Below are 144,179 nucleotides of genomic sequence, written 5' to 3' on the forward strand. Positions count from 1 at the left end.
CATATACGAACGAATACAAAACATTAATTTAAAAAAATCAATATGATACAAGAAAACATCCAAAAATATCTTTGAATTTGTATTTTGTAATCCACACACTGTTGGGCACGTGGTTTGTGTACCTAGTCAGTTCTGTTGCAGAAGTTAATTTTTCCTTTGGGAGTTGTTGTTAATTGGAAATTGTTTCTTTGTTGGAGAAGGGAGCTCATGTCTACTTATCCACCTCAGGCTGTTGTTCCATCAGGTTTGGACTTGCGAAGACTCTATGCACACTCTCACAGTCTCTGTGACATTTCATATGTGCATTGGTCCTGTTGTATGTGGAAAATACTTTTTCCTTGTAATTACCCATCCCTTCTGGTACTTAGGATCTTTGTGCCTTTAGTTGCATGAGGCTTGAACAGAGGGATTTAAAGAAAACGTTCCCATTTAGGACAAAGTGTTCCAATGTATTTCGCTATTAATTTCCCTCCCCTATAAGAGGAAGATTCTCTGTTCATGGTTGAGGGAAACACCGATCTATGGGTATATTGCACAGTGCATTAGGAGTCATTTTATCACCACATCCCTTTAACAGACTAATAGTATTTCCCTTTCTATTAGGTCCATGTACCACAAGGTCTGTGTTTCTTGCCCATCTGACCACTGCTATACATGGCTTCCATTTCATGGAGTCAGACTTAAAATTCCTCACATAGTGGTTGCTTTCTCGTACATTGTTTGTGCCACTATTTTACCAACTAAATGCCCTTTGATCTACAATGCTGACCTGCCTGGATGACTGGAAGGGTTTTCTTTTAAATTATTAGAACAATGAATTATGGATCTGTGAATGGTATCTTGGGTATTCTAAGCTTTTGAGCTAATATCCACCTATCAGTGAGTGTATAGATCTTTATTACTAGGCTCAAAGAAAATTTTCAGTTCCTTTTAACATTTGTAAGGACTTTACTAAAATTGTCTTATATCCTGAAACTTCTCATTCTTAGATTCTGGAGATAATAAAATAAGAAAAAATATTTTATGTTCTTATACGCTTAGTCTTTTTTTCCAATAAATATTAATGCATCAGTATTTGGAAGGGTCACATTTTAGGCATTTAGGAGGGTTTCTCAATGAAAGAGATTATCATCCAGACAACTATGTTAGACACATTTTACATGGTCACATAGTTCAGAGATTTTATTCTTCGTTCATGATGCTATCTTTTTAGTGCATTTATATGTCCTGTGATTCTTGTATTATGGCAGTAATAATACTTTTTCATTGTTGAACAATTCTGAAAGCAATGGAAACTTCCCATAGTTCCTGAATCTTGGTTCATGTGGCCAATTTCTAAGGTAACAAAAGCTCTTCTCTTTAATTTTAAATGTTTCCTTTGAAATTTGAGATAAACAGTTATATCACTCTCATCCCTTTTCCTCCTAAGCTTTCTCATATAGCTCTCCTTACCTTGCAGACTTCCTAAACACTTTCAATATTCAGAAGCAAATTTAGTCAGAATAGTTATAGTATATGTAGCTTAAATATTCTAGTAATCATTATATTATTACTTTCTAGAGTTTACTGTTACCATATAAATCGAGGTATCTGGCTGACTTTTCTTTCATCAGTAACAAAAGGTACCGTCTTTCTGCTTTGAATTCACACATGGCTTAAAATAAGATTATTGGGATGAAATGATATTGTTTTAATCTATTTGTTCATGTTTTACGTTACACATTGAATTTGTCAGAGAATAAGAGAGGGTTTTATTCCAACATTAAATCAGACTAAAACTACAGACAATTTAAATTAAGCAATCTAAGAGTTAGGAGTTTGAACATGGTATATCTAAGTTCTATCTTTGTTCATGTAACAAGCCTTGGTGTAGTTTGATTAATATATCAGATATTACTGACATATTTGTTGCATTAGTTACTTGTGTGTAACAAATTACTTCAAAATATAAGACTCAAAGAACATGGATCACATGAGACAACTGCTGTGTTTCAGTGTATCCAGTGAGGCTTGCTGATGTCATCTGGATATATGACGGTAGAAAAATTATATGTCTTTTAGCCAGAAGCTGCTCCATATCATGTTCACTTCATTTGTCCCTGAGCATCTTCATAGCATGACCACTATACTTGGGGCACAGTAGACTTAATGACTTAATAATAGAACTTTCCTACTATTATTTTGCCTATAAATTCCTATGTTTTCTGAGTGACAAGGTACTATGCAAAACCATGAATGCCAAAGAAGTGAAACAATCTGGCAATTAATTTGTAGTCTAGTTACCTCAAAAATTGTAATCTTTTGCCACGTGTAAAAGATCAGGGTTTTAATAAACATATAAATGCTATATTTAATATGTTGACCAAATGGTATAAACTATTGATCCTTTCTTAGTGCATACTTTTAGATAGATTTTAATTCACAAGACATCTCTACCTTACTTCTTATTTCAGACAATGCTGTAACTACCTGGTCCTCACTAAAATGGATAGCTATCCTATATCTGGTTTATAGTACCTCACTTTGTATCTCTATCACAAATGTTTTTACAATAACACTCCCTTACCTATACTCCATTTTAAAAGTGTGACATCCAAAGGAGTTTGAAAGCCAACATGAATAATGCATAATTTCATGGCAAAATGAGATTACTCTTGAAGAATGGGCAGTTGCATTAAACGTTCTTCAATTTTGTATTCTCAGGTGCGTATTTATGAAATTCGTTCCTATGAATTTTAGCAATTCTGCAGAGGTCAAATTTGAATTGATTATAATATAGGTCAAATATAGCAGTAGATGTTGTTTAAAATGCTCCATAAATAGAGTATTTGTTTCTTTAGGATATTGTTTGTGATAATTCATAGATAAATACTTATTTGGAATTGTTAACAATATAAGAAGGCCACCTCAGTCCTTTGAAGACTATGACCCTTGGATGGCATGAGAAAATTATGTGCAGTCCTTAATACACCTCAACTCACTGGTTTATCAGCTCTGAAGCTCTTGCTTCCTGGTCATTAGTGTTCCATTTCACATCTACCCCAATCTTATGCACTTCTCAATGAGTTGTTCTCACATAGTTTTGAGAATTTTACCATTTGTGTTCCAGTATTAGTTTAAATGTGAAAACATGAGGAAACTCAGAAACTGTTAGTAGGCAGTAACCCCTAAGGTAGATGAAAGTGAAATCTACGGGTTTTCAGCTACGTTACTTGTTGAGCCTCTCATAGAAGCTGAACTGGGATAGGACATTAGTTGAAGAGAATATAATGTTAAAAAGGAACTACTGTGAGATATACGATAAAGATATTTTTATGATTATGCCTTATGACTGCTACTCAATTTCCATATTGTAAATATTTCATCAATTCACCACAAAACATGAACAGAAATGTAATTACTTGAGAATATCTTAAGAGATATCTCTGTGCTATGCAAAAGGTACTAAGAGTAAAAGGACATATGATTGGGGGAGTTAATGCCATGACAGAATTTTATAAACAACTGTTATGGCATTGGGCTTACGAAACTTTTGTCAATTAAATAGCAGTCTTTTTGCTAGTTAGATGACTTAGTATGCAAAGACACTCATACCCTAAAACTAAAAACATCCTTTTAAACCCTAAAACTCAAGGGGAGAAGGAGAGAATCAACTCTTTGACAAATGGTCCTCTGATATTGACATATACAGAAGATGGCATATGTGCCCACGCAAGCACGACAAACACACACACACACACACACACACACACACACGCACACGCACACACACGTGTGCATATACACACTCATACACACAAATAAATACATATAACAAAACTGAGATCAGAGTTATGTAAAATATGAATTTTTCAAGTGTCAACAGTTGGGTGGAAAGAGCAGCATAAAGGGAGAGGAGAGAAAACATTTTGTAGAGGGTCATACATCTTAGATAATGCAATTCATTAACATCCCAACCAATATATGATAATTATAAAAAGTTCTCAAAAAATTTTCTTACTATATACTTCATTATTTATGAGAAATATTTACCATCCTTTCATACTAGTGAAGAATGAAAGAAGAATATAAAAAAGAAGGTGGTAGATTCTAGCAGTAGTGGAATGTATGCCTCTGTAAACTTAGCTAATTATTCATATATTGGAGTACAAGGTGGTATGAGAAAGTCTCTCTAGAACATGAGAAATTATGTGATTAGAATTGAGGTTATGTAAGCCTTTTAAAAAAAATAAAAAGCTCCTAGGACCAATAATAATTTAAAGGAAAAAAAAGGGAGACAGAAAGCTGAGATCAGAAGACGTGAGAGATAAAATACATACATCTATAACAAACTTTTGTAAGGGACCTGGGAGCATGAATGGGGAGAGGAAGGGAGGTGAGGCAATTCTGGGAAGTAGCAGAGATGTATGAAGACATCCAGGGAGTGTATGAGAAAGACTCTTAGCAGTACGGAATATGAAGCCTGAAGTGGTTACCTCCTGTCACCAGGCAGGAACCCCAGTGAAGGAATAAGCATACGAATCCACCCACAAAACCTTCCACACAAAATGTGTCCCCTACAAATGGCAAAGATGGAGCATAGAGTGAAGTCCACATTGAGGCCCATCCCATGGGCAAAACCAATCCCTGACACTATTAATGATACTCTGTTATGCTTGTAGACAAGAGCCTAGGAAAACTGTCTTCTGAAAGTAGCTAACTGAAACAGATAAAAAGAGCCATGCTAAACATTAGATGGAACTCAGGGAGAGTTGGCAGAAGGATTGAGGGCATAGGACTCCACAAGAATATCAACAGTGTTAACTAACCTGAACCTTTTGTCTCCCAGTGACTGAACCACCAACCAAAGAGCATACATAGGCTACACCTAGGCTAGCCTCTCCACCCCAAACACACATATGTAGTAGATATGCAGCTTGGTCTTCATGCAAGTGCCCCAACAACTAGAGCAGAGGCTGTCCCTTCTTCTGCTGCCTTCCTGTAGATTCTGTTCTCCTAACTGGTCTGCCTTATCTGGCCTCAGAGGGAGGGCACGTCTAGTCCTTCAGTGACTTGATCTGCCAGGATGCCTTTGTACATGGAGGATGGGGGACATGGGCTCTCCATTCTGGGAAGATAAGGGGAAGGGAGAAGAGGGAATTATTCTGTGAGGGAGGATTGGGAGGAGAGTGGGATTAGTCATTGGGATGTAAAGTAAGTAAATAAGTAAATTAATGAGAAAAAAAGAAAAGCAGATGAAATGATTTTGATATGTATTCCACATATATTAATATAATTGCCAATGGGACTCGAAAGCATACTAAAAATAAATCTAAGTTTAACACACCCAAGCTCTCTCTCTCTCTCTCTCTCTCTCTCTCTCTCTCTCTCTCTCTTCCTCTCTTCCTCTCTTCCTCTCCTGGCTTGACATGAAAAAAAAAGAACACACCCAAGAGCATTAAATCCAATATTGTAAAATTAATTATTTTTCTAAGTACAAAGAAGGAAATAAAATATGGCAACTGGAGAGTTTGAAGAAAATCAAAGCATACTTCTAGGGTGGTAAGTATTGTTTCCAGAATTCACAAAATGATAACACATCTCGATTTGTTCAATAACTTAATAAACATTTCATATTTAAGATAGACCATGTTAGCATCAAAGATACCCACACACTTAAATATATCCAGCAAAACTGAATTTGGAATGTGACCTGAAATATATTAATGAGCATATTACCATAAAAACAAATATATGCAATTAATTATGAAGCAATAGACACTGCATATTCAGAGTATTATTAAGCTATTTTACATATTTGAAAATGTATCACTACAAGAATATACAGGTGAGATAATTCGATAAAATTAAAATATTTGAGAAGTGTTTTAGGTTAAATAATATGTCAAAAATCATTATGGAATCTTAATTACTGAAACTTGTCAGGCTGAAGTGACTTTGCAAATTAAATTAATTAAAGGTTTGTGGGGTACGGGTTTTCCACATGGGTGTAATATAATCACAGATGTCTTTATAAGGAGACAGATGAGAGAAGTCACATTCATGTGATAAAGTTAGCCTTGGCACTAAGGAGGAGACTTAGAGAATGATTGCATATTGCCACTAGAAATTGGAAGTGAAAAAATTTAGTTGAGGCATCTAGAAGGAATGTAATTTTCATGTTTCATGATATTTGGATGTCAGATATTCTTAGGAAATATATGGGACTAATTAATATTTATGTCACTAAGGTTTTTGTAATCCATACCACAACAATAGGAAATACCATCAGAAGCATTATGTTTTAATATATCCATCATACGTTACAGAAATTACTAAGGTTGAGTTTTTGTTCAGTTAGTAGAATATAGAATATTTAATAGGGTAAGTCAATGAATCAAATATGACAATTTTGCACCTTTGATGAAACTTTGAAATGATACATGTGGCATTTATTATATTAGTGTCTACTCTCTTGCATTATTTTCATTGTATATATTTTCTGTACACTAATATAATTTGTATTTTTATGTGTTGTATTATATTGAGAAATTTGAGAATGGAGATAGAAGAGAGAAGCTAGGAAATAGTTATAGGAATGGCATGCAGTGGAGAATCGATAGCCCTTTTAACAGTATTACAAAATGCAGATGTCAACATTTGAAAGGTTGAGACTAGATCCCACATCTCACCTTTCCAACATCCAATAAATAAACACCTCAACGTAAAGCCTCGAACTTAGAGAAAAGTTGAGGCAAAAAACTCCAAATACTAGAATGGGTGATAATTATAAGAACAGTGACCCAATAGTTCAGGAAATAAGAACGTCAACCAAAGATAAACTTATATATAATTAAATAATTTCTGATTGCAAAAGATGTAAAATATATAGGCTAAAGCAGAGATTTAATCAGAATATACAAAAAAACCAAAATTTAACATCCAAAGAACAAATAATCCAATCAATACACGATCGAACAAACTGAACATACACTTATTAAAAGATACACACATGTAGAAATGGTCAAGATCTTTAGCTATCACAAGATATATCAAAACTTCATTGTGATTCTATCTTATTCCTGTCTATATGCTTATTATGATCACACAAATTAATGATAAATGCTAGTTGTCATTTAATAGTTACACAAGTTAATCCAGCTACTTTAAAATCTCTGTGCAGGACTTTAAAGAAAATAAAAATGGAACTGTTGTAGCTCTGGTTACAGCATACCTAAGTATGTAATCCAGAGAATGAAAAGTTATTGCACACACACAAGCACATCTGTGTTTAGAAGCATTATTCACAACAGCTGATTTATTTAATTAACCTGTTGAATGACTAATGGGATGAGTGAATGCATAAATGACATAGTTTTACATGTACACACATACACAGTATGGCCTTGATGGACTTTAATTTATATTCTTCATACATACTTCATGCATGCACATGTACCCAATGGAGTATTATCCACCCATAAAGAAAAGCAAAATGACATTGTATGTAGAAAAATGGATTGGCCCATGTATCATCATGTAAACTGCAATAACATAGAAATGTCATCATCATGCACTTTCTCTCTTATTTGGATGTTAAAATTTTTGATGCACAAAAATAGACTCTTAGATAATGTGTAGAAAGAGAAGAAATTAAAAGAGTATAGGTAAAATGGATATGACCAAATGAAATAATATATGTTAGAAATTGTGCTAATAAAGCCCATCATTTTGTATGATCAATTAGCACCAACAAAAAGGTACACTAAATAGTCATGCATATCAAAGAAAGAAGCAAATAACTTTAGTTTAAGAAATTTATTATTTTAAAATTGATTATTAACATCTGTTACCAATAGAGAACTTTAAACTGAACAAATAATCTGAAGAACGCTGGCCAAGTTTGAGGAGAACACTTGCGTGGTTCACTGGAACAACGCTTGCGTGGTTCACTGGAACAAGCTAAGTATGAATGAAAATAAGTGTGTCTGCTTGGCATCAGTAGAAAGAACAAAGGTGGGTCAAAGTAAAAATGAGGAAATGATCAGGTCTATCACAAAAACCTGAGACTGAGATGGTGTTGCAAAGCACCTGAATTTACTCTCTGCTTTCATGATGTCAATACGGTACTTTTCAGTCTGAAGATGAATCACATTTTCAGTCTGTGATGTCTACTCTCACTCATGGGAAATATTTTAAATTATTGATGAAATCTAGACATGAGTTACAGACTCTAATCAGGAAAGCAAAAGCTGATATAGGACTGAGGTATTGATAAATCTAAGGTAACTTTTTAGAAAGACGAAAAGCTGATAAGCCTGTGTTGGTGATCAGATGTCAGGCTGAGAGTATGATGAGGAATTAGATATGTCCCATGATAATAAAGCACTTATTTTGACCTTCAAGAAATATATGAAATGTCTGGATTTTGGTAATTATAATTTTATTTAATATAAAAATTACAGGATTTGTTTTAGAAATATTCATTAATTTAGGTATTATGTCATGGCTATGAAGTTTAACCTCAAAAGTTTTAAAATATATGGTTGTTATATTTATTATAACCTCAACATTTTTAACTGAAAACAGAAGAAATGAAAGCTTTCCTGGCATACATATTAAAATATACAAGAGTTATACTTAGATACAATTTATCATAATACTTTCCAGTAGTGTGTAACAGCATTATAAGTATGAAAAAGTAAAAATGTGCTGTGTAAAAGAAAGATAAATAAAATTTAAATAACATTAATGAAATTAGTTTAATAAATATCAAACATTTCAAATTATGATGTAATTCTCAGATTTCTATGTCTCTATTTCATAGTCATAAAATGGTTCTCAAATATCATTTTAATATGTTGGTTTGATAAAATATATGCAAAGGAAATATTCATTAATATATTTTTTATTTCTCAACAAAAAGTCTAATTATTCTAACCTTGAATACTCATAAAATGAAAGAAGCGTCAGTTAATAAATTAAAGTTTATTATTATAGGCACTTTGGAAAAGTTTGTAATTCGAATTTGTATGCATAATGTTTTTGAACACTGTGTAAAGTTTACCCTTTGGTTATTCAAATGCTGACTACTCTGTCCTTACATCTTGTTTCAATCCAGATATAGCACTGTAATGCTTATACCAAGAATCTCCTGAATTACCCTAGATCCCTCGAACAAACGAAACTCAAAACGGATGATCAAAATGTGAATGCTTCACTCCTTCTTTAAATGAGGAAAAAGAATACCCTTGGCAGGGAAGGGAGAGGCAAAGATTAAAACAGAGACTGAAGGAACACCCATTCAGAGCCTGCCCCACATGTGGCCCATACATATACAGCCACCCAATTAGACAAGATGGATGAAGCAAAGAAGTGCAGACCGACAGGAGCCGGATGTAGATCTCTCCTGAGAGACACAGCCAGAATACAGCAAATACAGAGGCGAATGCCAGCAGCAAACCACTGAACTGAGAATAGGTCCCCTATTGAAGGAATCAGAGAAAGAACTGGAAGAGCTTGAAGGGGCTCGAGACCCCATATGTACAACAATGCCAAGCAACCAGAGCTTCCAGGGACTAAGCCACTACCTAAAGACTATACATGGACTGACCCTGGACTCTGACCCCATAGATAGCAATGAATATCCTAGTAAGAGCACCAGTGGAAGGGGAAGCCCTGGGTCCTGCTAAGACTGAACCCCCAGTGAACTAGTCTATGGGGGGAGGGCGGCAATGGGGGGAGGGTTGGGAGGGGAACACCCATGAGGAAGGGGAGGGGGGAGGGGGATGTTTGCCCGGAAACCGGGAAAGGGAATAACACTCGAAATGTATATAAGAAATACTCAAGTTAATAAAAAAAAAAAAAAAAAAGAATCTACTGTCTCAAGTTTGTGTAAACAGTTCTTACCATTTATCCTGTGCCTTGTCAATAAATGCAGATTACCCAATTGCAAGAGAGAGTAGAGAATAGGGTGGGATGTCTGCTAGTGAAAGATTCAGATGTTGCAGAAGGACAGAAATTTTGGAGGATGAAGAAGGGGTCTGAAGAGGCAGGTTTGATAATAATATGCAAGTATCATGGAATAGTGCTGGGAGGTAGCCAGATTAGCGTAGAAGTTTAAGGTACATCATTTTAACTGTTCAACAATTAAGATATCATTTTAAATAAATTTTGGTTTCTCTGTGTAATTATTAGCAACTAGCATAAGATAAACAAATACTTCCACCGGATTAATTCCATTTACATTTTTATTAAGAATAGCACATTTATACCCACTCACATTCTCTCTCATTTGATTTAGAAAAAGTAAAGACATCCTTCTAAAATGATCAGTACAATTTACTTAAACTAAATTTAAATGACTGCAAACTAAGTCATTAAAAACATTATCATGTCAATAAATTAAGCAGAAACATGGCATTTACTTGAAACCTTTGAGAAAGCATACCAGGCGTTTTCAGCAGTATATGCATTTAGAAAATTCCACAGGGGAGAAGTGATGTTCAGATAAAACCAAGTATATACGCAAAGGAACAGTTTAGACATTTTTGGTTCCTCCTGCTCGCCTTCCAGAACTCACTGAACTTTTATGGCAATATTGCCACTTAGTGAAATGCTCTCGCCTTCCTCTAGAATTCATACTTGCATTCATTCAAGAGCACAAAAAGGAAAGGATTGCATTCATAATGTCCCCTCCAAACTTTTCTATGTTCATGATTTTAAAGATTGAAGGAGTATGGCTCAAATTGTTGTAATGTGGGCCCACAACATTCTGATATACATAGCTTATTACATTCGGTGTTGATGTTTTACTCAGATACTTATAAGCTGTATTGGGGCTCTGTGTTGCCTTCTATTCCTACCAAGTAGCACGTATGTGTTGTAATGCTATATGTGCAAGATTGTGGTTTTTCTCTGTGGTATCACTGTTGTTGTCCATGGTCGTATGGGCTAAATAAGTATGAATGGCTGCAATGTTAGCCCAATGCCATTGCTTTCCATCATCTTTTTAAGTCTGGGAAATTTTTAGTTCTAATACAATAGTTCCAGGAGAGTGCATTGTATGGCAATAGTTTGCCTCACCATGATAAATTAGGGAACTCTGCAACTGATAGCCAATTTGTTGACTTCCATTCCTATCTTCAAGTTTAATCCAGTTTTGCTTTCAAACACTTGGGACACTTGTTTCTACATGGCTTGGGCAAAGGTAGCAATCCTGATCATAGGGGCTTGGGCTAAATAGACATGCATGGGAATTTTGTCCAATTCATTGTTTTGCATGAATTTATTGTGGTTATAGTGGCTCTGGGTTGTGTAGTTGACAAAACCTTTCTCGTCAACCTCCTCATAATCATAATCCTCATGATATTTATACATCTATTATCCCAATACTAGAGTTATGTGGTTATACTGATAACCAATTTCCTTCCTATCTTTGTTTATGGGTGTGAAGTACAATGTTAAGGATGTGGTATTGATGGCCACATCACAGTCATGGATCACTTCTGTTTCTGTACCTACAAAAATGGTTACGTAGATCTTTGATGTTTTATAGGTGTTATATCTTAGCTGTGAGGGTTTTCTCCAATGGTTATTGAATACAGATCTAGTAGTGTTATAGAATTCATTAAAATGGCATTTTAATGGATTTTGCTCATGAACGTTAGTATTCTTTTCTTCTGCAGTGTCTAAAATATAGATCATAAAGTGATGTGTTGGTTTAGTTGCTGCCCTAAATTGGTTACATCCTTTAAACCATCCATAACTTAAATAATAAGCATATGGCTGCCAAAAGGAGTGGGTGCTACCAATGAACCATGTTCAGAATCTCTCATTTTGTCCAGTAATCTAGTAATCTTCTACCTGAAATAGTAGGGTATCTGGGGGTCCAGTATTCGGTATGGCGGTGGTTTGTTTTGTTGCGGGAGTATGAGCACTACTGGTTTCTGCAGTTCCTGTGCGGACCACTCTGCCCGTTGTGCTAGGTATTGTGCTGATGGCTCCTGTATTCCTCAGTACACTGGTAATAATGCTGCCAGAAGTATTCTAGCCTGATAGTCCCTGACATAATCCCATAACAATAAGAGCCACAAACATAATGCTACTAATATGCTTGTGACCAAAATTACTAGTGGGGAGACCGTAGTAATTATGGCTATTCCTTCCATTGCTTCCAGGAGCTTATACAGGATGTACATGCTGAGATGTCTCCACATTTAGATTATAATTCATACTGCTACTATCTATCCAGTGTGATGCTCATGAAGTCAACACCCATACCAAGAGGATTGTCAGGGTACCTTAACTTGTACGGTGACATAGGAACCAATCCAGCAAATAGTACTAATGGCAAGTTTTATTCCTGCCAAGTATGTGTTGGTTATGTTTATCCCTTGACTTTTCATTTGGTATGACCAGTATATTGCACAACTTACCACTGGCACTAAAATATAAAGAATTATAATTACTGATAGGCATGTAAAATAGAGGCTTTTGCATAAAGTTCTAGTAAGACACATGATCTGTCTTGCGTTATGTTCCAGGCATGTTTTAACTTGCTTAACCCAGACAGGATTTGCTGTCTTTGGATTACCACTTTTGCTTCAAGTGTCTGATTCTTCTTATTCCTATGCATGTGTTTACAGTCCCTAATTAGTACTTTATCCTGTTCCATTGGGATATATATTATATATATATATGTATATATATATATATATATTACATTTTGTTGCTTCTTGTATAGGGTATTCTCTATTCAATATTGGTCTAATGTTCAGTCCATGTGTGCATTTCATAAGTTCCTGTGCTATGGAGCAACTCTTATCCCTACTTGCTAGCTTAGGTTTGAACAGGCCATTAAATCTTTTGATGGCTCCTGCTGCTGTTGGCTGATATCACTAAACCATGTGATAATCCGATTGTATGTTCATAATCTTATAAAACTCTTTTAACCTTGCTCCTTGTGAAATGTGTTCCTTAATAACATTGAATAATATTTGTGGTGCCATAATGGGAAATTCAAACCCATAAATTGATTATAGTTAAAGATTTGTTGGGGTGTGGTTCATTTTTGCTGGGCCCTAATCCAGTGCATATGTCTCTACCAAGTTGCATGAACATATGCTCTTTCCCATTGTTTTAATGGTCCCATGAAGTGTATTTATGAGGTATGATTAAAACTCAGCCTATGTCCCGTGTTTTCCTAAATGTGGGCATCTAGTTTTATCTCTTGGGCAAGGTTTGCATTCCTTTTCCATGCCACCTTTAAATTTTTGCCTGAAAACCACTGGAACTTGGCATGTGTTCCAGCCTGTCCCAGGGTCTCATGTGCTTTTAATATCTCTTTGGTGGTAATCTCTGTCTCCATGTCTCTACTCGATATTGGGTTCCATTCTGCTTTAAGCCTTAATTATTTGGAACCTCTCTGTTCTGCTTTCCAATTTTGTTTTACTCTTATTGCTAGCCTAGCTAATTTATTCACTGTTCCATTATGCCCATTTTAATCCCATTCTTGGTTAGTATGGGATGCCGCATGATTTATGTACACTTCAACATTTTTGGCTATAATATATAACTCCGTCCAAAGTTCCTTGGACCATATATCTTTGCCATTAATTTTCCAATCATTCACATTTCTTTTTCATATCCATATGGCAATACCGTTGGCTACACACCATGAGTAGGTGAAAAAAATGTAGTATCTTTTGTTTTTCTTTGAGGCTTTGTCTTGCTGCTAGTGTGGCTGCTACTACTTCTGCATGTTTAGTTGGTCCTTTGTATTTTTTTTTCTGTTTGTTTTTTTGTCCATTTTTTTGTAGTCGCAATCCACTGGTCTGTAGGCTGTCCCCTTCCTTTTAGACCATATCCTTTGTACTGGTTGTGTAACCAACTGTAAACCAGGCATTAACCAGGGGAGCCTGGTATTCTCCTCTCCCCCAATGCCTTAGTGGTACCTGTTTCTGGGTTGGGGTGGCATTCGGGATGATTGGTAATCCCTGTCTAGTCACGGGCAGTCGGTCTGAAGTATCAACTCCAATGCCTTTGGCACCAACCCCTTTGCAGACAGGTACCAGAGTGAAGGAGCTCCGCTAAATGCCATTTTCATTGTAGTATTTTCTCTTCCCTGGGTAGACTTGCCCATGCTTCCTCTGGTGCCTAGATCCAATATAGGATTAGGGTGGTGGTTCTGATTATTACCTGGTTGTCTGCAGCATGCTGTGGTAAGGCTTTAAGGTCTTGTATGCTGCCCAAATTGTTTTTTCAAATAGAATTTGTTTTCTGACCAATGGAGACATTTACAATAGAAGCCTAATGGCTATTCCCCACCATTTATTTTGGCAAACACATTCCAGTTTCCATACTGTTTCAGGTGTAGTATGTCTAAATATACTCTATGTTTCAATAATTATAATTTAGAATATTCCATTATATGTTCTAGCACTGTTTTCAGAGCATGTTCTTGGGCTTTATCCCAAATGAAGTCATTCACTTTCCTTATAATATTAAGTAATGGTTGCAGAATGACTTGCAATGTGGCATGTGTTGTCTCCCATATCCACATAATCCTATAAGACGTTGTACCTCTGTATATTGGTTAGTGATTTAAGCTGTTCTAATTTACTTAAGACTTCTGTAGGTATTTGTTTTCCTGTAGTGGACCACATTACACCTGAGACCTTGACCTTTGCATCTGGTCCTGATGCCTTATCCTTATTGATGGTCCAACTATGATCTCTCACTACTCTGATGGTTTGGTCTACTGCTTTTTGCCTACTTCCCCTTTTTGTCCTGTTATCAAAAGATCATCAACATATGAATATAAAATACAATTAGGTATTGGTCTGACCTTAACCAGTGAGCGTCTTAGGACATTGTGTGCAATTATTGGGCTGTTTATAGAGCCTTGTGGTAATCTTTAAAATAAATACTGTCTACCTTGCCAAATAAATATGATGTGGGTGCAGTGGTATGCCAAAGAACATGTCTGACAAATCTATACCAGACTTTTTAGCACTGCTTTCTTAATCCTCATGAAACTATCTTTTAAATCTGGTAATTGTCCTGGAAGTTTAAGGGACAATTCATTATTTCTCCTATAATGCACTGTCATTTGTTATTTAACATTTTGTTTTAAACCTGGTCAAATCAGACTTTTAAAATTAAAAGTTTGATTTGGTTCAATTAATCCTTCCTTTAGTAGGCTTTTTTTTTTGTATATGGGCATATATCTTTTTTTGTATTAACTTGAGTATTTCTTATATACATTTCGAGTGTTATTCCCTTTCCCGGTATCCGGGCAAACATCCCCCTCCCCCCTCCCCTTCCTTATGGGTGTTCCCATCTCAACCCTCCCCCCATTGCCGCCCTCCCCCCACCAGTCTAGTTCACTGGGGGTTCAGTCTTAGCAGGACCCAGGGCTTCCCCTTCCACTGGTGCTCTTACTAGGATATTCATTGCTACCTATGAGGTCAGAGTCCAGGGTCAGTCCATGTATAGTCTTTAGTTAGTGGCTTAGTCCCTGGAAGCTCTGGTTGCTTGGCATTGTTGTACATATGGGGTCTCGAGCCCCTTCAAGCTCTTCCAGTTCTTTCTCTGATTCCTTCAACGGGGGTTCTATTCTCAGTTCAGTGGTATGCTGCTGGTATTCTCCTCTGTATTTGCTGTATTCTGGCTGTGTCTCTCAGGAGCGATCTACATCCAGCTCCTGTCGGTCTGCACTTCTTTGCTTCATCCATCTTGTCTAATTGGGTGGCTGTATATGTATGGGCCACCTGTGGGGCAGGCTCTGAATGGGTGTTCCTTCAGTCTCTGTTTTAATCTTTGCCTCTCCCTTCCCAGCCAAGGGTATTCTTTTTCCTCATTTAAAGATGGAGTGAAGCATTCACGTTTTGATCATCCGTCTTGAGTTTCATTTGTTCTAGGCATCTAGGGTAATTCAAGCATTTGGGCTAATAGCCACTTATCAATGAGTGCATACCATGTATGTCTTTCTGTGATTGGGTTAGCTCACTCAGGATGATGTTTTCCAGTTCCAACCATTTGCCTACGAATTTCATAAAGCCGTTGTTTTTGATAGCTGAGTAATATTCCATTGTGTAGATGTACCACATTTTCTGTATCCATTCCTCTGTTGAAGGGCATCTGGGTTCTTTCCAGCTTCTGGCTATTATAAATAAGGCTGCAATGAACATAGTGGAGCACGTGTCTTTTTTATATGTTGAGGCATCTTTTGGGTATATGCCCAAGAGAGGTATAGCTGGATCCTCAGGCAGTTCAATGTCCAATTTTCTGAGGATCCTCCAGACTGATTTCCAGAATGGTTGTACCAGTTTGCAACCCCACCAACAATGGAGGAGTGTTCCTCTTTCTCTGCATCCTAGCCAGCATTTGCTGTCCCCTGAGTTTTTGATCTTAGCCATTCTCACTGGTGTGAGGTGAAATCTCAGGGCTGTTTTGATTTGCATTTCCCTTATGACTAAAGATGTTGAACATTTCTTTAGGTGTTTCTCAGACATTCGGCATTCCTCAGCTGTGAATTCTTTGTTTAGCTCTGAGCCCCATTTTTTAATAGGGTTATTTGTTTTCCTGCGGTCTAACTTCTTGAGTTCTTTGTATACTTTGGATATAAGGCCTCTCTCTGTTGTAGGATTGGTAAAGATCTTTTCCCAATCTGTTGGTTGCCGTTTTGTCCTAACCACAGTGTCCTTTGCCTTACAGAAGCTTTGCAGTTTTATGAGATCCCATTGGTCGATTCTTGATCTTAGAGCGTAAGCCATTGGTGTTTTGTTCAGGAAATTTTTTCCAGTGCCCATGTGTTCCAGATGCTTCCCTAGTTTTTCTTCAATTAGTTTGAGTGTGTCTGGTTTGATGTGGAGGTCCTTGATCCACTTGGACTTAAGCTTTGTACAGGGTGATAAGCATGGATCGATCTGCATTCTTCTACATGTTGACCTCCAGTTGAACCAGCATCATTTGCTGAAAATGCTATCTTTATTCCATTGGATGGTTTTGGCTCCTTTGTCAAAAATCAAGTGACCATAGGTATGTGGGTTCATTTCTGGGTCTTCAATTCTGTTCCATTGGTCTATCTGTTTGTCTCTGTACTAATACCATGCAGTTTTTATCACTATTGCTCTGTAATACTGCTTGAGTTCAGGGATAGTGATTCCCCCTGAAGTCCTTTTATTGTTGAGGATAGCTTTAGCTATCCTGGGATTTTTCTTATTCCAGATGAATTTGCAAATTGTTCTGTCTAACTCTTTGAAGAATTGGATTGGTATTTTGATGGGGATTGCATTGAATCTGTAGATCGCTTTTGGTAAAATGGCCATTTTTACTATATTAATCCTGCCAATCCATGAGCATGGGAGATCTTTCCATCTTCTGAGGTCTTCTTCAATTGCCTTCTTCAGTGTCTTGAAGTTCTTATTGTACAGATCTTTTACTTGCTTGGTTAAAGTCACACCGAGGTACTTTATATTATTTGGGTCTATTATGAAGGGTGTCGTTTCCCTAATTTCTTTCTCGGCTTATTTCTCTTTTGTATAGAGGAAGGCGACTGATTTATTTGAGTTAATTTTATACCCAGCCACTTTGCTGAAGTTGTTTATCAGCTTTAGTAGTTATCTGGTGGAACTTTTGGGATCACTTAAATACACTATCATATCATCTGCAAATAGTGATATTTTGATTTCTTCTTTTCCGATCTGTATCCCCTTGACCTCCTTTTGTTGTCTGATTGCTCTGGCTAGAACTTCAAGAACTATATTGAATAAGTAGGGAGAGAGTGGGCAGCCTTGTCTAGTCCCTGATTTTAGTGGGATTGCTTCAAGTTTCTCTCCATTTAGTTTAATGTTAGCAACTGGTTTGCTGTATATGGCTTTTACTATGTTCAGGTATGGGCCTTGAATTCCTATTCTTTCCAGGACTTTTATCATGAAGGGGTGTTGAATTTTGTCAAATGCTTTCTCAGCGTCTAATGAAATGATCATGTGGTTTTGTTCTTTCAGTTTGTTTATATAATGGATCACGTTGATGGTTTTCCGTATATTAAACCATCCCTGCATGCCTGGGATGAAGCTTACCTGGTCATGGTGGATGATTATTTTGATGTGCTCTTGGATTCGGTTTGCCAGAATTTTGTTGAGCATTTTTGCGTCGATCTTCATAAGGGAAATTGGTCTGAAGTTCTCTTTCTTTGTTGTGTCTTTGTGTGGTTTAGGTATAAGAGTAATTGTGGCTTCGTAGAAGGTATTCGGTAGTGATCCATCTGTTTCAATTTTGTGGAATAGTTTGGATAATATTGGTATGAGGTCTTCTATGAAGGTTTGATAGAATTCTGCACTAAACCCGTCTTGACCTGGGCTCTTTTTGGTTGGGAGACCTTTAATGACTGCTTCTATTTCCTTAGGAGTTATGGGGTTGTTTAACTGGTTTATCTGTTCCTGATTTAACTTCGGTACCTGGTATCTGTCTAGGAAATTGTCCATTTCCTGAAGATTTTCAAGTTTTGTTGAATATAGGTTTTTATAGTAAGATCTGATGATTTTTTGAATTTCCTCTGAATCTGTTGTTATGTCTCCCTTTTCATTTCTGATTTTGTTAATTTGGACGCACTCTCTGTGTGCTCTTGTTAGTCTGGCTAAGGGTTTATCTATCTTGTTGATTTTCTCAAAGAACCAACTTTTGGTTCTGTTGATTCTTTCTATGGTCCTTTTTATTTCTACTTGGTTGATTTCAGCTCTGAGTTTGATTATTTCCTGCCTTCTACTCCTCCTGGGTGTATTTGATTCTTTTTGTTCTAGAGCTTTTAGGTGTGCTGTCAAGGTGCTGACATATGCTCTTTCCTGTTTCTTTCTGCAGGCACTCAGCGCTATGAGTTTTCCTCTTAGCACAGCTTTCATTGTGTCTCATTAGTTTGGGTATGTTGTACCTTCATTTTCATTAATTCTAAAAAGTTTTTAATTTCTTTCTTTATTTCTTCCTTGACCAGGTTATCATTGAGTAGAGCATTGTTCAATTTCCAAGTATATGTGGGCATTCTTCCTTGATTGTTATTGAAGACCAGTTTTAGGCCATGGTGGTCCGATAGCACGCATGGGATTATTTCTATCTTTCTGTACCTGTTGAGGCCCGTTTTTTGACCAATTATATGGTCAATTTTGGAGAAAGTACCATGAGGAGCTGAGAAGAAGGTATATCCTTTTGCTTTAGGATAGAATGTTCTATAAATATCCGTTAAGTCCATTTGGCTCATGACTTCTCTTAGTCTGTCTACATCACTGTTTAATTTCTGTTTCCATGATCTGTCCATTGATGAGAGTGGGGTGTTGAAATCTCCCACTATTATTGTGTGAGGTGCAATGTGTGTTTTGAGCTTTAGTAAGGTTTCTTTTACATATGTAGGTGCCCTTGTATTTGGGGCATAGATATTTAGGATTGAGAGTTCATCTTGGTGGATTTTTCCTTTGATGAATATGAAGTGTCCTTCCTTATCTTTTTTGATGACTTTTAGTTGAAAATTGATTTTATTTGATATTAGAATGGCTACTCCAGCTTGCTTCTTCTGACCATTTGCTTGGAAAATTGTTTTCCAGCCTTTCACTCTGAGGTAATGTCTGTCTTTGTCTCTGAGGTGTGTTTCCTGTAGGCAGCAGAATGCAGGGTCCTCGTTGCGTATCCAGTTTGTTAATCTATGTCTTTTTATTGGGGAGTTGAGGCCATTGATGTTGAGAGATATTAAGCAATAGTGATTATTGCTTCCCGTTATATTCATATTTGGATGTGAGGTTATGTTTGTGTGCTTTCATTCTCTTTGTTTTGTTGCCAAGACGATTAGTTTCTTGCTTCTTCTAGGGTATAGCTTGCCTCCTTATGTTGGGCTTTACCATTTATTATCCTTTGTAGTGCTGGATTTGTAGAAAGATATTGTGTAAATTTGGTTTTGTCATGGAATATCTTGGTTTCTCCATCTATGTTAATTGAGAGTTTTGCAGGATACAGTAACCTGGGCTGGCATTTGTGTTCTCTTAGGGTCTGTATGACATCAGTCCAGGATCTTCTGGCCTTCATAGTTTCTGGCGAGAAGTCTGGTGTGATTTGGATAGGTCTCCCTTTATATGTTACTTGACCTTTTTCCCTTACTGCTTTTATTATTCTTTCTTTATTTTGTGCGTTTGCTTTTTTGACTATTATATGACAGGAGGTGTTTCTTTTCTGATCCAATCTATTTGGAGTTCTGTAGGCTTCTTGTATGCCTATGGGTATCTCTTTTTTTAGGTAGGGAAGTTTTCTTCTATGATTTTTTGAAGATATTTACTGGTCCTTTGAGCTGGGAGTCTTCCCTCTCTTCTATACCTAGTATCCTTAGGTTTGATCTTCTCATTTAGTCCTGGATTTCCTGTATGTTTTGGACCAGTAGCTTTTTCCGCTTTACATTATCTTTGACAGTTGAGTCAATGATTTCTATGGAATCTTCTGCTCCTGAGATTCTCTCTTCCATCTCTTGTATTCTGTTGGTGAGGCTTGTATCTACAGCTCCTTGTCTCTTCTTTTGGTTTTCTATATCCAGGGTTGTTTCCATGTGTTCTTTCTTGATTGCTTCTATTTCCATTTTTAGTTCCTTCAACTGTTTGATTGTGTTTTCCTGGAATTCTTTCAGGGACTTTTGCGATTCTTTCAGGGATTTTTGCGATTCCTCTCTGTAGGCTTCTACTTGTTTATTAATGTTTTTCTGTGTTTCCTTAGGGAGTTCTTCATGTCTTTCTTGAAGTCCTCCAGCATCATGATCAAATATGATTTTGAAACTAGATCTTGCTTTTCTGGTGTGTTTGAATATTCCATGTTTGTTTTGGTGGGAGAATTGGGCTCCGATGATGCCATGTAGTCTTGGTTTCTGTTGCTTGGGTTCCTGCGCTTGCCTCTGGCCATCAGATTATCTCTAGTGTTACTTTGTTCTGCTATTTCTGACAGTGGCTAGACTGTCCTATAAGCCTGTGTGTCAGGAGTGCTGTAGACCTGTTTTCCTCTCTTTCAGTCAGTTATGGGGACAGAGTGTTCTGCTTTCGGGCGTGTAGTTTTCCTCTCTACAGTTCTTCAGCTGTTCCTGTGGGCCTGTGTCTTGAGTTCACCAGGCAGCTTTCTTGCAGCAGAAAGGTTGGTCTTACCTGTGGTCCCGAAGCTCAAGTTTGCTCGCGGGGTGCTGCCCACGGGCTCTCTGTGGTGGCAGCAACCAGGAATACCTGCGCCGCCCCTTCCGGGAGCTTCAGTGCACCAGGGTTCCAGATGGCCTTTGGTGTTTTCCTCTGGCGTCCGAGATGTGTATGCAGAGTGCAGTCTCTTCTGGTTTCCCAGGCGAGTCTGCCTCTCTGAGGGTTTAGCTCTCCCTCCCACGGGATTTGGGGGCAGAGAACTGTTTATCCAGTCTGTTTCCTTCAGGTTCCGGCGGTGTCTCAGGCAGGTGTCCTGCTGCTCCTGGGCCTCCCCCCACGGGAGCCCAGAGGCCTTATACAGTTTCCTCTTGGGCCAGGGATGTGGGCAGGGGTGGGCAGTGTTGGTGGTCTCTTCCGCTCTGCAGCCTTAGGAGTGCCCACCTGACCAGGTGGTGAGGTCTCTTTCCCACAGGGTCTGGGAGCAGAGAGCTAGTAGGCTTTTTTAATAGTGCCATATATCTCCCAGTTTCTTCCTTCAGTTTGGTATTGCGGCATGAATGGGGATTTAATTGTTGGTAAACCTACAGGTTCTATTTTTATTTCTGCTAATTGCATTTTACTTTGGGAATCTTTTTTTTAGCATAAAAAGCACTTATTACTAGCAATCTTTTTAAAGTTTAGGAAATTAGGGGACAATAAGATCTTAAAATTTTAAGATTTTAAAGTATTTTCTGGTGCACTGCAACACGCAAAATCCAAGGAAATTATATTGTCATATTCCATTAATTCTAATTTATATAGTGGTGCAATGAATTCTCCTGGCACTCCCTGTATAATTATTTTTTCTTTCTTGGTATAGTGTCTGTGCATATATTAACATCACTGTGTCAATTAGCGATCTAAAATTTATTTTCTAATTCCTAACTTTAGGGGTAACATAATATATGGTATTATTGGTTGGTGCCTTACTTGATTCCTGTTGAAAAGTATATGTGTTTCTCGTAGCTGGACACTGTTTCTTTGTACTGCTGGTTACTTTTGTGGTGGTCTTCTGTTCCTAAAAAAATAATCTTAGGTTTGTTCCCTCCAAAAATTCTATTTGACGTTTACCTCTGTAGGGTTCGAAACCCAGGTTTTCTGCCAAAGCTCTAATATGTGTGAATGGTCTGAAAAATCTGGGTGTTCTCCTTAATTTAAATGGCTTTCTTATTGTGTTTAATGTTACTATTTTTGGTCTAACTTTCTATACTCTTTAATGAAATCAATTTTGGAGTACTCCTTGCAAATTAGTTCTTATATTTGGTGGTGCCCCCTTAACTAAAATTCTTTTGAATGATGGTATAATTTGTCTGTGCTGTAGCTAGTTCATTATGTATAAACAAAAGAACTCCTAGTTCTCTCACTAGCAGAATGTCCTTTAAAAAAGGGTTCCATTGTGCTGCTGCTTCACATTGTGCAAGCTCTAAAGATGGAAATATGTACCTCCAAACTGAAGTTATCTAGTCCAGGAGACAGTATACATCATCTTGAATAGTGTCTAGGAATTGATCAAAAGCTTCAAACACTGCTGGGTTTTCTACTGTATTCTTGATCTTTCCTCATCTCTAATTCTGACAATATGACCTTTTTCCCAGAGCATTATCATATAGAATATATCCTTCATTCCATTCTGGGCATATTCTTGTCTCATCTGACCTATTCCCTGATTAGTGTATGGTTTAATTATTATTTGTTGCTCAATCTGCTCCTCATCATTGTTACTGAATATTGTGAATCTTTTATATGTATTGACCTTGGAAGATGTCATTGGGATGAATATGACTGTCTTGGCTGGGCTCTGAGTTAGGACAGCATCTTTAAAATGATTGTTCACCCCCATTTCTTAGTTATATCAGTGGCTAGCCTTTTGCACATGTCTCTCTCTCTATGTCTGCTATGATTTTCATCAGTATTGCCGGAACTTCATTACTAGCTTCATGTTCTAGTAGTTGCTCTACTACTTGCAGACTTTTTAGAGGTACCTCAATCTTCACTTCTTCAAACCAAACTTTCCTTTAGCCTTATTCTTTATTCCAAGTCATTTCCTCTCTGTGGGTTCTGGGGCATGTGGACTCACTTTCATGCATTTGAAGCTACTAATTGGTTTCTTAATTCTGGTGTTATTGTATATGCTAGGGAGTATAGAGATTCAATAATTTTGTTTTTATATACAACCCAAAGTTAGGTTGGGGTAGGTTTCTGCTTACTTTCACCAATAATGTATGCACCTTTCTCACCAAGCAACTGGCTAACCTGTCTCTCATGGGTTTCCCTGCACTTTCAGCTCTTCCTACCACGGAAGCAGCAGTTAGCATCAAGATGTTGGTAATCAGCGGGTGATGAGGCCCCTTATCCCAGGCTTTGAGGTGTTGGTCCCTTCTTTCACTTTCTCCCCTAGAGCTCTGATTAGTTCTGTACTTGGGATGCAATTAATTTTGCATGACCAGAGTACCAGAGGCTTATTGCTAACTTAATGAAGTTTAGAATTGTCAGGAAAGCTACAGTCTGTAGAGGCTCCAGTTTTCTTTGGATGATTCCACCCTGGAGATAGAATTCTCTCAACTAGGGCCAGGATAGAGAGATGTAGTCCAGATGTCATTTGATCTCAAGGTTTATTCACTACAATGACAAACATCACTCCACAACACATGTATACTAACATGACCAAAAAGCAAGTAGCAGAGAGGATCTCTGGTTAGATAGCAAGACTACTTTAAAAATAGCCATTATTAAATCCTTAATTAATAAAATAATGCTATTTACATACCCCAGTTTCCTTTTCACAAACAAATTATTACTGCCCTTTTCATATACATAGATTAACATGGGATTTTATTTCTCATCTACCTAAATCAGATGAAATAAATAAGTCTCAACACTTCCCTCTTCTTCTCTCAGTGCAACATGGGTGACTTCCTACTTAAAGAATTCCTTGCAAGACTAAGACTACTTTAAGACCCTTCCCTCCAATGGAGAACTGAGTTACTTCCAATTAAATTAACTTAACATGGGAATTATCACCTCTATCTTCTCCTATTGTGACTACTTCACAGGTCTGTTGCTACAAGGAAAGGAAGTCCAAAGCATTGCAGAATGAGATCCCCAACCCTCCTGATAGAGTGGAGGAGGACTTGGAAGCTCTCAGTCAGCTCTAGCTGGCTAACTGTGAGAAATCTACTCCTTGTGTAGCATTTAAAGAGACAGTCAAATCCTGGTATACTCTGGGCTGGGTCTCACATATAATGCAGCCATATTTTCTCAAATAAGATTCCCATTCTCAGCCAGATTTGTTTATAGAGGCTTTGCACAGGGCTATCTTCCTCTGAAGAGATCTAAAAGATTTGTTGCAGCATTGATATTGGTGATCACAGCCTTAATATGTGTGATTTCTAGTTTTTGTCTATCCACCACATCCTTGACTAAAAAATGTTCACACAGCACATCATGTAGATCAGTTATCCAAAAATATGTCAATAGCACTCATGATCCAGGAGAATATTGATAGGGGATTTCATGATAAGCTTTAGGCTTTAGAGGAAGCCGTTCTATTTATGGGAAATCAAATTCAAAATATTAAGATCAGGCTCTCAGTACAATGCCATTCTACTTTCCCTTGGGTCTATGTAAATCCCTTGGAATATAATACTTCTGAAGATAATTGGTCTAAGATTCGGTCTCATTTAAAGGGGCTTTGGAACAATTCTAATTTGGCTTTGGGTATCGATTACCTACATCATATAATCATGGATATTCGTAACTCTAGAGTGGGATTCACTTCTATTGAGGAAGTGTCTGCAGCTGTGCTTCTGCTGTGCATAAGTACATCTTTTCATCTTCCTGGACAACTTTGCTGATAAATGAAGGAATTGCAGTTGCTTTATTTTTACAAGCTTTAATTCTCCTCTGCATCTACATCACCCAAGTTGAGAACTCAGAGTCAACTTTTGTACTCTCAAGTTAAAAAGAGAAATGGGGAGGTAGTGAGTCCTGCATGCCCATGGTAGAAGCAGAATGATATGGTTCTTGCCCCAGGAACAGAGACCACAGGACATGGTCCTTTAGGAGTGTGACGGTTGCTGTGGGCATAAGGCTTGTTTGTATAATGACATACATATCTTCATGCTTCTCTTTTGAGGAATGTCCTCTTTGTCAGGGCTAATGACTCTGGGATAATCAGAGATAGCATGAGTCCTGGAGAAGAGGGTTTGGCTAATGACTCAGCAAAACAGTAAGTGCTGAGCCATTCAGAACAAGAATTCTAAGAACATGCGTTTGAAAATCTATAATTTCTCAACTATGTAAAATACAAGGATACAATATGAGGGATTTCAGAGACCTAGAATAGCAGAGGCAGCTGCACTGTGAACAAGGTTCTCAAAAAGATTCAGAGACAGGAAGATTCAGGGGCAGGCACTTTCCTGACTTGAAGATCTTCCTGGAATAGAGCCAATTTACACCCAGGTTTGATTGGTATGGTAATCTTGTGACAGGATTAAACCCAGCTAAATTTACAAAAGCAGGCAGATCTCTGAATTATTTTACTTTGATAAAAACCAAAACCAAAACCAAAACAAACAAACAAGAACAACAACAACCTCCAAACCATGCACTTGTCTGTTTCCTAAGAGTCAAGGGGCTATCGTGATGGTATACTGATACCTGGAGGGGCTCTGGAGTAAATGACTGAATTGATATGTAAATTAAAAAAACTGGGCTCCTGGTCAGCAGGAGATTTGCTAGTAGTTCCTTAGAATTTCTTCAAGCCATAGCTGAGCTGTCTGGAGATCTCTGGAGAGTTAAAAAAGATTTTTCAGAATTTAATTTAGTCCTCTTCAGGTCTGCATGTATACCTGAAACCGTGGCAGATGGGTGAGTCCACAGCCTACCTGTCTCCCAGGAACACAATAACACAGCCACACAGGAAGCTTAATCTAACCAGGGACACAGTAGGCCTGACCTAACTAGAAACAGCACTTCATGCATCCCAGAAGACATGCTCTAAACCAGGTCACACAGCTCTACCAGCTTCCAAGGAGGCTTGCTTCAGTCTGTGACACTCAAGCCAGTTATCACCAGAAATAACCAGATGTGTCCTCACAATATTTGTTTCAAAAACTTAGGACCATCTGAACTCTCCCTTACCTCATCTATAAGACTGATATTTGGATTCTCCTCATAGGCTCTGCTTTTATTGTATTTGGCTGTATTTAAATTCCAGATGTGAGGTGGAGTTTATCAATATGAGTACGTTTAAAAGGACAAGTACATTTTACAAGAAGTTTCTACATATTTTTTTATGATTTTTCGATGGGGAAAGAGTTTAATTCAATTAGTGTTCACTTGTGAAATGTATCAAAACCTAGTACAACAGGAAAATCAAGACACCATTGGCCTAAGAGCCCAGTATATAGATCTTAACACCCACCAAAATGACAAGAACCTACTCCATCAAAGTACATGGTACTGAGAAATTTCTTGAACGTACTGCCCTTGCTCTTTGATTTTGTAGTTCTGTTTCTGGCTGCCTACTCTTGGTAACTAAAGTATGTCAACCCAGGGTTTGGTTTGTGTGCTTAAAAGCTCAACCTTAGAAAGATCTGGAACTTCACTCCGGGCCAGAGCATGCATGTAGTCACACCTGGCTAATAAGGACTTTCTATTGGCTGAACCCTATGTCTAAGAGGTATTCTTTGTTATCTCATAATCACAAATGTTTCCTCATCAGAACATCTCTCACCAAAGAGTAAGAAAAAGAGGCGAGTTTCTCATGCTTTACAGGAGTAGAACTAGCTGGTATTTTGTCTTCATGTCTGCTTTTCCTCACCATTAACTCTGAAACATCTACACCATCTCTGCTAATTATTGCCTTTCGATTGCTCTATGATGTAACTTTGCAGGTGGGTGCCAATAATTGTTCTTTTAATGTTGACCAATGAATATTTTAAGTGTTTTTCTATAGGAAGTTAAATGAAGCAATTCTAATAGTTTTATTTTTGTTGAAGATATAAGTATGAATTATCATAGCTTAAAAATGGAACGCAGCAGTATTCTATTAGAGAAGGTAAACCAAAAAATATTTATAAGTAGCAACAACTTACTTTTCCTTGAGGCGCCAATGACCGTCATGGTAGATGGTTCATCTTGTTGCCTTCAATGTTTTTTAATCCTTCAATTTTATTTGGATTGTAATTACTGTGGGGTAATCCATTTGGTAACATTTTGTTGTAAAAAATTTTTTTTATTAACTTGCGTATTTCTTATATACATTTCGAGTGTTATTCCCTTTCCCGGTATCCGCGCAAACATCCCCCTCCCCCCTCCCCTTCCTTATGGGTTTTCCCCTCCTCACCCTCCCCCCATTGCCGCCCTCCCCCCAACAGTCTAGATCACTGGGGGTTCAGTCTTAGCAGGACCCAGGGCTTCCCCTTCCACTGGTGCTCTTACTAGGATATGCATTGCTACCTATGAGGTCAGAGTCCAGGGTCAGTCCATGTATAGTCTTTAGGTAGTGGCTTAGTCCCTGGAAGCTCTGGCTGCTTGGCATTGTTGTACATATGAGGTCTCGAGTCCCTTCAAGCTCTTCCAGTTCTTTCTCTGATTCCTTCAACGGGGGTCCTATTCTCAGTTCAGTGGTTTGCTGCTGGCATTCGCCTCTGTATTTGCTGTATTCTGGCTGTGTCTCTCAGGAGCGATCTACATTCGGTTCCTGTCGGTCTGCACTTCTTTGCTTCATCCATCTTGTCTAATTGGGTGGCTGTATATGAATGGGCCACATGTGGGGCAGGCTCTGAATGGGTGTTCCTTCAGTCTCTGTTTTAATCTTTGCCTCTCTCTTCCCTGTCAAGGGTATTCTTGATCCCCTTTTAAAGAAGGAGTGAAGCATTCACATTTTGATCATACGTCTTGAGTTTCATTTGTTCTAGGCATCTAGGGTAATTCAAGCATTTGGGCTAATAGCCACTTATCAATGAGTGAATACCATGTATGTCTTTCTGTGATTGGGTTAGCTCACACAGAATGATGTTTTCCAGTTCCAACCATTTGCCTACGAATTTCATAAACTCGTTGTTTTTGATAGCTGAGTAATATTCCATTGTGTAGATGTACCACATTTTCTGTATCCATTCCTCTGTTGAAGGGCATCTGGGTTCTTTCCAGCTTTTGGCTGTTATAAATAAGGCTGCGATGAACATAGTGGAGCACGTGTCTTTTTTATATGTTGGGGCATCTTTTGGGTATATGCCCAAGAGAGGTATAGCTGGATCCTCAGGCAGTTCAATGTCCAATTTTCTGAGGAACCTCCAGACTGATTTCCAGAATGGTTGTACCAATCTGCAATCTCACCAACAATGGAGGAGTGTTCCTCTCTCTCCGCATCCTCGCCAGCATTTGCTGTCACCTGAGTTTTTGATCTTAGCCATTGTCACTGGTGTGAAGTGAAATCTCAGGGTTGTTTTGATTTGCATTTCCCTTATGACTAAAGATGTTGAACATTTCTTTAGGTGTTTCTTAGCCATTCGGCATTCCTCAGCTGTGATTTGTTTGTTTAGCTCTGAACCCCATTTTTTAATAGGGTTATTTGTCTCCCTGCGGTCTATCTTCATGAGTTCTTTGTATATTTTGGATATAAGGCCTCTATCTGTTGTAGGATTGGTGAAGATCTTTTCCCAATCGGTTGGTTGCCATTTTGTCCTAACCACAGTGTCCTTTGCCTTACAGAAGCTTTGCAGTTTTATGAGATCCCATTTGTCGATTCTTGATCTTAGAGCATAAGCCATTGGTGTTTTCTTCAGGAAATTTTTTCCAGTGCCCATGTGGTCCAGAGGCTTTCCTAGTTTTTCTTCTATTAGTTTGAGTGTGTCTGGTTTGATGTGGAGGTCCTTGATCCACTTGGACTTAAGATGTGTACAGGGTGATGAGCATGGATCGATCTGCATTCTTCTACATGTTGACCTCCAGTTGAACCAGCACCATTTGCTGAAAATGCTATCTTTTTTGCATTAGATGGTTTTGGCTCCTTTGTCAAAAATCAAGTGACCATAGGTGTGTGGGTTCATGTCTGGGTCTTCATTTCTATTCCATTAGTCGGTCTTCCTGTCTCTGTACCAAAACCATGCAGTTTTTATCACTATTGCTCTGTAATACTGCTTGAATTCAGGGATAGTGATTCCCCCTGAAGTCCTTTTATTGTTGAGGATAGTTTTAGTTATCCTGGGTTTTTTGTTATTCCAGATGAATTTACAAATTGTTCTGTCTAACTCTTTGAAGAATTGGACTGGTATTTTGATGGGGATTGCATTGAATCTGTAGATGGCTTTTGGTAAAATGGCCATTTTAACTATATTAATCCTGCCAATCCATGAGCATGGGAGATCTTTCCATCTTCTGAGGTCTTCTTCAATTTCTTTCCCCAGTGTCTTGAAGTTCTTATTGTACAAATCTTTTACTTGCTTGGTTAAAGTCACACCACGTACTTTATATTATTTGGGTCTATTATGAAGGGTGTCGTTTCCCTAATTTCTTTCTCGGCTTGTTTCTCTTTTGTGTAGTGGAAGGCTACTGATTTATTTGAGTTACTTTTATACCCAGGCACTTTGTTGAAGTTGTTTATCAGCTTTAGTAGTTCTCTGGTGGAACTTTTGGGATCACTTAAATATACTACCATATCATCTGCAAATAGTGATATTTTGACTTCTTCTTTTCTGATCTGTATCCCCTTGACCTCCTTTTGTTGTCTGATTGCTCTGGATAGAACTTCAAGGACTATATTGAATAAGTAGGGAGAGAGTGGGCAGCCTTGTCTAGTCCCTGATTTTAGTGGGATTGATTCAAGTTTCTCTCCATTTAGTTTAATGTTAGCAACTTCTTTCCTGTATATGGCTTTCACTATGTTTAGGTATGGGCCTTGAATTCCTATTCTTTCCAGGACTTTTATCATGAAGGGGTGTTGAATTTTATCAAATGCTTCCTCAGCATCTAATTAAATGATCATGTGGTTTTGTTCTTTCAGTTTGTTTATATAATGGATCACGTTGATGGTTTTCTGTATATTAAACCATCCCTGCATGCCTGGGATGAAGCCTACTTGATCATGGTGGATGATTATTTTGATGTGCTCTTGAATTCGGTTTGCCAGAATTTTGTTGAGTATTTTTGCGTCGATCTTCATAAGGGAAATTGGTCTGAAGTTCTCTTTCTTTGTTGTGTCTTTGTGTGGTTTAGGTATAAGAGTAATTGTGGCTTCATAGAAGGAATTCTGTAGTGCTCCATCTGTTTAAATTTTGTGGAATAGTTTGGATAATATTGGTATGAGGCCTTCTATGAAGGTCTGATAGAATTCTGCACTAAACCCGTCTGGACCTGGGCTCTTTTTGGTTGGGAGACCTTTAATGACTGCTTCTATTTCCTTACGAGTTATGGGGTTGTTTAACTGGTTTATCTGTTCCTGATTTAACTTCGGTACCTTGTATCTGTCTAGGAAATTGTCCATTTCCTTAAGATTTTCAAGTTTTGTTGTATATAGGCTTTTATAGTAAGATCTGTTGATTTTTTGAATTTCCTCTGAATCTGTAGTTATGTCTCCCTTTTCCTTTCTGATTTTGTTAATTTGGCCACACTCTTTGTGTCCTCTCATTAGTCTGTCTAAGGGTTTATCTATCTTGTTGATTTTCTCAAAGAACTAACTTTAGGTTCTGTTGATTCTTTCTTTGGTCCTTTTTGTTTCTACTTGGTTGATTTCAGCACTGAGTTTGATTATTTCCTGCCTTCTACTCCTCCTGGGTGTATTTGATTCTTTTTGTTCTAGAGCTTTTAGGTGTGCTGTCAAGCTGCTGACATATGCTCTTTCCTATTTCTTTCTGCAGGCACTCAGCGCTATAAATTTTACTCTTACCACAGCTTTCATTGTGTCCCATAAGTTTGGGTATGTTGTACCTTCATTTACATTAAATTCTAAAAAGTTTTTAATTTCTTCCTTTATTTCTTCCTTGACCAGGTTATCATTGAGTAGAGCATTGTTCAATTTCCACCTATATGTGGGCATTCTTCCCTTATTGTTATTGAAGACCAGTTTTAGGCCGTGGTGGTCCGATAGCACGCATGGGATTATTTCTATATTTCTGTACCTGTTGAGGCCCGTTTTTGACCAATTATATGGTCAATTTTGGAGTAAGTACCATGAGGAGGTGAGAAGAAGATATATCCTTTTGCTTTAGGATAGAATGTTCTATAAATATCTGGTAAGTCCATTTGGCTCATGACTTCTCTTAGTCTGTCTACGTCTCTGTTTAATTTCTGTTTCCATGATCTGCCCATTGATGAGAGTGGGGTGTTGAAATCTCCTACTATTATTGTGTGAGGTGCAATGTGTGTTTTGAGCTTTAGTAAGGTTTCTTTTACGTATGTAGGTGCCCTTGTATTTGGGGCATAGATATTTAGGACTGAGAGTTCATCTTGGTGGATTTTTCCTTTGATGAATATGAAGTGTCCTTCCTTATCTTTTTTGATGACTTTTAGTTGAAAATTGATTTTATTTGATATTAGAATGGCTACTCCAGCTTGCTTCTTCTGACCATTTGCTTGGAAAGTTGTTTTCCAGCCTTTCACTCTGAGGTAGTGTCTTTCTTTGTCTCTGAGGTGTGTTTCCTGTAGGCAACAGAATGCAGGGTCCTCGTACGTATCCAGTTTGTTAATCTATGTCTTTTTATTGAGGAGTTGAGGCCATTGATGTTGAGAGATATTAAGGAATAGTGATTATTGTTTACTGTTATATTCATATTTGTGTGCTTTTCTTCTCTTTGTTTTCTTACCAAGACGATTAGTTTCTTTCTTCTTCTAGGGTGTAGCTTGCCTCCTTATGTTGGGCTTTACCATTTATTATCCTTTGTAGTGCTGGATTTGTAGAAAGATATTGTGTAAATTTGGTTTTGTCATGAAATATCTTGGTTTCTCCATCTATGTTAATTGAGAGTTTTGCTGGATACAGTAACCTGGGCTGGCATTTGTGTTCTCTTAGGGTCTGTATGACATCAGTCCAGGATCTTCTGGCCTTCATAGTTTCTGGCGAGAAGTCTGGTGTGATTCTGATAGGTCTGCCTTTATATGTTACTTGACCTTTTTCCCTTACTGCTTTTAATATTCTTTTTTTATTTTGTGCGTTTGGTGTTTTTACTATTTTGTGACGGGAGGTGTTTCTTTTCTGGTCCAATCTGTTTGGAGTTCTGTAGGCTTCTTGTATGCCTATGGGTATCTCTTTTTTTTTTAAGTTAGGGAAGTTTTCTTCTATGATTTTTTGAAGATATTTACTGGTCCTTTGAGCTGGGAGTCTTCACTCTCTTCTATACCTATTATCCTTAGGTTTGATCTTCTCATTGAGTCTTGGATTTCCTGTATGTTTTGGACCAGTAGCTTTTTCTGCTTTACATTATCTTTGATAGTTGAGTCAATGATTTCTATGGAATCTTCTGCTCCTGAGATTCTCTCTTCCATCTCTTGTATTCTGTTGGTGAAGCTTGTATCTACAGCTCCTTGTCTCTTCTTTTGGTTTTCTATATCCAAGGTTGTTTCCATGTGTTCTTTCTTGATTGCTTCTATTTCCATTTTTAATTCCTTCAACTGTTTGTTTGTGTTTTCCTGGAATTCTTTCAGGGATTTTTGTGTCTCCTCTCTATGGGCTTCTACTTGTTTATTTATGTTTTCCTGAATTCTTTCAGGAATTTTTGCGAGTCCTCTCTGTAGGCTTCTACTTGTTGATTAGTTTTCCTGTGTTTCTCTAAGCGAGTTCTTCATGTTTTTCTTGAAGTCCTCCAGCTCCATGATCAAATATGATTTTGAAACTAGATCTTGCTTTTCTGGTGTGTTTGGATATTCCATGTTTCTTTTGATGGGAGAATTGGGCTCCGATGGTGCCATGTAGTCTTGGTTTCTGTTTCTTGGGTTCCTGCGCTTGCCTCTCGCCATCAGATTATCTCTACTGTTACTTTGTTCTGCTATTTCTGACAGTGGCTAGACTGTCCTATAAGCCTGTGTGTCAGGAGTGCTGTAGACCTGATTTCCTGTTTTCTTTCAGCCTGTTATGGGGACAGAGTGTTCTGTTTTCGGGCGTGTAGTTTTTCTTCTCTACAGGTCTTCAGCTGTTCCTGTGGGCCTGTGTCTTGAGTTCACCAGGCAGGTCACTTGCAGCAGAAATGTTGGTCTTACCTGTGGTCCCGAGGCTCAAGTTTGCTCGCGGGGTGCTGCCCACGAGCTCTCTGTGGTGGCAGCAACCAGGAAGATCTGTGCCGCCATTTCCGGGAGCTTCAGTGCACCAGGGTTCCAGATGGCGTTTGGTGTTTTCCTCTGGAATCAGTAATGTGTGCAGAGTGCAGTCTCTTCTGGTTTCCCAGGCGTGTCTGCCTCTCTGAATGTTTAGCTCTCCCTCCCATGGGATTTGGTTGCAGAGAACTGTTTATCTGGTCTGTTCCTTCAGGTTCCGGTGGTGTCTCAGTTGCAGGGGTCCTGCCGCTCCTGGGCTCTCCCCCATGGGAAACCAGAGGCCTTATACAGTTTCCTCTTGGGCCAGGGATGTGGGCAGGGGTGGGCAGTGTTGGTGGTCTCTTCTGCTCTGCAGCCTCAGGAGTGCCCACCTGACCAGGCGGTGAGGTCTCTCTCCCATAGGGTCTGGGAGCAGAGAGCTGCTGCTGGCCGGGATCCGTGGGTGTGGGACTCCAGGTAAACACAGGAAGTGCCCTGTCCTAGAGGCATTCTGCCTCTGTGTCCTTTGTATAATTTTTAATAGTTTTATATCTTAATAGCAATCTGATATGGATGTCTCCTGAGAGGCTATACCAGAGCTTTACTGATACAGATTTGAATTCTTGCAGCTAACTTTAGGACTGACTACAGGGACTGACCCTAATAGAGGAGTTAGCAAAAGGACTGAACGGGATGAAGTGGTTTGCAACCTCATAGGAAAATCAACAATGTTAACCAATCAAGAGCTCAAGAGCTCCCAAGGACTAAACCACTGACCAAAGAGTAAACATGGAGGGACCCATGGCTCCAGCCACATATGCAGAGGATAATATTGCCTGGCATCAATAGAAGGAGAAGCCGTTGGGCCTGTGATGGCTAGTTTCCCCAGTGTAGAGGAATGCAAGTATGTTAATGTTGGAGTAGGAAGGGAGCATCCTCACAGAAGCAAGGGGAAGGAGGATCGGTGAGTGGGGAATCAGGAAAAGGGATAACATTTGAAATGTAAATACATAAAATATTCAATAAAATGTTTATATTTAAGCAATAATACTATTTACGAACTTTTTATATGGTTTCCCACCAACCCACCCCACATATACTAATATAGACAACTCCTGTGGATTCCTTTTAGGTAGTTAATACAAAGTAAACCATTCTTTATTCATATTTTATCAAAATATACCATGCATTTTTGGCCTGTGCTAACTTGATACACATTTCCCCCCAAAATCAATATGTTTACAGTATTTATACAATATTTTGGAAGATTTCCATAGACTCTACCAAATTTTCAAAATTATAAGCAAATTAATATAATATATTCTTATAAACTAAAGGGATATATACTTACATGTATGTTAATTAGTACCTTATAATCTGTTCATGTATTTACCCTGCCCTGATAAATTTTGGTTATCAGTGTAACTGTACTGAAAGATGCCCGTGAAAAAATATAGCACACTGCAGAGATGTGTCAATGAAAGTGTTCTCTAAGGTTATTGGCAAGTGTCTGGTGAAGGAATAAAGACAGGCCAGAATAGAGCAGTACTGCCAATAAACTGTCAAAAAACAAAAATGCAAAAACAAACAGCAAAACAGGAATGCAGCAAAGTTGCACCTGCCAGTTAATGTAATTGTCCCCTCTGCATCTGCTCCAGGACTTCAGCCTTCAAAAACCTTCCAGGTCTGCAATCTCAGACAATTACATGTTGTTTCTTCCTAGTATCTTATGCTTCTAGATCCAGAGACTGAGAAAGTACAGGTTTCCTTTCACTCTCCAGCCTCCATGGTGGAGCAACCTGACCCGTCATCATTTAACTAATCTAATAGCTCACAATTAATACTCAATTGGATACTTTTATTCTCCCTGAAAACCCAGTTGTACTCAGAAGCTCAGATTCTTTCCTTTCTCCTTTTGTATTTATTTTTCTTCTTCTGCCGTTCCACAGAGGATGCTCTGTTGTACACAAATAATTATGCCTTCACAGTTGCAGGAGTTTGACAGAGTCTTTTTTCTTTAAGACCTTGTTTGCTTTAAAAGATGCTTCTCAAATTTATTTTGGACTCTCTCCAGTGGAATGTGCTTGTTTAACTAGTTATGATCGAGCTGATGATGCTACCTATCCATCTTAGAAGAAAACTTGATTAGCTTGGGAAGTCAACTACTCACAGGTTTCAGGAGGTCTAAGACACTTAGCAGCTGCAGGAAGCCCCTCCTTTCCTGAGCATTGAAGCATAATGGACTACTGAGAACACATGCTGAAAGAGACTTGGGCAAGAAAAGTTGCCTGCACATTGTGCTAGAGCTCTGTCAGCCATCCCCAAAACTGTGGTGAACTTCTAGTATGGTGTCTGTGCATCTTTAAGTGAACCCTCACTCATACTAATATATGTGATTCAAATAAAATGCATCAGCTTGCCAATTCAGACATTGGTGGTTGTCAACTTGACTATATCTGGAATGAACTACAATCCAGAATTGGAAGGTTCAACTGTGATCCTGATCTTGAGACTGGGCGATACAAGTTTCTGACCTGGATCTTTGCATAGAGATCTTGAGGCATAGTGGCTTTGGATTCCAGGATACTATGGCAAGAAGATCTCTGAGTTCAAGGTAAGGTTGGGACAAAAACAAGTCCCAGATCCAGGAGTAGTGGTACATACCTCTAATCTGGGCCACACCTTTTGCTGGAGACCTACATAAAGATATTGGAAGAGGGAAGGTTCACTCTTCTTCGCCTGTTTGCATTAACTTGCCAGCATATCCGTGGGAATCTACTAGCCTTGTGGGACTGAGCAACTACTAGATACTTGGACTGTCAAGTCAGAGTTGACAATTACTTTAAGTCATCATAACAGATTCCCTTTCTATATGGAGACTATAAATTCTGTGGCTCTAGCGAACCCTAACTAATACAGTGGTGTTACTTTGGTCTTTCATTTATTCCCTACTGGTGATTAAACATTTGTTCATACTTTCATCAAGCAGTTGTTGGGCCATCATAAGCTGAAAATATACAAAGAAATTGCATACTAATTTTAGAAAATTTGAAAACCCAAGTTGATCAATTAATATAAAGAACAGTAGTATTATGAGAAATTTCTCTAAGAAATTACTAGGGAATCACTGAGTATAGAAAGCTAAACAGAGTGTACAGTGATTGGCCTGATGAATGAAAATTATGAAATGAGTGTAGAACTTATTTTTTTTAAACATCTAGTCCATGCAAACCACCATGTGATTCTTTAAAAAAATAATTCCACAATGTGAATGGGGTCATTGAAAAGTGATAGGTGGACTTGGGCATATTAAAAGTACAATAGCACCATAGTCTTCAAATTGTTGAAATCTTCACTGTCATACAGATAATGAGCATGTGTCAATGTCACTTTTAACACATTAATGAGAGAACCAGAAGAGTGTAAGGCTTGTTAAAACTGTGTGGAGCTAGTGGCTGTGTAATGTAGAAATAAATGCTGAAATAAGATTGCTAGTTTTTAAACCTATGAAGTTTCAGAGACTTTTAAACTACTCTTTGGCTAAAACTTACTTGACATAGTTATATGAATATAGACTACACACAACTCTTGGGTGAAATTTTAGAAGGCAGTAAATTACTTAGTGTAGATACAATAATCAGAGAGTAACTTTTGTCCTGCATTTCCCTCCAAGAGATCTAATAACAAGAAAATATGTAGAAAGTTAATTTTGCTAAAAATATAATATCATCAGGTTAAAGGGAAGACTTTTAACTTTTGTTCACAGTGTTCGAAGTAACTAATTATTATTATTTGTTTGGTTACTTATTTATCGAATATTTATGTATTTACATTTCAAATGTTATCCCCTATCCCAGTTCCCACTTCTCCATGCTCCTTCCTATGGCTCCTATAAGGATGCTCCCTATCCCACCCATCCTCACCCACCTCAACACCCTGGCATTCCCCTATAGTGGGGAAACAAGCCTACACAGGACCAAGGGTTTCTCCTGCTATTGATACCACATAGTGTCATCCTCTGATACATATATCTCTGGAGCGATGGTTCCCTCTATGTCTATTCTCTGGTTCTTGGTTTAGTCACTGGGAGCTCTGGGGGTAGGGAAAGTATGGCTGGTTGGTATTGTTGTTTTTCCTGTGGGGTTGCAAACCCCTTCAGTTCATTTAGTCCTTTCTCTAGCTCCTCCACTAGGGTCGCTGTTCTCAGTCCAATAGTTGCTTGTGAGCATCTGCCTCTATATTTGTCAGGCTCTGGCAGAGCCTCACAGGAGACATCCATACCAGGCTTCTGTCAGCAAATACCTCTTGGCTTCAGCAATAGTGACTGGGCTTGGTGGCTGCATATGGGAGGGATCCCCAGATGGGGCAGTCTCGGGGTGGCCTTTCTTTCAGTCTCTGCTCCAATCTTTGTCCCTTTATTTCCTCCCATGAGTATTTTGTCACGCTTTCTAAGAAGAACTGAAGCATCTACATTTTGGTCTTCCTTCTTCTTGAGCTTAAACTCAATTTCTACTTATAATCTGTACTTAAAACTGAAATTATCAAAAGCAAATATACAGAAGACACTATGAATGAATGGCAACTTATTTTATGTATTTGTTCTGCTTGATGGGCTCATTTATATAATTATAATAACTTGTAATTAATACAGTTGAAGCATGCATAAGTATGCAGTTTCAATAACAATAAAGCATAAGGTTTCAAAACTACCTTTTATCTCAGAATATTAAAAAATGAAATTTTATTTTACTATTTGTTTATTTTAGGTCATACACATCTGAGCCATCACAGACAAGGGCAAATATGGAATCTGTATGTCAAAAGACTTTGCATATAACTCTTTCAAAATCACATAAGACTTAACAGTACACTGTACCAAGGAGATTTAAACTTATTATTTCTAGAATGTATGTTTATTCCATAGGCCAATAATTGAACAGAAAACATAGATTTAAAATATGCAAATAATTATAACATCAATAAAATTTAGGATGAAGTGGAGGATATTAGTATATGTTGTTGATACCCAAAATACCTTACTTTTGATGATATGCAGTACTAAAATAGATACTGGAAATGATATGTACCTGGCCATATTTTGGCCTTTCCTTCTGCAATGATTTGTCTCTCAAGTAAGGGCAAAAATAGTAGAACTTTCCCTAAAAGTTTTATTTTTTCTAAACCATTTTGTATAAATTATAATCTCTACTCTAGAACTGAGCAATATTATTTATAAAGAAATGTTAAAGTATTATTATCCATGGCCACACTTTTTGACTTAGAATTATCTGTAAGAAGCTTCTTTGCCTTTCCACACTTTAAAACATGTCAGGAAATCCTATTCCTATGCTGACCCACCTATTTTGTAGAGTTATGAATGTCCTACAGAAAGACTAATGCCATTGTCATTACACTGCACACTCTGGTAAAATAGTTTTTCATGGTTGTCTGCTATTCATTAACCCATATCAAAAAGTGACACTTTTCCCTAAGATGATGAGCATGATCAGAAATTGAAATATTTAAAAATAGTAAATGAATTCTTCATGATCTGAGAAAAACTATCTTGTAGAAGAAAAACACGGAAACTCTATATACCTGTGTACATATGTTCGTATTTATATTCATACATATACGTATAGTATACATATACTTGTGTACTTGTATATATTCATGGATAAAATAGCTCCATGCTTCTTTGTGTGGGATACATATTCTTGAGTATGCACAATGTGTGCATGTACATGGATAACATCATTTTGGTCTTCTTCCTCTATTATTCTATGCTTTATTTTAGACAATTTTCATTAATCAAACTACAATTTACCAATTGGCTAATGAGTAGAATATTTCATGTGTCCCTGCCCCACAATTTTTGGGCTTATAAATATGCACTTCTATTGTTTGGCTTATTTAATGTGAATTCTAGAAATATAAAATCTGGTCATCATGTTAACTAAGGAAATCATATTATCTTGCAATAAATATTCTCAGAGGTTACCTACTGACTTCCACAAGCACCAGGCGTGCATAGAGTACACTTACATACATACAGACAAAGTACACACACACACACACACACACACAAACATACACCAATCTAATCTAATTACAACAAATAATGTTCTGAACCCAATTTTATTTGATGTGCTTTTTTGTGTATGGGATCTTATGGTGCACAGTTGCTGTCACAAAGTCATCTGTTATTGAGAATACAGTCTTTTAGTTCTTTCTCAAACTTTTGTATTCCTGTATGTCAATGTTCATGTTCACAACATACCAAGTATCTATTCTTCACAACAGAGTATAACCATGGAAACTCCTTTAAGTCATTTTATCAAGGAATTGTTTTTACTTTATTTTATTCACTACGAAACAAATTATAGTTATTTATTTTGCATGTATATGTTTGTGGGTAAACATATACAAGTGTACATCGAAATGTCGGAGGAAAACTTACATTAATTGATTCTGTCTTTCTACTGTAAGGTCCTGAGGACCTAGGGATCAAATTAGATCACCAGTCATTATTGCATACACCCTCGACTAGTAAGACATCACCACCATATCTGTTTTGTTTGATATTTTTTCACTTCCAAGCTCAAGATAAAAATGAAAGTAATGCATGGTAACTTGAAGTAGAAATAACTAAACAAAATAATTTAAACAGGGTAAGTATTTCTGGTTGGTATGATTAGGTTTTTCTCAGTATCTGATACTTGATATCAGAAGGATAGAAGTACAATTGTGTTTGTTTGTGTGTTTATATGTGTGTATGTGTGCGTTTATATATTATGTATATGTGAGACAGAGAGAGAGAGAGAGAGAGAGAGAGAGAGAGAGAGAGAGAGAGAGAGAGAGAGGAGGGGGGGATTGTGTGTACACTATTCACAGGAGGAGCCTAGAGGGCTATGGTGGCCATCCTTTACTGTTTTCCAATTTCTCATACTGAACTGGGAGGTAGGCTAGAGGCCTACCCACAAGCAAATTCCTTTGATACCTCCCAACACATGAAGTCATGTCCTGGTAATTTTGATGAAGACTGATGCAACCCTAATACATGTCTTCATGCTTGTAAATAAAGGCTGTTCCTCTTTAGTCATTTCATCCATCCCCAGAAGTAAAATTATATTAAAAATAATTATTATATTATTTTTTATTATTTTTGTGATTAAAACATAATAACATAATTTTCCCCCTCCTCCTCCTTTCAAACCCACCCATTGTTACCTCTTTTTCAAATGCATGGCTTACTGTTTTCATTAATTGTTGATTTACTTTGCCAGTAACTAAATTTAAATCTAATATATGTAGTGTTTTCTAAAATGTAAAATATAATGTACCAACATTTTTAATCATATGCTATAGAGTATCCAAAAGATAAGATTATCAATCAACTATTATATTCTGTGGATTGATGTTATGTGCAGGTGAGGGCAGGCACAAGATAAGGCAAGGCCTGTGATTGGGCAGTGAAAAAGTGAAGTGGGCACATAGTTTTGGAGAGAGGAGAAAGGAACCAAGATGGAGAAAGAGAAGGATGACCCAGATTCATGTGGCCTTAAATGGCCACAGGTAGCTATGAATATTTTATAAGGGAGTGTCGCGCGCCCAACGTCTTGCCAGCAGGAACGACGCGCAGACACCAGGATCCTTCTGCAGCAAAGCGTTTATTACATCTTGAAGAGGAGAGTGCCAGGGCCCAGAAAGGGGCTGGTTATAAAACCCTAGCACGTCCTTGGGGGGCGGGCGGCAATGGGGGGAGGGTTGGGAGGGGAACACCCATAAGGAAGGGGAGGGGGGAGGGGGATGTTTGTCCGGAAACCCGGAAAGGGAATAACACTTGAAATGTATATAAGAAATACTCAAGTTAATAAAAAAAAAACAGCAATAAAAACTTAACCTAATTAGCCTTTTTTACTACAACTTTCTATAACTACCTTTATTCTGTGTATAAAATATGACTGTTTCTTCTTTACTAACTTTACTGAATCTGTGATAAACTATCATTATTTAAAAATCATTTGTCTTTAGATAAAAAGAATATTAAACCTCTGATGTTCCAGAAAAAAAAAAAAAAAAACAAAAAAACAAAAAAACAAAAAAACCCTAGCACGGCGCGCCCACACCTGATTGGTCGCTTACCCATGATCTCATAGGCACGCCCCGGGGTGGGCAAAGACTTGGCGTGAACACACTCTTGCACATGCGCACACAGCTAGTTTCCTGAAAGGAAGTTGGGCTGGCGCGGCGGAAGCCAGCGCCATCTTGTGATGGCGAATGTTATTGCGGCTTTCCACAAGGGAGGATTATTACAGGACAATTTGTCTCATCAAGGTGGGCAGTTTATATCAATATCAATTGGCTCTGAGTTTATTGTGTCAACGTTTTGTGAGGTGAGAATTTACTGTTATAAGTCTAATTGATAAAGTAGAAGCCTCTACAGGTTTGATTTTACCAGGTTGCTGGGAATGTGAGCACAGTTCACAGCAAGAGAGCTTTGAGATAGGTGTTCTCTGTATAGGACTGGCATGATAGCTACTCACCATGGGAACTATATGGATGGCTACTCATGGGGTTAGCCATGGAGGGAGAGAGATGGCAGGGGGCAGAGAGTAGCAAGAGGTAGCTCGGGATGGAAATTGGGAACTTAGAAAGTCTGGTGGAGAAGTTTTGAGAGCTCTGGGCCATTTTGACAAGTGGCTGACTGAGATGAAAATACCACACTGATTCCATGTGGCCTGCAGGTTCTGATAATGGTGTGGCTGGTGCTTAATTTTCTGTTATTTACCACTCCAATATTCTAGTGTAATTTAGGTAATTTAATCCATCTGTGTAGATATGATGAGGTTTTTGAATTCCAAGCCATGGTTTACAAGTTGAAGGAGGGAACGTTTTATTACTTAAGACACCTAGGAAGAACAAAGATAACTTTCATGTTCGGAATTCTTTGAAAGCTCAAATTTTCTGAATATAGGTTAAGAAAAAGGAATGACATGAAAAGATTTACAACAAAGTTAGTATGGTGCACAAGTCACTGGTTACTGTGACGTAAACAAGTTATGATCTTGTGGACTCATTAGGTACATGTGGTAGACAGGAGTTTCTGTACACACTGTCACAAAAGTAATGTAAATCCTCCAAGTAATGAAACCATACAAGTTTAGTATTTTCGTGAAATAAAAAAAAAATCCTCATTAAGATAGTCAACATTTATTATTTTGGCAAATGACACGAAGCCTAATTTACCTTAAAACTGTGAACAATTAATGATATACACCAATTTTACAGTTTAAATATATCATACAATCATGCTAATACAGTCACATTTTTGTTTTAGCCACTTAAAACTGCAGGTGGCATTTTGCATTCTGTTTCTCCATATGAATCTAGTTAGATAAATGGAGTCATTATGTGTGTGTGTGTGTGTGTGTGTGTGTGTGTGTGTGTGTGTGTGTATTATCTCTATCTCCTATCTATCTCACTATATATGTGAGTGTATATATATATGTATATATGTATGCATGTACATGTATATGTATGTATGAATATGTTTTATATATAATATATATTATAATTTGCTTTTATTCATTTTTTAATGTGAGTAAAAATGATCCATGTCATGGCGTTAATTTGAGAATAGGATGCATTCTAATATCAAAGACATGGTGGCAGTTGACAAGAGTGTCATATCTCTTGCACAGTGCACCTTCAGTTAAAAAACAAGGAGAAATGAGTGTGGGTACAGTTCTCACTTTTTATCTTTTGCTCATTTTAGGGTTGCAGACTATGGAATGGTGATGCGCACACACACAGAGGGTTTTTTTTTTTTTTTTGTCTGTAAATCCTCTTTAGAAATTCTCATGTACATACCCATCTGAAGGTGTTTTTCTTATGCAATTTATAAATCTTATCAAATTAATTATCAAACTTAACCATAATGAGTCCATTCCTTGTCAACCTGACACCCAAAAAGATAACTGTAAATATACTATTCTACAAGTAACTCAAAGCCTGAAAGGCTTCTATACATGCAATATCTATTCAGTTCAGCAGGCAGGAAGCACACCTTTAATACTTCAACATGGCTCCAAAACAAAGTATTTTCTCTGAGGGTTTGAAAATTAAAATATTATTTCTCATATAAAATGGATTTTAGTAAAGACTCAGGGTGTGATACAGTTATATCTTTTGTCAAAGAAACAGAAACTATGCAAGGCAAATACTCCATCTTGTAACTCTAAATCCAACACCTTGTTGTTATGATGAAACATCTGGGCTTTATCAGCCTCGATCTTATTACTCACCTATATTTGTGACTGCAAAGATACACACTCCCTCTTGCAGCTGACTTGACTCTGTGGCTGCAGCCTTCTTTATTCAGTGCAATATTCCCTGTTCCTGGTGTCAGTAGCTCCTTTGGGTTTATATGTCAACTTACTTTTTCCTTTCATAACTTCATGTAATAATCTCCAGGGCTTCCTTAGAAGTAATTCAATCCTGTCACACATCACTTAATTGCATTGGTTTACTGGAACTCAACATGGTCAGAATGAAGCCAGATTCTTTGCAGGTATATAGTATAACTGTTCTTAAGAACATATTATGTTCCCCTCTGCAATGTTATAAGGCATTGTTTGTTTTTCTGCATTTTTTTTGTTATTTAGTTTTCCAAGCTCATAAGAGAATTCTACATTTTTATATAAACACCTATTTATTGGATTTTTTATTTACATTTTAAATGTTATCCCCTTTCCCAGTTTCCCAGTTTCCCCTCCAGAAAGTCGCTAGCCCACCTTGCCTCCAGCTTCAATGAGGGCAAATTTTAAGAAATGCTAGTTTTGTAGATAAATCTGTATTTGGAAAATTGACCACTGGGTTTTTGGAGTTTTCTTCCTTAATTTATTATATATATATATATATACACATATATATATATTTGTGTAATACATATTTACTTAATTTAGCATTCATACATGTGTATATATGTATATGTACATATATACATGCACATATACATATGTACATATGTATGTATATGTATATATAAACATGTATATATAAAATCTGCTTTTAACTTGGCGGTTGATCTAAAAAATTTAATAGACAGCCACCAATCTGAATACATGCAGGAAAGTTGATATACTATCAATATTTAAGGAACAGATTAATCTCAGGCTATAATTTCTTCTGAAATTATACATGGATTTGTCGTGAAGTTCCTCTTTCTCTCTCCTCTCTCTGTCTCTCTCTCTCTGTCTCTCTCTCTCTCCCTCCCTCCCCCTCCCTCCCTCCCTCTCCTTTCCTCTCTCTCTCTCTCTCTCTCTCTCTCTCTCTCTCTCTCTCTCTCATTTCTATATAACGTAGTATGGAAATGCAGTGCACATGGTAGAATTCAGACTAAATGTTCAGATTTTATCTACATTTTACTAGCAGTCTAGCTTTAGACATGTAGTCCAATTGCCCCAGCCTCAATTTTCTTCTTCATAAAATCCAGATAATAGGAGCATCCTGAAGTTAAAAGAAGGCCTACTGTTAATCACTTATAATTATTTGTATCACAGAATGATAACAATATGAACTACTGCAGATTATTAAATATCATACTGTATTAGAATTTGCCATACTTCTCTGACATTTCTCCCCCAAACTATATATGACTTAAAGGTATCCCTTTCTACATTGTGATATTTAATATAGTTACTTTCCTGAGGAAAGAAATTTTGCTTGGTTATTTCCTTTAGAGAAAAATACATTTTCTCTGTTCATAGCATAATATTTTCCTAGCATTATTTCCATACCCTTCCATGTGCCTCCAACAAACCTATTACAAAGATGTAAAATCTCATGATCACATTTATCAGTGTAACCTCATTCTTGGTACCAGTTTTCTGTGTTAGTTTCATTTCTCATTGCTGTAACAAAAAAACAAAAACAAAAACAAAACAAAACAAACAAACAAAAAAACCTGCCATATACCGCTGTGGTGATTTGAATGGAAAGTCCCTAAAGGTACACAAGGATGGGAACTATTAGCGGGTATGGCCTAGTTGGTGGATGTGTTAGTGGAGATAGGTGTTGCGGTTTCAAATGCTCATGCCAGGCTTGGTGTTATTTTATTCCTCTTTTCTGATGATTTGTATGTAGAATGATCAACTACTATTTAGCACCTTTTCTTGTATCATGCTTCCTGCATGAAAATCATCCAAACCTCTGAACTGTAAGTCACTCTCAGTTAACTGTTTTCCACTATAAAAGTTGCTGTGGCCCTGGCATATCTTCACAGCAATAGAAATGCCAACCAAGGCATTCTCTTAAGAATAGAAATATTTAATTTCCTTTACATTCTGAGGATAGAGACCATTATCAGTGGAAAACATTAATGCAGGAGACAAGACAATGGCATAGTTAGTCACACAACATATCTTGTCAGGAAGAAAAAGAAATGCTTTTGTTAGTGTCTCACTCTTTTCTGTAGTTTGGACCTATAGATCATATAATAATGTATCTCCCAATTTGAAGGATAGCCAAACTCAGTACACATCACTACAAATGCTTTGATAGGCAAATTTTGGTATTCATCTCCTATATGATTCTAAATTCTCTTAAGATGACAATCAAATTAGTTCTCACAGGACTTACTTATTTTTGTGTAATGATATCAATGATATATGTGAAAGATTAAAAGTATCCTGTAAACCTGTTGAATGTGCAGTACTGTTACAGTTATACAGATATTTTATAATTGATCAATTTTTTGAAAGAGTCACAAATGTGTTTCTTTTAGTACTAAACAAGAAAGATTGGATAGCAATTTCAAGCCATACAGAAACAAATACATATTATTTAAAAAAAGACTTTTAAAAGAAACAAAATTAGCAACAGATAGCTGCAATGTTAGTTTATTTTAAATCACTTTAAAAGACCTCAGAACAAAATAAAATGATCTTTGTTAATGTCAGAGAATAACTTATCCCAAATAGAAAAATGTTTGATTATGATCATGTAGTGCTAAATTGATGTATTAATTTTGGGAACCAGAAACTGTTTATATACAAGACAGCTCACCTAGGTATACTATTTACAAAAGGCCTTGAAATTACACCTACTTTTATTTCAATACTGATTTCCCCATCTTCTGTATCAAACAGAGAAAAAGAATCTATGCTGCAGTCTTCTACTGTGTAAACCACTATTTCTTCTTAATCATGAAGAACTATTGTAATTCCTTTGTGATCTTATTTGTTTGGAAGAATAAAAAAAATAATTTCTGAAGAAATAAGTGCCAAGAAGCGGATCATTGATGTGATAAAATTGATCATATAATTTATAGTTCTTTGAAAGTGACATTAGGAGAAAGAATATAGACGAGTATCATGTTAGTCACTAGAGAATCCTGATGTAAGTCAAAGTGCAAATTTTTTATGTGAGTTTTGTATATTGGAGTGCTGCTGATAATTTTGACAGTCAAAACAGAGGAATGGATACAGGAAATGTGATATATCTATGCAATGGAGTACTGCTCAGCTACCAAAAACAATGACTTCATGAAATTCATAAGCAAATGAATAGAAATATAATACATCACCTGAGTGAAGTAACCCAATCTCTCTCTCTCTCTCTCTCTCTCTCTCTCTCTCTCTCTCTCTCTCTCTCTCTCTCTCTCTCTCCACACACACACACACACACACACACAAGAAACCACACATGGTATGCACTCACTGATAAGTGGATATTAGCCCAAAAGCTTAAATTAACCAAGCTACAATCTACAGACCACATGAAGCTCAAGAGGAAGGACCACCAAAGCGTGGATACTTTAGTTCTTCTTAAAAGGTGGAGCAAAAATATTCATAGGAGGAGGAGATATGGAGACAAATTTTGAAACAGAGAGTGAAGGAATGTTCATTCAGAGCCTGCCTCACCTCGGGTCCAACCCATATACATACAGCCACCAAACCCAGACAATATTGCTGATGCCAAGAGGTAGATGCTGAGAGGAGCCTGATATAGCTGTCTCCAAGAGGCTCTTCCAGAGCATGACAAATATAGAGGCGAATTCTTGCAGCCAACCATTGAACTGAGAATGTGTTCCCCACTGGAGGAGTTAAGAGAAAGGACTGAAGGAGATGAAAGGGTATGGAACCCCATAAGAACAATACCTACCAAGCAGAGTCCCCAGAGACTAAACCACCATCCAAAGAGTACACATGGACAAACCCATGGCTCCAGCTGCATGCGTAACAGAAGATGGCCTCGCTATGGACCAATGGGAGGAGAAGCCATTGGTCCTACCAACACTGGATCACCCAGTGTAAGGGAATGTCAGAGCAGGGAAGCAGGAAGGAGCTGGGTGATTGAGTGGTGGAGCACCCTCAGAGAAGAAGGGGGAGGAGGGATGGGATAGGGTGGTTATGGATGGGACAACATTTGAAATGTAAATAAAAATATACAATAAAATTGTTTTTTATAAGTATTTATTAGAGAACAATGACATCATAGGGAACTAGAATAGTAGGCATTCACCGTGCATTTTATCAAAGATCCTAGCTAGCTTGTCAACATGTCCTAAGAATTTAAATATGCAAAATAAATAAATAAAAGTAATAAAATAATTTGTTTGACAGAGGATATTTCGAACAGCATTGCAATCTAGGCTGTGGCATGATACCTGGTCATTTTCTGTTCCATGGCTCACAGTGAAAGTTCTGATTAAACAAGAATTCAAAGATGTAGAACACATACAATCCAGCAAAGAAAGGATTATTAGAACATGAAAGTTGCATATAAGGCATTTTTCATAAATGTCCATATTAAAGAGATTATTATTATAATAGGAACCTTCCATTCTGTCTATAAAAATATAAAATATAACTTGGGGATAATAACTAGTTCAGCAAAATTCCGGAATTGTAATTGCAGGTAACTTTTGATAACTGCAGCCATACTGAAGAATGTGTAGGTGCATTTGGAGATGACAGGAGGGCTTGGAATTAATCATGTATTCTTATTTCTCAAACATGTAGAAAGAAGAGTAACAGGATTAATGCAGATTCCTAGAAAGCAAAAGAACACCACCATTGTCACAAAAAAAAAATCTGAAAATCCAAGCAGTATTTAGCAAGAAAGATTCTCCTGTAAGGGATCGAGAGGCTAGTAATTTTTGTTTGTTTTTATTACTGTTTTTGCATATTTTTGTTGAACATTTTATTTACATTTAAAATGTTAGCCCCTTTTCCTGGTTCCTCTCTCTTCCATACCCTTTCCCCCTGCTTCTATGAGGTTTCTCCCCATTCCACCCACCCACTCCCGCATCACCACCCTGGCATTCCCCTACACTGGCGAAATGAGCCTTCAAGGTACAAAGGTCTTCTGAGAGGCCAGCATTTCAAATATTGAAAGTGAAGCCAAGCTTCAGTGGAAAGATAATGATGGTGAACCTTCCAACAGCATTGGATTTAACCCAGAGAATCTTCAGTTCTGAAGAAAGTTATTTCAACAAAAGTTTCATAATTTTTTTTTACAGATAGCAATATTATAGAAGCAGAACTGCCTAAGTATAATAGAGTCTACAAGATATATCCAAAGTATCAAGATGTAGTTTATGAAATTATGTAGTTTAAAGTGTTTTGTTTGTTTGTTTTTATTTATTCCCAGTTATGCTTTGGTTTTATCTTTTCTTGCTTTGTTCTTATATCTCAGTTTTGGAATGGATGTTTTGACACATTGTGAAGTGTGCACTATGATATTTTGTTTTCATAGTGCTATCTGATTGGAGTTTGTCTGGAACAGGTGAAGACCTCTAGTTATTTGATATTTGGATAGTGTTTAACTGTTAAGACTTTCAAAATAAAGAGAAGTCCAAGAGCTTATGAGATCCAGAGGTAGAATGTTTTTGTTTCAGTTTGAAATGTTTGCCATTGGATCATAGTCTTAACTAGTGGATCCATGGATAAAATGTGCAATGTAGAACCTTTTGACATACGGCATAGCTTTCAGCTATAGGCTACAAAGGATAATTCTTAACCTCTGGGTTAAAGATACATGTGGAAAATCAAGTAACCCTATTAAAAATGGGGTGGAAATCTCAACAAAAAAATTTCAGCTGAGGAATATCAAATGGCCAGGTAGAACCTAAATAATTGTTCCACATCCTTAGTAATCAGGGAAATGCAAATCAAAACACTCCTGAGATTCCACTTCACACCAGTCAGAATGACTAAGATCAAAAACTCAGGTGACTCTCGTCCCCAGTTTTAATAGGATAATTTGATTCTCTGGAGTCTATATTCTTGAGTTCTTTGTATATATTGGATGTAGGATTGGTAAAGAACTTTTTCTAATCCGTTGGTTGCCGTTTTGTCCAAATGACAGTGTCCTTTGACTTACAAGAGCTTTACTATCTTATGAAGTTCCATTTATCTATTCTTGATCTTATAGCATAAACCATTGGTGTTCTGTTCAGGAAAATTTCCCCAGTGCCCATGTGTTCCAGGCTCTTTCCCACTTTATCTTCTATTAGTTTGAGTGTATCTGGTTTTATATGGAGCTCTTTGATCCACTTAGACTTGAGCTTTGTTCAGGGCAATAAGAATAGATCGATTTGGTACATGCTGACCACAAGTTAATCCAACATCGTCTGTCAGGTTGGATAAGATAAAAAAATCGGGTTACAATAGATGCTGGCAATGATGTAGAGAAAGAGGAACATTCCCCCATTGTTGGTGCGATTACAAGATGGTTTCAACCACTCTGGAAATCACTTTGGCATTTCCTCAGAAATTTAGACATAGTACTACCTGAGGACCCAGCTATACCACTCCTGGGCATATACCCAAAACATGCTCCAACATATGACAAGAACACATGGTCTACTATTTTTATAGCGGCCTTATTTATAATAGCCAGAAGCTAGAAAGAACCCAGATGTCTTTCAACAGAGGAATGGATACAGAAAAGGTGGTATATTTACGTAATGGAATACTCAGCTATTAAAAATGATGATTTCGTGAAATTCAAATGGAAGGAATTAGAATATTTCATCCTGAGTGAGGTAACCCAGTCACAAAAGAACACACATGATATGAACTCACTGATACATAGATATTAACCCCAAAGCTCTATCCAAGATACAATTAAAGACCACATGAATCTCAAGAAGACCAAAGTGCGGATATTTCACTCCTTCTTAGAAGTGGGAGAAAATGCTCACTGGAGGAATTATGGAGACAAAATGTGGAGCAGAGACTGAAGGGAAGGTCATACAGATCCTGACACACATGGGGATCCATCCCACATGCAGTCGCCAAACACAGACACTGTTGGGGAAGCCAAGACCTGCATGCTGACAGGAGCCTGATAAAGCTGTCCCCTTAGAGACTCTGCCAGAGTCTGACAAATAGAGAAGCAGATGCTAGTAGCTAACAATTGGACTGAGAACAGGCTCCCTATTAGAGGAGTTAGAGAAACGACTGAGGTATCTGATGGGGGTTAACCCTACAGGAAGAACAACAATATTTACCAACTAGACACCCCAGAGCTTCCACGGACTAAACCACAAACCAAAGAGTACACATATAGGAATCATGGTTCTAGCCAAATATATAGCTGAGGATGGCCTTACAGGTTATCAATAGGAGGAGAGACTCTTGGTCCTGTGAAGGCTCAATGCCCTAATGTAGGGGAATGCCAGGTCAGGGAAGCTGGAAGGACTGGGTGGGTGAGTGGTGGAGCACCCTTATAGAGGCATTGGGTGGGGGGATGTGATACAGGGTTTCCAGAAGGGAAAGCAGGTTTTTGAATATTTTAAATGTAGATAAAGAAAATAACTAATAAAAATAATTAAAAAATAGAAGTAAAAAACTACCAAGCCAAAAAAAAATTTCCCCAGGCCAGAAGACTTTAGAACAGAATTCACAGACCTAATACCAACACTTCACAAACTATTCCATAAAATAGAAACAGAAGGAATATTACCTAATTTATCTATGTAGCCATAATTATTATGACACCTAAACCACAGAAAGATCCAACACAGAAAGAGAACTTCGGAACAATTTCACTTATGAATAGCAATTCAAACATACTCATTCAAACTCTATCAAACAAAATCGAAGAACACATCAAAACTATCATTCAGCATGATCAAGAAGGTTGCATCCCAGGAATGCAAGGTTGGCTCACCATATTAAAATTCAGTAACATAATCCAGTATATAAACAAACTCAAAGAAAAAAATCATGTTTATCTCATTAGAGGGTGGATTATTTAACAAAATACAACACCCCTTCATGTTAAATGAATTGGAAAGAGGAGAAATTCAAGGTCCACATCTAAACATAATAAAAGTAATATACAGCAAACAGACAACCAATATCAAATTAAATGGAGAGATAATTGAAGCAATCTTATTAAAATTAGGTACAAAACAAGGCTGCCCACACTCTTTGAATCTACTCAATGTCGAGCTCAAATTTTTAGTTAAAGCAACTAGAAAACAATTGGAGAGCAAGGGTATTCAAATTGGCAAAGAAGTTGTCAAGGCATCACTGTTTGCAAATGATATGGTCGTATTCATAAGCGACCCAAACAATTCTACCAGAGAATTTCTACAGCTGATAGATAACTTCAGCAAAGTGGCTAGATATAAAATTAACTCACAATAATCAGTAGCCTTCTTTTGTACAAATGATAAATTGGCTGAGAAAGAAAATAGGGAATCAACAAACTTTATAATAGTTACAAATAATACAAAATATCTTGGTGTAACTCTAACCAAACAAGTGAATGATCTGTATGAAAAGAACTTCAATACTCTAAAGAAAGAAATCAAATAAGACATCAGAAAATGGAGAGATTCCCCATGCTATTGGGCTGGTAGGACAAAACCACCAATCAAAGAGTACACATGGAGTGACCCACAGCTCCTGCATCATATGTATCAGAAGATAGTCTTGTCAGGCATCAATGGGAGGAGAGGCCTTTGGTTCTGTGAAGGCTTGATGCCCTGGTGTAGGGAAATGTCAGGATGAGGAGGAAGGAGAGAAAATTTGAGTAGATGGCAGAGCGCCCTTATAGAAGCAGAGGTGGGAGAATTTGTTAGGCAGTTTCTGGAGGGGAACCCAGGAAGGGGTAACATTTGAAATGAAAATAAAGAGAATATTTAATAATAAAAACATAGTAAAACTGCCCATCTTATTAAAAGAATTCTACATATTCAAAACAATCCCCATCAAAATTCCACTATAATTCTTCACAGACATGGAAAGAGCAATTCTCAAGTTTCATACTGTGAAACAATAACCCTGAACAGTGAAAACAATTCTCAACAATAAAAGAACTTCTTGGGGAATTATCATCCATGATCTAAAGGTACAGAGCAATAGTCATAAATACTTCATGGTATTGGTACAGCAACAAGCAATTCACTCAATGCAGCTCAATTGAAGGCCCAGAAGTAAACCCACACATTTATGAGCACTTGATCTTTGACAAAGAAGCCAAAATCATACAGTGGGAAAAAAGCCTACTCAGTAAATAGTGCTGGTCTAACTGGCAGTCTGAGTGTAGAAGAGTGAAAATAGATCCACATTTGTCACCTTGATCAAGTTCAAGTGGATCAAGGACCTCAGCATAAAAACAGATACACTCAATCTAATAGAAGAAAATGTGGGAAAGAGCCTTGAACTCATTGGCACAGGGGGTAATTTTCTAAACAACTCCAATGACTCAGGCTCAAAGATCAAGAACTGATAAGTGAGAACTTATGAAACTGAAAAGCTTCTGGTAAGGCAAAGGACATAGTCAATAGAACAAATCTGCAACCTTCAAATTGGGATAATCTCCACTAACCCCACATCTAATAGAGGGCTATATCAAAATAGTTAAAGAACTCAAGAAGCTAATCTTCAAAAAAACAAAGAACCCAATCTAAAAATGGAGTAGAGAGCTACACAGAGAATTCACAACAGAGAAATCTGGAATCGCCAAGAAGCCCCTAAAGAAATATTCAAATCCTTAATCATCAGGGAAATGCAAATCAATACCACCATGAGATTTTATGTTAACCCAATCAGAAGAGCTAAGATCAAATACTCAGGTGACAGAACATGTTGAAGAGACTGTGGAGAAAGAGCAACACTCCTACATTGCTGGTGATTGCAAACTAGAAACAGTGGTTAATCTGAAAATCAATCTGGAGCTACCTCAGTAAATTGGAAATAGATCTACATGAATTCCCAGTTATAACACTCTTGGATATATACCCAGAAGTGCTCCAGCATACAACAGGAGGACATTCTTTATTGTCATCATAGAAGGCTTATCTGTGATAGCCAAAAGCTGGAACCAACCCAGATGCCCCACCATGGAATCGATACAGAAAATGTTGTTCATTTACTCAATGGCATACTGTTTAGCTATTAAGAATGAAGATATCATGTGCTTTGCAGGCAAATAAATGACACAAGAAAATATCATCCTGAGTGAGGTAACCCATACCTGAAAAGGCATGGATGGTATGTACTCATTAATAAGTGGATATTAGCCAAAAAAGTACAGAATACCTAGGATACAATCTATAGGACTCAAGAAGGTTAACATGCTGAAGGGCCCAAATGAGGATGCTTCAATCCTACTTGGGAGAGAGAAGACAATCACAGGGGGCAGAGGGAGGGAGAAGCTTGTGTGGAATATGAGAAGGGGAGGGTAAAGGGGGACATGATCAGTTATGTGGAGCAGAGAGGCCCTGAGGGCCAGCAGAATGAATGGAAATATGCAACCTTAGGTGGTGGGACATAGAAAGTATTAGAGACTTGTGAGGTGAGGAACTGTCAGGAATCAAATGAGGGACCTTATATGAAATATCCAACAATGGGGAGAGAGAACCCATAGAGTGTCCTCCAATAGAAGGACAGTGCATCAAGAGGAGGAATGGGGTTTCCATTCCACAGTCAAAAACTCTGACCCAGAATTGTTCCTTTTTAAAAGAACTGCAGGGACAAATTTGAGAAGAGAGCGAGGGAAAAGATTTTCAGTAACCAGCCCAACTTGGGATCCAACTCAAGGGAAAGGTCCAAGGCTTGACTCTATTAATGATGTTATGATGTGCTTACAGGCTGGAGCCTAGCATGGCTGTCCTCTGTGAGGTCCAAAAATCAGCTGACTGAGACAGAAGTAGATACTTACACCCCAACATTGGACTGAAATGGTGGACCCCTGTGATTGAATTAGGGAAAGGCTGGAAGAAGCTATGGAGGAAGAAAACCACATAGGAAGACTAGTAGTCTCAAGGAACCCAGACCATTGAGATTTCTCAGTCACTGAGCCACCAACCAGGCTGGTCCAAACCTTCCTCCACTTCACAACATGCACAGCAGTAGACTGCCTGATCTGGCCTCACAGGGAGATACACACAGTCTGAGATCCCAGGGAGTGGGAGGTCTGGGGCACGGGAGAATCCTCTTGGACACAGGAGAGAGTGGGAATTGGATGAGGAACTATTGTAGGGCTGATGGGTGGGATCAATGAATGCATTGTACAAAAAATGAGGTAATTTAAAAAGAAAAGTAATGCTAAAGTATTTGGCTTGTGTTTGAAGATGTTGCAGTCCCTTGTTAGTCCATTGGTTCTACTGTTGTGTATCTGATGCAGGATACAGCCTCATGCCCAGAATAGTATGAAAGTATGAACAAACAGAGATATTCATCTAATATGTAGCTAGGAGCAGAATATATATATATATATATATATATATATATATATATATATATATATATATATATATATATGTGTGTGTGTGTGTGTGTGTGTGTGTGTGTGTGTGTGTGTGTGTGTGTGTGTGTGTGAAATTAGGCTAACGATAACATTCCTCCAGAATACAAGTTATATCATTCTTCCAAAAAGAATGTACATGTACTTTCTACTTTTCCATAACTACTCAACAATGACATTATATTGAGTTCATGAAAGGATTGATACTTTTATTAGATCATACCCACTGGACTGCAATCACTGTCTATAAGTATATTAGTTGACAACTACTTCATTAACACAAGAGACTTGAGGGAGGGGTATATACGTGATATCTAAAACCTGACAGGATACAGTGTGTTAAAAATATTTTTCTATTGAATACACACCATAAATATTGGAGTTTATTATGCCTACATTCTACTCAAGACCATAGAGAATACATTGCTCATTAATCTAACTTTTTCTTTATGCAATAATTTTCTCTTTTGTCTCTATATACAGAAATAACATACAGGAATATCATGTCAGATATTTTGCATCTGCCAGAAACTAAGACATGATTAATTGGATTTTATCTTTTTTAATTTTACATTTTAAATGTTACCACCTTTCCCAGTTTCCCCTCCAGAAACCTGCTATCCCACACCCCCTACTTCTATGAGGGTGCACCCTCACCTACACACCCAATCCTTCCCACCCACCCCCACACTGAATTTCCCCTACACTGGGGCATCTATCCTTCACAGGACCAAGGTCCTCTCCTAACATTGATGCCCAATAAGGCCATCCTCTTCTACATTTGTGTTTTCTTGGGATGGTGGTTTAGTCCCTGGAAGCTCTCATGGATCTGGTTGGTTGATATGATTGGTCTTACGGGGTTGCAACCCCCTTCAGTTATTTCAGTCCTTTTTCTATGCCCTCCATTGTGGACCCTGTTCTCACTTCAATGGTTGGCTTCCAGCATTCACCTCTGTATTTGTCACGCTCTGGCAGAGCCTCTCAGGAGACACCAATATCAGGCTCCTGTCAGCATGAACTTCTTGGCATCTACAATATTGTTTGGGTTTGGTGTCTCAATATTGGATGGATCCCAAAGTCGGGGAGTCTCTGGATGACCTTTTCTTCAGTCTGTGCTCCATTTTGGTCTTCCTTCTTCTTGGGCTTCATATGATCTGTGGATTTTTTTCTTAGGTATTACAATCTGTGGATTGCAATTTTGGTAATCCGAATTTTGGGCTAATATCCATTTATCAGTGAGTGCATACCATGTGTGTTCTTTTGTGACAGTGTGTGTGTGTGTGTGTCTGTATGTATGTATGTATGTATGTATGTATGTATGTATGTATGTATGTATGTTTGCCTGCCTGTGTCTGTTTGTGTAATTGAGTTATCTTATTTAGAATGATATTTTCTAGTTCAAGAATTTGCCTAAGAATTTCATGAAGTCATTGTTTTAAATAACTGAGTAAAGTTCCATTCTGTAAATGTACCACATTTTCTGCATTTATTCCTATTTTTAACAATATCTGGGTTCTTTCTAGCATCTGGCTATTAAAAATAATGCTGCTTTAAACATAGTGGAGCATGTGTCCTTGTTATATGTTGGAGCATCTTTTGAGTGTATGCCCAGGAGTGGTATAGCTGGTTCCACAAGTAGTACTATGTTCAATATTCTGAGAAATCACTAGACTAATTTTCAGAGTGATTGTACCAGCTTGCAATCCCACCAACAGTGGAAGAGTGTACCTAATCTCCATATCCTGGCCAGTATCTGCTGTCACCTGAGTTTTAGATCTAAGCCATTCTGACTGGTGTGAGGTGTAATCTCAGTGTTGTTTTGATTTGCATTGTTCTGCTGACTAAGGATGTCGAACATTTCTTTAAGTCCTTCTCAGCCATTTGATATTCCTCAGTTGAAAAATATTGTTTAACATGGTGACCAACTTTTTTAAAAAGTCATTTGATTCTCTGGAGTCTACCTTCTTGAGATCTTTGTATATATTAGGTATTAGCTCTCTTTTCCCAATCTGTTGATTGCTCTTTTGTCCTACTGACAGTGTTCTTTGCCATACAGAAGTTTACAATTTTATGAGATCCCATTTGTTTATTCTTGATCTTAGAGCATAAGGCATTGGTGTTCTGTTCAGGAAATTTCCCCTCTGCCTATGTGTTTCAGGCTCTTGCACACTTTTCTATTAGGTTCAGTGTATCTGGATTTATGTGAAGGCCCTTGATCCACTTGAACTTGAGCTTAGTACAAGGAGATAAGAATAGATATTTCCATAGTTCTACATGCTGACCTCCAGTTGGACTAGCACCGTTAGTTGATCAGGCTGTACATTTTACACTGGACAGTTTTAGATCCTTTGTCAAAGATCCAGTGGACATAGATTCATTTGAATAAACATTGGTTCACTTCTCGGTCTTAAGTTCTATTCCGTCGATCTATATTCCTGTGTCTGAACCAATACCATACAGTTTTTATCACTATTGTTTTGTAATTCAGCTAGAGTTCAGGGATGGTTATTCTCCTAGAACTTTTTATTGTTGAGGATAGTTTACACAACCCTGGGTTTTTTTTTTATTCCAAATGAATTTGCAAATTGCTCTTTCTAACTCTATGAAGAATTGAGTTGGAATTTTGATGGGGATTACATTGAATCTGTAGATTCCTTTTGGCAAGAAGGCCATATTTACTATAATGATCCTGTCAATCCATGAGCATGGAAAGTCTTTCCATCTTCTAAGATTTCTTCAATTTCTTTCATCAGAGAGTTAACATTCTTGCCATACAGATCTTTCATTTGTTTTGTTAGAGGTACCACAAGGTACATTATATTATTTGTGATTTTGTGATAGGTATCATTTCCCTAATTTCTTTCTGAACCTGTTTATCCTTTGAATAGAGGAAGGCTAATAAATTATTTGAATTAATTTTATATCCAACCACATTGTTGAAGTTGTTTATAAGCACTAGGAGTTCTCTGGTGGTGTTTTGATGATAAAATATAATACTATCATATCATCTGCAAATAGTGATATTTTGACTTATTCCTTTCCAATTTATATCTCTTTGATTGCTTTTTCTTGTCCAATTGCTCTGGCTAAGACTTCAAGTACTATAATGAATAAGTAGGAAGAAAATGGGCAGCCTTGTCTAGTCCCTGATTTTAGTGGAATTGCTCAAGTTTCTCTCCATTTAGCTTGATGTTGCCTACTGGCTAGACAGTAGTTCATTTTATTATGTTTAGGTATAGACCTTTAATTCTTGATCTTTTCAAGACATTTATCCTGAAGGGGTACTGAATTTTGTCAAATAGTTTTTCAGCATCTAATGAAATATTCATTTGGGTTTTTTCCTTGGAGTGAATATATATAGTGGATTTTGTTGATGCAATGCTGCATCTCAAAGATGAAGACTACTTGGTCATGATGAATAATTTTTTGATGTGTTCTTGGATTCAGTTTGGGATAATCATTTTGAGTATTTAGGAGTCAATATTCATGATGGAAATTTGTCTGGAGGTTTCTCTCTTTTTCGGATCTTTGTGTGGTTTAGCGGTAAGTGTAATTATAGCTTATAGAGCAAATTGCATAATGTGCCTGTTGTTTCAATCTTATGGTATATTTTGGAGTGTATTGCTATTAGGTCTTCTAAGAAGTTCTGATAGAAATCTGCAATAAACCCATCTGGTCCAGGGATTTTTTTGGTTGGGAGACTTTTAATAACTCCCTTTATTTCTGTAAGAGTTATAGTACTGTTTAGACGATTTATCTGATCCTGATTTAACTTTGGTACCTAGTATCTGTCTAGAAAATTGTTCCTTTCATCCAGATTTTCCAGTTTTTTAATATAGGCTTTTGTAATAGGATCTGATGTTTTTTTTAATTTCCTCAGATTCTGTTGTTATTTCTAACTTTTCATTTCTGATTTTGTTAATTTGGATACACTCTTTGTGACCTCTGGTTAGTCTGGTTAAGGGTTTATTAATCTTGTTGATTTTCTCAAAGAACAAGATCATGATTTTGTTGATTCTTTGTATAGTCCTTTTTGTTTCTACTTGGTTGATTTCAGCCCTGAGTTTGATCATTTCCTGCCTTCTACTCCTCTTGTGTGTATTTGCTTCTTTTTGTTCTAGAGCTTTAAGGTGTGCTGTCATGCTGGTAGCATATGCCCTCTCCAGTTTCATTGTAGAGGCACTGATTTCTTTGTATCCCATATGTTGGGGTATGTTGTGACTTCATTTTCATTAAATTCTAAAAAGTCTTTAATTTATTTATTTCTTCATTGGCTAAGTTATCATTGAGCTTAGCATTGTTCATCTTCCATGTGTATGTTTTTGTTACTGAAGACCAGCCTTAGTCCATGGTGATCTGATAGGTTGCACAGGATTATTTTTCATTCTTCTTTTATCTGTTGAGGCCTATATTGTGAACAAGTATGTGGTCAATTTTGGAGAAGGTACCATGAGGTGCTGAGAAGAAGGTAAATTCTTTTGTTTCAGGATGAAATATTCTATAAATATCTGTTAAGTCCATTTGTTTCATAACTTCTGTTAGTTTCTCTAGGTCTCTGTTTAGAATCTGTTTCTATGATCTGTCCATTGATGAGAGTGGAGTGTTGAAATCCCCCACTATTATTGTGTGAGGTGCAGTGTATGCTTTGAGTTTTATTTAGGATTTTTTTTAATGAATGTAGGTGCCCTTGCATTTAGAGCACAGATATTCAGGAATGAGAGTTCATCTTGGTGCATTTTTCCATTGATGAATATAAAGTGTCCTTCCTTATCTTTTTTGATAACTTTTTGGTGAATGTCGATTTTATTCAATATTAAAATGGCTACTCCAGCTTTTTTTTCGAGGACCATTTGCTTAGGAAATTGTTTCCAGCCTTTAATCTGAGGTAGTGTCTGTCTTTGTCTCTGAGGTGTGTTTCCTATATGCAGCTAAATGCTGGGTCCCCTTTACCTGTCCAGTAAGTTAGTAATGTCTTTTTATTGGGAATTAAGTCCATTTATGTTAAGGGATATTAAGAAACAGTGATTGTTTTTTCCTGTTATTTTTGTTGTTAGAGATGGAATTATATTTGTGTGTCTCTTTTCTTTAGGTTTTCTTGCAAGGACATTATTGCTTTTCCTAGGGTGTAGTTTCCCTTCTTGTGTTGGAGTTTTCCATCTATTATCCTTTATATGGCTAGATTTGTTGAAAGATAGTGTGTATATTATGTTTTATCATTGAGTACCTTGGTTTCTCCATCTATGGTAATGGAAAGTTTTGCTGTATATTGTAGCCTGCATTGGCATTTGTGTTCTGTTAGGGTCTGCATGCCATCTGCACAGGACCTTCTGTGTTTTCATAGTCTCTGGTGAGAAGACTGGTGTAATTCTGAGAGGTCTGCATTAATATTTTACTCTTCCTTTTCCCTTACTGCTTTTAACATTCTTTGTTTCGTGCATTTGGTGTTTGACTGTTATGTGAAGAAATTAATTTCTTTTCTGGTACAAAGTATTTAGAGTTCTATAGGCTTCTTGTGCATTCATGGGCATCTTATTTCTTTAGGTTAGGGAAATTTTCTTCTATAATTTTGTTGAAGATATTTACTGGCTCATTTAGTTGAGAATCTTTGCTCTTTTCTAGACCTATTATCTTTAAGTTTGATCTTCCCATTGTGTCCTGGATTTCAAGGATGTTTAGGTTAGAATCTTTCTGAGTTTTGCATTTTGTATGACTGTTATGTCAATGTTTTCTATGGTATCTTCTGCTCCTGAGACTCTCTCTTCTATCACTTGTATTCTATTGGTGATGCTTGCATCTGTGATTCCCGGTCTCTTTCCTAGTCTTTCTATCTCCAGGGTTGTCTCCCTTTGTGATTTCTTTTAAAGTTCCTGTTTCCTTTCTTAGATCCTGGACGGTTTTGGTCAATTCCTTCACCTCTTCGGTTGTGTTTTCCTGTAATTCTTTAAAGGATTTTTGCATTTCTTCATTAAGGGCATCTACCTGTTTATCTGTGCTGTCATGTATTTCTTTAAGGAAGTTATTTATATTCTTTCTAAAGTTTTCAAGCATTATCATGAGATGTGATTTTAAATCAGAATCTCTTTTTTCTTGTGTGTTAGAGTATCTTATACTTGGCATTGTGGAAGAACTGGGTTCTGAAAATGCCAAGTGTCCTTGTTTCTCTTTCTCAGTTTCTTGCTCTTGCCATCTGATTATTTCTGGTGTAAGCTGGTCTTGCTGTCTCTGACAGTGGCTTGAACCTCCTGTAAGTCTTTTTGTTAGTACTTCTGGGAGATCAACTATATACTGTTGGGATTTGGGTACTGAAATCTATGGTACAGGTTCAGCTCTAGGGTTAAATGGAAATCTGGTGCATCCTGTCCTAGACTTCCCCTTGGCTACTTGGTTCTGAGGGCTCCCGGCAGGTTCTTCAGAGCAGAAATCGGGGTCTCACCCATGCTTTCAGGTGTATCAACACTCCTGTGAGACCAGCTCTCTCCCACCATGATCTGGGCACAAAGAGCTGTGGCACATGGCCAGCCTCGTGTACAGATACAATTTTACCTTTTTAAACTCATTAGCCATGTATATCTGAATTCCAACTATACTGCATGTAAGAAATGCATCTAGCAGTTCTTGATTTTTCATAGGCCAACCAAATTTTATCAGATGATCCAGATAGGTGAATGATCATTGTATTCTGATATCAGAGATTCTGAAGATTCCTCATTTTTCTCTTTTCAATAACTGTTCATGATTTATCTGTAGAAGTCTTGCAATTAAAGATGGGCTACCTCAAAGTAATGTTTTAACCTTTCTTATTTTAAGCACTTACAATGTAGTATAATGTGGGTAGACATGAGGATGGATAATGGATAAAAAGAACACAGAAGAATAAGAAATGCCCATGAAAAACAAATAAATGTAAACAGAGCAAAAACATAGAAACAGACAATAATAGCCACACCAAAACTACTCATGGGACAGCAATATGCATCAGCCCCATAGATATATAGTAAGATAGTTACAAGCCTATGTTTAATAAGTTTGTTCTGGAAACTCATGCTTGATAGTAATAGGAAGGCTTAGTTTATAATACCCTTCAGTGTTCAACTCTAAATGTTATTGATTTATTTTTAATATTTATAAAATTATGTCAGGTTTGAGATCTAGATTAATAATATAATATTTTCATATAATATTATTGGACTATAATGTAATATCCCTTGATTGGACTATCAATGTAATTGGCCTGAGTCAGGCTGACTCTATGACAGGCTGTAAATTAGCAGTTTAGGACACAAGGCATGAGTTTTGCTTCCTAGAACTGTGCAAGCCAGTTACTGGAACAACTGCAGGCTTATGTAAAAGGGACACCTCCCCACTTTGCAAAAGACAGCCTCGCTTGCAGCCAAGAGGACTAGAACTACCTATCCTTGGAATGAAACAAGGTTTGTTAATTATGTGTGCTGGAATGAAGACCCTAACCATTCATAGCAATAGCTGACGTCCCAGAGATAGAATTCACCAATCAAGATTTAGATCACCTACTACTCCCTAATGTTCCTCCTTTGGGCTATTAAACTGAATCTGAGAATTCAGTTGGAGTCCTTCCAACCCCCATCCTGATAGAATCATGTCCATGCGTACAAGAAATGGTTCAATAAATACTCTTTGCTTTTGCATACAATTTGAGACTGGGGTATCATTCTTCAATGATTCATGGACCCTAGCCACAAACAGTACAGCCTAAAATATATTTTAGAAAAGCTATATGCTATTTAATTGGCATTTAAATATCAAACATTGTTAGTCAAAATTAATATCCCTGATTTTCTTGGAGCTATGCTTTGCAGAAAAGACTAAATGTGGACCTGTCACTTTCTTTAAAATTAAGAGCATACAGCCTTCTCCTGTTGCAGATAACAAATAAATATCTCAATAGTCAGACATTATGTTGAGAGTGAGAAATCCTGGAACTCAAACTTAGAAGGAATATTTCCTACAAAATCTTCCCTACATGGTTCAGGGAACACCTTGGAAGAGGAGATCAAAACAGTGTAAGCACCACAGAGGGTGGAGGACACAAAGGAAAAACAGCCTTCTAAATCAGTATGTTAGACTAGTTGATGAAATCATGAGGCAACATACACAGTGCATACAGGGTCTACACATTCTGCTGGATCTGAAAGAAGTGTAGACACATCCCATTTCTTAGCCCAAAAGCTATCTTCCATTGATAGCCACTTATAAAAGTAAATTTATTTACATTTCTGTGAGTATCACTGGGACACAAACTACTTTTAATACTTGGTGACATGCCCATGAACAAGATTAACAAGAGAAAACAAATTCCAGGGCAAATTTCGAAGTTTTTTGTCTCATAATGTAAAGTCATGGCATTTCCTACTTGTTTTTTTAAAAGCTGTCTTACTGTGTTTACTTTTTGTTCTTAATTTACTATTTCACATGAAGAACATACACAGGTTCTTTATCCATATATCGTGGAATATATTTTAGTATTTTTATCTTATACTTGAGTGAGTAAGTGACTAGGTCTATGTTTTCTGTTTCTTCTCTTGTCCTTTTGTCCTCTGTTCCTTTTAGAGAAAGGCCAAGTGACACTCTTGAAATGTCATTGTTTGTTTTAGCTTACCCTATATTATATTATCCTATAGAAGCATGTTGGTTTTTTTATTGAAAGACAGAAAGAGAGCAGATATGGATGGGAGTGAATGGAGGTTTGGAGACATTGGAAATACTAGAGATTAGGGAAACCATAATAAAAATATAGTGTATAAGAAAAATATATTTTCAATAAAAAGAAAAAAGTACAAGAATAAGGAAAGACAGTACAGTAACTATGTAAGAATTTAGTGAATTCCAGAATTAAATACATGTAATAGAGAAATATTGATTTGTGAATATTATGTGCTTACTCCTTGTAATAATTATAATGTATGCCACATGTTCACATGGTGCTTAGACTTAACTGGCATTCTTTTTTGTGATCAACACTCATATATTGATTAAAAATGTAATTCAAGGCACTTATTTTACTTAATTACAGTTACAATTTCTTTCTTGACACAATCCAAATTCTTTTAAATAAGCTGGACTAGTCTTACTCTGACTAGAACAATATGTCATTTTCTATTCTGTTTAGCAGGTATTAGATACCAAAATTAAATTTTAAAGTGTGACTAATGCACTACACGCCCGATGCTGCCTGTGTTTCAGACACACAACATCTGTGGACCTTGTAGTTCTCAAACAGTTTTGAATCCACTTTTTTTTTATTTTTCAGAAATCTTTAGTTTCATTTAGTAGAAAATAATTGAAAATGAGACTTAATGATTTTTCATTGTTTTCATAAGCCAATTCTTTGGGCAACGATGAAAGGAATTTTTTTGATAAGCAGTCAACATCATTACCATATGAGAAAAAAATGTATCACCTTGTTCTCTTTTTGTCACATGGAAGAGACGTTCCCACTCAAGGGAAATGTGTCTGTTGTTCACACTCTTCCTCTCCACTCTTGGAAATATCATTTAACTTCGAGTGCTCCGCGTCACACCTCTGAAACTTGCTGAGCTTGGCAATCCTGGCACGAAATCCTTGACAGCTTGTCAGGCCTAAGGCAAATGCATGTAATCTTCCCTCCTGGTAATTAATAATTAATTATTGTTCATTAATCTGTAATGAGTGGTGGTTTGGAACAGTATAGCCTCAAAAAGAGTGAAACAAAAATCATTGTTATTTTAAAAGGCACATTCCAGCTGAATTACTTTTTCATAAGTTTATATACTTCTCAATTTAATTTTGAAAGTCATCGAGATGAGAGCAGTGCAGAGACGTGATGAAATGGCGACACGGTTGTCACCGGACCTCAGTGAAGTTTATGTTTAGATGAACTGTAAGCCTTCTTGTGAAATTTAAATCAAGAAGTACACTTATTTTCAAGGTAAGAAAACGAAACACACCAAGGTCAGCGAGTTTCCTAAGAGAAAATGCTTTCATCTTAACTATCAAAACCCAGCAGATTTCTGTGTACTACTATGAGAAAGCTATTGTCTATACTACCTCATATATATATATATATATATATATATATATATATATGTATTCCACTGAAAAATAAGAAAAGAAAAAGGAAAGGCTGGTAAAGTCTTTTTAATAAATGTGAATCATTAGACATTATTTGCATTCAGCTTTGTTCTCCAGGTATTCACAATGTCACCATTTGTAATGACAATGTGCTGAGTGCTTACTTTATGAGGAAAAGCTAACATCCCCCCTTACATGACATTTCTAGAAGTTGTGAAAGAAATTTTTAAGGTGTCCCGTAAACTATTGAATCTACTGTCATTCTTCTGTGTGCAGAAATAATGCTTCTCTGCTCACGTGAAAAATCCCTTCAGAATTCCTCAATGCACAGGAAAATAATGCCTTTATAATCACTCTGCAAAAACAACAGGAGATGTAGAAAAGATCCTCACACTCATATTTGAATAAAAGCAGAGCATATAATTACCAGTGTTGTAGAGCTATTCACATCTTCTCTTGTTAGTATCACATTCATCATTTCATCAGAAAATGATTTTGTGCAATTGTGTACTGTATTGGGAAAGATTTCCACCTGTTACCCATGTCTAACTTGTGAATTCCAGAATGTTTAATTTTGCATTGTGATAATAAATATTTCAACTTTAACAGATTTGTTTTGGTTGACTTTATACTAGGGCAGGGCAATCTTTAATTTACTATAACTTTTTTATCTCTGAAAATATGAAATTTGGTCACTGCTCAGTGATTTTAAAAATACAAATTGTACATTTCAATGTTTTAAATATAATGCAATACATTAGAAAACCAATAGCAAAATATTTTCCCTTCTCTAATCTGACATACCACCTTTTCTTTTGTGTTTTATTTGTTCTTCGGGTAAGTTCATTGTGAAGACAAATATGATTGAGAATGCAAGGACTTTCCTAATGGTAAAGGTGTTTATAAATTAATATTTTATATACTTATTACAGTAGTAAGTAGAAACCATATGATATTTTCTAATAGCATTACTGTCTGTGTCAAAACAATGTTAAATATATTCAATATTGAGTAAGATATTTGGCAGTAAAGAAATTACCTGCCAGAAACAAAATACTCTTTACATTTATCTCATATTTTGAGGCCTATGTCTCAATATTTCTTATCTTTTTTCATTATTACAGGAAAACTAGTAGCAGTAGATGTTGATGGCAAATATTTAGAACATGGTTTATCGCCTGGAATTCTTCCTGTGAAAACATGTCATATGATTTCCATACATATGCTGGCATCTATCATTCCCATGCACATATACTTGTTCAAAATATACGTGTCAATAAACACAAGAATATTGAAATAACCCCATACATTCATTCAGATGACTATAAACTAAAGACGGACTACACTAACAACAAAACCCACAGAAAACCTTATGGACACTGAACAAATCTTTACTCAATAATAATTAGGTCAGGAAAAAAATAAAGAAATTAAAGACTTTCTAGAATTCGATGAAAATGAAGGCACAGCATACCTAAACTTATGAGACACAACGAACACAGAACTGAAAGGAAATTCATACCACTAAGTATCTTCATAAAGGAAATAGATAGATCCAATAATAGCAACTTAGAAGCACACCTGAAGAGTCTAGAACAAAAAGAAGCACACACGTATGAGAGAAGCAGACTGTGTGAAATAATTAAACTCGGGTAAAATTGCTCAATTAGAAACAAAGAGAATAATGCAAAGAATTAACAAAACCAAGGTCTGGTTCTTGGAAAAAACCAACAAGATAGATAAATACTCAGCCAAAATAACAAAAAGGCACAGAGACAGTGTCTAAATTTTCAATATCAGAAATGAAAAGGGAGACGTAACAAAATGAGGAAATTAAAAAAAAAATTAGATCCTACGACAAGAGCCTATACTCAACATAACTGAGAATCTAAACAAAATGGACGATTTTCTCTACAGACACCTTGGATCAAAGTTAAATCAAGATCAGATAAACGAAACACTTTCATAACCCCTAAGAAAACAGAGGCATTCATTAAAAACTTCCCAACTAAAAAATGCCAGGGTCAGATGGTTTTAGCGCATAATTCTATAAGACCTTCAAAGAAGAACTAATATTAATACTCCTCAAAATACTCCACTAATAAAAGCAGAAGGAACACTACCTAATTCATTCTATGAAGCCATACCTACTCTGATACCTAAACCACAGAAAGAATCAACAAAGAAAGAGCTTCAGACCAATTTTCCTTGTAAATATCAATGCAAGAATACGAATAAAATTCTCACAGAGTCCAAGAATACACCAAAATAATCAGTCACCATGATCAAGGAGGTTCCATCCCAGAGGTGCAAAGACAGTTCAATATAAGAACTTCCATCAATGTAATCCATTGAGCTTGTTAATTCAAAGAAATAAATCGCATGTTCATCACATTAGATGCTGAAAAATCTTTTAAAAATAATCCAATACCCTTTCCATGCTAAAGTCTTAGAAAGATCCTGAATTCATGGCACACACCTAAACATAATAAAAGGAGTATGCAGTCAACTAACAGGCAACATCAAATTAAATGGTGAGAAAATTCAAGCAATCCCACTAAAGTCAGGGATAATATAAGGTTGCCCACTCTCTCCGGACCCATGCAATCGAGTACTTGAAGTTCTAAGTGGAGCAACTATGCACTAGAAAGAAGTCAAGCGGAAACAAATTGGAAAGAAAGACGTTACTATTTGCAGAGGATATGATAGTCATCTCAGTTTTTAAAGTCTTTATGAGTAGAAAAGATATGGGGGAGGGCAATAAGGGGGATGTATAGGGGGAATAGCCATCTGGGGGAGAGAGAGGGGAGAGAATGGGGAGCTTATGGACAGGAAACCAGGAAGGGAAATAACCTTTGAAATGTAAGTAAAGAAATATATAATAAAAATTTTTAAAAAGATAGTTCATTTTGTTTCTGTGATAAGTAGACTTTGCATGACATATCTATACAACAAACTAAGATACATTTTAATCTAAATATATTGTGTTTATTTCTCAGGAACAATAATTCCAAATATTTTATTGGACTTATCACACTATTAGAGTTTAAAATACTAAGAAGCAAAGCTCTCATATTTCTAACACAAATTTGTGCATTTAAAATTTGTGTTTATTTAAATATTTCAGTTGTTTCTTTAGTGTTACTACAAAAATGTTTTATATTATATTTATACTTACCTCAAATAATGTTCATACTCTCAAAATTTATAAACAGCATATTTGTTTATATTCAAATGCTTTGATTGATTATAAATCTATTAATGAAACACAAAACTTACTTTTGAGACACTGAGTCTGTGACCTTGGAGCTCAATGATTGGCTAAGCTGGATAGCTAATGAGAGCCAGAGATTCAATTTTCTCATTCCTCAAACACTTTGTTTAGCTTTTCATGGTAATACCTGGTTTTTAATGTAAGTACTAGGGATCCAAACTCACAGGTATATGCTTGTGCAGCAAACACCATATCACCTGAGTAATTAATTCAACCCTAAAATACATTCTAAAAATATTGGATCATTGGAAAATTTAACAAGTAATATTGACATCATGGACAAAACAATGAATCCATGGGCTTCCACTGTGCCTATAAGTTCAGGCTCTTTCCCACTTTCCCTTCTATTGGACTTAGTGTATCTGGTTTTATGTTGAGGTCCTTGATACAATTGGACTTTAGTTTGTGCAAGGTGACAAATATGTATTTATTTTCATTTTGCTACATATTGGTTATCAGTTAAACCAGCATAATTTATTTAAGATACTTTCATTTTTTTCCATCTTATATCTTTGACTTCTTTTTCAAAGATCAATTGTCCATAAGTATGTGGTTTAATTTCTGGATCTTCAATACTACTCCACTGAGCAAGCTGTCTGTTGCTGTACCAATGCCATGCAGTATTTATACTATTGCTCTGTAACACCTAGAGATCAGGAGTGGTGATTTCCCCACATGTTTGTTTATTGTGAAGAATTATTTTTGCTATCCTGGGTTTTTTGATTTTCCAGATAAAATTGAGAATTACTCTTTCCATGTCTTTAAAAAATTGAGTTGGAAATTTGATGGGAATTGCACTGAATCTGTATATTGCTTTCAACAAGATGGACATTTTTTTTTATGTTAAACCTACCAATTAGTGAGCTTGGGAGATCTTTCCATTTTCTGTGGTCTTCTTACTTTTCTGTCTTGAGAGGCTTGATGTTCTTGTCATACAGATCTTTCACCTGTTTGGTTAGAGTTGCATCAATATATTTTATATTATTTGTGAATAGTGAAGGATGTTTTTTCAGCCCATTTATCATTTATATGAAGAAGGTTACTGATTTGTTTGAGTTAATTTTATATCCATCCACTTTGTGAAAGGGGTTTAAAAGCTATAGAAGATCTCTTGTAGACAGGAGAGAAAATCACTAGAGAGACTTCAGCCTTCAACTGATGAGAAGTAGATGCAGAGAACCACAGCCCCACATTTGGCAAGACTCAGGAAAACCTGTGGAAGAGGAGCATGGAAGATTGTAGGAGCCAGTGGGCCCAACGTCACAAGAAACCCATAGAATCAGCTAACTAGGGAATACAGGGTCTCACAAACACTTCATCCACAACCAGGTACCTATCCTAGACTCTCTACATGTATATTAAGGTTGTGTAGCTTAGTCTTCTTCTCCTAACCATTAGAGCATGGGCTGTCTCTGACTCTTATATCTGCTTTGGATTTTTCTCCTAATGCATTGCCTTGTTCAGTCTTAATATCAGGGGAGGTGCCAGGTCTTATAACAAGTTGGTATACCAGGTTTTCTTGAATATCTATGGGATATTTCTGAAGGGAAAAGGAGAAAGAGTGAATTGGGGGAGGGAGAATGAAAGATTTTGAAGGGCACAGAGAGGGGATGAGGGAGGGGTAAACTGGTATATGGTAGTAGAATAAACTTTCAAAATATGTAAAACAGAGTATCCCATCCTATGACAGGTAGTTATGATAATTATGATGGCTTCTTTGATTTTAAACTTTGAATTTTGACATAATTATAGAGTAACAAGAAGTTGAAAATAGTACTAAAAAGTGCTATACATCCTTGAAGCATGTTAAATAAAGTCAGTCTAATCACATTATCTAAACTACAAAATTTGTATTGTAAAATATAATTAGTTATATAGAAAAACATTTCTCAGATTTCACTAGCATTCATATGCACTGAGATGCATATGTATGAAAATCAAATGCCCCATAAAGCATAAGATTATTAAAATGTTATAGATGCATTTTTATATAAACTAAAATCTTTAAAAATCGTGTTCTCTTTTGCAAGTAGATTATTTTACTTATCTTGAATTGGAGTAAAATGATGATAGAATGGTGATTACAAAGGGACAGGGCTGAGTCTGGATCACAGTGGTGGTGATCATGGTTCACATCTTTCCATTTACATGGGAGGTATAGTTTTAAGGAACCTGTTGTGGATACACTTGATACAGTCTCTAAGTGTGCTAGTAGTGTTCTCATAAAAAGTAAGTGTAAAGTATTTTATATTTTAGTAAAGATTTAGTGATTCTAGTGTATATACACATCCAAACATGATGGTTTATGCATACATGCATGTAAGTTTACATCATTTCAGAATAGCACATATCTGCCTCAGGAATATTTTTCAGTGTTTACTAGCATGTACATCTCTTTCAAAGTGTCCGTTCTAGTTTCAGATGTCACAGAAGGTTGTTTGTGTGTACCTATACTTCCAATTCTAGGAGATCCCATACCCTTTCTTACTTCTTCAGGCACCAGCACACACATGAGCATACATACATTCAGACATCACTTATATATAAAGAAAAATACATTTTATGAATAACATCCTTTTTAAAACATAGGGGTAGAAATAACAAGAATAATACAAGCATAGAAAAAATAACCACCCTAAACTGTACCTTAGATTCAACCTAAAGCAACTAAATTGTATTACAGGAGTGGATAATCATTACTCTAATTTTTTCATGTTTATTTGGTGAGAGATGAGAGTTATATTTAATGTTTAAATAGCCTACAAACAATTTCATTTTATGAGACAGCTATTTTGTAGAACATTAGAAAATAAAGCACTAATTTTTGTTGCCATCAACATTATGGTGCCTGATTAAAACTGAAGCAACCCAGCAATAATATAGGGACTAATTAAGTGAAAGAAATAGTTGCAGACATTAGAAATTCAGCAGACATTTCAACAGCATTTGCCAGATCGCACTGCTCATCAGAGACTGAATGACAAATCCTAGCATTTTTCAAAGATTTTGTTATAGCAAAATACATTAAAATTGACTTTATATGGTTGCCTGCATGCTGATGTCTTTATGAGAGTGAAGAGCTTCCTGTGCATACTTGAATGCAGAATGGACATGAGCTATCACATTTCTAATCATTCAGTCCTAAAATAAAGACCAAGATAAATAGTGTCTCATTGTCGTTAAAATATTCATCTTTTTCTTACTATGGTTAATATTTTGTTTTGGAAAAGAGTATCAGTAAGAAAAATATTTTTAACATGTTCTTCTTTTTTTTATTAACTTGAGTATTTCTTATTTACATTTCGAATGTTATTCCCTTTCCCTTATTAACCATTTTACACATATTTTGTACAAGCATACACAAATACACATATATAAACATACAAACACACACAAGCACACCTGAATATACTAATTTATAATTGCCATTTTTGCCCCCTTTGTCTTCCCACTGAAATCCTGTGTCTTACCAATAAGATATAGCCCATAACATTCATGTCTTCTTAATGTGTGTTATTAAATGCTATTCTATGATGACCCTGGTATCTATTTTTAAAATGTGCAGAAGTTATAGGTGTTATGTAAATAAACACACTATGTTCTCTTCTCTTTTGCACCGATAGCTCAAACCCTTTTCACAATACCACTGCAAGGACTTCATTATTCCTTAAATCTTACATTCTTATCATGGTTTAAACTAAATTTAGAAAGACCTTAGTTGGAGTTTTACTGCTGTGAAGAGATACCATAGCTCAGGTAACTCTTATAAAGGTGAACATTTAATTGCTTGGCTTACAGTTTTAGGTGTTTAGTCCATTATCATCATGGTCGGAAGTGTGGCATCTTGCTGGCAGAATTGGTTCTAGAGGAACAAACAGTTCTACATCTTCAGGCAGATAAAGGGAATTGTCCCACACTAGGTGGAGCTTGAGCACTAAGGAACCTCAAAGCCTACAACAACAGTGACATGCTTTCTCTACCATGGCCACACCTCCTAATAGTGTCACTCCCCATCAGTCAAGCATTAAACACATGTGACCCAAACCTATCCACACACCACAGATGTCTTTGGCGTTAAAATATTTTATGAAGCTTTGAGAACCCCATACACTGTATTTTGATAATATGTACCCCTTCTCCAATGCCTATCTTCGACACCTATCTACTTTCTAACCTCCATGCATTTTAACCTATTGTGTTCAATTTATGTATCTATTTACTCTTGGACATATGGCCATCCACTGACACATGGTTGATAAATCATCCTTAAAGAAAACTAACTCTCCCTTCCTAGAAGTTTTAAATGACCAATATCTCCTCATCTAAATATGGATATAGATGTATACATCCTGTTATGAGATTCTTTCTAGCATGAGCAGATAATGTGCATATTGTCTCAATCTTCTGAGTTCACTTGTGCAACTGCCCTACTGTGTTCAGAAAACATGGTTCCCCTGTCGTCACCCATACTCAAGATTCAAGCTATAAAAGTCTTTCAACCTTTCTTCCAAGGTGATTTAACACTATTCTACTGTTTTTAAATAGTGAGAATATAAATTATTGGTTTGACTTTATTTTCCTTGAATTAAGTGTTGCTTTTATATTCTTTTGATGAAAGAAAGACTGTAGAACTGAAGAAAATATTTTAATTTTTCTCCTATTTTTTACTTCCCATCGATGCAAAAGAAAATTTATTTATTTAAAATCTTATAAGTTCATGATTAACATTGGCCTTTAATCATTGTTTTGTAGACACTGTGTTTCTAAATCACATTTAACTCGGAATCTTCCCATCTAACTTGTTCAGAACACTCCAGTAAAACATCATCTAAATATTAAATATTCTCTTTTCTTAAATAAGTTCACTTAATGATGCCTATATGCAAATTATGCAAGAACATTAAAAAAACCTGAACCTCATGTGTCCTTCTTTTATGCTAGAATTTTTGCTAACCTGGTCTTCCTTAAGTCTTAGATAGGCAACCTTATCTATACTGAGTTGAGGAGTGAAGTGTCCTTATTTGATGCTTGCATTGTTTTTACTCACTCTTCTGTGATATTTTTTGAGCATTTATGAGATAAGTGTTCATACTTCTCCGCTCTGGTGCCAAAGGAACCTCTTCCTTGTACTTTGACTAGTTGTAAATTTCAGTATTAACAGAAGTCTACTGTAGAAACAAAATTCTCTGTTGAGGGGTAAGAACTGCATTAATATGTATACAAGTGTAAGGATTTAGAATAAAATTTGAAGGGATATTCACTCAACAGAGGTGTTATTGATTTCTACCCTAAGACTTATGACAAGTGTGGTATGAGCTCACTTCTCTGGACCAGCCATCATATCCAATCAGAAAGCTGATTTTTATTACCATAACATTTATGCCACCATGCCCACAATAATGACATGCTTTTCAGTAATTCTAGATGTTACTTTTGCCACAAGAATCAGAATAGGTTCTAATTGTTTTATTCTACTTGATTAATGTTTTATTGAATAGCAATAATATAAATATTATCTATAATGTACTTTTGAAATTAATGTATTCATTTTTATTGGATATTTTATATATTTTCATTTCAAATGTTATCCTCTTTCTCTCCCTCCTATACCCCTTTCCCTTGCTTCTATGAAAATGCTCCCACTCCTACCCACCCATTCCTACCCCTGCATGCTACCTCAAAACCCTGGCATTCCCCTATAATGATGAAGGGCTTCTCCTCTTATTGATGCCAAAAAAATGCCAACCTCTGCTCCATATGCGGCTGGAGCCATGGGTCCCACCATGTGTACTCTTGGGTTGGTGGTTTAGTCCCCAGGAACTCTGAGAGATCTGGTGAGTTGATATTGTTGTTCTTCCTATGGGATTGCAAACTCATTCAGCTCCTTGAGTCTTCCCCATAACTCCTTCACTGGGGTCCCCATGCTCAGACTAATTGTTAGCTGCAAGCATCCTCATCTGTATCAGTAAGTCTATGGCAGAGCCTCTCAGGAGACATCCATATCAGGGTCCTCACAGCAAACACTTCTTAGCATCAGCAATAGTGACTGGGTTTGGGGGCCGCATATAGCATGGATCCCCAAGTGGGGCAGTCTCTGGATGTCCTTCCCTTCAGTCCCTGCTCCACTCTTTGTCCCTGTATTTTCTCCATTAAGCAATTGTCCCCCCCCCCTTTTTTTTGGAGCTGGGGACCGAACCCAGGGCCTTGTGCTTGCTAGGCAAGTGCTCTACCACTGAGCTAAATCCCCAACCCTAATTGTTCCCCTTCTTAAAAGGACTGAAACATCCACATTTGGTCTTCTTTCTTCTTAAGCTTCATATGATCTTTGAATTGTTTCTTGGGTATTCAGAGAATACTACTTTGCACTAATATCCACTTGTATGTGAATACATACTATGTGTGTTTTTTTGTGACTGGGTTACCTCACACAGGATGATATTTTCTGATTCAATATGTGTGAATAAAAATTTCATAGAGTTTTTTTAATAGCTGAGTAGCATGCCATTGTATCAATTCATCTGTTGAAGGACATCTTTGCAGCTCCTGGCTATTATATTTAAAGCTACTATGAACATAGTAGAGAATGTGCCCTTGTTATATGTTGGAGCATCATTTGGGTATATGACCAGAAGTTGTATAGCTGGGACCTCAGGTAGTACTACTACGTACAATTTTCTGAAGAACTTCCAGACTATTTTCCAGAGTGATTGTACCAACTTGCAATCTTACCGACAACAGAGGAGTGATCCTCTTTTTCCACATCCTGTCCAGCATCTGTTGTCATCTGAGTTTTTGAGTTTAGCTATTGTGATTGATGTGAAGTAGAATTTCAGGGATGTTTTGATTTGCATTTCCCTGATGGATAAAGATGCAGAATATTTCTTTACTTGCTTTGTGGCCATCTCATATTCATCAGTTGATAATTCTTTGTTTAGCTCTGTATCCCATTTTTAAATAGGATTATTTGGTTCTCTGGAGTCTAACTTCTTTAGTTCTTTGTATATATTAAATATTAGTCCTTTTTTGGATGTACGATAGGTAAAGATCTTTTCCCAATTTGTTGATTGCCATTTGTCCATTTGACAGTGACCTTTGCTGTACAGAGACTTTGAAATTTTATGAGGTCCTATTTGTGTACTGTTCATCTTAGAGCATAAGTCATTGATGTTGGAATCAGGAAACTTTCTCTTGTACCTCTGTATATGAGGATCTTTCCCACTTTCTTGTCTATTAATCTCAGTTTATCTGGTTTTATGTGGAGAATTTTGATCCACTTGGACTTGAGCTTTGTACAAGGAGAGAAGAATGGGTCAATTTGCATTCTACTACATGCTGATCTCCTGTGGAACTAGTGCCATTTGTTGAAAATGCTGCCCTTTTCCCACTGGATGGTTTTAGCTACTTTGTCAAAGATCAAGTGACCATAGGTGTGTGGGTTCATTTCTGGGTCTTCAATTCTATTCTATTGATCTACATGCCTGTTGCTGTACCAATATCATGCAGTTTTTATCATATTGATCTGTAATACAGTTTGACGTCAGGAAATGTGATTCTTCCAGAACTTCATTCATTGGTGAGATTAGTTTTTGCTATCCTGGGGTTTTTGTTATTCCAAATTAATTTGTGAATATTTCTTTCTAACTCTATGAAGAACTGAGTTGGAGTTTTGTTGGGGATGCATTGACTCTATAGATTGTTTCGAGAAGGTGGCTATTTTTACTATATTAATCTTGCCAATCCATGAGCATAGAAAATCTTTCCATCTTTTGAGACCTTCCATTTCTTTCTTCAGAAACTTGAAGTTCTTGTCATACAGCTCTTTCACTTGCTTGGTTAGAGTCACACCAGCGTATATTAAATTATATGTGACTATTGTGAAGGATGTTATTTTCATAATTTCTTTCTCAGCCTTCTTATATTTTGAATAGGGAAGGCTACTGAATTGTTTACGCTAATTTTATTTCCAGTCACTTTGCTGAAGCTGTTAATCAGCTATAGTAGTTCTCTGGAGGAATTTTGGGGTCACTCAAGTATAGTATTATATCATCTGCAAAAGGCAATATTTTGACTTCATCCTTTCCAATTTTTATCCCTTTGACCTCTTTGACTTGTCTAATTGATCTGGCTAAGACTTCGAGTACTATATTAAATATGTTGGGAGAGAGTGGGCAGCTTTGTCTGGTCCCTGATTTTAGTGAGATTGCTTCTAGTTTCTCTCTATTTCGTTTAATGTTAGCTACTGGTTTGCTGTATATTGCCCATACTACATTTAAGTATGGGCCTTGAGTTCCTTATCTTTCCAATACTTTTATGATTAAGGGGTATTGAAGTTGTCAAATACTTTCTCAGCATTTTATGAGATGAAAATGTGTTTTTTTCCCCTTTGAGTTTGTTTATATAGTGGATTGCGTTCATGGATTTCCATATATTGAATCATCCCTGCATACCTGAGATGGAGCCTACTTGATCATGATGGATGATTGTTTTGATGTGCTCTTTGATTGAGGTGAAAAGAATTATATTGAGTATTTATGCATCAATATTCATGAGTGATATTGGTCAAAAGTTCTCTTTCTTTGTTGGGTCTTTGTATGGCTTAGTTCTAAGCATAATTGTGGCTTCAGAGAATGAATTGGGTAGTACTGCTTCTGTTTCTATTTTGTGGAATAGTTTGAAGAATATTGGTATTAGATCTTCTATGAAGGTCTGATAGAATTCTGCACTAACCCATCTGCTCCTGGAGTTTTTTGGTTGGGAGGCTTTTAATGAATGCTTCTATTTCTTTAGTGGTTATGGAACTTTTTAGTTTGTTTATATGATCCTGATTTAATTTTGGTACCTGAAATCTCTCTAGAAAATTGTCCATTTCCTCCAGATTTTCCAGATTTGTTGAGTATAGGTTTTTGTAGTAGGATCTAGTAAGTTTTTGAATGTCCTCAGTTTCTGTTATGTTTCCCTTTTCATTTCTGATTTTGTTAATTTGGATAATGCCTGTGTGTCCTCTTGTAGTCTGGCTATGGGTTTATCTAACTTATTGATATTCTCGAAGAACCAGCTTCTGGTTAGTTGATTATTAGTATACTTCTTTCTGTTTCTACTTGGTTAATTTCAGCCCTGAGTTAAATTATTTCTTGACTTCTACTTCTCTTGGGTGTATTTTCTTTGTTTCCTAAAGGTTTGTGGTGTGCTGTCAAGCTGTTAGTGTATGCTCTCTCCAGTTTCTCTTTTGGAGGCACTCAGACCTATGGGTTTTCCATTTAACATTGCTATCATTGTTTCCCATAAGTCCATGTATTTTCTGCTTTTGTTTTCATTAGATTCTAAAAGGTTTTTAATTTCTTTCCTTATTTTTTTGTTCAACAAGTTAACATTGAGTAAAGCATTGATCAGCTTTCCTGTGTATGTGGGCTTTCTATATTTTTGTTGTTGTTGAAGACCAGCCTTAGTTCATGGTGATCTGATAGGATGTATGGGATTACTTCAAGCTCCTTGTATCTTTTGAGGCCTGTTTTGTGACCAATTATATGGTCAATTTTGGAGATGTGCCATGAAGTGTTCAGAAAAAGGTATATTCTTTTGTTTTAAGATGAAATGTTCTATAGATATCTGTAAAATCTGTTTGATTCATGACTTCCGTTAGTTTCTCTATGTCTCTCTTTAGTTATTGTTTCCGCAATTTCTCCATTGCCGAAAGTGTGGTATTGATGTCTCCTACTTTATTGTTTGTAATACAATGTACGCTTTGAGCTTTAGTAAATTTTCTTTTATGATTGTAAGTGCCCTTGCAATTGGAGCTTAGATGTTCAAAATTGAGAGTTCATCTTGGTAGATTTTTCCTTTGTTTATGAAGTGTTCTTATTTTTGTTTGTTAACTTTGGATTGAAAGTTGATTTTATTCAATATTAGAATGACTACTAAAGCCTGCTTCTTGGAACCTTTTGCTTTGAGTTTTTTTCCAGCCTTTTACTCTGAGGTAGTGCCTGTAACTGAGGTGCATTTTCTGTATGCAGCAAAATGCTGAGTCCTGTTTACATATCTAGTCTGTTAGTCTATATCATTTTTATTGAGGAATTCATTCTATTAATGTTAAGAGATATTATGAAATAGTGATTGTTGTTTCCTGTTATTTTTGTTGTTAGAAATGGAATTATGAGGGGCTGGGGATTTAGCTCAGTGGTAGAGCGCTTGCCTAGGAAGCGCAAGGCCCTGGGTTCAGTCCCCAGCTCCGAGAAAAAAAAAAAAAGAAATGGAATTATGTTGGTGTGGCTATCTTCTTTTGGGTTTGATGAAAGATTTCTTGCTTTTTTTAGGGTATAGTTTCCCTCCTTGTGTTTTCCACTTATTTTGTAGTGCTGGATTTGTGAAAAGATTGTGTAAATTTGTTTTTGTCATGAAATATCCTGGTTTCTCCATCTGTGGTAATTGAGAGTTTTCCTAGATATAGTTGTATAGGCTCACGTTTCTGTTCTCTTAGGGTTTGTATGACATCTATCCAGGATCTTCTAGATTTCAAAAGCTCTGTTGAGAATTCTGATGTAATTCTGATAGGTCTGCCTTTATATGTTAGTTGACCTTTTTTCCCTTACTGTTTTTAATATTCTTTCTTTGTTTTGTGTGTTTCATGTTTTGACTGTGTGGAATGAGGAGTTTTTTTTCTGGTCCAATCTATTTGGAGTTCTTATATGTTCATGGCCTTCTCTTTCTTTATTAGGAAAGTTTTCTTCTATAATTTTGTTGAAGATATTTACTGGCCCTTTAAGGTGTGAATCTTCACTGTTTTTTATAGCTATTATCCTTTGGTTTTGTCTTTTCATTGTGTCCTGCATTTCCTGGATATTTTGGGTTAGGAGCTTTTTGCATTTTTCATTTTCTGTGACTATTGTTCAATGTTTTCTATGGCATTCTGCCCCTGAGCTTGTCCCTTCAATCTTTTGTCTTCAGTTGGTGATGCTTAAATCTATGACTCCTGATCTCTTTCCTAGGTTTTTTTTATTTCCAGTGTTGTCTTCCTTTGTGATTCTTCATTGTTTCTATTTCTGTTTATTTTTGTTGTTGTTGTTGTTGTTATTTTCTGGAGACAATCCATTGTGTACAGTCTGATGACAATCACATGTTGGTAGTTGCCAAAACTTCTGTATGAAGAGAATGCTAAAGGCCATCACTATACAACTTATGGAGACATAAAACCAATTCAGAGACACTTCCAAATTATTCCCAATAGTTCAGTTTTATTTCTGTCCAGGATGCTGGGTGCCAGGAATCAGACATAATCATATATCCATATAAGCAGCAAGATTACAGTCAATAGACTCTGAAAATTGAGAATGGCAGACATAGTGAGGCCAGTGCTGGTCCAGCCACACTTGTTTTTATTTCTATTTTTAAATCCTGGGTGGTTTTGTTCAATTCCTTCACCTTTTGGTTGTGTTTTCCTGTAACTCTTTAAGTCATGTTTGTCTTTCCCTTTAAGGACTTCTACTTATTTACCTGTGTTCTTTTTTATGTCTTTAAGGGTTACTTATATAGTTCTTAAAGTCCCCTATCATTATCATGAGATATGATTTTAAACTCAGATCTTGCTTTTGGGCATGATGGGGCACCCATGTTGTGGTGGGAGAACTGGGTTCTGATGACGACAAGTAATCTTTGTTTCTGTTGCTTAGATTCTTGTGCTTGCCTATTCCCGTCTGGTTATCTGATGTTAGTTGGTCTTGCTATCTCTCACTGGAGTTCGTCCCTCATGTGGGCCTGTGAGCCTGTAATCCAATGAGTGAGAGCACCCCTGCCAGACCAGTTCTCTCCAGGGAGGTTTTGTGTCTGGAGTGCTATGGAACAACCTTAGCTCTGTGCACAGATGGAGAACATAATCTATTATCCACTTTTTATGTGTAAGAAATATATTTATTGGTGGAAAACCAAATACACCAAATATAAAAGAATGGGAAAGATATGCTGAGTTGGTCAAAGCCAAAAGTAGGGCGTAGCTATTCTCATATCTGACAAAGTAGACATGAAGTCAAAATAAATTAGAAGAGATAAAGATACTTACTACATATTAATGAAAATAATTACCCATCAAGAAGACATACAATTATATATAATATCATATATATATGTATATATATAATATATGTACCAATCACTTATGTAACTAATTTCATATTACAGACACTATTAAATATAATGGAACAAATACCTTTCAATACAATAATGTTGGAACATCACCATAGTGTATCTCTCCCATATTTTATCATAATAAAACTTCATTGTTTTAATATGAATTAAGATATATCTGTAAAATCATATTTCAATCGAGAGTTGTGGAATATGCTTTCTTCTCACCAGCCCATGGAACTTTCTCTAAAACACATGACATATTATATGTTAAAATAGGTTGTTTTATTATATTACATATATTATTTTTCTACTTTGCATTTCTGTTTTCTTCCCAACATGGTTAGCTTTGTAATATATTTCTTTTTGAAAATGTATTAAAAAGACTGTGATAAACATTATACTCTTGGGAAAATTTGTAGACTGAAAAAATATTCACGTTTTTAAGATTGTATAATAAGAAATGAAGATGAAGGCATGGAAAAGTAAGGATGATAATTTCATTTTTAATATCTTTAAGTGACAAAAGGATACAGGTATATGAACTCAGAAACAGAGGTAACTGGTCTCAAACTGAAATAGGACTTTGTATAGGTTAGAGTGATAATGAGAGCATATAGTTATACGATCATGTAGAAAAAGGAATTACTTGGGAAAGAGTTTGTGCTTCATATTTAAACATTAAGTATTTCTAATAATGTTATGCAAAAGACAGATACATTGGAAGTTGTTACAAATTTTTAATAAGTCACTTCCTTAAACAATCAATAGTAAGAAAAATTATTAGAGACAATATAGACTGTAAATAAAATCGAATACTATATTGACAGTATTAATTCAAGCATTTCTCAAGTTTTTTGGTATAATACCATAGGAGCTAAGAAAGATTACATTGAAGACCACAATTATCAGGAGAATAAGTAGTTCACCTTCAGTTTCTTAAAGGAAGGGTACAATATTTCATATTATTCTATAAGCTATGCTCATTTTAACTATGTCATTTGGTTTATTTCATCAGCAAATTATGCTATTGAAAAAATGACTGAAATAGGTTGAAAAATTAATATTACATTTATTTCATGAAAACAGGAAATTAATTGTCTAAGTTAATATTTATTACAGTTCATTTAGGCTTACAGAGTAATTATTTAATTTATCATAATAATGTTCTCACATTTTCATCTTTGAACTGAAGCATATGTTAAGAGTTTGCACTCAAATACAGGTCATATTAAATAATTCTAACCTCACAATATTTTCTACAACCCTATGAACAGTAGATTTCACATCGTTAATATAGTGAAATTTCTTTAATGATAATTGGAGAAGAGATTTAAAATGACAATTCATAATTTACTTTATAACAGACCAATAAATATGACTGAGATCATTTAACTTGAGTGCCAATAATAAGAGATTTTATATTTATATTATTCAATAAATGTGAAGTATTTTAATGTTAATGATGATTTCAGTTTGTAAATTAGGCAAAGACAGAACTTATACTTCCTTTAGTCACTAAATTATAAAGTTTTTAACTTGGACTATAATATGAACACAATGAAAATAGAAGAATCTGTGACAGTTAATAAAATTAGGAAGATCATTTTGCTTTGATTATACTTTCACTTATGCCTATAAATTTCAGTTTATTAGGGAAAATAAAAATCATCCTTCAAATTAGCTTTACAATATGGGATGATGATCTGTATAACATAGTTGTTTTAAATTTCAACATCTATCATCTTGTCAAAGATTATATATATACAAGTAATATTAACTTCTGAAAGAGCTATATCTTGTATGCAGAGGAAAGTTTTACCTTCATGAAATTTAGCCTGCCAGAATAGGTGGGCATCATGCCCCAATTGCTTTTTCTTAAAATACTCTAGCTATCCATGCAAAGCTACATTCTTTTTGCTTCTCTGTTAATATTACAAACACATCTTCAAAAGTAGCTTACGTACATACTATGGAATCTGGATTTAGAGTAATTTTATTAGAATTTGTTCTTTTATACCATCTGTTTGACTTTGAAGTACTTAAGTTCAGTCTATTCTCAGGTAATTAATAGGCTATAAAAATGACACAGAGAAGTCAGCAACCTTCTGTAGACATATAACAAATATCCGCAAATGAAACCAGAAAAATAATCCCCTTTATAATATCCTCAAAATCCTTTTTGAATGAGCATACCCAAGGGAATGAAAGAATTGAGCAATTAAGAGGCAGTGAAAGTTACAAAGAAAAATAGAAGATACCAGATAGGAAAACCCCCATGCCCAGTGATCATTTTGACTAACATTGAAAATGGCCATCTTTCCAAAGGCAATCCACAGACTGAATACAATTCTCTGCCAAATTTGATGCATTGCTTCATGGGAATTAGATCAATTGCAAATTTCATGTGTAACTACAAAAGATACCCAAAAAACCAAAACAACTCCAAACAACAAAAACAATGGATTAATGTCCAGTTGTTAAGACAAAAAAATGAAATTGTGTAATTTCCAAGTCATTGGTGGAATCTGTAAACAATTTCTCAGTGGTGTAATCCAGATACAGAAAGACAAATGTCACGTTTTTTCTACTCATTGTTAGCTTTAAATATTCTTGTTATACGTGCATGTGTGTGATATTGATAGAGGTCTTGTAGGTGGTTAAAGGGCTATGACAGGGAGTGGGATGCTCCCAAAGGCAGAGATAGAGTGCCGTGTTATAAATATAGTAGAGGGAAAAAACAGTAAAGAGAATGATAAAAATAGAAAATTGAATGATAGAGTATAATATAGAACATAGAGAGGGATAAGTGACATAGAAAAAGATAAAAATAGGGAAAGTACTATTGTACATGCTTCCTATCATATATAAATACATATATACACACCCATAGAGAGTTTAAGTGGAATCAACTTATAATAGCTGTTACTTGTTTGGAGTTGTTAGTAAGTTCCCAGAGAACTCCTAGACATATCACACTATTGTTCATGTTAAGACAACTGTCCAGTACTTGATATAAAGACTCCAGGGCCCCTTCTGCCTGGTCCTTTCTGCTGGGACAGACTGCTAGCTAATCTGTTCCCCAGAAGATGCTATGTCCTAAGGCATACCAGAAGATCCGCTGAACTCGAAGAATTTGGTAAAAAACCTCTCCAAATCCCTCAGCTACCACTGAGTGTCAGTAAACCCAGGGTCCCACCTTCCCTCCAAACCCCCCAACTGCAGAATACCATTCTCCTTCTGCCTGGTCCTTTCTGCTGGGACAGGATGCTAGCTAGTCTGCTCCCTGAAAGTAGGTGTATCCTGTGGCATACCAGAGGATTCACTGAACTCAGAATATTTGACGTCCTATCCTGAGGCATATCAATATACTCAGAGCATTTGATACCATATTGTGAGGCATCCCAGGAGATCTGATACACCCAGGGCATCTGATAATACAACCAGAGAGATATCAGGAGATCCTCTGTACCCAGGCCACAACAGCTTGAAGGTGTCCCAGGAGTTCTGCTGTACACAGGGCAACTGGGCAAATGGACACTATAGTCTAAAGACCTCCCAGGGTCTCTGTGGCATGCAGGACTATTGACACAAAAGACTGAACGCCTCACTGGAGTTTTGATGCACAAAGGGAAACAGAAACCACAGTCCATCGAACCCCCAAAGAACAGCTTAACTGCTCCTCTGAAGACCCAACACTCTGTAGGACTCCCAGTAGATCTGCTGCAGCCAGGCAAACAAATCTGTTGTTGGAGGGCTCCACAGGAGGTCTTCTATAGCCAGGGGAACAGGCCTACCAGGAGATGTGTTGCAACCCAGGGACAAAAGAGGCAGACTCCAGTCAGAGTCACCCAGACCAGTGAATACTAGGGATAACCAGATGGTGAGAGGCAAGGACAAGACCATAAGCAACAGAAACCAATATATGTGGGCATCATCAGGACCCAGTTCTCCCACCACAGCAAGCCCTGAATACACCAACACATCTGAAAATCAGGAAGCTGACCTAAAACTCGTATCTCATGAAGATAATAAGAGTCCTTTAAGGAAGATATAAATAACTCACTGAAAGAAATACAGGAAAACACAGATAAACAGGTAGAGGCCCTTACAGAGGAAACAAATAAATCCCTTAAAGTTATACAAGAAAACAAAAACAGGTGAAGGAATTGCATAACATGCTCCATTTCCTATAAGTGGAAGTAGAAACAATAAAGAAAACTCAAATGGAGGCAAACCTGGAAATGGATAACCTAGTAAAGAGGTCAGGGATTATAGAAGTATCACCAACAGAACATAAGAGATAGAAAAGAGAATCTCAGGTGTAAAAGATACTGTAGAAGAGATTGACACAACTGTCAAAGAAAATTCAAAACATAAAAATAACTCCTAACCCAAAATTCAAGACACAATGAAATCACCAAATCTAAGAATAATTGAAATAGAGGAGAATGAAGATTCCCAGCTCAAAGGACCTGAAAACATCTTCAACAAAATCATAGAAGAAATCTTGCCCAACCTAAAGAAAGAGATGGCCATAAAGGGATTGTTTTCTCCATCTTTATTAAATTGGGTATTTCTTATTTACATTTCCATTGTTATTCCCTTTCCCGGTTTCCAGGAAAACATCCTCCTAACTCCTCCCCTTCTGTATGGGTGTTCCCCTCCCCATCCTCCCCTTATTAGTGCCCTCCCCCCAACAATCCTGTTCACTGGGGGTTCAGTCTTGGCAGGACCAAGGGCTTCCCCTTCCACTGGTGCCCTTAACTAGGTTATTCATTGCTACCTATGGGGTCAGAGTCCAGGGTCAGTCCATGTATAGTCTTTGGGTAGTGGCTTAGTCCCTGGAACTCTGATTGGTTGACATTGTTGTTCATATAGGGTCCAAACCCCTTCGAGCTCTTTCAGTCCATTCTCTGATTACTTCAACAGGGGTCCCGTTCTCAGTTCAGTGGTTTGCTGCAGGCATTCGCCTCTGTATTTGCCATATTCTGACTGTGTCTCTCAGGAGAGATCTGCATCTAGTTCCTGTCAGCTTGCACTTCTTTGCTTCATCCATCTTATCTATGTAGTTTTGTGGCTGTATATGTATGGGCCACATGTGAGGCAGGCTCTGAATGGGTGTTCCTCCTGCCTCTGTTCTAAACTTTGCCTCTTTATTCCCTCCCAAGGAATTTAAAAGCTAAGGTTTCCTAAATCTTCTCCAGAGAATATGAAGTTACCTTTCCAAAGGACTTACTGCGGCAAGTTTGGTGGAAGTATTATCACTTATACACGTGTATGGAAACTCACACGATGTGTCTTATTTTCAGTTTTATATCACCTTCAACTTCAAATTCTATTACTCTGATCAAAAGCACATCATGATTTGCAAAATGCTGGTACTCTCCCCTGAGTCTAGATCCCCACTTTCACTTAATGATTATTGGGAATAATTCCTGAGGTTGTGCTGATCAGCATTCCACCTTGACAGCTGTTTTAAACTTCCTCTCATAAAGGACAAATGTTATCTCATCATCTTTGGGTTATTATGCTTTATACTCAGTGATTATTGACTCTGAATTACAAACTAAAATAAAATAAATGGCTACTTATACCATAAAATATAGGAAAAAATTCCAGGAAGACACCACATTTTGAAACAGAAGTTAATACTCACCTAGAAGCTTCATTCCTACTGGGGAGGTTTTATAGTCTTGGACATGTCATGTTAGCATTCTACCAGCAGAAAAGAATAATAATCAGTTTTACCTAGTTATGAACTCTAATAATTGTTACAATAAGGACTCTGGCAAGATATGTCCACTGCTGTAATGATGGAGTGAATATCATGGGAGCAATCAAATATTTCTGACTGGTTTTAAGTCTTGCTCTACAAAACGAAACCCATATCTTGCAGGACAATTATGACTGAGAAAAAGGCTACACTGTTCATAAATCCTTGATAAGAATTTCTTGCAATTATTCAAGTAAATGGTCACCGTGATAAACTGATTATTAATTAGTTACTGTGACACTCACAGATTAGCTCATGTCTCAACATTAACAAGAAAAGTAACTTTCATCAACAGATGGTGATTAAAGCTAAAATCCTCAACTGGTCATGGTCAGGAGACTAATAATATTGAATGCTCAACTGTAAACCTATTATTCTCCTCTTTCTAAAGCTTGGGAAATACTGTGGAGGAGGGGACAGAAAGATTGTAACATCCAGAGGCTATAGACCAACATGAAATCTTGTTTTCCAAGCAGATCAGGGCAATTACACATATAAACTCAAAGTACTTGAGATAGCGTGCCAAAGACTTGTGCAAGCACCATTGTGAGAATCAGCACTGTGAATGGAGTTAGACAACTAGTCTCTCCTCTAGCTTTGAAGATATTGTTAATGGATAACTTCTAGTAGAAGGAGATTCAGTTTTCTTTGATGATGGAACCCATGATAGATTTAGTATATCCATACACTATTATATTAACAACATTAATTCTACATTATGCCTGTAAAAGAAAAAAAATTAAATTAAAGATATAAAAGGAAGCACACAATCACTTAATTTATTATTTCTTTAAATTGTCTACATTGTGTATAGTCACAACTCAGAGAATGTTAGGAACAAATGTAATTGCTGCATACATCAATTCATATATTATATATTACATGAAATGTGGTATGTTTAGTTCCCTGAATTCAGCTTTTATTTCCAAACAAAGAGAATTGTGTTATATCTATAGAGGTAATGTGAGGGACGAACATGATAAACTATCATTTTTCCTTTTTTAAAAATAGACAGATTAACACACATACACATTCTGCCTGTGCTTAAAATTTTTAAGTACTATGAAGTTTGAAATGGATAGAAAAACTCAAAGTGCCTCTTTGAATATTAGGATGCATATACATGTGTAACATTCAATAAAAGACTATTGTGTGGAAGTTCTAGTCTAGTGTTAACTTGTACAAAGAGTGTAAACGAAACCCTGTATTGAGTGTATTTCCTCTGAAGTAAAACCTTCTCAAGGAAACAGGTAGAATCCCATGATTCAGGAAATGAAACAAAAAATCTCAGAAGATCATACAAATTGCAAACTTCAGAAGTCTCTCAACACTTAAGAGTCAGAAAGCTCCAGGCCTTAGATTAAACTGTAATAATAATTACAATGAAAGAAAGTTTGCAGCCATCAACAATACTAAAACATTATCCAACAGGTTCTATATTTGCAACTCTTATGAACTTCATAGTCATGCACTGCCTATCAATCACTCATGCTTCTGTAAGTGTTGTCCAAATACTCATTGATTTACCAAGATAGACATGGATGGTGGTGGTGTTGTCATCATTTCCATATCTGTGAGTAATATGACATGTATTCTTATCTCCCAGGAAAAGTCACACATAATGACAAAAGAAAAATTGGATAACTGTTTTTGGCTTTTCAAAGAATTTTTAATATCAACTTTTCTAATAGCCATTTATGTGATATTTAACTATCATTGAGTACTAGACATTTGTGAATTTTTTTGAGTACTGCTCATTGAGTACATTAAACAATTTTTAATTTTAGGTGTTTTAAGGTTGTTGCTGCTGATTAGGGGAGTATTATTTACCATATGCTGAATACTATCATTCCTGGTAAGTTTTGGATTCTGTATCCTAAAATAAAGACATGTTAATTTCTTGTTTATTGCTGCACTAGTCATAATAGCTAAGCAATTGAACAAGCATATATGCCCTTCAACATTTTAGTGGATAATATATATATGTATATTATATATTAGTTATAAAATTAGTTATGAAATTTATTAACTCCCAAGTAAATATGAAATTATATTTGTAAAAAATGGTTGCAAATTGAAACCATGATCTTAAGTGAAATAAACCAGAGACAGAAAGACAAATACCTAATCTTTTCCGTGTGTGTGTGTGTGTGTGTGTGTGTGTGTGTGTGTGTGTATTTTTACATATTTACTTGAGGAAATTGGAAATATAACCACAAAAATAATTAATAGATGTCAAGAATGGAAGATCAAGGAAGAAAGAGAATTCATTATTAAGTATATTCAACATTGATATAAAAGAAAAATACAGTATATTGGGGAAAAGGAGACTAGGAATTTGCTTTATGTATTACAAGAAAACCTAGAGTTGGAGAGTCCAATTAATAGCTATGTATATATGAAAATGCCAAAAATGAAACCATTAGTTTTGTGTCCTACCATAAAAAGTAAATTCGAGAGAAAGGTCTGATTGACAATGATTGTGTGGGGCTGAGGTGACAGCGGAGAGGAGGAGGAAGAAGCTGAAGAAAGCAATCTGACTGTGGCAATCTGAAACCAAATGCTAGTTTTAGTCTCTCTTTAAATCATCTCATAAGATAATTTAAAATTCATTTCAACATGTCCTTTTCAAATACAGAGAAGTCAATATATACTGAATGCAATCTGCATTTCAACAGCATTTAAGAAACAATTCAACAACTCTGAGAAAAACAGTGATAATTTAAATCAAATAAATAGTACTGCTATATTCTAAATAACTAAGCATGATCAAACTGGAGATATAGTATATAATATTAATATTACATATAAACTAAAATAAGAAATAACCCATATATATTTCCATTGTTCATGCTTGGCAGCCTAATGAGAAAATAGTGAGCCTGACTTATTTTAGAAATATATTCAAGGAACTATTCTCTGTCTGAGCCCTCATTATCCCACGTCAATGAATTGCAAAATTAATGGAAAATATAATTTATATTAAAATTTAATGGATATAAACTATATATGTATATTCTGCTTAATTATGTCATATCATAACCCAGTTTATTACATATAAAATGTATCCATTATCATGTTAAGACCACTTTGATTTTCTCCATATCCTAGGTTGCCACCTGATACCACGCCAAATTTACTTTTATAATTCTACAGTTTTACCCTATACTTTATTGCTGGAAATATAATCATCTCATTTTGCAAGAACTTTGTGTTTTTGTGAATTATATACATTAATTTTGTATTTGCCTTCACATTTTTTTACTTGTGTTTATCTACCTAAACTAAAATTAGTAAATTAATACAAACTATTCACCTAGGTACATATATAGGGCTTCTTGGTATAATAAAACTTTTGATACAATCTGAAAGCCATCAATAGAATAAATGTGTTTTTTCAACACAATTGTATTGATTGAAACATACAACAGAATAAAGTGTTTATGATGCAGTTTACAACATATATGCTAATAGATGGTACACATAATACATGCTGTAACATATATATGCTAAGCTGTGAAATACGCTGCAACATTTGTGACAGTATGTGTTCATGTATGGATGAACTTCAATACCATTCTGTAAGGGCACAAGTTAGATTAATTTTTTCAGATTTTGCCATGTTCTACTAATATGATATATTAAAAGCTAAAGAAAGAGCATGAAGTTAGAGGCCAAATAGCAGTCAGTAAGTATCAGGAGGCTATACATTTAGGGAGCATTTAAACATGTGGATCAGGCATTTTCCTAGTGCTAATAAATATTTCAGAACTTCAGGTAGTTATAACAGTCTTTATATGAGTAAAATTTAAAATTCATTCTGTTATTAACATTATCTCAACCAAACCATTATTTTCAATAAATAATTTAGTAATTAACAGTGAATATTTGACATCGGACAAATCTTAAATCTTTATATTAACCAAGATGTTTTTACATACTAAGTGATATATGTTATTGATTATAGTTCTGATCCTCAAAGAAGAATTTGTAACTCACTTTGACCAATATTTTAGAAATTTTCCTAATGTGAATATTAATTATTCTTTTTAGTTAGCAAAGTTGGCCAATTCCAGTGTCTTAAAGTACAAACAACTGGCACGGTCCATATCTATCACTTTAGCATTAGCTTGTCCCATGGTTTTCGAACACAGCTGGCATTACAACAAATCCATAAATGACATCAATAGAATAGGGTCTGGCTAATCCTAGCCCTTTGGGGGATTGTTTGATGGATGTTTCTTCAGATCGCCTCTCTAGGATAGAAAACACACCTTGGCAGAAACCCATAGAACCAGCTGTGATTAATACTTTTACACTTCCTAATTAGTTGATCTGTGTTAGGACAAGATACTCAGCAATAACTTCAAGGATGATCCTACGCAATAATTTATTAAGGTACATAATTTATTAAGTCTTGGAGTAAAAAACTGAAACTGAAATTTTCCATCCCTAAAATATCAATATTCGAACATTGACCATCTAATGCAAGAAAATTGCTAAACTATGAAGCATTCAACACCACATTTTCTGGAAATACGAATGCATATAGATGTTTTAAAATTTGAATCAAAATATTCCAGAAACCATAGGTAATATAATGGCTTGTATTTTTTGTATTACTAGGAAAAATAATAAGAATTCATGTGAAAAAAACAAACTTAGGAAAATAAGGTTATCCGTATGTGTGTAGACATACATGCTAACTCAAAATAAAACCTGTCACTGAAGAGAGCAACATGATGTTCAGTTGTTTTATAAATAAGACTACACATCTCAAATTATTTTTTCTCAAGGTTTTACTGCTGTGAACAGACTCCTTGACCAAGGCAACTCTTAACGCGCTACTTTACAGGTTCAGAATTTCAGTTCATTATCTTCATGGTAGGATCCTGGCATCGTTTAGATAGGCATGGTGCGGGGGGCAGGTGGCTTAGGGTTCTATATTCTCATCTGAAGGCCTCTAAGAGAAGACTGGCTTCCAGGCAGCTAGAATAAGGGTATTAAGTCCTAAACCCATATTAACACACTTCTTGCAAATTCATACCTATTCCAGCAATGCCATACTTCCTAATAAGGCTACCCCCTCAGCCAAGTATATTCAAATCACCACAATGTAACAAACATTTTTTTATATAGGCTGTCATCTACAGATCACTTACTATGTAATGTATAGGAGGAAAGAGATACAAAAGATATGGTCATAATTAAATGTGATAGAATTCAATGTCAAAAAGAGTATTAGTTATTACCTCAGTTGTAGGTTACTTTGTATAATGATAATGCTTATTCTATGTCTCCTTAAGGGTGATATAATGTTTGATATTGGATAATATTTATTGAAATTAATATTGGAGTAAACAGAGATAGTAACTGAAGTCTGAGAAGATTACATAGGGGACCTTTTGCTTTCCAGATTTCCCATGTTAGTAGGATATAAACAGCAGTTCATAGAAATTTCTTTCTCAAATCCTTTTTCTTTCCAGAAGAGTAGTAAAGAGTACGATAATATGAAATATAGTTGTTTTAGCCATGGGTTGTTTGGGTTTTGTTTTATTTCTTTTTCTCTTAATTTTGAATATTAATATTTCTTCTCTGAAACCTTTTGGGGAAACTTAAAACTGTTTCAGACACACTGGAACACAGTGACGTCTGAAACATTTTCTTTGCTCATTTTCTTTACGGCTGTTAATGAACACTGGATATTTCAATTCAGCCATGTTGCTCACAGTATATCTTATCTCTTTAGATTTTGGTCAAGAGTTTTATTTTTTAAGACATTCCAAAAACAAAAAAAAACAAACAAAAACCACATTTCATCTTCACACTATTATACTTGTTCAAGAGAAAATATGGCTACTACCATTTTGTTTTGATATTTCTTCTCACAAGTTTTTCTTCCATGATACCCTAAGAAATCTTCACAGTTCCTTGTCTAAGGATGGCATTACCTTTATTTTATTTTAAGTCTGTAACAGGTGTATTTTATTGTATGATAATTTTTGAAAACTAGCAATGCTTTTGCAAAGTATAGAATGACACATTTTATATATGCTTTCTGAAAAAAACTCCTTGTCCATATTAACATCAAGATAAAACACTGTCCAATTATAAAAGGAATGAGAGCTTAATGTATATTCTTATATGCATCTGGAGGTGAAGGCAAGGTGATTAAGAGAAACTGCATTTAAACTACATTTTCTTTGCCATTCTTGATAGAGACTCGATAAAAATAATGTTCACTTCCAACTTTTTTTAACATTGTTCTCATGACCACCCTATAATTGTTCAGAATATTGAAGGTGAAAGATCTTTCCTTATAAATTGTATTATCTGGGCTTACTCAAATAGAATAAATAACAGAAGAGCAAAGTTGGAAACATCTAGCCTCCTGTAGCACTCTTTCTGAAAACATTGGTATGTGAATGTGGTAAAAGTCCTTATAATAGAAACATATCAGCTAAGGCACATGTATTTTGTGCCCCCAAATTAATTTAGAAAAAGTTAAAGCCTTGAAACTATATGCCAATAATTTGCTGGCACAAACTTTAAATGGAAGAGCCCAGTGATAGATTAGACCACCAGAACCACTGACTTAAAAAAAATTAGGTCTCATGAGACACAGTTTCTTAAAAAGACTGATGTTTCCTCTCCTATTATGCTTTTTTTTTCTGTTTTTTTTCTTTTCTAAAAATATTTATTTTTCTTTCATATTATACACCCAAACTGAAGTTTTCCCTTCCTTCACTCCTCTTAGTCCCTTGCCTCATTATCTCCTCTCTTCTGAAGATCCACTTCTCCTCCACTTCTCCTACGAAAAGAACAGTCTTCTCAGAAATATCAACCAAACATAGCATAAAAAATTATAATAAAACTAAACATATATCTTCATATAAAGGTGGGAGGCAATCCAGTAGGAAGAAAAGGTCTGAAGGGGAGGCAAACAAGTCAGAGATACTCCCACTCCTGTCAGGACTCCCCACAAGAACACTCAGAAGTAAAAGTCTAGGTTCTGTTTCCATTCTTACTCACAGGTTCTCTGGACATTGTGACATCACCAACTGTCAAAGAATCACCAGAAAGAAACTGATTGCAATGCCATGGTCTTGACCTTACAGTATTGTATAATGAAGTTATACTTTTGGAAATAACCCAGGCTCTAGTATTGGATCATATTAACAGAAATTAAAATAATACAATATCCCACTGGTTCTCATTGTTATTGTCATTTATTAAAATTTAGTGTGTACCTTTAACAAACAGAACCAGATATATATATTATTTATTTTATTGTATATATCAGACAGTCCTCAAGAAATTTGGCATTTTTAGAGTTTAACAGAAATATTGCAAATGAAAAAGATGCTATAAAATTGAATGAAAAACCATATGCTAAGAAATTAAAGTGATTACTATATCTGTCATATAATGTAGTACTAAAATATTGAATTGATGTTGTGATCTACAGGAAACATAACATTTTGTTGTAATGAAATTAACAACAAATATAAATACTTACCATTAATAAACTGCTTAATGCTCTCAATCTTGGAGTTGGAACATCAGAGACACAGGCATGAAATAGAAAAGAAATAATACTATGGATTTTGCCTCAGTGTGAGAGGATACAATTAGACCTACTGCAATTCGACACATCAGGCAGCATGATACCCAAGGGGATGTTCCCTTTTCTGAGAAGACAAAGAGAATGATAATGGGGGAAGTGATATGTAAGGGTGGGCCAGAAAGGAGAAGAGGGAGTGGGTCCTTGATCAGGATATAAAGTAAACAAAATAATGAAAATTTTAAAAGATCATAGGAGTGTCTGGAGGGAGAAAAGGGAAGGAAGAATAAAAAAATAAAATGCTTACTGTCGAATTCCTGAGAAGTACAATAAAAAACTTTTTAAGCTTGTTCTCTGTTCTTCATATATGTGGTATGTGTGGGCACACACAAACACACAGACACACAGACACACAGACACACAGACACCATACATCCATGAAAATACACACTAATAATGAAAAAGAAAAGGTAGTAATAATGAATAAAATAGATAACAGAGGTGTCAGAGTCGAAGATATTCTACTGTATGGAGAGAACCCATGCTTATAAATACATCAGTGACCTGGATTCACAAAACATTGGAATTTATTTTAATTCAATAATTTATTAATAAGGATTCAAGGGTCAGAGTTTATACCAGCTATCCAAAGAAATACACTAAAAAAATTGTCCCTTCTCAGAAGCTACTAAATATACAAGGAAACATTCCAAAAAGAAGAATAAGGAAATGTTAAAGGAACAATTTCTCCTACAATAACGAAGAGTGAAAACTATACTCAACAATAAAAGAACTTCTGAGGAATCACCATCCCTGACTTCAAGAAGTACTACAGAGCAATAGTCATAAAAACTATATGGTATTAGTACAGAGACAGGCAGATAGATCAGTGGAACAGAAATGAAGACCCAGTAATGAACCCACACAAGTATAGATCACTTGATCTTTCACAAAGGAGTTAAAACCATCCAATGGAAGAAAGATAGCATTTTCAACAAATGGTGCTGGTTCAATTGGAAGTGAGAATATAGAAGAATATAAATCAACCATTCTTATCACCATGAACAAAGCTTAAATCCAAGTAGATCAAGGACCTCCACTTCAAACTAGATACACTCAAACTAATAGAAGAAAAAAGTGGGGAAGAGTCTCAAACACATGGGCACTGGGGAAAATTTTCTGAACAAACACAAATGGCTCATGCTCTAAGATCAAGAATTGACAAATGGGACCTCATAAAACTGCAAAGCTTTTGTAAAGCAAAAGACACTGTCATTAGGACAAAATGACAACCAACAGATTGGGAAAAGATCTTAACCAATCCTACGATCTGATAGAGGGCTAATATCCAAAATACACACAGAACACAAGAGGGTAGACTCCAGAGAGACAAATAACCCTATTAAAAATGGGGTACAGAGCTAAACAAAACACTCTCAGCTGAGGAATATCGTATGGACAAAAAACACCTAAAGAAATGTTCAACATCCTTAGTCATCAAGGAAATGCAAATCAAAACAACCCTGAGATTCCACCTCATACCAGTCAGAATGGCTAAGATATAAAACTCAGGTGACAGCAGATGTTGGTAAGGATGTGGAGAAAGAGGAACATTCCTCCACTGTTGGTAGGATTTCAAACTGGTATAATCACTCTGGAAATCAGTCTGGAGTTTCCTCAGAAAATTGGACATTTCACTACCTGAGGACCCAGCTATACTTCTTCTGGGCATATACCCAAAAGATGCTCCAACATACAACAAAGACATATGCTCCACTATGTTCATAGCAGCCTTATTTATAATAACCAGAAGCAGGAAAAAACCCAGATGCCCTTCAACAGAGGAATGGATTCAAAAAAAATGTTGTATATCTACACCATGCAGTACTACTCAGCTATCAAAATCAATGACTTCATGAAATTTATATGCAAATGAAATGAAGTAGAAAATATCATCCTAAGTGAGGTTACTCAATCACAGCAAAACCCACTTGGTATGCACTCATTGATAAGTGGATATTAGCCAAAAAGCTCAAATTAACCAAGATGCAATCCACAGACCACAGGAAGTTCAAGAAGAAGGATGACCAAAATGCAAATGCTCACACTCCTTCTTTTTTTAATATTATTTATTTAATAATGTATATGAGTACACTGTAGCTGTCTTCAGACACACCAGAAAAGGGCATCAGATCCCATTACATATGGGTCACACTCCTTCTTAAATGGGGAAAAAATATCCATAGGAGGGGATATGGAAGCAAAGTTGGAGTAGCGACTCAAAGAATGGCCATTCAGAGCCTGACCCACATATGGCCCCATATATATATATATATATATATATATATATATATATATATATATATATATATATATATATATATATATATATATATACATAATCTCCACCAAAACTAAATAAGATAGATGAAGCTAGAAAATGCATGCTGAAACGGGCCGGATATAGATCTCTCCTGAGAGACACATCCAGAGCATGTCCAATACAGAGGTCAATGCTAGCAGCAAACAACCTAACTGAGAATAGAACCCCCTTGGGGGTAATTAGAGGAAGTATTGAAAGAGTTGAAGGAGCTTGCATCCCCATAAAAACAACAGTGCCGACCAATCAGAGCTTCCAGGGACTAAACCTCTACTGAAGGACTATACATGGTCTACCTAGGGCTCCAACTGCGTATATAACAGAGAATACCCTTGTTTGGGCACCAGGGGAAGGGGGAGGAAGCCCTTGGTTCTGCCAAGCATGGACCCCCATGCAGGGAAGTATGGGGGTGGAGGCAATAAGGTAGTGTATAGGAGAATACTTGTGTGAGGGAGGGGAAAGGGGAGGGGGAAGGGAGGGAATGGGGACTTAAGGACAGGAAACCAGAAAGGGAAATAACTTTTGAAATGTAAGTAAAGAAATATATCTAATAAAAACTCTGGCTTGTGCTTTATTTGACCATATATAGTGTGCCATTCAAGTTACACCAACATTAAATTGATGAATCTCATTAAACACCAAATGATCTGATTGAAAGCATCAGAGTTAGTAATTTTCTACAGGAAATCAGACAGTTATTTACAGAAGTATGAAAATATAAGTAAATTTCTGTCTACATTCATTGCTATTAGTTCATGAAATATCTGTGAATACTTTTAGATAAAGTGGTCATATGAACTTTTCACATGGAAAGCAGATCATAGTTTCTAACCAGCAATCATCTCTCTGAAATGTGAGCTGCCTTTTTCTTTGGGGGTAGGATTAATAAATGAAGATATGCTAATCCTGTACTTGTGCTGTTCTCAAAACAAGGGCCTGATAATGAACATCATATAGAATAATTCCTAATATACTTATATAAATATATGAATGGACATTCAGAGGCTGCCTCACCTAGGCGATCAATATATATATTACAAAAACTAGACAATATTGATGAAACCAAGAAGTGCATGCTGACAGGAGCCTGATACAGCTGTCTCCTGAGATGCTTAGCTAGAGTGTGATAATACAGAGGTGAATGCTCACAGCAAACCATTGAACTGAGAACAGGATCCCCATTGGAGGAATCAGAGAAAGGATTGAAGGAGCTGAAGAAGCTTGCAACCCCATAAGAACAGCAATACCAAGCAACCAGAGCTCCCAGGGACTAAACCACTACCCAGAGACTATACATGGACCGACCCATGGCTCTAGCTGTCTGTGTGGCAGAGGATGGACTTGTTGGACACCAATAGAAGGAGAACCCCTTGGTTTTGCCAATGCTGGAGCCCCCAGTGTAGAGGAATGTCAGGGTGAGAAGGCAGGAAGAAGGGGTGGTTGGAGAAGGGAAGCAAACTTATAGAAGAAGGGAAGGGGGATGGGATAGGGGACTTATCGACAGGAAACCAGGAAAGTGAATAACATTTGAAATGTAAATAAAAATATCAAATAAAATTTTTTCTATATAAAACATGTAAAAATATTTTGCTATATTTTAGTTATAATTTATTAAAGTTAATGTGATGGTTTTATTTGTATATTTAAGACGTCAAAGTTTTAAAAATTTATATTAATTGCATCACATCTTGAATGTCTTCAATATGTATTTGTAGGATATTTTTGAATAATAGCATAAACTCAGTGTTTATGATAATTTTTTAAAAAATACGTACCAATTTTTCATCATAAATGTGGATTTTTCATTAAATATTATTGCACTAATTATTATTTAAAATTATGTGGGAAAGGTGAGAGAACTAAAAATTAGTTCTCAATAACCTACTAAAGAAAAAAAGTCAGGACAACAAAAAGTACTCACTATTCCAAGAAGACAGGAAGATCTTCAGAAAATACAATTTTTGTTTTTTTGTTTTAAAGATACAGAATCAGACCTGACACTTTGTGGAATAATGTAGGATCCTGAAAAAATTGAGTGCGGAACAATCATGGTCTTATATTTTTTATACAGTATAAAAATTAATTAGAAAAAGAAAATACCATAATGAAACCAAATATTTTATAGCAATATAGTGAATAGAAAATCATAAATTTAGAGAAAGATAAAGCCCTTACCAAATAATTTTAAACAGTTTTGCAGTTATTGAGAAATCAATATCCTTTTATAGAGGATTTCCTAACTTGTTATTTCTCAAAATATTTTTTCTAAAAGGGGATCACTTTTCAAAAGCATTATATGGGATAAAATATAAATGATTAAAATAGATCAACAATTCTGTTTATTATATATTCAAATCAATTTCAACTAATGAGTGCATATGTATTTAAAAGATAAACGTAGTTTTCTTTATGGTAATATAATATGCTGTACTGTAGTAAATTCTAAGAAGTTTTCTGTATGCAATAGTTCACTTGAGAAGTATAAAAGTGTTACTCTACAGAACATAACATGAAATTTGCTTTCATAATTACTTGTATATTAATAGCTTCTATTGGTACTTAAAAAATCCTTGCTCTGGGGAAATACTAAGTAGAAAATAGAATAAAATCTATTTTTCCAGGATAAATGGCTATATAAATATTGTTATGACAGAAGAGTTATGCACTGAATTTGATTTACTGTTCTTTACAGACTCACGCAAAACTTTCTTCTTAAAATATATTTAAGTAACTTCCTATCTCCATCTGTGCACCAGAATTAACCCTGTGGCACAGCTCTCTGTACCCAAATCCTGCCTGGAGAGAGCTGGTCTCCCAGGAGTGCTGTCACTCCTAAGTTCACAGGTGAAATCAACATTTTTGCTCCAATACCTGGCCCAAAGAGGGGGCCACCAGGAGACCATAGGGCTCAGGAACATAGAAGCAGCCGAGGGACAGGATCCTTCATCATTGCCCCAGAGCTAACCCTGTGATGCAGCTCTTCACAGCCAAATTCTGCAGAGAGAACTGGTCTCTTAGGAGTGCTGACACACCTAAGATCACAGACTCACAGGCTTATAGGCGGGACAGGCTCCAGACAGAGACAGCAAGACCAACATTCACCAGAGATAACCAGATGGTGAAAGGCAAGCCCAAGAACATAAGCAAGAGAAACCAAGGCTACGTGGCATCATCAGAGCCCAGTTCTCCCACTACAGAAATTCCTGGATAGCCTAAAACACTGGAAAAGCAAGGATCTGATTTAAAAACACATGTCATGATAATGATAGAAGACTTTAAGAAGGACATAGAGTGGGTGGGCGGGGGAGCTCCCAGGTAGAAGCACGGGGAGGGGTGATGGGATAGGGGGTTTTAGGAACCGAAACCAGGGAAGGGAATAACGTTTGAAATGTAAATAATGAAATTATCCAATAAAAGAAAACAAAGGAAATAGTAATGAATATCTTCATCACTTTGATGATTGTCCCAAATGTTGACTGCATATTTGAGATATAGTATGCTGTGAGAAGTATATTACCTGTACTATTTAATATCATAGGAAATAATATTCAATGTTTATCACTAGTCAAAGGAGACATTGTGAAGAAGATTTAATGGATACAATTGTGTTTACTCATATCCATTTTACGATTTTCTGAATTTGATTTTTGGCAAAATTCTTACATGTAAATACTTGAAAGTAAGCATAAAACTATTTTTTAGTAAATTAAAAAAGGAAAAGGTCTAAATGTCTAAATATTTCCCGTAATTTTGTCTAAAACTTTGCAACATTGAAAATTTATTTAAAAAATGAACAAAGATACTTTCTTAATGTTGTGGGAAATAAAAATTAACCCCCTGCAATAAAACCCAAAGATCTGTGACATTTACTAAAAGCACTATAATCATTAATATCAATCTTCAGTAGCAATGTTTGGCATGCTTAAATTTTATTAACTTTCTTTAATTATGACATAAACCATAATCAAATTCTTTAAAATTAGAATAGCAAGAAAAAATAACACTATGTGCAGAGCAGCAATGGTAAAGACAATAGCGTGTTTCCCATGGGAAATTATTCGAGTGAGAACACTGCAGTAACTGGACAACAGTGGTGAAGGAATCGGAGATCCTGGAAATCTACATATAACGACATAATTTTCAAAACCAGGGGATATAGACATGAAGTTTGACTGTATCAACTAAGAGATGTATTTGGTTCTACATAAGTAGTTTACAATAGTCCAGGTTTGACAAGGGAATGATGAGGCTCCGTTTCTGGAGGCAAGCACCCTGGACTGGCAAGACATGGTGTACTCCATTTCGTGAGGGAAGTTTAGACAAGGACTGAGGTCCTCATCGCTCAGTGTAACCTCATCAGAGTTTTCCTTCTAGGAACCTTGGAAAAAGTTATATAAGGAGATCCTATACTTCTACTCAATAATCTTTGTTTTTCGTCCTTATTCTTTTTCAAGAGTCAGGTTTATTTATTTAAATGTACCTTTTATTTTTTACTTCACTTCATTGGATCCCTCCTTGCCCCCTGCCCTGTAGAGCATTGGCTTCTGACAAACCCAGAGGCAGCCATTAGTGAAAACCAAAAATGAGAAGAATGCTTTTCTTTTCTGTCTGCCAATATTTTTTACCATCCTTGATCTCCTGAGATTTCTAAAATGTTTTCCACTGTCTTCAAACTTCAACTGTGAACTACATTGAGTTGTGTAGTTAGTAAATAATGTGACAGTATAATTTCTTGTAATAAATTATATTCTTGTGGTCATGTATTATAACCTGTGTGACATCATATATTGTTTGCTAAACAAATTTTAATGGTTTCCTTTTTAAGAATCCCTAAACCATAACATCTAATCTGTATATTCATTAAACTTTATTTCTCACAGTCTTCTTCTGCAATCCTCACATATGCTTGCAGCCAAATTTGCCTGTATTATCACACTCTATGCTATGATATACACATTTTCTTTAATTAGGCATTCATTTCTTTTTATTATTTATGTATTTATTTATGATGTGTTTTTTCTTAGATATAATTCTTTACTTACATTTTTTGATACGGTTATGAATTGTATTGCAAATATTTATGTTTTCTGATAGTCCTAGGCAGCCCTTGGGAATGGGTCATTTGAACACCCAAGGGGGAAGGGCTGCAATTTACAGTTTGAGAACTACTAACAATATTTAACGATGACAATGACACTTCTGTTTACCATGAATGAACCAGTGTACTATGGAAGATTAATAATACAGAGTAGAGGCTTATATTTAGAATACCTTACTGAATTATTAAGTGAAAATTGATGTTACATATGTTTATTATACTAAACATAGCATCTACATAGTCGTGGTAAACAATTCTATGATTCAAGATAACCATAGAGTATTCTTGTGAACTTGGTCTCAACTATAATACTAAGCAAATTCTGAATAAAATTTGTATGCATGCATATATACAGAAAGGTATGTGCACACTCATTTACAAATAGTTAATGTGTATTCACACATAAAAACATACACACCATACCCAAGTACACAGGTGAGGTCTCATTTTAAATAGTCAAACCGGATGTATGGCCAATCAGTCTAGTATTTAAAGTTATGGCGTCATCAAAATAAATAGACTAAATTAGTGAATATGTTAGAATAATCATTAAGTTAGTTAAAGTTTAATGATAAGATCTTTACCATATCTAGTTAATTCTTTTATTTTTTTCAGTTCAATCTCTTATATGAATTTTTTTCTTTTTTTTCTTTTTTTCCCATCTTTATTAAATTGGGTATTTATTTACATTTCAAATATTATTCCCTTCCCAGGTTTCCAGGCCAACATCTCCCTAACCCCTCTATCTCCCTTTCTATGTGGATGTTCCCCTCCCCATCCTCCCTCCATTACCGCCCTCTCCCCAACAATCCCGTTCACTGGGAGTCCAGTCTTGGCAGGACCAATGGCTTCCCCTTCTACTGGTGCCCTTACCATGCAGTTTTTTTTTATCATATTGCTCTTTAATACTGCTTAAGTTCATGGATAGTGATTCCCCTGGAAGTCCTTTTATTGTTGAGGATAGTTTTAGCTATTCTGGGTTTTTTGTTATTCCAGATGAATTCGCAAAATTTTTTGTCTAACTCTATGAAGAATTGGATTGGAAGTTTGATGGGGATTGCATTAAATCTGTAAATCACTTTTGGTAAAATGGCCATTTTTAATATATTAATTATATGATTATATAATTAATATATTTTTAATATATTAATCCTGCCAATCCATGAGCATGGGAGTTTAGTTAAATTTCAAATGTTATTCCCTTTCCTGGTTTCCTGTCCATAAGCCCTCTTCCCCTCCATCTCGCCCATATGGCTGTTCCCCTCATCCATCCTCTTTACTGCCCCCCATATTGCCCAGCACTGGAGTTACAACCTTGAAATGACAAGGACTTCCCCTTCCACTGGTCCCCCAACCAGCAGGCTATTCTCTGCTACACATGCAGTTAGAGCCCTGGGTCAGTCCATGTATAGACTTTTGGTAGTGATTTAGTCCCTGGAAGCTCTGGTTGGTTGCTCTTATGAGGTTGTAAGCTCCTTCAAGTCTTTCATTCCTTCCTCTAATTTCCCCTAGGGGGTCCTGTTCTCAGTTCAGTGGTTTGTTTCTAGCATTGACCTCTGTATTGGACATGCTCTAGATTTGTCTCTCAGGAGAGATCTATGTCCGGTCCCTTTCACCATACATTTTTTAGCTTCCTCCATCTTATCTAGTTTTTGGTGGATATAGTCATATCCATATCAATATCCATATCAATATCCATATCCATATGTATGAATATATATATATATATATATATATATATATATATATATATATATATATATATATATATATATGCGCCACATATGGGGCAGGCTCTGAATGGTCATTCCTTTATTCGCTGCTCTAAACTTTGCTTCCATATCCCCTCCTATGGATATTTTTTTCCACTTTTAAGAAGGAGTGGGAGCATCCACATTTTGGTCATCCTTCTTCTTGAGCTTCCTGTGGTCTGTGGATTGCATCTTGGGTAATTTGAGGTTCTAGGCTAATATTCACTTATTGAGTGCAATACCAAGTGTGTTTTTCTGTGATTGGGTTTCCTCACTAAGGATAATAATTTCTAGTTCACCATTTGCCTATGAATTTCATAAAGTCATAGTTTGTGATAGCTGAGTCGTACTCTATTGTGTAGATGTACCACCTTTTCTGTATCCATTCCTCTGTTGAAGGACATCTGGGTTCTTTGCAACTTCTGGCTACTATAAATAAGGCTGCTATGAACGTAGTGGAGCATGTGTCTTTGCTGAATGTTTGAGCAGCTTTTGGGGATGTGCCCAGGAGGGGTATACCTGGTCTTTAGGTAGTGGAATGTCCAGTTTTCTGAGGAACCTCCAGACAGATTTCCAGAATGGTTGTACCAGTCTGCAATCCCACCAACAACGGAGGAATGTTCCTCTTTCTCCACATCTTTGCCAGCATCTACTGTCTCCTGAGTTTTTGATCTTAGCCATTCTGACTAGTATGAGGTGGAATCTCAGGGTTGTTTTGATTTGCATTTCCCTTATGACTAAAGATGTTGAACATTTCTTTAGGTGCTTTTTAGCCATTCAATAGTCCTCAGCTGAGAATGTTTTGTTTAGCTCTGAACCCCATTTTTTAATAGGGTTATTTGTTTCCCTGCGGTCTAACTTCTTGACTTCTTTGTATATTTTGGATATTAACCCTCTATCAGGATTGGTAGATTGGTAGGATTGGTAAAGATCTTTTCCCAATCTGTTGGTTGCCGTTTTGTCCTAATGACCGTGTCCTTTGCCTTACAGAAGCTTTGCAGTTTTATGAGGTCCCATTTGTCAATTCTTGATCTTAGAGAATGAGCCTTTGGCTTTTTTTTTTTTCAAAAAATTTTGGTCAGTGCCCACGTATTTGATACTCTTCCCCACTTTTTCTTCTATTAGTTTGAGTGTATCTGATTTGATGTGGAGGTCCTTGATTCACTTGGACTTAAGCTTTGTACAGGGTGATGAGCATGGATCGATCTTCATTCTTCTACATGCTGACCTCCAGTTGAACCAGCACCATTTGTTGGAAATGCTATCTTTCTTCCGTTGGATGGTTTTAGCTCCTTTGTCAAAATTAAGTGACCATTGGTCTGTGGGTTCATTTCTGAGTCTTCAATTTTATTCCACTGATCTATCTGCCTGTCTATATCCCAATACCATACAGTTTTTATGACTATTGCTCTGTAATACTGCTTAAAGTCAGGGATAGTGATTCCCCCAAAAGTTCTTTTATTGTTGAGGATAGTTTTAGCTATCCTGGATTTTTTGTTATTCCAGATGAATTCACAAATTGCTCTTTCTATCTCTAAAAAGATTTGAGTGTGAATTTTGATGGGGATTGCATTGAATCTGTAGATTGCTTTTGGCTAAATGGCCATCTATAAAAATCCTGCCAATCCATGAGCATGGGAGATATTTACATCTTCTGAGATCTTCCTCAATTTCTTTCTCAGAGACTTGAAGTTCTTGTCATACAGATCTCTCACTTGGTTGGTTAAAGTCACGCCAAGATATTTTATAGTATCTGGGACCTTTGTGAAAGGTGTTATTTCCTTAATTTCTTTCTCAGTCTATTTATCCTTTGAGTAGAGGAAGGCTACTGATTTGTTTGAGTTAATTTTATACCCAACACTTTACTGACGTTGTTTATCAGGTTAAGTAGTCCTGTGGTAGAACTTTTGGGGTCACTTATGTACACTATCATATTATCTGCAAATAGTGATATTTTTATTTCTTCCCAAATAGTGATATTTTGATTTCTTCCCTTCTAATTTGTATCCCTTTGACCTCCTTTTGCTGTCTGATTGCTCTGTCTAGGACTTTGAGTACTATATTGAATAAGTAGGGAGAGAGTGGGCAGCCTTTTCTAGTCTGATTTTAGTGATATTGCAGGCATTCATTCAACCTACAACTTTCTGAAATGTTTTTACCATTTATGTAACTGTTAATAAATTTTAATGGCAAACTTGAAGATGTTTATGTCTTTGGAATTATATATAAATATATTGTCTTCCTATTATTACATACTCATTTATTCTGAATTGATTGTCAAGAATCAGCCATCGTGGACAATGTACTCACAGTTTTCTTTGTCTTTTATCTTGAGAAATACGGGGGATCACTAACATTTTTGATTTAATTTAACACAAAGTTATTAATAATCATCTCACAACACTGAGCATATGAGGACAGTGAAATATTTATGAAATTTTTGTATTGATTAGAAGATAAATATACTGCAGCAAAAATATACTTCAGCATCAAAAATTTTATCTCATTATGTAGTACAGATATTATGATTGGCAATTAAGTAATTATATCTGAGAAAGTCTTTTGGAGATTTAGTGATAGCTTTGAGAATATAATATCTCATTTCATTTGAATAATTATGTTATGTTAAATGGTCAATGATAATGCTGAAGGATTTTTTCTTCTTTTTCCTCTAATAGAGGATAAATACTTTGTTTCTGAGGCCTGTCTTGGATTTCTTGCATTTAACAGAAAAATAATAAACCCATAATCTAAGGAAATAATAGTGTATATATCCTACATAGATAAAAACATCCTATACACAGCAAACAATATGTATTTAAATGTTATACTTGGTACAATGGAAGAATTGACAAAACACCACAAAGTTGGAAAATGTTAGGCTTATTTATTTCCCACTAATTTTATACTTTACGATCCGGACTTAGTGGTGATCAGTGTCTCCAATCAGAAGTGAATAAGTCAAAATTAATGAATATAAAAAACAAATAATTCAACACAACATTTTGGAAGTGTGTTGATGGCAGAAAATAGATAATTTAATGTGCCATTTATGGTAATGTAAGCTTATATTTGGGTTAGAGGGAAAATTCAATTAATGCCACTGCCCCAGCATTGTTTAGTAAATTAGTGTTCTATGGAAACGTCATTAACTTCTCCATAGCCTCCTTTTCTCTATTGTCCAGTGTGAACAATACTACCAAGTCTATTATCCCTGAAGTTTATTATTCTACATGCTCTAAACATGCTTATAAAATACAAAATATCCATTTTCCTCTAATAGTTATATAATCTCAGTACTTAATGTTGAGGAAGAAACAGGGTGAATTATATAGATATTCCAGTATCAATGATTTATTTCCAGTGAAGCTTAGGTTGTTTATGGAATCTTTAGGCAGTAAGACATGAGAATTCTTCTTGACTATCTTGTCATGCCCAGCTTTCTCTTATTCCTGTGTGCAGGCAAGTAAAGAATCAAAGGTATTACATATTCCCACTGCCCAACTTCCTATGGGCAGTTGGTCATGTATTATGCCTTCTAAAACCCTGAGCCAAAATGAAAAATGTCCCTCTTTTTCAGTTTGTATTACAGGAATTTCACAAAGCTATTGAAAAGTAACTAAAATATAAATATCTCAAAATGTATACTAATAAAGTTGCTCAATAAACATTTCATTTATGAAAAAACAAAATACTACTAATGAAAACATACTTCTGACCATTATTAAAATTAAGGGGATAGAGATTATGCATAAATACTTATGATCTCTAGTGTATATTTAGCTCAGAAGAGACGGAACATATTGACTAGTCAGTACTCTCAATCATTTCACTTCATCCTGAAGTAAAATGCATAAACGTGTAAATGACAGTATACTGATATTTATTATTAGTTATATTGTTTTAATTTAAGGCAAGCCACAGAGATCACAAGTATTTTGCCATCTGACAGCTGTGTGCAAGCCTGTGGGAAATCAGCTTTTCATCAGATTCAAGCCATAAGTGAACAGATGGTCACACTAAAAAATGACCACGATGTTTGGAAGTAATTGACATCCTTTCTGGTCAACTCAGCTGATAAACTGAGGACTGAATGTAAACTGAGACTGAAATCTTCAAATGCTGCAGAAAGAATTTGGTGGAAGAAAAAATGTCACCAATGTAACTACTGAGACAGGATTTCTTTTAGGAAACAAATTTTGTTTTAAATAATTGTGAAATGAATTCATAGGTTATAAACATTTGAAACAAAATTATTTAGAATATTTAGCCAAAATGTTTGGAAAAGTATGACTTTTTACTTATTTATTTTGTTACAACTAAGATAATATAATTATAAACGTATAGTTCACTACATTTTAGGTTTCATTTATTTTCTGTATATTAAAGTTATATCTACATGTACACCTACATGCCAGAAGAGGACATATTACACTATAAATGGTTATGATCCACCATGTGGTTCCTGGGGGTTGAAATTAGGACCTTTGAAAGAGAAGCCAGTGATCTCAACTGCTGAGACAGCACTCCAACTTCTCACTCCATTTTATAAACCAGTATATGATCAATGCTTGTCCAGCCTCAGCCTTCAAATTCTAGGATAGTTACAAATCAACATTTTCTTGACTATAATATATATTATATATTATATATAATATATAATTCATCAACATTAAAAATTCTCTAATTAGTACAGTGCCCACTTCTTCCCAACTTCTTTTTTGTTTTTTTTTTTTCTTTTTTATTTTTCGGAGCTGGGGACCGAACCCAGGGCCTTGCGCCTGATAGGCAAGCGCTCTACCACTGAGCTAAATCCCCAACCCCCCAACTTTTTAAGTATCTTCCTAAATGTACAATTGGTGCTGTAGTCAATATGTACTTTGTAGATATATTTTTATGAGAAATATTAAATACATAATTTTAATAATTGATAAAAACAACTAGGGAGAAAATCATAATGGAGGAATTGGACAAAGGGAAATGCCAAATAGGTCTAACAAACATACAAAGAGTATTCCATATGCAAGAGAATGTTATGTCATTACATACACACTATCCTCATATACAGTTAGAGAATTCTCTAGGGTAGATCACATGTGTCTTATTTAGGGTTTTAATGCTGTGAACAGACTCAAGGACCAAAGCAAGTCGTTTTTGTTTGTTTTGTTCTTTGTTTTTTTTTATTTATTTTTTCCATATTTATTAAATTGGGTTTTTCTTATTTACATTTCAATTGTTATTCCCTTTCCCGGTGAAAAGACAACATATAATTGGAGATGGTTTACAGGTTGGGAGATTCAGTCCATTATTATCAAGGTGGGAGCGCGGCAGCATTTAGGCAGGCATGGTGCAGGCAGAGTTGAGAGTTCTACATCTTCATCTGAAGGCTGCTAGAACTTCTAGACAGCTAGGATGAGGGTCTTATAGCCCACACTCACAGTGACCCATGACACATCAACTCCAACAAGGTCACATCTACTAATAGTGCCACTTTCTGGGCCAAGCGTATACAAACCATGAAAACATTATTGAAATCATGAAACCTTAGCTGAAAGTAAACATAAGTCAAATAAAATTTGTGGAACTTTATGATGTTTAGTTTGAACTACAAAATCAAAGCATGGTTAGTTAGGAAAGTTCAACACAGATTGTACCAAGTGTTTTTCCATCCAAATGAGAAACACGGACTTGTTTGTGTGAATATTTTTTCCATCCAGTGAGCATGCTCATAACAAATAATAACCCTTTGAACTATGTTAGATATTTCCTTAGATCTTTTCACAAACCGACATTGTCTATTCAACCGTAATGTGGAGAAGAACTGGAGAAATTTATTTTGATAAAGTTGGATTATCCTTTATAACCTAGAATCCCATTCAGCTTAATGAGAGTCTGTCTTTACCAATCCAGAAGCACCTTTCCTCTTATGTAGTTTATCATCTTATTTTTGTTCATAATATCTGTCACAACTAAGACTCATTAGTTATATCTTATTTTATTTATCGGATATTTTATTTATTTACATTTCAAATGTTGTCCCCATCCCCAGTTTCCACTCCAGAAACCCCATATCTCATCCCTCCCCCACCAACCTGATCCTACCTCCGCGTTCTGGTATCCCCCTACACTGGGACATCTAGCCTTTCCAGGACCAAGGACCTCTCCTCCCATTCATGCCCAATAAGGCCATCCTCTACTACATATATGGCTGGAGCTATTGGTCCCTTCATGTGTACTCTTGGTTGGTGGTTTAGTCCCTAGGAGCTCTGGGGGATCTGGTTGGCTGATATTATTGTTCTTCCTATGGTGTTGCAAAACCCTTCAGCTCCTTCAGTTCTTTCTCTAACACCTCCATTGGAGACCATTTTCTCAGTCTAATGGTGGTTTGCAAGAATCACCCCCAGATCTTTCTTTTAGTAGGCTAGATCATTATTTTAAAATGTTGTTTCTTCAAATCTCTCTTACAATATGGTTGACAGTAACTCCATATTGTTTAGCCTGTGGCCATGCTTGTAAAACATACTGTGGCTGACACTTCCAGATACAATGTTCTTCCTTGTTTGTGTGTGATGCTGGGCTAGTTTAAAGAGGTAAGATGTCACATTCTAGCCTGAACCTATCACAGCATCTGAGTTTTGAGAACCAGAAAGTTTTGGGAAATTTCAAAATAAGTTTTGTGAACAAGTGGCTCTGATTTAAAAAAAATCCTTTATAGTTTATTAGTACCATTATCAATCCATCATTTTTCTTAGTCCTCTTCCCAAATAATTAAAGATCTATGAGGATTTTTGTGTTGTAAGTGATAATACTCCATGTTATCTCTTTTGATAAAGAATTAGTCTTTGTGTTTTTTGGGTTTTTGGCTGGCTTTTTTTTTTTTTAATTTGTTCCATTCCTCATCTGTACCTACTCTTTTTATATCTTTTACTGTTAAGTATTTCACAGAATCTTTCAGAAGTGACTGCCACACAATTTTGACAGACCCCTCTTTGGTAGCTCTTGTCCTGTGATATAATATTGTGTATAGTAACACCCATAAGATTCCCAGTGTCATTCCATATACCCATCTCAGACCTACTGTCAGGTCTCTCCTGTGGACAGCTTAGGAAGCCATCTTTGATATGTAAGCTGAAAATTAACAGCACCATCACAATGCTCCTTTTTCACACTTAGAAAGTACTGTCGTCTGGTGTACTATTCATAAGGATTCATATATATCTTCATTTGTTATCCTACTCTAAACAATGGGTTTTATCTCTTGAGTGGAGGAAATCCAATTTCATTCATTTTTAATAGAGAAAATCCAAGTTACTTTTCTCAAGAAAGAGCTTGTAGCATGGTAATAATACAACCAAGCATTCACATACAATGTGTAATATGTTGGAGCAAGGAATGAAATATTGGATTCTAAATTATGTTCATTATTTCAAATGAAACATGACATAAGCTCAATAACTACAGATATTCAATTTGAGATTTGACAAAACTTAACAAAATACATATATTTGTCTACAATGTTTCAAATTTTCAACAAAAATTAGAAAATATATATGACCAGGATGAAAGTTTACTCTGGTTTTATTTTAGTTTTAAATATAGTTTCACAATTTGAAGTATTAGATTATAAACTATAAAATCAATGCTTTTATAAAATTAAGATATTAAAATATATTCCTTCTATTATCCATTAGATGCTTTGTAATGTATCAGAAATTGTTTTTGTCTCTGAAAGATTCAATATATATTTCTCATTTAATTTAAGCCTGTAATATTTTTCTTCTGTAGAAGAAATTTTCTGGCATCTTTACAGACAATAAATTGGTATTAGTATTTGTTACTTAGAACATTCTTTTAATCAATAATACATGTAGTTAAGTTAAAGACAACAGTAAATATATGTCCTGCTTTCCAAAAGAAGAATACTGTATGGATATAGCAAGCTGAAAATTAATATTTCTTAAATATCAAGTTACTATTCTTTTCACTTATATCAATATTCCTGCGTGATAATTTTTCATAGTTTTAAAGCAACTACTATACTAAATTATATGCAATTTAGACTTCAATTTAGTTTATCAGAAAAATTACATTCAAATCCTCAGAAATATTATTACATTATATTTCTCAGATAAAATTATACTAATTAATTTGGGGATTAAAATACATGTAAAGTAAACATATAATATGACTTTACTGTGATTTTTCGTTGACATTATCTGAGACAATCTAACAATATGTACATAGTATCACAAAAGCACTAGGAATTACAACCATACTTTTGTATAACAATATCTTAGGTTGCTCACACATTTTTCCTGTTCTTCTGAACTTGAGTTAATAAATATAATATAGTGAATTGTCCTGTGACACTAACTTCTATCTGGACTTTGTTTTCTAGACTTCTTTTTATGCATATATTAATTTTTTATTGAATATATTTAAATTTAAATTTCAAATGTTATTTTCTTTCTCTGTTTCCTGTCCATAAGCCCCCTATCCCTTCTCCCCTCCCCCTTCTTCTATGAGGGTGTTCCCCCACCCAACCACCCACCTCTTCCTACCTCCCGGCCATGGACTTTAAAACTTGCTTTGGAGAAGTGAAGATCTTTCTTTTATAATCACCATGGACACTATCTCCACCTCTTTTTTAGTAATCTCTAATTGTAAATCATTTGAATCCATTTCAAAGCGCAAATGACATTTTTCCTTTAAATGAGTAAAACCAAATATATTTTATATATCTAATCTTTTTTATGTCTGTTTTCTTGTTGACTTAATATTTGTGATAGATTACTTTTTTCTCAGGAGAGAGTTACATCTTATAATTAATTTATATTTAATCTATAAACTTTAAAATGAGCTATTCAACTGATGGAATAATTTTTTCATATAGAAGAGACAGAGTCAATTCTGTTTCACTAATGTGTATTCATCAACATGGCCATGGCATGCCTGTAACAAACCTGTACAGAATTACATATATACACAATTAGTATTTTTATTGTTGTTGCTGTTTTTACTAAAAGTCTTTCAAATATTTCTCATTGGGATCAAAATAAGATTTCAAATTTTCACCACTGTTTAAATGGTTCTTGTAAGAACCTCCCTAACTTTCCACACCTTTGCGATGTTGTTTTACTTGTTAAAGCATGGACATAGTTTTAATCTTCTGGGTTGTGTAATCTTTATTCTCTTAGAAATTTGTTCCTGAAACATTCATGCTGCTATCATGTTCAGGCATTTTGCCATTGAATTTTTCTATGTAACAGAGTCCTTCTCTGTACATCTAGTACAGCAGGATAGGTTGAAACATGGTTTGGAAAGAACACTTGGGGGCAATTTTCAGTGTTCAGGTCTCAGTTCTTTTCAAGGGTTCACATCGAATGTGCAGCATCTGCTTATTATATTAACAAATGAAATCAAGTTCGACCTGTTGAAATATTTATGGTACGTATGGTCCTGGAAGATATAAGGTATATAAAAATAATTTATTTGCTTCATATTATATATAGATTGCTGGGAATCAAATAATACACATATAAACAAGTTATGCTTTCAAAAGTAAAAAAACACATATCTTTTTTTTTAAACAGTTTTTTTTATTAACTTGAGTGTTTCTTATTTACATTTCGAGTGTTATTCCCTTTTACGGTTTCCGGGCAAACATCCCCTTAATCCCTCCCTCTCCCCTTCTTTATGGGTGTTCCCCTCCCCATCCTCCCCCCATTGCCACCCTCCCCCCAACAATCACGTTCACTGGGGAAAAACACATATCTTGTGGTTTGACTATACATGGACTGACCCTGGACTCCAACTGTTTACAAAGTAATGAATAGCCTAGTAAGGGCACCAGTGGAAGGGGAAGCCCTTGGTCCTGACAAGGCTAGACCCCCAGTAAACGGGGTTCTTGTGGGGAGGGCGGTAATGGGAAAGATTGGGAGGGGAACACCCATATAGAATGGGAGGGGGAGGGATTGGGGGATGTTGGCATGGAAACCGGGAAAGGGAATAACATTCGAAATGTAAATAAGAAATACCCAATTTAATAAAGATGGGGAAAACAAAACAAAACAAACAAGAAAAAAAAGTAAAAATCCAAAATATTTTTGTACCTTGCTGCATTCAGAAAACGTGAATATGTACGAAAAATTCGCCTTACGACTCTAAAATTTATTTTGTTCTAATTTTCTGGTTTTTTAAATTTTTATTTTAAAATTTATGGTTGTATTCTTTGATAGCTTCTTACACTACATAAGAAATTATCAGCATTGCTTTTACTGGGAGAGGAAAAATATTGTCAAGCAAAGCTTTACGTTTTGTGGGATACTACACGTATCGTAGAGCAAAAGTGAGTACATTGAGAAAATAGAAAAATGTAGAAGAGTGTAAAGCACAACATATCCAAATTATATCTGGATATTTAAATATTCCAAAAAGCAATACAAATATCAAATATAGATACTGACATATACTGAAATATTTTTGCATATCTTAGTAAGATATTATAACCATAAAATTAAAGAGCACAAAAAGATTCTAAGAATTTAGCCATAATTTTTTAATAATATTCAATCTTGACTAATATATCTCATTAATATGATTGAAAGGTGACCTTACAATAAGGTAATCTGAATCAAACCACAAGTATGAAACAGTATAGCGTTGATTGGGTTTATATTTAATACATATATAAAAATGTGTAAATATTTTAACAATACATTAAAAACACTCAGAATAACATATTTGCATAAACAATTGACACCGAAGAAAAACCTAGAGGCCTGAAGTGAATTTAGAAGTTCTAATTTACTATTTCTATATTTAAGGATATATAGACAATAACCAATGTTGTTACTTCTCTTTTTATTCCCCTTTATTTGTGAATCAAAAGGAGTTTTTTGATAACACAACCTAAATAAGCATATATATATTTGTAAATAGAAAATCTCAAGAAACATGTCTATCCATATGGTCAGTCTGAACCTGTGCAATGCTATGTGTCAAAATACCAAGAAGAACTGTTCATTAAAAATTACATATATGGGATCCCGTCCCGCAGCAGCTCTCTGCTCCCAGACCCGGTGAGAGAGAGACCCAACCGCCTGGTCAGGTGGGCACTACTGAGGCTGCAGAGCGGAAGAGACCACCAACACTGCTCACCCCTGCCCACATCCCTGGCCCAAGAGGAAACTGTATACGGCCTCTGGGCTCCCGTGGGAGAGGGCCCAGGAGCGGCAGGACCCCTGCCAGAGACACCGCCGGACCCTGAAGGAAACAGACCGGATAAACAGTTCTCTGCACCCAAATCCCGTGGGAGGGAGAGCTAAACCTTCAGAGAGGCAGACAAGCCTGGGAAACCAGAAGAGACTGCTCCCTGCACACACATCTCGGACGCCAGAGGAAAAAGCCAAAGACCATCTGGAACCCTGGTGCACTGAAGCTCCCGGAAGGGGCGGCACAGGTCTTCCTGGTTGCTGCCGCTGCAGAGAGCCCCTGGGCAGCACCCCACGAGCGAACCTGAGCCTCGGGACCACAGGTAAGACCAAATTTTCTGCTGCAAGAAAGCTGCCTGGTGAACTCAAGACACAGGCCCACAGGAACAGCTGAAGACCTGTAGAGAGGAAAAACTACACGCCCGAAAGCAGAACACTCGGTCCCCATAACTGACTGAAAGAGAGGAAAACAGGTCTACAGCACTCCTGACACACAGTCTTATAGGACAGTCTAGCCACTGTCAGAAATAGCAGAACAAAGTAACACTAGAGATAATCTGATGGCAAGAGGAAAGCGCAGGAACCCAAGCAACAGAAACCAAGACAACATGCCATCATCGGAGCCCAATTCTCCCACCAAAACAAACATGGAATATCCAAACACACCAGAAAAGCAAGATCTAGTTTCAAAATCATATTTATCATGATGCTGGAGGACTTCAAGAAAGACATGAACACACTTAGGGAAGCACAGGAAAACATTAATAAACAAGTAAAAGCCTACAGAGAGGAATCGCAAAAATCCCTGAAAGAATTCCAGGAAAACACAATCAAACAGTTGAAGGAATTAAAAATGGAAATAGAAGCAATCAAGAAAGAACACATGGAAACAACCCTGGATATAGAAAACAAAAAGAAGAGACAAGGAGCTGTAGATACAAGCTTCACCAACAGAATACAAGAGATGGAAGAGAGAATCTCAGGAGCAGAAGATTCCATAGAAATCATTGACTCAACTGTCAAAGATAATGTAAAGCGGAAAAAGCTACTGGTCCAAAACATACAGGAAATCCAGGACTCAATGAGAAGATCAAACCTAAGGATAATAGGTATAGAAGAGAGTGAAGACTACCAGCTCAAAGGACCAGTAAATATCTTCAACAAAATCATAGAAGAAAACTTCCCTAACCTAAAAAAAGAGATACCCATAGACATACAAGAAGCCTACAGAACTCCAAACAGATTGGACCAGAAAAGAAACACCTCCCGTCACATAATTGTCAAAACACCAAACGCACAAAATAAAGAAAGAATATTAAAAGCAGTAAGGGAAAAAGGTCAAGTAACATATAAAGGGAGACCTATCAGAATCACACCAGACTTCTTGCCAGAAACTATGAAGGCCAGAAGATCCTGGACTGATGTTATACAGACCCTAAGAGAACACAAATGCCAGCCCAGGTTACTGTATCCAGCAAAACTCTCAATTAACATAGATGGAGAAACCAAGATATTCCATGACAAAACCAAATTTACACAATATCTTTCTACAAATCCAGCACTACAAAGGATAATAAATGGTAAAACCCAACATAAGGAGGCAAGCTATACCCTAGAAGAAGCAAGAAACTAATCGTCTTGGCAACAAAACAAAGAGAATGAAAGCACACAAACATAACCTCACATCCAAATATGAATATAACGGGAAGCAATAATCACTATTCCTTAATATCTCTCAATATCAATGGCCTCAACTCCCCAATAAAAAGACATAGATTAACAAACTGGATACGCAACGAGGACCCTGCATTCTGCTGCCTACAGGAAACACACGTCAGAGACAAAGACAGACACTACCTCAGAGTGAAAGGCTGGAAAACAACTTTCCAAGCAAATGGTCAGAAGAAGCAAGCTGGAGTAGCCATTCTAATATCAAATAAAATCAATTTCCAACTAAAAGTCATCAAAAAAGATAAGGAAGGACACTTCATATTCATCAAAGGAAAAATCAACCAAGATGAACTCTCAATCCTAAATATCTATGCCCCAAATACAAGGGCACCTACATACGTAAAAGAAACCTTACTAAAGCTCAAAACACACATTGCACCTCACACAATAATAGTGGGAGATTTCAACACCCCACTCTCATCAATGGACAGATCATGGAAACAGAAATTAAACAGTGATGTAGACAGACTAAGAGAAGTCATGAGCCAAATGGACTTAACGGATATTTATAGAACATTCTATCCTAAAGCAAAAGGATATACCTTCTTCTCAGCTCCTCATGGTACTTTCTCCAAAATTGACCATATAATTGGTCAAAAAACGGGCCTCAACAGGTACAGAAAGATAGAAATAATCCCATGCGTGCTATCGGACCACCACGGCCTAAAACTGGTCTTCAATAACAATAAGGGAAGAATGCCCACATATACGTGGAAATTGAAAAATGCTCTACTCAATGATAACCTTGTCAAGGAAGAAATAAAGAAAGAAATTAAAAACTTTTTAGAATTTAATGAAAATGAAGATACAACATACTCAAACTTATGGGACACAATGAAAGCTGTGCTAAGAGGAAAACTCATAGCGCTGAGTGCCTGCAGAAAGAAACAGGAAAGAGCATATGTCAGCAGCTTGACAGCACACCTAAAAGCTCTAGAACAAAAAGAAGCAAATACACCCAGGAGGAGTAGAAGGCAGGAAATAATCAAACTCAGAGCTGAAATCAACCAAGTAGAAACAAAAAGGACCATAGAAAGAATCAACAGAACCAAAAGTTGGTTCTTTGAGAAAATCAACAAGATAGATAAACCCTTAGCCAGACTAACGAGAGGACACAGAGAGTGTGTCCAAATTAACAAAATCAGAAATGAAAAGGGAGACATAACTACAGATTCGGAGGAAATTCAAAAAATCATCAGATCTTACTATAAAAACCTATATTCAACAAAATTTGAAAATCTTCAGGAAATGGACAATTTCCTAGACAGATACCAGGTATCGAGGTTAAATCAGGAACAGATAAACCAGTTAAACAACCCCATAACTCCTAAGGAAATAGAAGCAGTCATTAAAGTTCTCCCAACCAAAAAGAGCCCAGGTCCAGACGGGTTTAGTGCAGAATTCTATCAAACCTTCATAGAAGACCTCATACCAATATTATCCAAACTATTCCACAAAAATTGAAACAGATGGAGCCCTACCGAATTCCTTCTACGAAGCCACAGTTACCCTTATACCTAAACCACACAAAGACACAACAAAGAAAGAGAACTTCAGACCAATTTCCCTTATGAATATCGACGCAAAAATACTCAATAAAATTCTGGCAAACCGAATTCAAGAGCACATCAAAACAATCATCCACCATGATCAAGTAGGCTTCATCCCAGGCATGCAGGGATGGTTTAATATACGGAAAACCATCAACGTGATCCATCATATAAACAAACTGAAAGAACAGAACCACATGATCATTTCATTAGATGCTGAGAAAGCATTTGACAAAATTCAACACACCTTCATGATAAAAGTCCTGGAAAGAATAGGAATTCAAGGCCCATACCTAAACATAGTAAAAGCCATATACAGCAAACCAGTTGCTAACATTAAACTAAATGGAGAGAAACTTGAAGCTATCCCACTAAAATCAGGTACTAGACAAGGCTGCCCACTCTCTCCCTACTTATTCAATATAGTTCTTGAAGTTCTAGCCAGAGCAATCAGACAACAAAAGGAGATCAAAGGGATACAGATCGGAAAATAAGAGGTCAAAATATCACTATTTGCAGATGACATGATAGTATATTTAAGTGATCCCAAAAGTTCCACCAGAGAACTACTAAAGCTGATAAACAACTTCAGCAAAGTGGCTGGGTATAAAATTAACTCAAATAAATCAGTTGCCTTCCTCTATACAAAAGAGAAACAAGCCGAGAAAGAAATTAGGGAAACGACACCTTTCATAATAGACCCAAATAATATAAAGTACCTCGGTGTGACTTTAACCAAGCAAGTAAAAGATCTGTACAATAAGAACTTCAAGACACTGAGGAAAGAAATTGAAGAAGACCTCAGAAGATGGAAAGATCTCCCATGCTCATGGATTGGCAGGATTAATATAGTAAAAATGGCCATTTTACCAAAAGCAATCTACAGATTCAATGCAATCCCCATCAAAATACCAATCCAATTCTTCAAAGAGTTACACAGAACAATTTGCAAATTCATCTGGAATAACAAAAAACCCAGGATAGCTAAAGCTATCCTCAACAATAAAAGAACTTCAGGGGGAATCACTATCCCTGAACTCAAGCAGTATTACAGAGCAATAGTGATAAAAACTGCATGGTATTGGTACAGAGACAGACAGATAGACCAATGGAATAGAATTGAAGACCCAGAAATGAACCCACACACCTATGGTCACTTGATTTTTGACAAAGGAGCCAAAACCATCCAATGGAAAAAAGATAGCATTTTCAGCAAATGGTGCTGGTTCAACTGGAGGGCAACATGTAGAAGAATGCAGATCGATCCATGCTTATCACCCTGTACAAAGCTTAAGTCCAAGTGGATCAAGGACCTCCACATCAAACCAGACACACTCAAACTAATAGAAGAAAAACTAGGGAAGCATCTGGAACACATGGGCACTGGAAAAAATTTCCTGAACAAAACACCAATGGCTCATGCTCTAAGATCAAGAATCGACAAATGGGATCTCATAAAACTGCAAAGCTTCTGTAAGGCAAAGGACACTGTGGTTAGGACAAAACGGCAACCAACAGATTGGGAAAAGATCTTTACCAATCCTACAACAGATAGAGGCCTTATATCCAAAATATACAAAGAACTCAAGAAGTTAGACCGCAGGGAAACAAATAACCCTATTAAAAAATGGGGTTCAGAGCTAAACAAAGAATTCACAGCTGAGGAATGCCGAATGGCTGAGAAACACCTAAAGAAATGTTCAACATCTTTAGTCATAAGGGGAATGCAAATCAAAACAACCCTGAGATTTCACCTCACACCAGTGCGATTGGCTAAGATCAAAAACTCAGGTGACAGCAGATGCTGGCGAGGATGTGGAGAAAGAGGAACACTCCTCCATTGTTGGTGGGATTGCAGACTGGTAAAACCATTCTGGAAATCAGTCTGGAGGTTCCTCAGAAAATTGGACATTGAACTGCCTGAGGATCCAGTTATACCTCTCTTGGGCATATACCCAAAAGATGCCTCAACATATAAAAGAGACACGTGCTCCACTATGTTCATCGCAGCCTTATTTATAATAGCCAGAAAATGGAAAGAACCCAGATGCCCTTCAACAGAGGAATGTATACAGAAAATGTGGTACATCTACACAATGGAATGTTACTCAGCTATCAAAAACAACGAGTTTATGAAATTCGTAGGCAAATGGTTGGAACTGGAAAATATCATCCTGAGTGAGCTAACCCAATCACAGAAAGACATACATGGTATGCACTCATTGATAAGTGGCTATTAGCCCAAATGCTTGAATTACCCTAGATCCCTAGAACAAATGAAATTCAAGACGGATGATCACAGTGTGAATGCTTCACTCCTTCTTTAAATGAGGAAAAAGAATACCCTTGGCAGGGAAGGGAGAGGCAAAGATTAAAACAGAGACTGAAGGAACACCCATTCAGAGCCTGCCCCACATGTGGCCCATACATATACAGGCACCCAATTAGACAAGATGGATGAAGCAAAGAAGTGCAGACCGACAGGAGCCGGATGTAGATCGCTCCTGAGAGACACAGCCAGAATACAGCAAATATAGAGGCGAATGCCAGCAGCAAACCACTGAACTGAGAATAGGTCCCCTATTGAAGGAATCAGAGAAAGAACTGGAAGAGCTTGAAGGGGCTCGAGACCCCAAAAGTACAACAATGCCAAGCAACCAGAGCTTCCAGGGACTAAGCCACTACCTAAAGACTATACATGGACTGCCCTGGACTCTGACCCCATAGGTAGCAATGAATATCCTAGTAAGAGCACCAGTGGAAGGGGAAGCCCTGGGTCCTGCTAAGACTGAACCCCCAGTGAACTAGTCTATGGGGGGAGGGCGGCAATGGGGGGAGGGTTGGGAGGGGAACACCCATAAGGAAGGGGAGGGGGGAGGGGGATGTTTGCCCGGAAACCGGGAAAGGGAATAACACTCGAAATGTATATAAGAAATACTTAAGTTAATAAAAAAAAAAGAAAAAAAATAGAAAAAAAATTACATATATGATCAAAACATTATGATACGAATATTACAAAAAGATTGCCCTTGAAAAATTAGTAAAATAATAAAGCACAATTTAATTTCAGTAGGTATTTTAATGATTGGATATGAATTGTATCTTTTGAAATGATACTTAGCTGTGATTAATTGGTAGAAACATATTCTTCTTGTTATTTTTGAGGCTAACAGTCATCCATATAGAAAAATTCAGTGTTTATATATCAACACAATTTTACTTTATTTTCCAGTAATGGGAAAAAAGTTAAATGCTCTAAAGCAGTGTTGGAAATAGAAAGCAACATTTCGAACTAGAGAAAAAGGATCTGGCTGTCAACCATCAGGGTGGGTTGTAGGAAGTGGTAGGAAACTATTTACAGAGTGACAAATCTTAGCAGAGACAAAGCCATGTTATTTAATTTCCCTGAATATTTCCAAGTAACTCAACTAAACAGAGCAGATGGTGCAAATCTGAGATTTTGATATCTTGCTTAGAGTGAAAACATTAAATTCTACTAGCTGTTGCAGTAGTAATACAGTGGGCTTCAAAGATATGTTACACACATTTTACTGATTCTTTACTAGGACTTTGGCTTGATTTTGTTGCATAAAAATGGCATTTTATGGTCATTTATTTCAATCAATTAATAAAGTTATTTGTGAAATGAAAGTAGTAAGGAAAACATGACTGAACATTGAGAGTTTTGCTTATTGTTGATATTTTTGAGTTTTATGTTATTTCTCTCAAGAATGTTTCTTTCCTTATTTTTTTTCTTAATATGGATGCCTAAGTCCTTTATAGAAGGGGTAACAAATTACCCACGGAAAGAAATACAGAGACAAAGAGAGGAGCAACGACTGAGGAAAGGCTATCCAGAGACTGCCTTAAGTGGGAATCCATCCCATATGCAGCCACTTGCGGATAGGAGCTTTTGATAAGGATGTCTCCTCAGAGACTATGCCTCAGCCTTACTGATTCAGATGAGGATGCTTACATTGGATTGAGCAAAGGGACCCCAATGGAGGAGTTAGAGTAAGGATTGAAGGAGCTGAAGAGATTTGCAACCCTATAGGAACAACAATATTAACCAACCAGAGACCACAGGGCTCCCAGAGACTAAAACAACAACCAGAGAGTACACATGAAGGGACCCATGGCTCTAACCAAATATGTAGCAGAGAATGTCGTTGTTTGACATGAATAAAAGGAAATTTCTTTGGTCCTGTGAAAGCTTATTTCCCCAGTGTAGGGGAATAGCAGGGTCTTGAGGTGGGAGTGAGTGGATGGAAGTGGAAACATCTTCATAAAAGCAGGGGAAGGTGGAGGGGGAATGGGAGGGGGGAAGCAGAAAACTTTTGGAATGTAAATACACAAAGTACTCAATATTTTTTTAAAAAGTATGCTATGTTTTCTTATTTTATTTATTTAATTTGGATGTGTTTTTTCCATGACCGAATGGTAACATTTTTTTCCCATAAATGCTAAACAACTTTTTCCAAAATTTTGATTTTGGAGTGAAATGCATGTGCATGGGTCTTATAAAATCTGATTTTTAAAAATTATTAAAGACAGCAATAGCAATTAAAAGTTCCATTCAAAGTATGTGTAAAGCCCCATAACTTTCAATGCAATTTTATCACCAGTGTTTTTTTTTTTTCTTTTCCATGCATTTTTTGTTACAGATGGTCAATGGCTGCTAGAAAGTACTTACTGTAAAATTCCAGAAATTAATAATGTGTTGTTTTAATCTTCCCATAATTGTGAGTGGTGTTGTAGAATCCTCTTTAATTGTCCTCCTGCTTGGTCCTATCTTTGACCTAAATCATTCACTATACAAAGAATGAAGGCTTCATGTATGAATGTTTTTTAGTCACTCAATATGCACAACAATATTCAGATTAGTTTCCTTGTTAACTCAAAATCCTTGCGTTCAAGCAACTTGATTTTATGGACTAAAGAACTCCAACCTGAAGAGAAGGAGTCATGTTTAAATGTATTCTTAGCAAGTCTAGTTTAATAAGTTATCAATGTTAATTCAAGCCCATCAAATTTTATATGTTCCATTGGTCTTCTACAGGCCAAGATAGAAAGGGCACATAAAAACACCTCCATCAGTCAAAATTTGCCCCCTCAGGGTGGTAGTTAGAGAAAGGACTGAAGGAGCTGAAGGGGTTTGCAATCCCATAGGAACAACAACAATATCAACCAACCAGAATCCCCAGAGCTCACAGGGACTACACCAACCAACCAAAGAGTACACATGGAGAGACCCAGGGCTCCAACTGCATATGTAGCAGAGAATGGCCTTGTCAGGCGTCAATGGGAGGAGAGGCCCTTGGTCCTATGAAGGCTTGATGCCCCAATGTAGGGGACTGCCAGGGCAGGGAGGTGGGAAGGAGTGTGTAGGTAGGTGGGGGAGCACCCTAATAGAATCAGGGGGAGGAGGATGAGATAAGGTTTTCAGGAGGGAAAACCAGGAAAGAGATAGCATTTGAAATATAATAAAGAAAATAGCCAGTAAAAGAAAAGAAAATAGAACACCTCCATTCATGCCATTTATAAAAACCATTAAATTGTTGAAAAAGAAAATCCTACAAAATTTCACTAATGTGCTGGAATCATTTATAAAGATTATGTTACTCAATTTATCATTTTTGGGAGGAATTATATTTATTCATTATAATTTTCTCTTGCAAGTTAAGAATGTAAAACAACTGTTTATTTTCAAATGTAGAAAATGTACTTTAACGTTTTAAAATGTAGATTTTAGCTACTCACACCAGAAAATGTAATAGATATTTTAGGTGATTGAGATGTTAATTGCATTTAATTATTCTATAATATAAATGTATGTCAATAAATCATTTCATCTCTTTCAATTTTCTATATGTACAAATATAATTATTTAGTAATTTAAGAAAGCAAACACTGATACTTCTAATCTCTCTGAAGGATTCTTCAGTATGGATAAGTACACGCATACTTAGAGCTCTTTAAGTTTTATTTCTGTATTTGTTTTTCTTATACTTGGTATTTGCATGTTAGGTGAAACGTCTTGATTTATGAATTAATTAGTTCTCTCTAGTGAGTTCAATGCGTGTATGTAATAGTCATTTTACCAAACATTGCTTTCATCCCCCTGATTCTCTATATTTAACTTTAAATGGAACAACCCTTTAGCTTTCGCTAATCTAACAGAGACCCTGTCATCTCTCCGATCTGGAGCCTTCTTAGCTTTTGTTATGGTTCTAGAAAAAAAAAGATCTTTCTCTTTTTATAGTTTATCTCTTCTTGAAAATGAGTCAATAGAATCCTAAAGCAAGGCTTCCGCTGATGTTTGTTTTTTGTTTTTTGTTTTTTGTTTGAAATTATGCACATAGGAACCCAGGAAGAACTTGTATGTTATCAGGAGATGAGGCTATTCTAAAATTTGCTCTGACAGCTGTGAATTTTGTGTTTTTAATATAGTCAGACTAAGAAACCTTTTTAATAGTAGACTTATCATGTTCACTCTAGATTTTTTAATTTATTTTTAAACTCTACTTCCTGTTTTTCATTTTCTAGCTGTATGTTTAACTATAAGCTCAGTTCTTTTATCCTTTTCTGTAATTACCAGCCACATACTTTTTGTAGTGGGATGGCAGGAGCAAAAATTTATTTTCCTACATTTCTACAAAAAAAGGTTAAACCTCCAAAGAAAGAGAGGAGACATTTTTCTGCCCTTAAAACTGACTCTCTTTGCATTATGCTTTTTCCATCCTGAACATATGTGAAAACTATGAACAAGATGCTATTTTAATGTGGTTAGACCTTGCTAGTAAATGCTGCTTTGCAAACTTAGAGTTCAAGAATAAATTATCACTTCTTCCCTAGATATGCCACGTGGAATTATCTTGCTATCAACGAAATAAACTATTTTCCACTTTTTAAATTATTGTTTTTTTATGCATTTTACATCATGTTCACTGACCCTACTCCTGGTGGCTTACTCCCACAATCCTCCCATCCCCCCCTCTCCTATCCACTGCCATAGGAGTGTGCAGTCTACCCCTGTGTATGTACCTTGGTACATCAAGTCTCTACATCACTAGGCACATCCTCTCCCACTGAGGCCAGACAAGATATCCCAGCTAGAAGACATATTCCACAGACAGACATAAGCTTTTGGGATAGCCCCTGCTGCAGTTGTTCAGTACCCATATGAAGAACAAGCTACACATCTGTCATGTATGTGTGTGTTTGTGTGTAGGGAGAAAGCAAGGTCCAACCCAATGTACCATGTAGACTTTTTTTGTTGGTGTTTCAGTTTCTGAAAGCCCCAATGGTGCAGGAAGGTTGACTCAATTGGTCTTTTTGTAGAGTACCTACATCCTTTGGGACAGTACAACTCAAGGACATGAAAAGGACCCAGGATAAGGAAGGCACCCAATCAATGGGAATGAGTGTAACTGTGAAACACAGCATTCGAGATATGGAACTTGAAGGGGCTACTTCCTGTAGTCAGGCAGGAACCCCAGAGAAGCAATAGGGACACTCAGCCACTAGCAAAACTCTTAACCCAAGATGTATACTTTGTCCAAGTAATGCAGGGACAGAGGAGGGGGCAGAGACTGAGGGGCTGGGAAACCAATGACCTGCCCAGTTTGAGACACATCCCATGGGCAAGCACCAATCCCTGACATTATTAATGATATTCTGTTATGTTTTCAGACAGGAGTCTAGCATGGTTGTCCTCTGAGAGGCTCTACCTAGCAGTTGACTTAGATGGATGCAGAGCCCTACAACCAAATATTAGATAGAGCATGATGACTTTTATGGGAGTGATGAGGAAGGATTGTGTCCATTTTACAGTTTTGCTTCTTTGTTGACTATTTACGACTATCAGATTCTTTTTTTTTCTTTTCTTTTTTTTTTTTTCGGAGCTGGGGACTGAACCCAGGGCCTTGCGCTTGCTAGGCAAGTGCTCTACCACTGAGCTAAATCCCCCAACCCCCCCCCACTATCAGATTCTTTAGGGACAGTTGTTATTATCAGTAATACATCATTAATTATAAAATTAAAAATGTCTCCAATTGAACTTTATTGGTTTCTACGTTTTCTAATTTTCTCTCTGTCCTATATCGACTGAATTTTTATTTAATATTCTGTACATTTTCTTTCTTAATTTGAAGAAATTTGAGTTTCAAAGAAAAGCAATTAGGAACTAGGCATATATATTTTTCCTATTTACTCTCTCTGGTCATCAACTTTACAGCTACTGAGTAAGGTAAACCTGCATCACCAAGATTTTAATAGCCATGCACACCATCAAGAATCCAAAGAGCTAATTTAAATTAACATAGGTTTGTCCCTTAAGAAATCAACCCGTATCATGCCTAGCAGTGCTGAAGCATTTATACCATGATGTTCTGAACTTCTGTGAAGCCCATGACAGATTACATTAGCTGGAGAGTTTTTTTTTTAATCTTTTTTTCTTGGATATTTTACATATTTACATTTCAAATGTTATCCCCCTACTACCCTCTCCCATTGCCCTCCCCCTGCTCCTATGAAGATATTTTCACTCCTACCCACCCACTCAGACTTCAACACCTTGGCATTCTCCTACACTGGGGAAATGAGCCTTCACAGGACCAAGGGTTCCTCCTATGCATGCCATCCATATGCTGCAGAAAACATGGGCCCATCCATGTGTACTCTTTACCTGATAAACAACTTCAGCAAAGTGGCTGGGTATAATTAACTCAAACAAATAAGTAGCCTTCCTCTACTCAAGGAATAAACTGGCTGAGAAAAAAATTAGGGAAACAACACCCTTCACAATAGTCATAAATAATATAAAATCCCTTGGTGTGACTCCAACCAAGTAAGTGAATGATCTGTATGACAAGAACTTAAAGTTTCTGTAGAAAGAAATCAAAGAAGATCTCAGAAAATGGAAAGACCTCCCATGCTCATGGTTAGGCATGATTAATATAGTAAAAATGGCTATTTGCAAAAGCAATCTACAAATTCAATGCAATCTCCATCAAAATTCCAACTAAATTGTTCATAGAGTTAGAAAGGGCAATTTGTAAATTCATTTGGAATAACAAAAAACCCATGATAGCAAAAACTATTCTCAATAATAAAAGAACTTCTGGGGGGGTTAATCCCCATCCCTGACCTCACACTGTAGTACAGAGCAATCATGATAAAAACTGCATGATATTGGTACAGAGAAAGGCAGTAGGATCAATGGAATAGAATTGAAGACCCAGAAATGAACCCACACACCTATGGCCACTTGATCTTTGATAAAGGAAAAAAGCATTTTCAACAAATGGTGCTGGTTCAGCTGGAAAGTTTTTAAAAATACTACATCAAAGACTTTCTAAAAACTTATGACTGATCCTTCTAATTCATTATTTTTTATTCCTCATAATTATATTCACATCATTCTCTTTTACCTTTTTGCCCTCCAAATATTTTAATATTACCCTTCTTGCTTATTCTTTTTAACTGTGTGACTTCTTTATTCAACTGCACTATATACATACATACACACACATATAGATAGCATATGTAATATATAACATATACTATGATGATATAACATATATACATATATATGTAATATATTACAACTATTATAAGGTATATTGGTTGTCATCATTGACTAGCATAAAGGCCTGGATTGTGTTAGAGCAATCTTTATTTGCAAATCATAATAAATTTCTTCAATCACCTATTTAAATGCAGTGTATTCTCAAATACTAGTTAAATATTTCTTAAACATTGAGAGGCTAAATAAAGTTTGCTGAATGACAAAATGAATCCACAACAGTATGTTGTATTTTCCTCTTCTACTTTTTACTGAAGAACAGTTTTGTAATGTGATGACCAAGCATAAGAATAACCTGTGGACGTTGTAAGAACTTTGGCAACAGAGATGTCTTATTTAGAGGCAGTGATAATAAAATATGGTACAGCAGAGACATCAGCCCATACAATTTTTCTTGCTACACTGAAGATTTTTGCTGCTGCATGGAATTGCTTTAACTTTGAATTAGGCAGTAGGTGTACTTTTCTCCAAAGAATGAAAAAAATGTTGAAAACATTCTGTGATACAGTGAGATGTTCTTAAGTCAGAGAAAAAGCTTTAAAAATATTCAAAACTATAGAATGTATATATTGACCTTTTCTGCTCTTGTTTTTATATTTCTCAGTAATTAGCTATGCTCATGGAAGGGGCATGCAGAAATATACTCTGGGCATGCTGCCTCTTATTTATTTAACTTAAACTTCCTTTTTAGCCAAGGGAAAATTAAAATGCTTATATGCATATAGTAAAATTAAATTATATTTGAAAGATTGTCATTCCAGACAAAAACACTTTAAAAAATAAAAAGGAGTTGATATCAAATGATGTTATATAATTTTAAAATTAAATAAGGGCTGAACATTATTTATTCTGTATTCCTCTCAATTTATTAACTCATTCTTCATTGTTCTAAGGATCACAAATATGTTGATTTTGTTAAATATTTTTACTTTTGTGTGTGTGCCTGTTTTGTGTATGTATGTTTGTATATGTGAGGTTTCTTCACATAGGATCTTAAATGGATGATCTTGGATGCTCACATGTAGAACCCAGAGGATGTAAATGCTGTCTCCAACTATTTCTCCCTGTGTCATTGTTTAACAAGGTGTCTCACTAAAGCAGAAACCAGACCTTTTGACTTTTCAGTGTACCTGAAACGCGTCTGGGTTCTCTCTGTCTGTTCTCCAATACTGAACTATACATGTGACGATGCCTGGATTTTCTTAAATGGCATTAGGGATTTGAACCTAAGTCTTCATCCCCTGCACATAAAGTTGGCCTGCATATTGCCTTCATCACTTGTCTATTACTTGCAGAAACACCATAAGCAAGGCAACTCTTATTAAAGACAGCATTAAATTGGGTGCTTGCTCACAGTCTAACAGAGGTAGCCCATGATTAACATGATGGAAACAGACAAGGAAGGTGTTGGGCAGTAACTTAGAGATCAGAGTCTTCATCCCCAGATAATAGGCAGAAAACAAGTCAATACAAAACAAAACAAAATACTGACCTGATATGAGGTTTGGAAACCTCAAAGCCCACTCCCAATGACACACTCTAACCAAGCTAAGTCACGTAATTTTTCTGAAACGGTTCTTCTCTCTGGTGACTAAACATTAAAATATATGACCATATGGGGCCCTTCTCATACAAAGCACCTGCACACAATAAGCGATCTTCCGCTCCTTACTAGTATTTTTAATTTTATTATGCCTTTACATGTCTAAATTTATATATATTTAACTATGTTCTGTGTTTTTAGGTAACCTAAAAGTACATGTATGTATTTAGGAAGACATTGGACTATTCGATTCTCACTGGCAACTGGAAAACATTTTATACACTCTTATACATTTTCACATTGTTGTAATCAAATGTCTGCATTTTACTAATCCAATTAAAATGAGTATTGAACAAATGCCTCAGGTTGCACTGCCAGTTTCCTAAACATTGGAAGAGCTTCTGTGTTTCTGATCTAGATGTTGCTTTCTCAACCCTTCGTTGCCTTTATTTTGAGCTTTAAATGCTATTTATTTGTTTGTTTGTTTGTGTGTGTGTATACATACATATATATATATATATAGAGAGAGAGAGAGAGAGAAAGAGAGAGAGAGAGAGAGAGAGAGAGAGGGAGAGAGAGAGAGAGAGTAAAATAAAATGAAGTGAGTTGTTAGGAAGGCAAGGAGACTGAGGAAGGGTTTCCTCTGAGATTCAAAGGAAAGGGAAGGGTATGATCAAAATATACCGTACAAATATTTTAACTAAAATTAATGAACGAAGATATCCACCCCAGAGGATGCATCATGAACAAAGCAGAGAGAAAACTATTTGGACTTTTCTCTTCTATTTTTATGTTAAATGTGCCATCAAATAAACTGAATAGGTTCTTGTTTCTCACATCCATCCATTTCGACCTGGGACAGTCTGGTATCTATACATTCTTTGCTTATTGTACTTTCTTACCATATATATGGGGTACCTCTAATAGGTTCCCCCAACTAGTTTCTGAAAGAAATGTTTTTCTGTGAACATCAGATCGAATCTTGTTTGTTTCTTAAAATGAAAGTATGAATGAGGTATTCAGTGAGCAAATTCAAAGCAGAGAAACATGGTGACAAAGCTACAGGGGTGTTTCTTCAATATTTACTTTAAATGGAAACTGTTGTGCATGAATAACGAAACTATACAGAACAAAAGTTGTTAAATCAGCAAATTTGAAATACAAATTCAAGACAAAATGATTTATTTTAAGCATGTTATTTTTTAAAAAATCAAAACAAAAAAATCTGTTATCTAAAATTTTCCTCATACCCCAAAATATTTTTTACTTACTTATGAGAATTGAGGAAATAGTTCTTTTTTAATTTTTTTACAAATTTTAAAGTCTTCAAAAATTAAAGTTGCTTCAGTGATCATGGTTCAACTGGTCATTCAATTGTTGGGAGGTCATTATTACTAATAAGTAACTTAGGAATGGAATCATTCCAATATCCTATCCTCATTATCCAACAGATTTTCCCTTGAATAAATGATCATATGCAAATAATTCTTTCCACATTCCTATATAAAATCAATTCTCTACTGTGTTTAGAGATTATCCACAATAATCATACTTCTCCCATATTTAAATGGTGTTAATTCAGTCATATAGTATTTATCTAAGTCTGTCCTCTATATAGGTGACTCACATTTCCATTCATTGCTAGCATTTTCAAGGAATGTTAAGTAATGAAATGAACAAAGTAAAGCCCCCAAAAAGTCAAAAACAAGAGACTATGGCATATTATCTAAATAAAATAAAGAAGATTATATTTTAGAAATGCTAAAGAAAATGGAATATATAATACATTGGAATATATATAGTACAAGTATATGTACAATATTTATGTGTAAAATTCTTGTATTTATTATCTATCTACCTATCTATGCAATCATATTTTCTTATCTTATTCATTATTAAAAACCTTAGATAGTGATATCAGCAAACATGAGTTAATATGTTTAATATGTTTATTTTATTTGTTAGGAATTAATACATAGGGTTTGGTGAAATGGCTCAGATGTGGAGGGCACATGTTACTCTCACAGAGGACCAAGCTGCAAGCATGTAATTTTAAATGTAACCCAAGGAATCTGAAATTTTTTTCTTTAAACTGTGCTCATCTGAGTTCACGAGCACTACCATCCCAATTATCCCATATACTTAAAATAAAAAATAAACATTTTTGAAAAAACTTAACCATATTAAGTATATAAAATAATATTCTTATAAATTTAACTAATTTTTAGAGCCCCACATACTATTATGGATGCGCTATACCAATAGTGTGTTTCACGAATTGAACAGTTCTGTTCATAATGTATTATTCCATTTACTCTACAGTGAAAAAATAATCTGTAATTGTTCTTAACGTGTATGTATATTTGCCTAATGTTTTTAGAATTTCCTTATAAAATCTACTCTGTTATTTTCTCAGCCTGCTTCTTTTATTCCCCATCTTTATTAAATTGGGTATTTCTTATTTACATTTCGATTGTTATTCCCTTTCCCGGTTTCTGGTCAATATCCCCTTAACCCCTCCCCCTCCCCTTCTATATAGGTATTCCCCTCCCCATCCTCCCCCCATTACCGCCCTCCCCCCAAGAGTCCAGCCTTGGCAGGACCAAGGGCTTCCTCTTCCACTGTGCCCTTACCAGGCTTTTTATTACTACCTATGCAGTTGGAGCCCAGGTCAGTCCATGTATAGTCTTTGGGTAGTGGCTTAGTCCCTGGAAGCTCTGGTTGATTGGCATTGTTCATATAGGGTCTCAAGCCCTTTCAAGCTCTTTCAGTCCTTTCTCTGATTCCTTCAACAGGGGTCCCATTCTCAGTTCAGTGGTTTGCTGCTGGCATTCGCCTATGTATTTGCCATATTCTGGCTGTGTCTCTCAGGAGAGATCTACATCTGGTTCCTGTCAGCCTGCACTTCTTTGCTTCATCCATCTTTTCTTGTTTGGTGGCTGTGTATGTATATATATATATATATATATATATATATATATATATATATATGGGCCAAATGTGGGGCAGGCTCTGAATGGTCAGCCTATGTTTCTTGAGAATGAAATTGCAAATATTTTGAAATCCACCCAAGTGAAAAATGTCACATGAAACTTGTTAAGAAATCGTTGAGGAGCTCATATTGATATTCAAAGTGATTTCTTGTAGTCACTTTGAATAGATGCATTTATTTAAGTAGTTTATTCAAGTCCTTGTGGCTTTTTTTTTTTAAATTTACTTACTTCCCTGTGTAACCCAATCCTTTCTGAGTGAACCATCAAAGCAGTTCAACTATTCATTTGAGTCTATGAGATTTTTCTTTGCTACAGTTCGTATGTAACTATCTGTTTCCAGTCCAGTAATGTCTAGTCCACTTTCATTTAATTCTCTCCTTTAGGACAATAGCTTTTGGGTGTGTTCTATTTGTTATTGTTGTTTGTTATAGATCCTTCATGGCATTTCAGTTTGAATTTGATTTCTGAGAACATCACTTTTGAATATAGTTTCAAAGTTACACATATTGTATTTTTCTTGGTTTAATGACTAGATCTTAAATTTATGCCTGTGTTCTACTATTACAAGTTTCCACCTTACTTAATATCCTCTTGAGATTTTTGAGAATGCCAATGTATAATTAAAAAGGAAATTTAAATAGTCTTTTATTCCCAAATGATACAGAGAGTGTGTCTGGATTTCTAGCCATACCAAAAGAACGTACGTAAGGAACGACTATAAGGAAAGTATGTTGATGAGGTAAACATACTTGATGATGTAGCGTTGGGCATTGAGATTTCAAGGATATATTTGGTACAAGCTTGTGGACAGATGTGTCCATGATCTATAATAGTCTCTAAGGATAGGATTATCCACAGCATAACACTTGGACTTCAGCTAACTGCCAGTGAAGACTTTGTAGTCATACCAATTTCAATTACCTCTGTGCAATGTTTCCTTTCCAAGCTGCTCCCAACATTCCCTGTCTACGTAACATGTTTAGAGGTAATTTATAACTAGTAAAAATATTTTCCCTAGTTAAGTCATAAATAATTGAGACTCTTAGTGCATCGCATTACAGATCATGTTCAAAATGGTTTTACATTTCTAGAAAAGTAAGCTTTGAGATGACACTTTGAGAAGGCACCTGAGACAAGAGGACACCTCAATGCTATGTACCAGGATGAAGTAAATTTTCATTTTCAACCAGAATATCTGGGCAGATTCTGAGTTTGTTCACAATGGCCTGCCTTGTAAAATGTGAGCAGATAAACCAAACTGTTGGATTTCTGGCTTCATTCCTTAAGCAAGAAATGGGGTCTGGACACTTCTTTCTCCCATCTCATGTTTCATTCACTATTCTGTCTTTGTATAAAAGGATGAGGCTAATTAATGTATGAAAACAAAAACAGATGGCAAGACTGAAATGACAGCCATTTTTCCCTCAGAAAAACCTGGAGTATCAAAGAAAAACCTATAGCGTGGGAATGTACATGCACAGGCAAGATGTTTGACTGAGATGACGGAGTTGGCGACTTTCCCCATATCAGACATTACTGCTGACTCAGATCTTTCTATATTACCTTCAGGAGTCCTATAAGTAAGGCAATCCTTTTGTTTTGAAATTTTGGAGGAACTTCAGAAACGTAACTACACCATATTCATTTGTTAGCTTGACAATATAGTGTCATCACCATCAACAAATATTCATTTGTTAGAACTTATATATATGTAATATATATCCTCTAGAAAGAGTTTCTCTACCAGAGTGACTGTTAGAAAAAATATGTTTATTTGGAATTTGATTCTGATAGTTTGTTGCTATAATTAAAATTTAAATACCCATAAAAGAGGCACTGCAAACAAATTCAGACATTTTTATTAAAAGTATATTTTTCTTGAAGGATAATAGCAACAAGTCATGGCAAATTGGCCAACGAATTTCTTTCTAGTATTTCAAGGGAGAACTATGACATTAGGCAGTTTAGAGACTGCTATTTTATTTTTCTAGCTTGTTAACAATTATATAGCAGGAAATGAAAAATAGAAATAACAAAAAGTAATACAGAAATATGTGATGACCAATGAAAGTGAAATAGCCTAGATTTTAATGAAGCAATAAAGAGAAAAGAAAATAAGAAGGTATGGAGAACCTACTTTTCCCTTAAAATGTGTGGTAGGAAGCAATTTATCTTATTTTTTATAAGTTATGATTCTTTCCCATCATGATATTTATTATTCTATACATTATGGCTCTATCTTAATATTTTCCTACTGCAACCCTATGGTTATAAGAATCTGTTAATAAAGCGCATGAAAATTTCATGCTAGCCCCCATCTTAGTTACATTTTTAATCTTATACTAATAAACAATGAACAAAATTCTTGGGGATGGAAAAGTTCAAGCGGGTTAAACTCCAAAAACATCCTAGTGGAAATCATGGCAACCAACAGGTGGGGCTTCCCTGGAACTGATGCAGGAAGCTTATATCCTGATCCACAGTAAGAGGCAGAGAGACCTAATAGGGAATGATGTGGCTATTTAATCTCAAAGCTAACCCCCCAGTGTCAAACTTCCTTCAAGTACATACCTGCTAATTCTTCCCAATCCATTTCACCAACTGAGACTAAACATCAACCACATGATCCTATGTGAGTTGTTCTCTTTCAGACCATCATGTTCTACTCCCTGGCTCCCTTATGCTTGTGGTAGCCATATCAAAATGCAAAAGGAATTTATTCTAACTTTAGATTTCTCCATAGTCTCACACATTTTCAAAATAGTTAAAAAATTCAAAGTCCAAAGTAATTTCTGATACATAAGCCAATGTTTTATAATCAAATTAAAATTAAACTAAAATTATGTTTCTACTATATGATGACACAGATTATAAATTATCATTGCAAAAGAAATTAAAAGGAGCATAGTGAGTAAATACTAGCAAAAGTATCTGCAGCCCAGGTTTTGTTTGTTTTTTTTTTTCTAATTTTTTTTATCTTTATTAACTTGAGTATTTCTTATTTACATTTCGATTGTTATTCCCTTTCCCGGTTTCCAGGCCAACATCCCCTAACCCCTCTGTCTCCCCTTCTATATGGGTGTTCCCCTCCCCACCCTCCCCTATTTCTGCCCTCCCCCTAATAATCACGTTCACTGGGGGTTCAGTCTTGGCAGGACCAAGGGCTTCCCCTTCCACTGGTGTTCTGACTAGGCTATTCATTGCTACTTATGAGGTTGGAGCCCAGGGTCAGTCCATGTATAGTCTTTAGGTAGTGGCTTAGTCCCTGGAAGCTCTGGTTGCTTGGCATTGTTGTTCATAGGGGGTCTCGAGCCCCTTCAAGATCTTCCATTCCTTTCTCTGAGTCCTTCAATGGGGTCCCGTTCTCAGTTCAGTGGTTTGCTGCTGGCATTCGCCTCTGTATTTGCTGTATTCTGGCTGTGTCTCTCAGGAGAGATCTACATCCAGTTCCTGTCGGCCTGCACTTCTTTGCTTCATCCATCTTATCTAATTGGGTGACTGTATAAGTATGGGCCACATGTGGGGCATGCAGCCCAGGTTTTAATATCGTTCCCTTCTGAATCCTCTTGAGCTGGGATTCCAAAGTCCACATTAATCCCAGTTCTACTAGAATATCCACTAAACATGGCTTATAGCACTCAACACGTTTTTTTCTCGTTCAAAGTCAACAAGTCTTCTAAATACTTTAAAAAGCAGCACTATAAGGACTGTTACAGTTATACCCCCAACTATTACCAATTTCTGTCTTAATTACTCTGATAATACTGTGCTAAGATATCATAACCAAAGTAGCTTCTTAAATAAGCATTTGATTCAGAGCTCATGATTTCAAAGAGTTATAGTCTATGACCATTATGGAGAAAAGAATGGCTACAGGCAGGCATGTTTCAGGAGCTGTAGTCAAAACATATTTCCTCATCCTCATGTTGAAGGCATGAGTTAATTGTGAGAATTGTTTGTCTTAGGGTTACTATTGCTATGATAAAACACCGTGAACAAAGAAACTTGTTTAAAGCTAAAGTTTTCATGTCACAATTGACTCAGGGAAGTCAGGACAGGAACTAAAACAGGGCAGGGACCTGGATGCAGGAGCTGATGACCAGGCCATAGAGAAACACTGCTCTCTAGCTTCTTCTTTCTTATAGTACACTGGACCACCAGCCCAGAGATGGCACCACTTAAAATGCGTTGCACTCTTCTCTATCAGTCGTTAAGAAAGTACTCTATAGGCTTGCCTACAACCTGATCTTATAGAGGAATTTTCATACTTGAGGTTATCTTCTCTTAGTTTAATTTAGCTTTCTTCCAGTTGACATAAAATTATCCAGCAGAATGTGAGTTATTGAAGCCTCAAACCCCAGTGACACATATCTTCTAAAAAGACCATACCTACTAATGCTTCTGCAACAATTCCACAAACTAGGTACGACAGATACACTTGGATTCAATGGGGATCAGTCTCATCCAGTCACCATTGTTTCTCACTGTGAGAATGACACTGAATATCACACGTTTAAAGATTTATATTTATTAGTGTTAATGATGTCTGGATATTTGATACTTTTTTCTTCAAAGTGATATTTTGAATTCAACTCAGACAACTAATTGCTTCACAAGATACTTTTAAGGACACTAGGGTAAAAACATCTAATATATTTAATTAGTGTTTACAGTGAGGTGTTTATCAGTTAATAATTTTATTTAAACTGACAGCAAGTAAAAAAATTAGGAGTTTGCTAAGTGACATATCAAGAAAACACATGAGATTTGGGTGGAAAATACATTGAAGTAAAGTAGATTGATGAACACAAAATTGTAAGATTAAAGCTCTGAATCTCTCTGTTTTAGTAGAACTTATACACAGATAAAACTCTATCACTCTGCACTATTTAAAATAATCAGGTTTTTGTTAACATGCATGCTTGTGTTTGTTTTTCTTCCTCTCCCTCCCTCATTTTCTCTTCATCTCTACATCTGTTATTCTTGTTTTCTCTTGCTTGCTCTCAGTCTCGCTTCCTATTAACTCTTTTGTTTACACTTACACACACACACCTGTACTTCCATGATTTTGGCACAGAAACCGGGAAAGGGAATAACAATCGAAATGTAAAGAAGAAATACTCAAGTTAATAAAGAGGAAAAAAAGAAAAAAAAAAGAAATGAGTTCACTTCAACAAGATGTTCTAGGTAACTTGGATGTAAGAACCAAAGAGATATGGTTAGAACATGCACAGTGAGATACAGTACAATATAATGAAAACTGTCCATATTGTAAACAAAGTGGTGTGTTTAACATAAAAAAAACTCTCAGAACCCTACCCGTTGTCTAAAAAAGGTAGATCACCATACATCTTTATCTTCAGATACTGCAAATTTATCATGTCTGTGGATTCTGTAACCTTTTGTCAATAAAGGTATGTATTCCTAAAGTCAGCCTTGACTAAATAGGTTATTCCTTGTCGATATTAAAGGAAAGCATCGATATATATGTAAACAGATAACATGTATAATTTGATTTTTACAAGCTAAAACCACTATTTACTTATATTTATTTCTAACTCATTGAATCTAAACATGAATTTTTCTGTCGTTGTCTGACTTAGCTCTTTGAATTTCATATTTCTTGCCTCTCCTGTTAGTTCACCATATCTATGACAATATGTGCGTTGTCTTTTTGTCAACATAACCCAGCTATTGAGAGTCTGATTTCTGTTAGGTAGATAGCTTTGGACCCAAAATTTCATTGCCACTGACATTTTCTAGGTGTCGACTCCAAAAACAAAAGGGAACATAACATTTTTTCAGCTTAAGTTAAATGTTATAAGAGATATGCTTGGTCAGACAGCTTTGTATCTTAACATTTATAGTTTCTTAATTGAAAAATAGAATGCCAGAATTATTGTCTGTCAGATGTTGTTTATCTCTCTTATTCTAGCCTTTTTGTATGCCATGGCTTTGTGAAAGTCTTGTGTGATCTCTTCCCCTGATCTTTATACAAATGCTTAATGAAATGATGCATGGAAAACATGTCCAATGACTAGCATCTACTACATCACTTGCTTTTCATTCTCATAAAAATGGGTAGCTTTGAAACAGATGAGAAAAAGAAATATTTATCTTATAGCATATAGAAATGAAATAACTAAAATAATATGTTAAGTAGAAAATTTGAGGAAACTTTTAGTGAGTGAAAAGTGATATACACATAGGAAAGAATGTCTTTACTGTAATTCAAATAGTAAACTTTGTCTTTCAGTATTTTCAATTTTAACATTACCACAATACTTTGGTGATAGTGTTGAAGATGGAAAAGACTCAAATTGTATATCATAAAATCAAAGGATGGAGCCAAACAAAAATAGAGACAAAATGGAAAAGAATAAAAGAAAGAACAAGGAACAAGAACAAGGAGAGGGGAAATGAGGAAACTGATGGAAACTGATCAACTAGCGTACCTCGATCTTGGTTTTAAAGATCATCATATAATAAAGACTAAGTTGGCTCATTCCAGCTTAACATTAAATTCTGTTTCTCAAGGATATGACTATGCCCCTCTTGTATCCTTAACTGCAAATGCTTCTTTACTACCTGTTCCAGAAGATGACAGTTATGTTTTTGTTCTAAAATATATAATAACTAAAGTATAATAATTGAACAACTTATTTTGACCACATATGACTACCTACTCATGTCTACCTTGTTATGTCCACCTTGCAACCTTATCTTGTTTCCAGAGATCATTAAGAAATAACTTGTTCCTAGAACTCCACCCAATTTACTCACCAAAATTTCCATTTAGAAAAGGCCTACCCCTGAAATATAGAAATCTTTTTTTCCTCACATCAAATGCTGACCTCTTGAACTCACCCTTAGAGGGGAGGCAGCACATGTACATGAATAAATTGGTTACTTTAATTAATTTAACCATGATGAATTGGGTTGGCACTGTTTTTCCTTGCATTCATCTTTGGGATTCAGAAGAAGAGGAGGTTGTCAACAAAATAAAGTTTACATATAGTCTTTACACCAAATAGAAAATGTAAGGGTTTTAAATATGTAATGGTCACAGTCTTGAAGACTGGACATAGATGATATAGCAGAGAAAACAATGATTTTAGCACATGAGCAGAAAGGAAAATGAACTGGGGTTTACCTGTCAAAATCCGAATACTTACCTACTTTCATCCTTGCTTATTATAAGATGTGTAAGTGACCTTCTGGAGTTTAAGAAAATTATGGCTACAATCCTCATATCATTGTGGTTAAGGATACTCTGGACCTTTAGGATGTATCCTTTCTGCCATGGTAGTGAGAGTGGGGCCAGAAACAAGAAAGCAGATATCTCAGAATTTGGTTGTGATGGCACTGTGCAAACAATAAGTTAGTATAAAATATTATCTCATTCATAGATACTGACATTCTTCAATTATATCTCTTATCAGTAATACTATTCCAGATGGTTTCAAATTGAATTTGTAGTTTGTCTAGGAAGCCTGATGTGACATGAATTTGTTACCGCTCCTGATGCCACTGTCACTATCACAAGGTTTTCGGGATTCAATACCCCTTGAATTCCAAGGACTTAAATAGGAATTCCTCATGAATCAGTTCAACCTGCTCTTGACTTCCCATTTTGTAGCTCATTTAATTCAGAAACTTTGTGACAAACTATTTCTTTGTTCAATTGTGCCATATTTCTGCCTGTCCCTTGACAGTATTAAAACCCCGAATCTCCTTTCTCAGACACCATGAAGCCATGTCTTTGAAGTACAATATTGAGAAATATTGTGCTGCTCCCTTTGAGGTGGAAAGCAGCCTCAATTGGATCAGTGTTGATAAGTCAATTAGCAAATATAAATGACGAATCATATTGATAAACTCTTCTCAGCAACTGAAAATCCTTCAAACTTTTCTTTGAAAAAAAGTCAGACTTTAAGTGTGGTTTTTCCCTCTGGATAGTCTTCTGAATATAGTTTAGCTAGTCTTTATCTTTTTTTAGCAAGTGACCAATGTTTTCTTTCAACTTTTTTATCTCTTTTATGCTTTCACCTTTAACACCTCTGTAACACAGAGTTTGGGCAAGAAAGAAATAGTTTGCATGGAAGGCATATGGTAGACTATATCTTTCTTGGATTGATGAAGATATTTCCCTTCCTTCTTTTTCTGAAGTAGGTTTTTCTGGTCTCCAACTTAATCTCACTCAGAAGGGAAGAAGAAAATATGACATTAAGATGTGCTTTGGTAGGATGTGGAAGGAAGGGAAGTGCTACTGTAAGTGAAAAGATCTCAGCAGGATGTGTTAGCAAATCTGGCTGCAGTTGCATTTCCCCTTTATATTCAAAGCAATCTTAATGAGGGATGAAAAGCTGAAAGATATGCAGCCAGGAAAAGCCTGTGAGACATTATGCTGAGAATAAGGAAAGTGTAACTTCTAACAGGAAGTAATCTGCTGGCTTTCTTATATTCGGGTACTTAATAGGAAAGAAGAGGGAAATACACTACAGGGCAATTCATTACCTAGGACTATACTGATTAATTGACAGTGTGAAGAGAAATAAAGAGAGCATCGTGTGCAGCTACTTTGAAACACAGCTTGGTCACTTTAAATCTGCAAAATCCGTATCTATTTAGATCCAACTTCAAGAAATGAAATACACCCTTATTTCTAAATCAAAATAGTGTTTGATCTTTACAATGACATAATGCTGTTTAATGTGTATAATGTTTTGTGTAAAGTCATGTTTCTATGCATCTTCCATAGAGACTGAAAATAATATTTTACTTTTTGGGACATGTATATTACATTCACATTTCTATTGATTGATTTGATTCATTTTAAAGTTTATTATCTTTCAATATATTAAAATTTAGCAGAAAACAATAAATGATACAAAACTTGAAGCAAATGACAAACATATAGACTTCTTATTCCCAAGAACATGCATTTGCTATAATGCATCATTGTAGTAACTTAATTCTATTTTGTTTAATATGTTTCTTATAACATATGAATATCTCATACTTTAATAATGGTGTGGGTATGAAAATAAGCAGTGGTGTCTTATATTTAAATCAAACAGAGAATATAGCAGTGGTCCTTCTAGATGCTGTTTTGCCATAAATAAGTATTTTCAAAAGAGTTATAAAAATATAGTGGCCTTTTAAGGATAACATTTCTCTTTTTTGTCTTTGTTAAATATTTTACTGTCTTAAAACATTTAATAATAATCTTCTTTTATATTTTCTGTACAATTCAATTAAAACAATACATGTATTAACTAATCCCAAGTACTAGGTCATATCTTAATTTAAAGCCATTTAATTAAAAAAATCCAACTATCTGCTGTCCATTTATGCAATGTTCTATGTGGCAGCAGTCTGTGACCATCATCACTGTCAAACTCTTACTGGTCTTTCATTGCTGTAGTTTTTTTCTTTTCGTGCAGTTTATTCATTTTCACTGCTGCTGTTATAAAATGCCATAACCAGGAAGTCGTAGGAAAGAAAGAACTTATATTCACTATGGATTCAGAGAGAGAATGCACAATTATGGATGGGAAATGGCAGTAGGAATCAAGAGGAGAGAGGTGAGAGCTAACACCTTAGCACATACATACAAAGCAGACAGTGCCAACCGAATGTTGGGTGAGGACAGAAACTCCTAATGTTCACACTAGCAAATACCTCCTCAGGAGGAATCCAAGACCTAAACATTGTAAACACACCCAAATAGTACCAGCAAGTGGTCAAATACATGAGCTCATGGAGTTCATTTCTCATTCAAACCATCAAAAGGAGCATATATGTAGCATCATAAAATTTAAGTTTTATTTATTTACATACGAAACACTGTTTCCCCTCCTAGTCCTTTTCTTACAGAGTCCATTCCAACAAACAGCTGCTTAATTTTTCATTGTTTAGTTGCAATATAGATGTTAAACTTTCTCTGTCAAAGACTATCTGACTCCTTCAGCTTTGACAAACAGCACTGCAGTAAAGATAAAAAATGTATTTGAATGTTTTTAATTTTTTACAAATGAAAAAATGCACAGAAGTAGAATTGTTCATCATATGTAGACGATTTACACCTGTAGTAGAAAAGTTACATTATTCCATATATATATATATATATATATATATATATATATATGATCTGTTAAAAATCTGAAGATCTAAGAATACAGTGTCAAAAGAAAGAAAAATATTAGAAAATATTTTAGACAGAAAAATTTGCTGTATAAAAAGCTTGTCTTAATCCTGTATGAAAGAACATTGAGAAAGATCAGAAATGAAGTAGTTCAATATAGTCTTTGAAAAATAAAATCTAACCTCAATAAAAAATAAATTAAAGAAAACAGCTTGAATGTAGATTATTTAATCACTGATTTGCAAGACTAGAAAAAATCAAATATATTCATTAACCTAAGCAGAATAGTTGAAAATAAGTAAGAAGATAACAAAAGAGTCAATGAAATATGAAACACACATTCAATGAAATAATGACAATCTTTTGAATTGGTTCACATAAGACTAAATTTATGAGAAACTAAAAGTGAAATAAACTACAAAAGACAAGTTATTAACATGAAGTATTAGATATAAGCACAAAATTACAGAAATTATTAGCATGTGAGAAATCTTTGTGAAATCAGATGAAGTAACATTTGACAAAATATAAAATATGCCAAATGTGAGATTTAGAGTAATTAAACACCTGACAATTTCCCTTAAATAATTTTTAATTATTTCTTAATATATTAATTATAATTATATATTTTAATTACTTAATTATAAAATTATGTAATTCTATACTAATTATTTAATTATATAATAATTGTATTAATACTGATGTGTTATGTTTAATATTATTTATAATTATTTATTAATAGCTTTTAGCAAAAACACTGGGATTATCATTGCAACAGCTTCATCAGAATTTTCTTCAAATATTTATTCTGATATGTAATCTTAACTGAAGCTTATTTAGTCACACAAGCAATAAAAATGAAAGCAGTGTGCTATGTTTTAGAAGCCACTATGCTTTGATCCTAAGACCTTTGTTTTCCTCTTTTTTTGTTGTTGTTGTTGATCTACTGAAATAGACTATGTGACAGATTGAAGTAAAATTGTACTTACAGCTTTTTCTCTTTTCTAATAGCTAGAATTAAGTCAAATTGTTTTACCTTGGAAATACTGTGTCTAAAATGAAACAACGTAGCATATACAGAGATACATAAATTCTGAATCTGAGAGCTAATGTGTTGAATACTGTTGATTGTAATACCTACAATGAATATGGGTATATAAAGTATATATGAATATAAAACATATTTATTTTTAGATAAACATTTATAACATACATATGCACATATTTATATACATCCACATATACTAATATACAGTGAAAAAGCAATATAGACATAATAGATCTTGGCATATATTAAGTACTTTGTATATGGGACAAGTAGTAATGAGTTTGGCAAATTTTTAGGTGGGGTTTTCCTGCTGCAGAAAGCCATATAATCAAGGTAACTATTATAAGGACATTTAATTGGGGCTGGCTTACAGGTTCAGAGATTCAGTCCATTATTATCAAAACTGAAGTTTGGCAGCATCCAGGCAAGCGTGGTGCAGGAGGAGCTGAGAGTTCTACATCTTGTCACAAAGAAAAACAAGAGAAGACTGGCTTCCAAGCAACTACAACAAAGGTCTTAAAACCCACAAGTACATTGACACATCTACTCCAACAAGGCCACCACTCCTAATAATGCCAATTTCTGAACCAAGCATATTCAAACCATCACAGCAAATGTGCTTTCATATTGACAAGTATTACCATCACCATTTTCTCAAATACAAGCATGTCTCAAGAAAAATGCATATTGTGAGAGCTATTCAATATTCGCCATGATCTTTAGATATTTATAATGAAAACATGCCTAAAACTACATTTTTGATAATTTAAATATTTATTTATTATGCATTTATTTATATCCCAAATCCTGCCCTTCCTTCTAGGTCCCCCTCACAATATTCCTCCACAGTCTCCTTTGCCTCAAGAAGGCACCATCCCTCTTCTTGTATTCCCATGACCTTTATGCATCAAATCTCTGGAGGATAAGACCCATGCTTTCCTACTGAGGTCAGACTTAGCAGCAATCTGCTTTATATGTAAGGAGGATCTTAGGCAAGCCCCTGCATGCACTTTGTTTGGTGGCTCAGAGTCCAAGAGCTCCCTAGAGTCCTAACCCATCATCTGACAGAGAATTAATATCCAAAATATATGAAGAACTCAAGAAGTAGACTACAAAAAAAACCCACCAATCCAAAAATTGTTTATGTAACTAA

The 144,179-nt window shown here is 35.9% G+C and overlaps 2 long non-coding RNA genes and 1 pseudogene across 8 annotated transcripts in view; 2 read left to right on the forward strand and 1 right to left on the reverse strand.

The window, feature by feature from the left end:
• Positions 1–26,893: 26,893 nt before the first annotated feature.
• LOC120097052 (uncharacterized) lies at positions 26,894–93,631 on the forward strand. Of its 6 annotated transcripts, XR_010057979.1 has the most exons (4): positions 26,936–27,067; positions 64,981–65,115; positions 88,210–88,277; positions 93,457–93,631. It is a non-coding gene; the product is annotated as an uncharacterized LOC120097052 (long non-coding RNA). The 6 variants fall into 6 exon arrangements; XR_010057978.1 differs by lacking the exons at positions 88,210–88,277; positions 93,457–93,631 and adding an exon at positions 66,383–66,558 and having other exon boundaries at positions 26,894–27,067; XR_010057976.1 differs by having other exon boundaries at positions 88,210–93,631.
• Positions 79,118–79,867, reverse strand: LOC134481996 (protein kish-A-like; annotated as a pseudogene).
• Positions 93,632–142,733: 49,102 nt separating the features above from the next.
• LOC134481997 (uncharacterized) overlaps positions 142,734–144,179 on the forward strand; it is a 4,874-nt gene continuing 3,428 nt past the window's right edge. For both annotated transcript variants that reach the window (XR_010057972.1, XR_010057973.1), the window contains exon 1: positions 142,734–144,179. This exon is cut by the window's right edge. This is a non-coding gene — a long non-coding RNA (uncharacterized LOC134481997).

Source organism: Rattus norvegicus, chromosome 15, assembly GCF_036323735.1.
Source record: "Rattus norvegicus strain BN/NHsdMcwi chromosome 15, GRCr8, whole genome shotgun sequence".
Classification (NCBI taxonomy): domain Eukaryota; kingdom Metazoa; phylum Chordata; class Mammalia; order Rodentia; family Muridae; genus Rattus; species Rattus norvegicus.